Source organism: Carcharhinus amblyrhynchos, unplaced genomic scaffold, assembly GCF_965287045.1.
Source record: "Carcharhinus amblyrhynchos unplaced genomic scaffold, sCarAmb.v2.hapA scaffold_402, whole genome shotgun sequence".
NCBI classification, from domain to species: domain Eukaryota; kingdom Metazoa; phylum Chordata; class Chondrichthyes; order Carcharhiniformes; family Carcharhinidae; genus Carcharhinus; species Carcharhinus amblyrhynchos.
In genome coordinates this window covers 44,379-158,011 of record NW_027650142.1, presented here as the reverse complement: position 1 = coordinate 158,011, position 113,633 = coordinate 44,379, and the positions used below count along the sequence as shown (strand labels likewise).

Genomic DNA, 113,633 nt, shown 5'->3' with positions numbered 1-113,633 from the left:
TGTCCCCTCACCTCCCCCCGAATGTCCCCTCACCTCCCCCCGCCTGTCCCCTCACCCCCCCTCCACCTGCCCCCTCACCCCCCCTCCACCTGCCCCCTCACCCCCCTCCACCTGCCCCCTCACCCCCCTCCACCTGCCCCCTCACCCCCCTCCACCTGCCCCCTCACCCCCCTCCACCTGCCCCCTCACCCCCCACCTGTCCCCTGCACCCCCACTCCATCTGCCCCCTTACCCCCCGCCTGCCCCCTCACCCCTCCCCCCCGCCTGCCCCCTCACCCCTCCCCCCCGCCTGCCCCCTCACCCCTCCCCTCCGCCTGCCCCCTCACCCCTCCCCCCCGCCTGCCCCCTCACCCCTCCCCCCCGCCTGCCCCCCTCACCCCTCCCCCCCGCCTGCCCCCTCACCCCTCCCCTCCGCCTGCCCCCTCACCCCTCCCCCCGCCTGCCCCCTCACCCCTCCCTCCCCTTGTGTGTACCTCAGGTGAGTTGAAGAGAGTGAGGTCCCTTTAACAAGAGCCAATGATGTAATAAATGAGGGGGTGGGGGGAGTGGCTGGCTGCGGTTGCCCAGGTAACAGTGGCCCTGGTGACACCAGTCCATGTCGATCGCACCCCCCCCCCCATCCCCACCTCAACCCCACCCACCTCCCCCTTCCCCCTCTCAGCCCCCCCGCACCCTCCCCACTCGCCTCCGAGTGTTACAGTGACCCTCGGAGCATGTGGCCATCACACAGGGAGGTGGTTTTTAGGAACCGCTGTGTGAGATCGAGGTCCAGCCTGACCCCCAGGGTCCGGCTCAGCACGTGTCCCCGTGCCGGCCGGGGACCCCCGGGGAGGGGGGGACGGTACAGCGGCCCCTCGCTGGCCTGCCTGCAAAATGCCCTGATGGCATACTTCGAAACGATGCTTGACCTCATGTTGCAGGTGAGTTTACAGCAAGCTGTGCGCCCCCAACCCCCCCCCCCCACCCCCCCACCGGCTCCCACCTCCCCGTGTTCCCTTCACCAATCCCCACCAAACCCCCACAATGATTTACTGAGTAAGGGACTCCCCCCTTCCCGGGCAGGCAGCGAGAGTGAGATAGGAATTGGAGTTGAGGGAGGGTGGGTGAAGTCAGCAGACAGATGTCCCAAGACACTCACAAGCCCTTATCAGAGGAATAGAGGGATCCATTGGTGAGATATCACTGTTCCAGTGAGATATCATCATGTCAGTGCAATATCACTGTGCCTGCAATATTAACTTGTGAGTGAGGTGTCCCCATGTCAGCAAGATATCCCCATGTGAGACACTGAGATATCCCCATGTGATACACTGAGATATCCCCATGTGATACAGCAAGATATCTCTGTGTGATACAGTGAGATATCCCCATGTGATACAGCGAGATATCTCGGTGTGATACAGTGAGATATCCCCATGTGATACAGCGAGATATCTCTGTGTGATACAGTGAGATATCCCCATGCGATACAGTGAGATATCTCTGTGTGATACAGTGAGATATCCCCATGTGATACAGTGAGATATCTCTGTGTGATACAGTGAGATATCCCCATGTGATACAGTGAGATATCTCTGTGTGATACAGTGAGATATCCCCATGTGATACACTGAGATATCCCCATGTGATACAGTGAGATATCTCTGTGTGATACAGTGAGATATCCCCATGTGATACAGTGAGATATCTCTGTGTGATACAGTGAGATATCCCCATGTGATACAGTGAGATATCTCTGTGTGATACAGTGAGATATCCCCATGTGATACAGTGAGATATCTCTATGTGATACAGTGAGATATCCCCATGTGATACAGTGAGATATCCCCATGTGATACAGTGAGATATCCCCATGTGATACAGTGAGATATCTCTGTGTGATACAGTGAGATATCCCCATGTGATACACTGAGATATCCCCATGTGATACAGTGAGATATCTCTGTGTGATACAGTGAGATATCCCCATGTGATACATTGAGATATCCCCATGTGATACAGTGAGATATCTCTGTGTGATACAGTGAGATATCCCCATGTGATACACTGAGATATCCCCATGTGATACAGTGAGATATCACAATGTCTGCAATATTAACTTGTGAGTGAGATACTGCTGTGTCTGTGAGATATCCCCGTGCCACTGGGGTATCCCTGTGCCGGAGAGATATCCCCATTCCAGCAAGGTATCCCCGTGTCAGCAAGATATCAATGATGAAATGGCGAGCGGGAGAGAAATAGAGAATCTGGTGAATTGTTGTGACAATAATCACTCCCTAAATGTTAGTAAACCAAAAGAGATAGTTATTGACTTCTGGAAACAAGGTGGAGAAGGTACACTGTCTACATCAAAGGGATGAAGTGGAAATGGTTGAGAGCTTCAAGTCTCTCAGTGTCCAGATCACCAACAACCTCTCCTGGACCCTCTACATCACTGGCTATAGTTAAGAGAGAAAATTTCGCATGTCAGCTACGACTCTCACCAACTTTTACAGATGCCTCATACAAAGCATTCTTTCTGGTTGTATCACAGCTTGGTCTGGGCTCCTGCTCTGACCAAGACCACAAGGAACTACAAAAGGGTGGTGAATGTAGCCCAATCCATCACACAAACCAGCCTCCCATCCATTGACTCTGTCTACACTTCCTGCTGCCTCGGGAAAAGCAGCCGGCATAATTAAGGACCCCCCACACACCCCGGACATTCTCTCTCCCACCTTCTTCCATCGGGAAAAAGATACAAAAGTCTGAGGTCACGTACCGACCGACTCAAGAACAATTTCTGCCATCAGACTTTTGAATGGATCTACCTTATATTAAGCTGATCTTTGTCTACACCCTAGGTGTGACATTCTGCACCCTTGCTTTTCCTTCTCCCCTATGTACTCTATGAACGGTATGCTTTGTCTGTATAGCACGCAAGAAACAAAATTTTTCCCTGTATCCCAATACACATGACAATGGATCAAATCAATTGTCCCCGCTTCAATGAGATATCCCCATGTCAGCGAGATATCTTCGGGTCAGCGAGATATCCCCATGTCAGCGAGATATCTTCGGGTCAGCGAGATATCCCCATGTCAGCGAGATATCTCCGGGTCAGCGAGATACCCCCGTGTCAGCGAGATATCCCCATGTCAGTGAGATATCTCCGGGTCAGTGAGATATCCCCATGTCAGCGAGATATCTCCGGGTCAGCGAGATATCCCCGTGTCAGCGAGATATCCCCGTGTCAGCGAGATATCTCCGGGTCAGCGAGATATCTCCGGGTCAGCGAGATATCCCCGTGTCAGCGAGATACCCCCGTGTCAGCGAGATATCCCCGTGTCAGCGAGATATCCCCATGTCAGTGAGATATCTCCGGGTCAGTGAGATATCCCCATGTCAGCGAGATATCTCCGGGTCAGCGAGATATCCCCATGTCAGCGAGATATCTCCGGGTCAGCGAGATACCCCCGTGTCAGCGAGATATCCCCATGTCAGTGAGATATCTCCGGGTCAGTGAGATATCCCCATGTCAGCGAGATATCTCCGGGTCAGCGAGATATCCCCGTGTCAGCGAGATATCCCCGTGTCAGCGAGATATCTCCGGGTCAGCGAGATATCTCCGGGTCAGCGAGATATCCCCGTGTCAGCGAGATACCCCCGTGTCAGCGAGATATCCCCGTGTCAGCGAGATATCCCCATGTCAGTGAGATATCTCCGGGTCAGTGAGATATCCCCATGTCAGCGAGATATCTCCGGGTCAGCGAGATATCCCCGTGTCAGCGAGATATCCCCGTGTCAGCGAGATATCCCCATGTCAGCGAGATATCTCCGGGTCAGCGAGATATCCCCATGTCAGCGAGATATCCCCGTTTCAGCGAGATATCCCCGTGTCAGCGAGATATCCCCGTGTCAGCGAGATATCCCCGTGTCAGCGAGATATCCCCGTGTCCGTGAGGTATCCCCATGTTTGTGAGATTTCCCCGTGTCCGTGAGGTATCCCCATGTTCGTGAGATATCCCCGTGTCCGTGAGGTATCCCCATGTTTGTGAGATTTCCCCGTGTCCGTGAGGTATCCCCATGTTCGTGAGATTTCCCCGTGTCCGTGAGGTATCCCCTTGTCTTGGGGCATTGCTATGTCACAGATGACATTCAGCCTCTCATTTGGGGGGCGGGGGGGAAACAGGGAGATCCCGTGTCAACAGAGGGGGTTTCTCCCTGTGTTGGGTGGGGCACGGTTTCATCATGTCAAAGCGTGGAGAGGGATTCACTGTGTTAAAAGGGATGTAAATTTGTTAGTGGGATACACATGCTCTTTAATGGCAGGTATCGTTCCTATGTAACCCGTGCTGGAACACATGGCCCCGATTGTTACTCTCCATCTTTTCATAGTCTAATGGGGAGGATGAGCAAATCAAGGTCAGTGCGTCGCCAGTGATCAACAGTGAGGATCCACGCTGTCACAGATATTGCCGAGCCAGAGAAGACACACCGATAAACAGCCACCCTAGGTAAGGAACACAGTTTGACAAATGATCCAATCTTCAGGCAAAGGGTCAGGCCTCAACTCACACCCAACACACAGCAGACAGTGTAGAGAGAGCTTTACTCTGTATCTAACCCCGTGCTGTACCTGTCCTGGGAGTGTTTGATGGGGGACAGTGTAGAGGGAGCTTTACTCTGTATCTAACCCCGTGCTGTACCAGTCCTGGGAGTGTTTGATGGGGGACAGTGTAGAGGGAGCTTTACTCTGTATCTAACCCCGTGCTGTACCTGTCCTGGGAGTGTTTGATGGGGGGACAGTGTAGAGGGAGCTTTACTCTGTATCTAACCCCGTGCTGTACCTGTCCTGGGAGTGTTTGATGGGGGGACAGTGTAGAGGGAGCTTTACTCTGTATCTAACCCCGTGCTGTACCTGTCCTGGGAGTGTTTGATGGGGGGACAGTGTAGAGGGAGCTTGTGTTTTATCCTCTAGTTAATCCCATGTTGAGTCCCTCCTTGTTGCATTTAGGGAAAGGCCATGTAAACAAGCATGGGAGTCGAATCCAGAATGCAATCAAATGTGTCCTGACTTGTCCTGCCTGGAGTCCCTGTTCGATTGGACTTTCTCTATGGGTCATATCAGGAACAATGGGATGTGTGCGCTGGACAGAGACGAGAATGATGGGACGTGCCCGATGCACAAGGACAAGCATAAAACATCGCAACTCCTGGGAAGAGTCAACGATCAAGTGTGCCCCTTGCACAAGGTCAAAGATCAACAGTCGCAACATCAGAGTAAGGCCATGGGCAAAGGGTTGTGCCTGCTGTGCAAGATCAAGGGTGAGGAGTCGTGCTACATGGGCCCAGGGCTGTGCCCCTTGCACAAGGTCAAGGATCAAGAGTCATGCCCCTTGGTCAAGAGTGAAAGGTCATATCCTCTGGGCAGAGTCGAGGATGAAGAGATGTGCACCATGGCCAAGGATCAAGAGTCAAGCTGGCAGGGCAAGATCATGGATCCTCTGTGCGAGATCCAGGACGTAGAGCTGTTTGCCTTGGGCAAGGTCAAGGATCAAGAGTTGTACCCTCTGGGCAAGGTCAAAGATGAAGAGACGTGCCCCTTGGCCAGGGTCAAGGATCAGGGGTCGTGCCCCTTGGACAAGGGTAAAAGGCCTGGCCCCCTGGGCAACGTCAAGGATGACAAGACATGCGCCTTGGCCAGGGTCAAGGATCAGGGGTCGTGCCCCTTGGATAAGGTCAGGGGTCGGAAGACGTGCCCCTTGGCCAGGGTCAAGGATCAGGGGTCGTGCCCCTTGGACAAGGTCAGGGGTCAGGAGTCATGCCCCTTGGACAGGGTCAGGGGTCAGGAGTCGTGCCCCTGCGACAGGGTCAGGGGTCAGGGGTCGTGTCCCCTGGGCCCCTCCCCCCTGCACTGGATGTGGGAGGGGTTCTCTGTGGATCGCTACGCCCCCCGCCGGCGGCCGGAAGCAGATGCAGGCGGCGAGTGGGAGGCGAGGGCGGTCGGACTCTCCCAAATCAGGCCGCTGACAGGGGTGCGGAAGCAAACCCCCCCGGCCGGCGACCGGCGGCAGGTGGGCGAGTCCAGGCCGGCTGCGCGCGCAGCCTGCGGCCTGGCCACGCCCCTTAGCAACGCCGCCGTCGCCCGGGCAACCGGACGGCAGCGTCGGGCGCAGGCGCAGCCGCCCCGGCGCGAAGATCTACAGAGAGCCGCTGTCGCCTCCGCCCCCGCCGCCTGCAGCGAGTTCCTGCGGCTGAACCGGCAGATGGTGGAGGAGGCCGCGCCCTGCCGCTGCCAGAGGGATGGCGGAGCTGGCGACCAGAGGAGGAGGAGGACGGCGGGCGGCACCATCCAGCTGAAAGTCACCAAGCTGGTCCAGCAGAGGCACGAACTCGTCAGGTAAGTGTCCCGCCTTCCTTCCGGGCCCATTGGTTTGTTCAGACGTCAATCATCCAGCGCCTTCTCCCTATTGGATAATGGATATGTCAATCAGGCCTCGTCTGTGATTGGCTAGCATCGTACGTCAAGCACCCACCCCCTCTTGTGATCGGTCCAAGCCACTCCGCAATGCCCATTGGCTAAGGGATTGGTCAATCATATGTCGGCCCTCTGCATTGGTCTAGCCTGCAACGCCCCCCACCAACGCCCAATTAGTATTGGCCAACCCATACATCCATCAACATCCAGGCGCCCCCACCTCACTGGTTAACGGGTCGAGCACCTGCCCTCACCAACCCCATCACTATTGGCCAGCTCATACGTCCATTATAGCTAGACCTCATGTTATTGGTCCGCACCTCCGTTTTTTTCCCCCTTGCCGTCATTAGTCAATCCGTTCCGCCCCCTTTCTCCCATTGGTGGAGATAACCGTCCATCAACTCGGAGCCTCTTGCCATTGGCCGCTCGGTTTTCGCCACCGCCCTCCCGCCTAGCGCTGCCCGGATTGGCTTCGAGTGAGTGTCAATCGGCCCGTCCGCTCACGCCATTGGCTCAGCCGCCTGGGTGCACGCCCCCTTTTGATTGTTTCCCTCTAAGGCCATTGGGCAGTTGGAATGTCGGTCAACGCCAGGTTCCGCCCCCTCACCTGGACTTTTGCTCCAATGATATGGAGATGCTGGTGTTGGACTGGGGTAAACACAGTAAGAAGTCTCAATACACCAGGTTAAAGTCCAACAGGTTTATGTGGTAGCAAATGCTACTAGCTTTCGGAGCGCTGCTCCTTTGTCAGGTGAGTGGGTGATCTGTTCACAAACAGGGTATATAAAGATACAAACTCAATTTACAGATGTGTCTGGAGACAATTCATCTCTCTTTCACCTGTGCTTAACCCTCTGTAGGGAGGCAGTGGCAGAGTGGTATTATCACTGGCCTAGTTATCCAGAGTCCCAGGGTGAAGCTCTGGATTCGAATCCCACCGTGGCAGATGGTGAAATTTGAATTCAATAAAAATCTGGAATTAAAGTAAACGGTCCATTGATGACCATTATTGATTGTCAGAAAAGCCCACTCACATTGTCTGCACCTTTAAGACCTGATTACCTGTAAAGACTCGCATTCCAACCATTATTTTGTAAATTGAGTTTGTGTCTTTATTTACCCTGTTTGTGAACTGAACTCCCACTCACCTGATGAAGGGGCAGTGCTCCGAAAGCTCGTGCTACCAAATTAAACGCTTTAACCTGGTGTTGTGAGACTTCTTACTTTTTTTTTAACCCCTTCATCTCCATCCCACCCTTAAATGGGCCAAATGGCCACATAGTTGTCTTTTTTGCAGTGTTTAGAAGGGAAAAAAAATTATTTGGGGGTGGGGGGAAGGCTAACGAGCTAAACGATTGGGGATGAAATTTGGAAGCTCTCCATTGAAGGGCCAGCACCAGCCCAATGGCCCTGCCACTTTTTTAAAGTTTCAAAGTTTAAAATTTTTAAAAGTTTAAAGTTAATTAGTCACGCGTAAGGCTTACATTAATACTGCAATGAAGTTACTGTGAAAATCCCCTAGTTGCATTTAGCCATGCTAAATTCTCCCTCAGTGTAACCCAAACAGGCGCTGGAGTGTGGCGACCAGGGCATTTTCACGGTAACTTTATTGCAGTGTTAATGTAAGCCGACTTGTGACACTAATAAATAAACTTTAAACTTTAACCTTAGCACTGCTGCTTCACAGCTCCAGGGACCTGGGTTTGATTCCCGGCTTCGGTCACTGTCTGTGTGGAGTTTGCACATTCTCGTGTCTGCGTGGGTTTCCTCCGGGTGCTCCGGTTTCCTCCCACAGTCCAGAGATGTGCGGGTTAAGTTGATTGGCCATGCTAAAAATTGCCCCTTAGAGTCGTGAGATGCGTAGGTTAGACGGATTAACGGGTAAACATGTAGGGATATGGGGGTCTCGGGTGTGGGTGGGTTTGTGGTCAGTGCAGACTTGATGGGTCAAATGGCCTCCTTCTGCACTGTAGGGTTTCTATGATTTCTATCTTTTGGACTGTGGGAGGAGACTGGAGCACCCGGAGGAAACCCATGCAGACACGAGGAGAATGTGCAGACTCTGCACAGACAGTGAATCTGAGCTGGGAATCGAACCCGGGTCCCTGGCACTGAGGCAGCAGTGCTAACCCACTGTGCCACCCTATAACTGGGCATCAAGGTGAGAAATAAAGGGGAGGGGGTTTGGATAAATGGGGAAAACAGGATGACTGAAACATCCTGAGCTGTTTATCACCAGCCCCGGGGTTCACACAAACTCTTGGGCCTTCATTCCAGGAAGAACATAATGGAGAAGGAAAGACAAGAATTGATGGAGCAAAGAAAATTCTTCAAGGAGAGGGTGAAGAGGAGGAGGACGGGGAGGATGATTGCAGCCAGGTTAGCTGTGTGTGAGATGGACAAGTGGAAGAGAACACAGGCCAGAAAAAAGCTGCAGTGCTTCAGGTGAGAGTTGATATTTCGCAGGAAGGGAAAGGGCCATCTACGTACGCAGTGAGATAGGCCATTCATTCAGAACTCCCTGTAAATACTGACACACTCCCCCTGGGATCCCCTGTTAATACTGACACACTCCCCCCTGGGATCCCCTGTAAATACTGACACACTCCCCCTGGGGATCCCCTGTAAATACTGACACACTCCCCCTGGGGATCCCCTGTTAATACTGACACACTCCCCCCTGGGATCCCCTGTAAATACTGAGACACTCCCCCTGGGGATCCCCTGTAAATACTGACACACTCCCCCCAGGGACCCCCTGTAAATACTGAGACACTCCCCCCGGGATCCCCTGTAAATACTGAGACACTCCCCCCGGGGATCCCCTGTAAATACTGACACACTCCCCCCAGGGACCCCCTGTAAATACTGACACACTCCCCCTGGGGATCCCCTGTAAATACTGACACACTCCCCCCGGGGATCCCCTGTAAATACTGACACACTCCCCCCAGGGACCCCCTGTAAATACTGAGACACTCCCCCTGGGATCCCCTGTAAATACTGACACACTCCCCCCGGGGATCCCCTGTAAATACTGACACACTCCCCCCTGGGATCCCCTGTAAATACTGACACACTCCCCCCGGGGACCCCCTGTAAATACTGACACACTCCCCCCGGGGATCCCCTGTAAATACTGACACACTCCCCCCGGGGATCCCCTGTAAATACTGACACACTCCCCCTGGGATCCCCTGTAAATACTGACACACTCCCCCCGGGGACCCCCTGTAAATACTGACACACTCCCCCCGGGGACCCCCTGTAAATACTGACACACTCCCCCCGGGGATCCCCTGTAAAAACTGACACACTCCCCCCGGGGACCCCCTGTAAATACTGACACACTCCCCCCGGGGATCCCCTGTAAATACTGACACACTCCCCCCGGGGACCCCCCTGTAAATACTGACACACTCCCCCCGGGGACCCCCCTGTAAATACTGACACACTCCCCCCGGGGACCCCCTGTAAATACTGACACACTCCCCCCGGGGATCCCCTGTAAACACTGACACACTCCCCCGGGGGATCCCCTGTAAATACTGACACACTCCCCCGGGGGACCCCCTGTAAATACTGACACACTCCCCCAGGATTCCCTGTAAATACTGACACACTCTCCCTGGGATCCCCTGTAAATACTGACACACTCCCCCTGGGATCCCCCTGTAAATACTGACACACTCCCGTAGACCCTCGTACTCAGTGCACATCCGTGAATGCAGAAATAGTCATTTCCAGGAGTATAATGACATTGGGAAAAGATGAAATGGTGTTTCTAGTTAGATCAGACAGCACAGCAGAATAGACATATCCTCCTCCCCTAACTCTCTCTAACATTCACGTTCATCTCTTTCTTTTGTCCCATGTACCTGCTCAGGAAATGCAACCAGGAGCAAGCAGCCCGTTACCAGCTGGAGCTCAAGGAGATGAAGGAGAGAGTGGCCCGGGCTCCCTTCCTCTTTGAGCAAGTCATCCAGGTGAGTTGGGAAGGGGGTGCCTTGGGTGTCATTGAAAACATCTCCATTGCGGAGTCTCTGTGATACTCAGACAGACACACAGGGACGGACAACTCGCAGACAGACAGACATGCTCACGCAGACAGACACACACTCACAGACACACTCTCGCAGACAGACACACACTCACAGACACACTCTCGCAGACAAACACACACACTCTCGCAGACAGACACACTCTCGCAGACAGACACACACACACAGCAGGCAGGGAGCAGTTGGCTCCATTGATTGTGGCAGAGAGTGTTGGTGGGGAACGCAGTGGCATCGACAGGCGCGAATAGGGGTGGTACAGGGGTTAGCACTGCTGCCTCACTGCGCCAGGGACCCGGGTTCGATTCCCAGCTTGCTTCATTGCAGTGTTAATGTAAGCCAACTGTGATTAATAAATAAGACAGATGTAAGTTTGTTGTCGTATCTGCTGAATCTTAGCTATGGATGTATTCTTGAAAAGCATGAGGACTTATCGCAACAAACATATTCTATTTTTTTCTGGGCCACCCAGAACAATGTGCGAGGAACCATCAACCGCCTCTTCACCAAGGTTCTGCAGAAGCTGCGTCTGGATGAGGAGCTGGTGTGTAAGCTTGGCACCGCAGACAGCAAGAGCGACACACAGCTCGTCGACCTCGAGTCCACTGACTGGTGAGTGGAACCTGCAAGCCATGCCCCTTCCATGCTCCCCCCGCCATGCGAAAATCTGCTCTCCCACCCTTCCCGTGTCACCAGCCTCCCTGCCCTGTTTTTGTCTCTCTCACCCTGCTCTCCCCCTCCCTGCCGATGTCTGACCCCTTGCAGGCATGTACTCTCCCATTTGCCTCGCTGAAGCTCAGTGGTGGGGTTGATCAACCATGAGGTGCGTTTGCAGTCTTCGCCTCCCCCACCTTTTCCGACGTGACACTTTTCCAGCAAGGTGAGATGGAGGGGGGTTTTCACTGGATGGTGACAGGGAGCAGGAAGGTGGCACAGTGGTTAGCACTAGTGCCTCACAGTGCCAGGGATCCAGGTTCAATTCCAGCCTTGGGTCACATTGTCCCTGTGTCTGCATGGGTTTCCTCCAGACGCTCCAGTTTCCTCCCACAGTCCAAGTATGTGCAGGTTAGGTGGATTGGCCATGCTAAATTGTCCCTTAGTGTCCAAAGATGTGCAGGTTAGGTGGATTGGCCATGCTAAATTGCCCCTTAGTGTCCAAAGATCTGCAGGTTAGGTGGATTGGCCATGCTAAATTGCCCCTTAGTGTCCAAAGATGTGCAGGTTAGGTGGATTGGCCATGCTAAATTGCCCCTTAGTGTCCAAAGATCTGCAGGTTAGGTGGATTGGCCATGCTAAATTGTCCCTTAGTGTCCAAAGATCTGCAGGTTAGGGTGGATTGGCCATGCTAAATTGTCCCTTAGTGTCCAAAGATCTGCAGGTTAGGTGGATTGGCCATGCTAAATTGCCCCTTGGTGTCAAGGAGAGTAAAGATCTGGGGTTATGGGAATAGGGCCTGGGTGGGATTGTCATCGGTGCAGACTTGATGGGCCGAATGGCCTCCTCCTGCACTGGTAAAGCCCGGGGCTGATTCTCCCCGTCATCCACTCCTCTCAAACCCAGGGCTCACTGAGGTTGACTGGGACCTTCCTGCTCTGCCTGGGACTCAGTCACATGGGTGGGGTGCAATTCCAGAGTCCTCCCCTCACCCTGCAACCCCCGGCTGTGGAGGAATCAAACATGGGTGACAGAATCGGCCCGTCCTGTCTCTCTCCGCACGAGCAGTTCCGCTAACGCTGTTTTCCTGCCGTCTCCCCGTAATCCTGCACGGTCTTCCTGTTTGGATAGTAGCCCTTTTCTAAAGCCTCGGTTGAACCTGCCTCCCCCACAGTTTGCAGATGATACAAAGATCTGTAGAGGGACAGGTAGCACTGAGGGAGCGGGTGGGGGGGTGCTGCAGAGGGACTTGGCCAGGTTAGGAGACTGGGCAAAGAAGGGGCAGATGGAATACAACATGGAAAAGTGTGAGGTTCTGCACTTTGGAATGAGGAATGGAGGCAGAGACTGTTTTCTAAATGGGGAAAATGCTGAGGAAATCAGAATCACAAAGGGATTTGGGAATCCTTGTTCAAGATTCTCTTCAGGTTAACACGCAGGTTCAGTCGCCAGTTAGAAAGACAAATGCAATGTTAGCATTCATGTCGAGAGGGCTAGAATACAAGAGCAGGGATGTAATTCTGAGGCTGTATAAGGCTCTGGTCAGACCCCATTTGGAGGATTGTGAGCAGTTTTGGGTCCTGTATCTAAGGAAGGATGTGCCGGCCTTGGAAAGGGTCCAGAGGAGGTTCACAAGAATGAAGAGCTTGTCGCATGAGGAATGGTTGGGGACTCTGGGTCTGTACTGGTTGGAGTTTAGAAGGATGAGGGGGGATCTTATTGAAACTTACAGGATACTGTGAGGCCCTGGATAGAGTGGACGTGGAGAGGATGTTTCCACTAGTAGGAAAAACTAGAACCAGAGGGCACAATCTCAGGCTAAAGGGACGATCCTTTAAAACAGAGATGAGGAGGAATTTCTTCAGCCAGAGAGTGGGGAATCTGTGGAACTCTTTGCCGCAGAGGAGGCTGTGGAGGCCGGGTCATTGAGTGTCTTTAAGTCAGAGATAGATAGGTTCCTGATTAATGAGGGGATCAGGGGTTATGGGGAAAAGGCAGGAGAATGGGGATGAGAAAAATATCAGCCATGATTGAATGGCGGAGCAGACTCGATGGGCCGAGTGGCCTAATTTTGCTCCTGTGTCTTATGGTCTCAGACAGTGCCTCCCAGACCCTAACCATTGAGTGGGCAAAACAGTTTCTCCTTGTGTCTCTGTGGCTTCTTTAGCCAATCGTCTTAAATCTATGGGCCGTCTCGTTCTGGATCCTTCCGCCATTGGAACAGTCTCTCCCTACCTACTCTGTCCACCAAACACCCCTTCAGAATTTTAAACACCCCCATCAAACCTCCATGAGAGAAAGCAGGTGCTTCTTGCTAACCTTTAGTGACTGGGAGGTTCTGTTCCCACAGGGAGGGGGTGTGCGCGATGAGTGACAGTAAGGGGCAATGCCATGCTGCTTGCGAAGAGACCCCCAACGTGGGCAGCTGCGGGTGCGACCACAAGGGTGACAGCACAGACCGCCCTGGGACGGATCCGGCTAACGACTGTTGAGAGAGAGAGAGAGAGAGGGAAGAGGAGGAGAACTGGCTGGCTCCAATAATAAAGCCCGTTAATGAGATATCAGAGTCGGCAGATGGTGTTTAATGGCAGCCAAGGCCTTCAGTGAGGTGGGCAGGGGCACAGAGCGAGCGACCCCTTCGGTGGGCTACCCCACCTCCAGGGCAGACACCAGGGTGGAATTGTTACAGCCAGAAGCAGAAAGAGAGCCATGGAGACATACAGCACACAAACAGGCCCTTCGGCCCAACCCGTCCGTGCCGTCTTAAACTGAACGAGTCCCAATTGCCTGCATTGGGCCCAAAACCCTCTAAACCTTTCCCCATCCACATTCCTGTCCAAATGTCTTTTAAATATTGTCATTGTAGCCGCCTCAACCACCCCTTCTGGCAGCTCATTCCATCTGGGTGGAAAGGTTCCCCTTGGGTCCCCTTCCAATCTCACACCCCCCCACCGCCACCCTGGAGAAAAGACCTTGGCTATTTGCCTTATTGGTGCCCCTCATGGTTTTATAAACCTCTATAAGATCACCCCTCATTCTCCTATGCTCCAGGGGAAAGAAAATCCCAGCCTATCCGGCCTCTCCTTATAATTCACACCTTCCAGTCCCGGTTACATCCGTGTCAATCCTTTTTTTTTGCCCCCTTTCCAGTTTAATAACATCCTTCCTATAGCAGGCTGACCGGAATTGTACGCAGTACTCCAAATGTGGCCACACCAATGTCTTGTGTAACATAATGGCTGGAATTCCTGGACCCGCCTGCTCCAGGAATCAGAGCGAGTGAGGGACGGAGCATGGAAAAGTCTGTTGATCACGGGTGGGATTTTATGCTTTTGGGATGAGCGAGAGAGTAAATCCCCATCCAGAGTCCCAACTCGTACACTCAGTGCTCTGACTGATACTGCGGCCCATTGTGTGGGAGCTGTCTGCTCTCCTCTCTCACCTGCACTCTTTTTCCCCATCTGGCCTCATTTTTCCCCTTCAAGAATTTATCCAGAATCACGGAATACTCCAGTGCAGAAGAGGCCCTTCGGCCCATCGAGTCTGCACTGATGCATGAAAGGCCCTGATCTTTCATGGGTGACACAGTGGGTTAGCACTGCTGCCTCTCCGCGCCAGGGACCCGGGTTCGATTCCCGGCTTGGGTCACTGTCTGCACGTTCACCCTGTGTCTGCGTGGGTTTCAGCTAGGTGCTCTGGGTTTCCTCCCACAGTCCAAAAGATGTGTGATTGGCCGTTCTAAATTGCCTGTTAGTGTCAGGGGGACTAGTGGGGTAATTACAAAAGATTACAGGGATAGGACCTGGGGGGAATTGTTATTGGTGCAGGCTTGATGGGCTGAATGGTCGTCTTCTGCACTGCAGGGATTCTATGACCTGCCCACCTAATCCCACTTACCAGCACTTGGCCCATAGCCCTGAATGTTATGGTGTACCAAGTGCTCATCCAGATACTGTCTAAAGGATGTGAGGCATCCCACCTCCACCACCCTCCCAGGAAGCGCATTCCAGACCCTCACCACCCTCCGGGTGAAAAAGCTTTACCTCAAATCCCCCCTTAAACCTCCCACCCCTCACTTTTAACTTATCTCCCCTCATGACTCACCCTTCAACCAAGGGCAACAGCCTATCCATCCTGTCCATGCCCCTCATAATCTTGTACACCTCAATCAGGTCTCCCCCTCAGTCTTCTCTGCTCCAGAGAAAACAACCCAAGTCTACCCAACTTCTCTCCAGAAGTGGCATGGTGGCACACTGGGTTAGCACGGTTGCCTCACAGCACCAAGGACCCAGGTTCGATTCTCGGCTTGGGTCACTGTCTGTGCAGAGTTTGCACGTTCTCCCAGTGTCTGTGTGGGTTTCCTCCGAGTGCTCCGGTTTCCTCCCACAGTCTGCAAGATGTGTGGATTGGTGAATTGGCCATGCTAAATTGTCCCTTAGTGTCCAAAGATGTGCAGGTTAGGGTGAATTGGCCATGCTAAATTGTCCCTTAGTGTCCAAAGATGTACAGGTTAGGTGGATTGGCCATGCTAAATTGTCCCTTAGTGTCCAAAGATGTACAGGTTAGGTGGATTGGCCATGCTAAATTGTCCCTTAGTGTCCAAAGATGTACAGGTTAGGTGGATTGGCCATGCTAAATTGTCCCTTAGTGTCCAAAGATGTACAGGTTAGGTGGATTGGCCATGCTAAATTGCCCCTTAGCGTCAGGGGATTAGTAAAGTAAATGAGTGGGGTTTTGGGGATAGGCCTCGGAGGGGATTGTGGGAGGTGCAGACTCGATGGGCCAAATGGCCTCCTTCTGCACTTTAGGGATTCTATGATTCTGTTGCCAGACCCCAGAGAAAGAAAGCGAGACACCCCTCCTCACTGTACAAATATCTATATTAAACAGGGTGGGGAGGGGGAGGGCACAGAGGCATTAACCAAGTCCACAAATCAGCAACATTCAAACACAAATCAATCCTTCGACTGTAGTAGAAGGTTTCAGGGTCGGTCAGACTTAACCGAGCAAACGGCCTCTGGGGACCACGGTGTAACAGCAAACCATCCCCTCCTCCTCTCCGTTCCTGTATGGATGGCTGACGAACTGCCCTCTCCTGCAAACCGGCTGCGGGCATTTAAAGGATAAAGGGACACAACGGAGAGGCCAGAAGTTGCTACCATCCACGGGGTCATTTCAGAGTTGACCTGACTAAGCGAGGTCGCATCTCCCGAGTGTGGGATGGCACAGTGGGTTAGCACTGCTGCCTCACAGTGCCAGGACCCAGGTTTGATTCCCGGCTCGGGTCACTGTCTGTTCTCAACCGCATCTGCATGAGTTTCCTCTCACAGTCCAAAGATGTGCGGGTTAGGTGGATTGGCCATGCTAAATTGTCCCCTTTGTGTCCAAAGATGTGCAGGTTAGGTGGATTGGCCATGCTAAATTGTCCCCTTTGTGTCCAAAGATGTGCAGGTTAGGTGGATTGGCCATGCTAAATTGTCCCTTAGTGTCCAAAGATGTGCAGGTTAGGTGGATTGGCCATGCTAAATTGTCCCTTAGTGTCCAAAGATATGCTGGTTATGTGGATTGGCCATGCTAAATTTCTCCTTAGTGTCCAAAGATGTGTAGGTTAGGGTGGATTGGCCATGCTAAATTTCTCCTTAGTGTCCAAAGATGGGCAGGTTAGGTAGATTGGCCATGTTAAATTGCCCCTTAGTGTCCAAAGATGTGTAGGTTAGGTGGATTGGCCAGATAAATATATCGGGTACGGGGATACGGCCTGAGTGGGATTGTTGTCAGTGTAGACTCGATGGGCCGAATGGCCTCTTTCAGCACTGTAGAGTTCTATGATTCTTCCCTCTAAGTAAACCTGAGGGCTGAGTGTCTGTCATTACACAAAATGGTGGAAAGCAGAGGGACTTTTGGAGTGGCAGTTAGGGCAGAGAGAGCGCCGCATATACTCCCCTAGTTCCAGTCCCGGTCATTGGGTATGTGGGAATCACAGACAGAAATCATTGTGCCATCCTCTCGGTGTGCCTCTGGCTGAGATTGACCACTGTGTAAAGGCCCAATGGGGGAACGTGACCTTTAACTCAAGCGACCCTGCGATATTCCTATCCAAACACGCTCTCGGAGGTTTGGGGGTGGCTACACAAAACAAGATTCGGAGAACACTGCAGTCTTCGAGGGCGATATCTGTCAGCCTCCAGGTGTCAAAAGGAGAGGGAGCCATTGGCAGGTCTCAGGAGTCACTGCCAAGGGCGGGTGGAACTTTCCAGAAACTAGCGTTCAGTCGATGTTCAGGAAACAGAGATGTTGTCCCCGCAGACCGACATGGAGCTTTCTCAGAAGGACGGGAGCCAGGAAGGGTCCTGAGATGAGATAACCGGAAATGGTCCCCATTTCCCACACTTCGGATGTCGATGCCAGTGGGGAACCATCCAGGGAGCTGGAAAAGGGCAGCCCTCAGAGACGAGTGGGATTAAAATCCTGCAGGAAAAGACATTCCTTTAGAGAAACATACCAGAGGGACAGAGGAAAGAGAGAGTGAGACGCACACAGTCGTAGAGAGGAAATGGGGGCAGGGGGAGGGGGAGGGGAGGGGAGGGGGAGGGGGAGGGGAGGGGAGGGGGAGGGGGAGGGGGAGGGGAGAGGAGAGGGAGGGGAGAGGAGAGGGAGGGGAGAGAGGGGGACAGAGACATGGAGAGGGGAACCGGGTGAGGGAGAGTGAGAAAATGAGAGAGAGGGACAGAGAGAGAGAGAGAGAGAGAGTGAGAGGACAGAGAGAGAGGGAGGGAGGGACAGAGAGGGAGGGAGGGAGGGAGGGACAGAGAGGGAGGGAGGGAGGGAGGGACAGAGAGGGAGGGAGGGAGGGAGGGACAGAGAGGGAGGGAGGGAGGGAGGGACAGAGAGGGAGGGAGGGAGGGAGGGACAGAGAGGGAGGGAGGGAGGGACAGAGAGGGAGGGAGGGAGGGACAGAGAGGGAGGGAGGGAGGGACAGAGAGGGAGGGAGGGAGGGAGGGAGGGACAGAGAGGGAGGGAGGGAGGGACAGAGAGGGAGGGACAGAGAGGGAGGGAGGGAGGGGCAGAGAGATAGAGAGAGAGAGACAAAGAGTCAGAGAGGACAGAGAGTGAGGGAGTGAAGGGGACAGAAAGAGAGAGGACAGGACAGAAGGAGAGAGAAGGGGGAGAAGACAGAATGAGAAAGAACTGGGGGCATTGAGAGACAGAAAGAGAGATAGAGGAGTGGGGAAATAGCCAGGCAAAGGGAGAGGCAGCAGAGAGAAGGGGGAGAGACAGAGGGAGATGGAAAGTGAGAGAGAGAATGTCAGGGAGGCTGGGAGGAAGGAGCAGCCTGAGAGAAACAGAGGGGTGACTCCGAGAAAGAAGGGATGGAGAGAGAACAAGTGGGACAGAGAGGGCTGAGAGCAATGGAGGGGACAGTCAGGGGAGAAGATCTTTTCACTAACATCGGGCCCCCACTCCTGCAAACATTCAGCCACCACTTGTTCTCCAGTATCATTGTCAACTCCTGGCCCCTTTGAATGGAAGAATTTCGCTGATGTCTTTACCCCTCTCTCCCCTTTACTCCCCAGTTTCCCCCCAGGGTGAGGGTTGTGTGTCTCAGCCCACCCTGTGTGCTGAAGGATTCTTCCCCCATACCTGAGGGCTGTTTGGAAAATGATGTCTTACCGCCAGGGACGCGGAGTCTGAGGAAATCTGTTTCCGTAGCAGCCGACTGCTCGAAGAACCTGCAGAGAGATTCCAGTTTATAATGTGCACATGTGTCTCCCGGTCTGTGTATGGACAGGACAACATACACGCAACACAACACGCAATATCCACACATCACATCATACAACATAACACGCCAAATCTACATATCCCATCATGCACAGACACAACACGCAATATCCACATGTCACAACATACACACAACACAACATACAATATCTGCATATCACAACATGCAACACAACACAATGTGTACACATCACAGCATACACATAACATGGAATATCTACACATAACATGGAATATGTACACATCACAACATACAACACAGCATAAAACTTAACACGCAATATCTACTCAGCATACACAAGATGCAATATCTACACATCACAAAACGCAATATCTACATATCACAACATACAACTTATCACACAATATGTACACATCACAGCATACACATAAGCCACATTAGCTACTCACCACAACATACACAACACACACTATCTACACATTACAACACAAGCAACACAATGTCTAAAAAGAATGCAAATGTGGCAATACACAATATGTATGCAGTGCCATGTAGCACATGCACAGGCAACAGAATACATTCTCAAAGCCACGTACAACACAATGTGCAGAATATATATCACAGTAGCAGCAACACCAGCACAACACATTCTCCAAACAGACACACAGGGAAACTCACAAATACATTTCAACAGATATCCCAGGAATCAAATCTGTATTCAAAGCTGAATGTTATAAATGCTGGAATTGGAAGAACATCCAGTATCACAAGCACTCCCAGGACAGGTACAGCACGGGGTTAGATACAGAGTAAAGCTCCCTCTACACTGTCCCCCCATCAAACACTCCCAGGACAGGTACAGCACGGGGTTAGATACAGAGTAAAGCTCCCTCTACACTGTCCCCCATCAAACACTCCCAGGACAGGTACAGCACGGGGTTAGATACAGAGCTCTGTCTGTACTGTCCCATTCTCTGGATTTGGTACACTTGAGGACAGGCCTTACCTGGCACAAGTTCTCTGCTTGTCTTTTTATCACTCAGGAATCCTGACTCTGTGTTGCTGCGATGTCGGAATGTAGGAAGGCCAAAAGGTGCCGAACTCCTTTCTTCTGGTGAATGTTTTGGCTGCTGGAAAGTATGAAACAATCATCAGGCAAGGAGAGGGTGCTTCGGCTAATAGTATTGTTTATCCCTTAAACACTGACTCTCACTGGGGTACGGGGTCCCACACACACTGACTCTCACTGGGGTACGGCTCCCACACACACTGACTCTCACTGGGGTACGGGTCCCACACACACTGACTCTCACTGGGGTACGGGGTCCCACACACACTGACTCTCACTGGGGTACGGCTCCCACACACACTGACTCTCACTGGGGTACGGCTCCCACACACACTGACTCTCACTGGGGTACGGGTCCCACACACACTGACTCTCACTGGGGTACGGCTCCCACACACACTGACTCTCACTGGGGTACGGCTCCCACACACACTGACTCTCACTGGGGTACGGCTCCCACACACACTGACTCTCACTGGGGTACGGCTCCCACACACACACTGACTCTCACTGGGGTACGGGTGACACACACACACTGACTCTCACTGGGGTACGGCTCCCACACACACTGACTCTCACTGGGGTACGGGTTCCACACACACTGACTCTCACTGGGGTACGGGTTCCACACACACCGACTCCCACTGGGGTCCAGGTCCTCCAGCCCCTCCACCCCTTCCTGTCTCTGTAACCTCCTCCAGTCCTCTACACACCTTGCCTTATCTTTGTACCTCCTCCAACCTCTATAGTCCTCCCCATCTCTTAGCTGCCCGCAACTCTCATAACCTCTGCACTCCTCCAATTCCAGCATCTCGAGCATCCCCCAATTCCCATTGCTCGGCCATTGGGAGCCATATGCTCTGGAATTCATTCCCTAAACCTCTGATCCTTTTTGGCTCAAGCTGTTAGTCAGCTATCCCTGATATTTCCTTACATGAGTCAGGGTGAAATTCTATCCATTGGAGCAATTTAGGACGTTTAATTGTGATAACGGTGCTGTCCAAATGCAAGTTTTTGTGGCGAAACTCCCTCCAGGAACATGACTGGGGAGCCTGTATCAGTATGCATTACTGTCCCCCTTGAGTCTCCACAGGAAATGGCCACACCTGAACCTACCCACCACCCACCATCATCATCACCACTCCGGCCACCTCCCTCAACCCCCTCAGCGAGCTTCCCTCTCCTTCCCTGACCGATACTGACCGAGGGCAGGTCTCGGAGGTTCTGCATGGTCTGCCCAGGACCCACGTGCACCAGGTGGTTGAAGTTGGTGGGGTTGGAGATTAACTTGGACCGTTTCTGGGGATCCTTCAGGATCTGCCTGTGGAAGATTTGATTTGATTTATTATTATCACATGTATTAACATACAGTGAAAAGTATTGTTTCTTGTGCACTACACAGACAAAACATACTGTTCATAGGAGAGAGTGCAGATCAACTTAATGTGAGGTAGGTCCATTCAAAAGTCTGACAGCCACAGGGAAGAAGCTGTTGTTGAGTTGGTTGGTACGTATCTTTTTCCCCGATGGAAGAAGGTGGAAGAGAGAATGTCCGGGGTGCGTGGGGTCCTTAATTATGCCGGCTGCTTTTCCCGAGGCAGCGGGAAGTGTAGACAGAGTCAATGGGTGGGAGGCTGGTTTGTGTGGTGGATTGGGCTACATTCACGACCTTTTGTAGTTCCTTGTGGTCTTGGGCAGAGCAGGAGCCCAGACCGAGCTGTGATACAACCAGAAAGGATGCTTTGTATGGGGCATCTTGGAATGATGTGGAGATGCCGGCATTGGACTGGGGTAAATTCAGTAAGAAGTCTTACAACACCTGGACTTTAACCTGAGACTTCTTACTGTGCATCTGTGAAAGGCAGATTTCGTTACTGAGTGGACCAGGGCAGGGGTTAAGGGTCACGACACTTATACCCCAACACCTAAGGTTGGCATGTTTCATGGTGTTCACTGGCAAGGCTGCCATCTCCTGCCCATCAGTAATTGCCCTTGAACCGAGGGGCTTTTCAGGCCCTTCCAGAGGTCAGTTCTTAGTCACATGTAGGCCAGACCAGAGAAGGACAGCAGATTTCCACAGTTAGCACTGCTGCCTCACAGCGCCCAGGGACCCTGCTTCAGTTCCTGACTTGGGCCACTGTCTGTGTGGAGTCTTCATGTTCTCCCTGTGTTTGTATGGGTTTCCTCCGCGTGCTCCAGTTTCTTCCCACAGTCCAAAAGACGTGTTGGTGAGATGTGAAATTGTCCCCTAGTGAACCCTAACAGGCGACGGAGTGTGGCGACTAAGGGATTTTCACAGTAGCTTCATTGCAGTGTTAATGGCCTACTTGTGACACTAATAAACAAACTTTGAAACTTGAAACACCCCCAGTGCCGTGGGGGGGGGGGGGGGGGGGGGAGGTGCTGTGCCACACGCCCCCAGCGCCGTGCGGGAGTGGGGGGGGGCACACAGTGGCCACCGAACAGCTGAGACACAACCCCTCAGTATAGGAGACTCACCCTCCAGCAGCTTGGCAGTTTGGGATCGGACTGTGCCACAAATGTTGTGGGGAAACAACGGCTGCCCTTTTGAACACTTGCCTTGGAAAGGGTCCAGAGGAGGTTCACAAGAACAATCCCAGGAATGAAGAGCTTGTGGTATGAGGAATGGTTGAGGACTCTGGGTCTGTACTGGTTGGAGTTTAGAAGGTTGAGGGGGGGATCTTATTGAAACTTACAGGATACTGCGAGGCCCTGGATAGAGTGGACGTGGAGAGGATGTTTCCTCTAGTAGGAAAAACTAGAACCAGAGGGTACAACCTCAGGCTAAAGGGACGATCCTTTAAAACAGAGATGAGGAGGAATTTCTTCAGCCAGAGAGTGGGGAATCTGTGGAACTCTTTGCCGCAGAAGGCTGTGGAGGCCGGGTCATTGAGTGTCTTTAAGACAGAGATAGATAGGTTCTTGATTAATAAGGGGATCAGGGGTTATGGGGAAAAGGCAGGAGAATGGGGATGAGAAAAATATCAGCCATGATTGAATGGTGGAACAGACTCGATGGGCCGAGTGGCCTCATTTTGCTTTTAGGTCTTATGGCCTTAACCACTCTGTCCCTTCCCCCTACGTCCCTACCTTAGCGTGGATAGAGGATTGGCTTGCTAATAGGAAGCAGAGAGTTGGTATCAGTGGGTGCTATTCTGGTTGGCAGTTGGTGACTAGTGGAGTGCCGCAGGGATCGGTGCTGGGGCCTCAACTGTTTACCATTTACATAGACGGTCTGGAGGAGAGGGCTGAGTGTAGGGTGACGAAATTTGCTGATGACACGAAGGTGAGTGGAAAAGCAAATTGCGTGGAGGGTGTGGAAAGTCTGCAGAGGGATCTGGATAGGCTGAGCGAGTGGGCGAGGACCTGGCAGATGGAGTATAATGTTAGCAAGTGTGAGGTTATCCACTTTGGCAGAAATAATAGTAGGAGGGATTACTATTTAAAAGGCGAAAAGCTGCAGCATGCTACGGTGCAGAGGGACCTGGGGGGTCCTTGTGCACGAGTCACAAAAACCCAGTCTGCAGGTGCAGCAGGTGATCAAGAAGGCGAATGGGATGCTGGCCTTTATAGCGAGGGGAATAGAATATAAAAGTAGGGAGGTCTTCCTGCAACTGTACAGGGCACTGGTGAAGCCGCAGCTGGATTACTGTGTGCAGTTTTGGTCGCTGCACTTGTGAAAGGATATATTGGCCTTGAAGGGAGTGCAGAGGAGGTTCACTAGGCTGATACCGGAGATGAGGGGGTTAGCCTATGAGGAGAGATTGAGTAGATTGGGCCTATACTCGTTGGAGTTTAGAAGGCTGAGGGGGGATCTTATAGAGACTTACAAGATAATGAAGGGGATAAATAGGGTAGAGGTAGACAGATTCTTCCTGCTTAGAAAGGACAGCAGGACTAGAGGGCATAGCCTCAAGATAAAGGGGGGGTGGTTTAGAACAGAGTTGAGGAGGAACTTCTTCACTCAAAGGGTGGTGAATCTCTGGAATTCTCTGCCCGTTGAAGTGGTGGAGGCTACCTCGCTAAATATATTTAAGTCATGGGTGGGTAAGTTTCTGATAGACAGGGGAATTAAGGGTTATGGGGAGAGGGCGGGAAAGTGGAACTGATCCACTTCAGATCAGCCATGATCTTATTGAATGGTGGGGCAGGCTCGAAGGGCTAGATGGCCTACTCCTGCTCCGAGTTCTTATGTTCTTACCTCCACTGTTGCATCCGATCCTCCTCGGAGATCCGGAAAACAAAACGCCTCTTGTTCTTGGTCCGGAACATCTGGCGGCGACCGCACTCCGTCGTCTCAGGGACATGGAAACTGTCCGTCTCTAGGCCGGGAAAGAGGAGGGAGAAAGCGGAGAAGTCAAAACATTACGCAAGGAAGAGGGGAACACTATGTGGGAAGCAGAGACCATGCCAACACTGAGGAAGAGGCTCACAGAGGACAATGACTGACACACGAGAAGGCCATTCAACCCATCCTCTCAATGCTGTTCATTTTTTATTCATCCCTGGGACATGGGTGTCCCTGGCTGGGCCAGCATTTATTACCCATCCCTAGTTGCACTTGGAGGGCAGTTGAGAGTCAACCACATTGCTGTGTCTCTGGAGTCACATGTAGGCCAGACCGGGGTAAGGACGGCAGATTTCCTTCCCTAAAGGGAACCGGATGGGTTTTTCCCACAATGGGTCATCAGCAGATTCTTAATTCCAGATATTTTTTATTGAATTCAAATTCCGCCAGTGTGGTAAGGCCACACTTGGAATACTGTGTACAGTTCTAGTCACCCTATTATAGAAAGGATATTATTAAACTAGAAAGAGTGCAGAAAAGATTTACTAGGATGCTACTGGGACTTGATGGATTGAGTTATAAGGAGAGGCTGGATAGACTGGGACTTTTTTCTCTGGAGTGTAGGAGGCTGAGGGGTGATCTTATAGAGGTCTATAAAATAATGAGGGGCACAGATCAGCTAGATAGTCAATATCTTTTCCCCAAAGGTAGGGGAGTCTAAAACAAGAGGGCAGAGGTTTAAGGTGAGAGGGGAGAGATATAAAAGTGTCCAAAGAGGCAATTTTTTCACACAGAGGTTGGTGAGTGTCTGGAACAAGCTGCCAGAGATAGTGATAGAGGTGGGTACAATTTTGTCTTTTAAAAAGCATTTTGACAGTTACATGGGTAAGATGGGTATAGAGGGATATGGGCCAAATGTGGGCAACTGGGACTAGCTTAGTGATTAAAAAAAGGGCGGCTTGGATAGGTTGGGCCAATGGGCCTGTTATAACAAGGTGACCAAAACTGCACACAATACTCCAAGTGCAGCCTTGGTGGAATTTGAATTCAATTTTAAAAAATCTGGAATTAAGAATCTACTGATGACCATGAAACCATTGTGAGAAAAACCCGTCTGGTGTCCTTTAGGGAAGGAAATCTGCCATCCTTACCTGGTCTGGCCTATGTGTAATTCCAGAGCCACAGTAAATGTAGTTGAGTCTCCACTGCCCTCTGGACAAGGGCAACTCGGGATGGGCAATAAATGCTGGACCAGCCAGCAACACAATGTCCCAGGAATGAATAAAATCTCAATGCCTTGACTGATGAAGGCTACAGTGCTATCTCTGACTATCTCTGATGCTGCTTTCAATGAACGACGTACTTGGGAGAGAGAGAATGACAGCCAAAGGACAGAAAGAGAAGACAGAGGGTGGGAGAGGGGAGAGAGAGACAGTGACATAGTGAGGGGGGGGGCAGTCAAAGAATGAGAGGAAAGAGCAAATGAGACAAGAAGGGCCTCTCAGTCAAAATGTCCAACGTATACAAACGAGTTTAACACATATGTCCAGGAGTAAAGGAACACAAACAAGGTGAATTCTGACCTGCTTCCTTATTCCGTAGGTAGATTAGTCGGAAAGGCTCGCTTGCAGAGAGATTCAGTGACCCATCAGGGCTTAGGGGGCGGACCTATACATGTCAAAGCAGATTGATTAATTCAGGGCAGTGTCTAAATGGGGTCAGCACATCCCTACAGTGCAGAAGGAGGTCATTCGGCCTATCGAACCTGCACAACAATCCCACCCAGGCCCTAATCCTGGAACTCCATGTATTTACCCTGCTGATCCCCCTGATACTAAGGGTCAATTTACCATGGCCAATCCACCTAACCTGCACATCTTTGGACGCTAAGGGGCAATTTAGCATGGCCAATCCACCTAACCTACACATCTTTGGACACTAAGGGGCAATTTAGCATGACCAATCCACCTAACCTACACAACTTTGGACAGTAAGGGACCATTTAGCATGGCCAATCCACCTAACCTGTACATCTTTTCAGCTCTGTAGGGTATCTATTATTCTATGATTCTTTCTTTGGACACTAAGGGGCAATTTAGGATGGCCAATCCATCTAACCCACTCATCTTTGGACACTAAAGGGCAAATTAGGTTGGTCAATGCACCTAACCTACACATTTTTGGACACTAAGGGGCAATTTAGCATGGCCAATCCAATTAACCTGCACATCTTTGGACTGTGGGAGGGAACCGGAGCATCCGGAGGAAACCCACTCAGACACGGGTAGAACATGCAGACTCCACACAGACAGTGACCCAAGCCGGGAATCGAACCTGGGTCCCTGGCGCTGTGAGGCAGCAGTGCTAACCCACTGTGCTGCCCATTACTAATCCGGACCCAGACCATTACCAACTGGCCATCCAATGGATGCCACCTTTAGCGGTTCTGGGACGGAGGCTGCATTAATGAATACCCTGCTCGCTACCCTCCCCATTCTCCACATTGCCCCAGCTCCCTCTCCCTTGTTCCCCAGGCTTTGTCAGCTTACCTTCTTCAGGGGGATTGTCTGAATCCATTTGGCTGTCTGCACGTCAAACACGTCCACGGCGTTCTCGCTGTACACTGCAAGGTGTGGCCCATTAGAGGCTGCAGGGAACAAACCAAGTTTACAAACTCCACAAGCACAGACTAATTCCTTCTGATTTGATTCAATTTATTGTCACATGTATTAACATGCAGTGAAAAGTATTGTTTCTTGCGTGTGATACAGACAAAGCATACTGTTAATAGAGAAGGAAAGGAGAAAGTGCAGAATGTAGTGTTACAGTCACAGTGGGGGTGTAGAGGAAGATCAACTTAATATTTGATTTGATTTATTATTGTCACATGTATTAGTGTACAGTGAAAAGTATTGTTTCTTGCACGCTATATAGACAAAGCATACCGTTCATAGAGAAGGAAAGGAGACAGTGCAGAATGTAGTGTTACAGTCACAGCGAGGGTGTAGAGAAAGATCAATTTAATGCGAGGTAGGTCCATTCAAAAGTCTGACAGCAGCAGGGAAGAAGCTGTTCTTGAGTCGGTTGGTACGTGACCTCAGACTTTTGTATCTTTCTCCTGATGGAAGAAGGTGGAAGAGAGAATGTCCGGGGTGTGTGGGGGTCCTTGATTATGCCGGCTGCTTTTCCCGAGGCAGCGGGAAGTGTAGACAGAGTCACTGGATGGGAGGCTGGTTTGCCTGATGGATTGGGCTACATTCACAACGTTTTATAGTCTCTTGCGGTCTTGGGCAGAGCAGGAGCCCATACCAAGCTGTGATACAACCAGAAAGAATGCTTTCTGTGGGGCATCTGTAAAAGTTGGTGAGAGTCGTAGCTGACATGCCAAATTTCCTTTGTCTTCTGAGAAAGTAGAGGCGTTGGTGGGGCTTTCTTAACTATAGTGTCAGCATGGGGGGGAACCAGGACAGGTTGTTGATGATCTGAACACCTAAAAACCTGAAGCTCTCGACCCTTTCTACTTCGTCCCCGTTGATGTAGACAGGGGAATGTTCTCCTTTACGCTTCCTGAGATCGATGAGAATCTCCTTCATTTCATTTTCCCAGAGCCGCTGAAGGAAGGCCTCCACCCTTGCCCAGTGATTCCCCCTGCCCCCCAAGGATTAGGGAAAGGGGAGAATACTCAGCCAGGTTTCCTGGTGCAGGGCATGAGTGGGCTACAAGCAGCAGCTTGGAGTCTCAGCCCGGTTGTCTATTGAGTGAAGTTGATGAGAGGGAACTTAACATGGGGCTGAGTCCCACATTCTCTCCCACTCCCCCGTGGGAGCGAGTCCCACATTCTCCCCCACTCCCCCGTGGGAGCGAGTCCCACATTCTCTCCCACTCCCCCGTGGGAGCGAGTCCCACATTCTCCCCCACTCCCCCGTGGGAGCGAGTCCCACATTCTCCCCCACTCCCCGTGGGAGCGAGTCCCACGTTTCCCTCTGAGTAAAGAAGTTTCTTCGGAATCCTTGATTATTATTTTTAACGTTGACAGCCCCTGTTTCTGGTTTCCTCCATCCAGTGGACATGTTTGGTCTACATGTCTGAATTCAGATAGCATGCTCTAAGAGGGGGATGGTAACCATGGACTTCCAGATGTTGGGCCATGGTACTCCTTGGCAAGGTACTGCAGTGGTTTGCCCTTGCCTTCTGCAGGTTCTGGCTCACCAGGAGACTCTAAACGCTTGCTTTAGGCAGATGGAAAAATGTCTCATTACTTGAGAAAGGATATACTGGCACTGGAGGGGGTGCAGAGGAGATTCACTGGGGTGATTCCGGAGTTGGGAGGGTTGGCTTCTGAGGAGAGACTGATTAGACTGGGACTATACTCATTGGAATTCAGAAGAATGAGGAGAGATCTTATAGAAACATATAAGATTATCTCTAAGGTAGGGATATATTTGGTGCACCTTTATGGACCGAAGGGCCTGTATTGTGCTGTAGTTTTTCTATGTTTCTATTATGAAGGGAATAGATAAGACAGAAGCAGGGAAGTTGTTTCCACTGGGAGTCTGAGGTCATGTACCAACCAACTCAAGAACAGTTCTTCCCTGCTGCCGTCAGACTTCTGAATGGACCTTTCTTGTATTAAGTTGATCTTTCTCTATACCCTAGCTGTGACTGTAACACTACATTCTGCACTGTCTCCTTTCCTTCTCTATGAACAGTATGCTTTGTCTGTACAGCACTAAAGAAACAAAAAATTTCACTGTATGCTAATACATGTGACAATAATAAAATCAAGTCAAATACAATATATAAGATGATGAAGGGAATCGATAAGATAGAAGCAGGGAGGTTGTTTCCACTGGCGGGTGAAACTAGAACTAAGGGGCATGGCCTCAAAATAAGGGGGAGCAGATTTAGGACTGAGTTGAGGAGGAACTTCTTCACACAAAGGGTTGTGAATCTGTGGAATTCCCTCCCCAGTTGAGGCTCCCTCATTGAATGTTTTTAAGGCAAGGATAGATAGATTTTTGAACAGTAAAGGAATTAAGGGTTATGGTGAGCGGGCGGGTAAGTGGAGCTGAGTCCATGAAAAGATCAGCCATGATCTTATTGAATGGCGGGGCAGGCTCGAGGGGCCAAATGGCCCACTCCTGCTCCTAGTTCTTATGTTCAGCTTGATCACCAGCTGTTTGGCTGTGTCAGCAACACACCTTCTGTGGCCATCAAGTTCTGACGTGGGCTCAAACTGGGAGCTGCTAGCTCAGAGGCAGGGACGCTACCCAGTGCACCACAGGACCTCCCACTCTCCATCCACCCTCTCGAAACCCTTACAGACCTCTATCAGGTCACCCTCCCCCAGAGCCCCAGGCTGTTCCATCTTCCTGATGGGTTATAAATCTCTCAGCAATGGTATCATTCCAGTAAATCTTTTCTACACTTTCTCCAGTGCCTCTCTAACATTTTAATTATATAGAAACAAAAGACCATAAGGTACAGGAGCAGAATTAGGCCATTCGGCCCATTGAGTCTGCTCTCTGATATGTCTCTCAACCCCGTTCTCCTGCCTTTTTCCCGTAACAGAATTATTCACAGAAACTCCTAGTGTGGCCTAACCGAGGTTCAAAACAAGTTTAACATCACTTCTCTGCTTTTGGATTAGAGTCACAGAATCCCAACAGAGCAGAAGAATATCATTCGGCCCATCGAGTCTGCACTGACAACAATCCCACCCAGACTCTATCCCCGTAACCCCATGTATTTACCCTAGCTAGTCCCCCTGACACTAAAGGGCAATTTAGCACGGCCAATCCACCCTACCCTGCACATCTTTGGACCTCTGTAGGCACAGTAAGAAGTCTCACAACACTGGGTTAAAGTCCAACAGGTTTATTTGGTTGCAGAAACTTTCGGAGCGCTGCTCCTTCATCAGGTGAGTGATGAAGGGGCAGCAAGGTCACCTGATGAACAGGCAGCACTCCGAAAGCCTGTGTTACCAAATAAATCTGTTGGACTTTAACCTTGTGTCATGAGAGTTCTTACTGTAGCATTTAAATGCTATTGGAAAGGCAGAAATATCTTAAAGTGAAGTCTTTGTATATATGAAGCAAAGCATACACGGAATCCCACAGAGGGGCATAGATATGGCGGCCCAGTGACACAGTGGGTTCGCACTGCTGCCTCACAGCATCAGGGACCCAGGTTTGATTCCCAGCTTGTGTCACTGTCTGTGTGGAGTCTGCACATTCTCCCCGTGTCTGCGTGGGTTTCCTCCTGGTGCTCCGGTTTCCTCCCACACTCCAAAGATGTGTGGGTTAGGGGGATTGGCTGTGCTAAATTGCCCCTTAGTGTCCAAAGATGTGTAGGTTAGGTGGATTGGCCATGCTAAATTGCCCCTTAGTATCCAAAGATGTGCAGGTTAGGGGGATTGGCCATGCTAAATTGCCCCTTAGTATCCAAAGATGTGCGGGTTAGGTGGATTGGCCATGCTAAATTCTAGGTTCTATGTTCTAACCTAGCCACAATCTGAAAGATGTGCCGGGTTAGGGTGCATTGGCCGTGCTAAATTCTCTCTCAGTGTAACGAGAACAGGCACTAGAGTGTGGCGACTGAGGGATTTTCACAGTAACTTCATTGCGGTGTTAATGGGAGCATACTTGTGACACTAATAAATAAATAAACACTTACCTGCTGCGATAGGCTGTGCTGGCCACATCAGCTCCTGTTGCCATGACCTCTGACCCTGGCCGTTGACATAGATGCCAACCATGTTGAAACAGAGGAGATACAGGTCGTGGGAGACGGTCACTGCGCACAAGGCCTCCAGCTGCCCGTGGGCGAGGAACGTCAATGTTCGGTCCTCTGGGCTGACCAGGCTGGCCGGGGCCCCCTCACTCACCAAGGGGTACAGGCTGAAACCGGACGGGTAGCCGATGCACACATGCTTCTCGAAGACCCCCATCCACTGCACGGTCCCCGGGGCCTGGAGCTCCCATGTCCGTTTGTATGGCTGCTTGCCGCTGCCCAGCTGGTAACAGGCCACGTGCCTCTTGGTGGCCGTACACAGCCAGCTGGCTGTCCTGCCCTGGCTCCTGCCCCCCGTAGCCATCAGCTGGGTGCCCCTGGCCTCGGACAGCTTGGTCCCAGTCGCCTCTGGGTTCTTCAGCTCCTCCCAGGTATAGAGACGCAGGTTCCGGTTCCTTCCGCACAGTACGGCCAGCTGCTTGGTGTCGGGCACCAGCTCGATCTGATGGACCCGCTTACTGTCACCAAGCAGAATTATCTCTGCAACACACGACACGGGGACTCTTTAAAATGTGACACCATCAGACTCGTAACCATTGAGAGGCTCAACTCTTCCTCATTAATCTCCTTGGCGGCACAGATCCCCAGGTTCCTCAATCCTACTGAGTCTTCATCCCTCAAACCCAGTTCCCACCAACTTACCTCATCCTCATTTCCCACAATCTCACCTTGCCTCCCCATCCAACTCCCTCTCCGTCACCCTGAATCCAACCCTGTCTCCCTCAATACCACCCACCCTCTCTCCCTCAGTCCCACCCTAACCCCGTCTCCCTCAATCCCACCCTCACCCCGTCTCCTTCAATACCACCCTCACCCCGTCTCCCTCAGTCCCACCCTCACCCCGTCTCCCTCAGTCCCACCCTCACCCCGTCTCTCTCAATCCCACCGTCACCCCGTCTCCCTCAATACCATCCTCACCCCGTCTCCCTCAATCCCACCCTCACCCCGTCTCTCTCAATCCCGCCCTCACTCCGTCTCCCTCAGTCCCGCCCTAACCCCGTCTCCCTCAATCCCGCCCTCACCCCGTCTCCCTCAGTCCCGCCCTCACCCCGTCTCCCTCAGTCCCGCCCTCACCCCGTCTCCCTCAGTCCCGCCCTCACCCCGTCTCCCTCAATCCCGCCCTCACCCCGTCTCCCTCAGTCCCGCCCTCACCCCGTCTCCTTCAATCCCGCCCTCACCCCGTCTCCTTCAATCCCGCCCTCACCCCGTCTCCCTCAGTCCCACCCTCACCCCGTCTCCCTCAATCCCACCCTCACCCCGTCTCCCTCAATCCCACCCTCACCCCGTCTCCCTCAGTCCCACCCTCACCCCGTCTCCCTCAGTCCCACCCTCACCCCGTCTCCCTCAGTCCCACCCTCACCCCGTCTCCCTCAGTCCCACCCTCACCCCGTCTCCCTCAGTCCCACCCTCACCCCGTCTCCCTCAGTCCCACCCTCACCCCGTCTCCCTCAGTCCCACCCTCACCCCGTCTCCCTCAGTCCCACCCTCACCCCGTCTCCCTCAGTCCCACCCTCACCCCGTCTCCCTCAGTCCCACCCTCACCCCGTCTCCCTCAGTCCCACCCTCACCCCGTCTCCCTCAGTCCCACCCTCACCCCGTCTCCCTCAGTCCCACCCTCACCCCGTCTCCCTCAGTCCCACCCTCACCCCGTCTCCCTCAGTCCCACCCTCACCCCGTCTCCCTCAGTCCCACCCTCACCCCGTCTCCCTCAGTCCCACCCTCACCCCGTCTCCCTCAGTCCCACCCTCACCCCGTCTCCCTCAGTCCCACCCTCACCCCGTCTCCCTCAGTCCCACCCTCACCCCGTCTCCCTCAGTCCCACCCTCACCCCGTCTCCCTCAGTCCCACCCTCACCCCGTCTCCCTCAGTCCCACCCTCACCCCGTCTCCCTCAGTCCCACCCTCACCCCGTCTCCCTCAGTCCCACCCTCACCCCGTCTCCCTCAGTCCCACCCTCACCCCGTCTCCCTCAGTCCCACCCTCACCCCGTCTCCCTCAGTCCCACCCTCACCCCGTCTCCCTCAGTCCCACCCTCACCCCGTCTCCCTCAGTCCCACCCTCACCCCGTCTCCCTCAGTCCCACCCTCACCCCGTCTCCCTCAGTCCCACCCTCACCCCGTCTCCCTCAATCCCACCCTCACCCCGTCTCCCTCAATCCCACCCTCACCCCGTCTCCCTCAATCCCACCCTCACCCCGTCTCCCTCAGTCCCACCCTCACCCCGTCTCTCTCAATCCCACCCTCACTCCGTCTCCCTCAATCCCACCCTCACCCTGGCTCCCTCAATCCCACCCTCACCCTGGCTCCCTCAATCCCACCCTCACCCTGGCTCCCTCAATCCCACCCTCACCCCGGCTCCCTCAATCCCACCCTCACCCCGTCTCCCTCAATCCCACCCTCACCCCGGCTCCCTCAGTCCCACCCTCACCCCGTCTCCCTCAGTCCCACCCTCACTCCGTCTCCCTCAGTCCCACCCTCACCCCGTCTCCCTCAGTCCCACCCTCACCCCGTCTCCCTCAGTCCCACCCTCACCCCGTCTCCCTCAGTCCCACCCTCACCCCGTCTCCCTCAGTCCCACCCTCACCCCGTCTCCCTCAGTCCCACCCTCACCCCGTCTCCCTCAGTCCCACCCTCACCCCGTCTCCCTCAGTCCCACCCTCACCCCGTCTCCCTCAGTCCCACCCTCACCCCGTCTCCCTCAATCCCACCCTCACCCCGTCTCCCTCAATCCCACCCTCAGTCCGTCTCCCTCAATCCCACCCTCAGTCCGTCTCCCTCAATCCCACCCTCACCCCGTCTCTCTCAATCCCACCCTCAGTCCGTCTCCCTCAATTCCACCCTCACCCCGTCTCTCTCAATCCCACCCTCAGTCCGTCTCCCTCAATCCCACCCTCACCCCGTCTCCCTCAGTCCCACCCTCACCCCGTCTCCCTCAGTCCCACCCTCACCCCGTCTCCCTCAGTCCCACCCTCACCCCGTCTCCCTCAGTCCCACCCTCACCCCGTCTCCCTCAGTCCCACCCTCACTCCGTCTCCCTCAGTCCCACCCTCACTCCGTCTCCCTCAGTCCCACCCTCACCCCGTCTCTCTCAATCCCACCCTCAGTCCGTCTCCCTCAATCCCACCCTCACTCCGTCTCCCTCAATCCCACCCTCACCCTGGCTCCCTCAATCCCACCCTCACCCTGGCTCCCTCAATCCCACCCTCACCCTGGCTCCCTCAATCCCACCCTCACCCCGTCTCCCTCAATCCCACCCTCACCCTGGCTCCCTCAGTCCCACCCTCACCCCGTCTCCCTCAATCCCACCCTCACTCCGTCTCCCTCAGTCCCACCCTCACCCCGTCTCTCTCAATCCCACCCTCACTCCGTCTCCCTCAATCCCACCCTCACCCTGGCTCCCTCAATCCCACCCTCACCCTGGCTCCCTCAATCCCACCCTCACCCTGGCTCCCTCAATCCCACCCTCACCCCGTCTCCCTCAATCCCACCCTCACCCTGGCTCCCTCAATCCCACCCTCACCCTGGCTCCCTCAATCCCACCCTCACCCTGGCTCCCTCAATCCCACCCTCACCCTGGCTCCCTCAATCCCACCCTCACCCTGGCTCCCTCAGTCCCACCCTCACCCCGTCTCCCTCAATCCCACCCTCACTCCGTCTCCCTCAGTCCCACCCTCACCCCGTCTCTCTCAATCCCACCCTCAGTCCGTCTCCCTCAATCCCACCCTCACCCCGTCTCTCTCAATCCCACCCTCACTCCGTCTCCCTCAATCCCACCCTCACCCTGGCTCCCTCAATCCCACCCTCACCCTGGCTCCCTCAATCCCACCCTCACCCTGGCTCCCTCAATCCCACCCTCACCCTGGCTCCCTCAATCCCACCCTCACCCTGGCTCCCTCAATCCCACCCTCACCCACTGCCTCTCTCAAAGCCGCTGTGTCCCCTGTCACATGTCTAGCTTTGTGTCCTTATCCCTCGATCGTCCCGACTTGCCTTCTCCCATATGGTCTTGACCTCAGTTAGGTCGGCTCCCAGTATAAATAACAGGCCGAGACAGCTGGGAGACTGTGTATTTACCATTTGTAGTCACATTGATAAGAAAGAGTCCTTCATCAGTGCCCAGGGCGAGTCGTTCCTTGTCTGAGATGAGAAGAATAGTGATTAAAGTAAGCATGACAGAATCCAAGGGAGAGTGTAAAGGAGAGAACAAAAAAGAACATTATCTAACCCGTGCTGTACCTGTCCTGGGAGTGTTTGATGGGGGACAGTGTAGAGGGAGCTTTACTCTGTATCTAACCCCGTGCTGTACCTGTCCTGGGAGTGTTTGATGGGGGACAGTGTAGAGGGAGCTTTACTCTGTATCTAACCCCGTGCTGTACCTGTCCTGGGATGGGGGACAGTGTAGAGGGAGCTTTACTCTGTATCTAACCCCGTGCTGTACCTGTCCTGGGAGTGTTTGATGGAGGGACAGTGTAGAGGGAGCTTTACTCTGTATCTAACCCCGTGCTGTACCAGTCCTGGGAGTGTTTGATGGGGACAGTGTAGAGGGAGCTTTACTCTGTATCTAACCCCGTGCTGTACCTGTCCTGGGTGTGTTTGATGGGGGGACAGTGTAGATGGAGCTTTACTCTGTATCTAACCCCGTGCTGTACCTGTCCTGGGAGTGTTTGATGGGGGACAGTGTAGAGGGAGCTTTACTCTGTATCTAACCCTGTGCTGTACCTGTCCTGGGAGTGTTTGACCGGGAACAGTGTAGAGGGAGATTTACTCAGTCTGTGGTGTTGAAGACGTTACCTAGTATGGTAGCTGTTAGTGTGTTGCGGATCAGTGGCAATGCACTGTCATACGCCTCCTTGAGACACACTGCCGGCCGCTCCTGAGAGCTGCTCTGCTTGCGGATGGTGACCAGCTCGTTGATCACCGTCACCCACTTCTTCTTCTCGCTCTCATTCTCGGCCAGCACCAAAAGTGAGGTCTTGGTGTTGGGGACCGTCAGCTGTGTTGCCGTTATCTGTTGGAACAAGCAGAGACAGGATAGTCTGGAAGCCGGGCAATATCCCCAGCGGGGGGAGAGAACAGGCCGTTAGTCGCGCCAGTCACAACCGGGATGGGGGCAAGTCTTGGAGCTGGTTGATTTGGCAGGCTCGAGCTTCAATTGGAGGCAGAAAACAGCCACAGAACATAAAGTATAGAAACAGAAGCAGGTTCGAAGTAGAAATAGAACATAGAACAGTACAGTACTGGCCCTTCGGCCCTCAATGTTGTGCCGAGCTATGTCCAATCCCAACATCAAGCTATCCCACTCCCTATCATTCTGGAGTGCTCCACGTGCCTATCCAATAACCGCTTGAAAGTTCCTAAAGTGTCCGACTCCACTATCACAGCAGGCAGTGCATTCCACACCCCAACCACTCTCTGAGTGGAGAACTTACCTCGGACACCCCTCCTATATCTCCCACCATGAATCTTATAATTATGCCCCCTAGGGTCAAGAACTTCAGGTTTTTAGGTGTCCAGATCACCAACAACCTATCCTGATCCCACCATGCCGACATTATAGTTAAGAAAGCCCATCAACGCCTCTACTTTCTCAGAAGACTAAGGAAATTTGGCATGCCAGCTACGACTCTCACCAACTTTTACAGACGCACTGTAGAAAGCATTCTTTCTGGTTGTATCACAGCTTGGTCTGGGCTCCTGCTCTGCCCAAGACTGCAAGGAACTACAAAGGGTCGTGAATGTAGCCCAATCCATCGCAAAAACCAGCCTCCCATCCATTGACTCTGTCTGTACTTCCCGCTGCCTCGGGGAAAAGCAGCCGGCATAATCAAGGACCCCACATACCCCGGACATTCTCTCTTCCACCTTCTTCCATCGGGAAAAAGATACAAAAGTCTGAGGTCACGTACCAACTGACTGGGCAACACGGTGGCACAATGGGTTAGTGCTGCTGCCTTATAGCACCAGGGACTCGGGTTCGATTCCCGGCTTGGGTTACTGTCTGTGTGGAGTCTGCTCATTCTCCCGTGTCTGCGTGGGTTTCCTTCGGGTGCTCCTGTTTCCTCCCACAGTCCGAAAGACTGGTTAGGTACATTGGCCATGCTGAATTCTCCCTCAGTATACCCGAACTGGCGCCAAAGTGTGGCAACTAGGGGAATTTCACAGTAACTTCACTGCAGTGTTAATGTGAGCCTACTTGTGACACTAATAAATAAACTTAAACTTAAAAACCTAAGAACAACTTCTTCCCTGCTGCTGTCAGACCTTCGAGCAGACTACCATATAGTAAGCTGATCTTTCTCTACACCTAGCTGTGACTGTAACACTACATTCTGCACTCTCTCCTTTCCTTCTCTATGAACAATGTGCCGTATAACACACAAGAAACAATACTTTTCACTGTATCCCAATACATGTGACAATAATAAATAAAATCAAAAAAGGATTTTCTTTTTATTCATCCCTGGGACATGGGTTGTCGCTGGCTGGGCCAGCATTTATTGCCCTCCCTAGTTGCCCTTGGAGGGCAATTGAGATTCAACCACATTGCTGTGGGGTGACATTTACACCAAACCAGCTAAGGACGGCAGATTTCTTCCCAAAGGGAACATTGGTGAACCAGATAGGTATCCCCGACAATCAACAGTGGGTCATAAGTGGATTCTTAAACAAAAACAGAAAATCTGTGGGGAGAGAATAGAGCCAACGTTTCGAGTCTGAATGACCTTTGTCAGAACTGAGAGTGATGTGGAGATGCTGGTGTTGGACTGGGGTGGGCACAGTAAGAAGTCTCACAACACCAGGTTAAAGTCCAACAGGTTTATTTGGTAGCACGAGCTTTCGGAGCGCTGCCCTTCATCAGGTGAGTGAACTGAGAGCAAAGAGAGTCAGTGGAGATTTATACTATGAGAGTGGGGGGAGGTGGAATGGGATGAAGGAAATGTAAATGGAGATACAGAAGGCCAAGAAGGTGCTAAATATTGTGCATTAATTGATCAGAATGCGTGAATGGCAGAACGGAAGTGCAGATGTTAAAGGACTGCTTTTGGCTGGGAGGGGATATGGAAACAGGATAGGCAAATGTAGTGAAGATGCAAGCTCAACCTAAAGGAATGACTGAGCAGGCTCAAAGGGCTGAATGGTCTCCTCCTGTGGCTACAATCTGCAAAGTTGGCTAAATTCAGCTTTGGAGTAAGAAGAGTTCTAAAGTTAACCAAGTACCCCGAGCCCAAGGCATATAATCAGCACAATAAGTAATCTCACAACACCAGGTCAAAGATAACAGGTTTATTTGGTAGCACGAGCTTTTGGAACACTGCCCTTCATTGGGTGAGGGAGACGGGGAGAAGGTGGGACTGAGGGAGACGGGGAGAAGGTGGGACTGAGGGAGACGGGGAGAAGGTGGGACTGAGGGAGACGGGGGAGAAGGTGGGACTGAGGGAGACGGGGAGAAGGTGGGACTGAGGGAGACGGGGAGAAGGTGGGACTGAGGGAGACGGGGAGAAGGTGGGACTGAGGGAGACGGGGAGAAGGTGGGACTGAGGAGACGGGGAGAAGGTGGGACTGAGGGAGACGGGAGAAGGTGGGACTGAGGGAGACGGGAGAAGGTGGGACTGAGGGAGACGGGGAGAAGGTGGGACTGAGGGAGACGGGGAGAAGGTGGGACTGAGGGAGACGGGGAGAAGGTGGGACTGAGGGAGACGGGGAGAAGGTGGGACTGAGGGAGACGGGGAGAAGGTGGGACTGAGGGAGACGGGGAGAAGGTGGGACTGAGGGAGACGGGGAGAAGGTGGGACTGAGGGAGACGGGGAGAAGGTGGGACTGAGGGAGACGGGGAGAAGGTGGACTGAGGGAGACGGGGAGAAGGTGGGACTGAGGGAGACGGGGAGAAGGTGGGACTGAGGGAGACGGGGAGAAGGTGGGACTGAGGAAACGGGGAGAAGGTGGGACTGAGGGAGACGGGGGAGAAGGTGGGACTGAGGGAGACGGGGAGAAGGTGGGACTGAGGGAGACGGGGAGAAGGTGGGACTGAGGGAGACGGGGAGAAGGTGGGACTGAGGGAGACGGGGAGAAGGTGGGACTGAGGGATACTGTACATAACTGTAACAACTGTAACATAATAACCCTCACCTGATGAAGGCTCTGAAAACGTGTGCTACCAAATAAACCCATTGGACTTTAAACCTGGGGTTGTGAGACTTCTTACTGTGCCCACCCTAGTCCAACACCGACATCTCCACATTATAATCAGCCAGTGTTCCTGCTCGTGATCATTGCCCAGTGAGCTTGCGTTAAGGGGAGCAGGAGACTCAGTGATTAGTCTTGAAGTAAAGGATGACAGGTTACACCATGATGGCTGTGTGATGGTCTCACTCACCCGTAATATGCAGGGAATGTCCTTCTTGTTGGCATGAATCACATCCGAGAAGAACACCGAACTCACAGAGAAGTCTTCATCTCTTAAATGCAAAGTGGGAAACTCTTTACCCAGGGGGAGAGACACCCTGAGGTCCAGGGTAACAGAGCAACACTCAAAAAACGGGGAAGGTCAGTCTAGCCCAACAAGCCAGTGCCAATCCCATATTAACCTCATGCACTCAACTTTACCTAACTTCATATCCCCCCACCTTCTCCCGATCTCCCTCAATCCCACCTTCTCCCCGTCTCCCTCAATCCCACCTTCTCCCCGTATCCCTCAATCCCACTTTCTCCCCGTATCCCTCAATCCCACCTTCTCCCCGTATCCCTCAATCCCACCTTCTCCCCGTCTCCCTCAATCCCACCTTCTCCCCGTCTCCCTCAATCCAACTTTCTCCCCATATCGCTCAATCCCACCTTCTCCCCGTATCCCTCAATCCCACCTTCTCTGTTTCCCTCAATCCTATCTTCTCCCTGTATCCATCAAACTCCACCTTCTCCCCATATCTGGTGAACTGGTGCGGCAACAAAAATCTCTCCCTCAGTGTCAACAAATGAAGAAGATTGTCATTGACTTCAGGAAGCGTAAAGGAGGACGTGCCCCCGTCTACATCAACGGGGACAAAGTGGAAAGAGTTGAGAGCTTCAAGGTTTTAGGTGTCCAGATCACCCACCCTGTCCTGGTCCCTCCACGCCGACACTATAGTTAAGAAAGCCTCCCAACGCCTCTACTTTCTCAGAAGACTAAGGAAATTTGGCATGTCCGCTACGACTCTCACCAACTTTTACAGATGCCCCACAGAAAGCATTCTTTCTGGTTGTATCACAGCTTGGTCTGGGCTCCTGCTCTGCCCAAGACCGCAAGAAACTACAAAAGGTTGTGAATGCAGCCCAATCCATCACACAAACCAGCCTCCCATCATTGACTCTGTCTACACTTCCCACTGCCTCGGGAAAAGCAGCCACCCCGGACATTCTCTCTTCCACCTTCTTCCATCAGGAAAAAGATACAAAAGTCTGAGGTCCCGTACCGACCGACTCAAGAACAGCTGCTTCCCTGCTGCTGTCAGACTTTTGAATGGACCTACCTCACATTAAGCTGATCTTTCTCTACACCCTCGCTGTGACTGTAACACTACATTCTGCACTCTCTCCTTTCCTTCTCTATGAATGGTATGCTTTGTCTGTATAGCACGCAAGAAACAATACTTTTCACTGTATGCATAATATTATGTAATATTACATAATATTATGTAATAGGTTATACTATATGTAATTAATATTATGTACTAATATTATGTAATATTAATAAATTAAGATGTATTAATATTATGTAATAAATGTAGTATTATTTACATGTGACAATAATAAATCAAATCAATCCCCATATCCCTCAATCCCACTGTCTCCCCGTGTCCCTCTTCCCACCTTCTCTCCGTATTCCCCCAATCCAACCTCCTCTCAATCCTGAGTCCTCCAGCCTGCTGCCCAGGTCACATGAGATTCAGTGTCCCTCAGCATTATATAACTCCATCACGGGTTCCTTGGTTTGCACCCACCCGCTCCCCCCCTCCACCCCCCACCCACACCGGCCCCAATCTGGGAACCTACTCACCGCAGATCGAAGACGTGAGTGAGGGTGGCGTAGGCCGGGGAGCCCCTCGACTCAGCCAGTTCATAGAGGAAGATTTTAAAGTCGCAGAGGATGGCGTGTGCCCGCTGCCAACCCTTCTTCACCCCTGTCGGTTTTGGGACCTGAGGGGCAGGAACAAAGGCTCAGAGACAATTCCGAGAGGGGGTGGGGGGGGGGTGGACATTCTAGAGTAATCTTTACAACCTCTGCCCTCACTGCCAGCAGTGTTCACTGGTAACTGCCTCAATATATCATCAGTGGGCCATTTGTCACTTTTTTCATTGTTCATTATTTATTAGGAATCCTTGTTCAAGATTCTGTTAAGGTTAACGTGCAGGTTCAGGCAGCAGGTAGGAAGGCAAATGCAATGTTAGCATTCATGTAGAGAGGGCTAGAATACAAGAGCAGGGATGGACTGCTGAGGCTGTATAAGGCTCTGGTCAGACCCCATTTGGAGTATTGTGAGCAGTTTTGGGTCCTGTATCTAAGGAAGGATGTGCCGGCCTTGGAAAGGGTCCAGAGGAGGTTCACAAGAATGATCCCTGGAATGAAGAGCTTGTTGTATGGGGAACGGTTGAGGACTCTGGGTCTGTACTGGTTGGAGTTTAGAAGGTTGAGGGGGGATCTTATTGAAACTTACAGGATACTGCGAGGCCTGGATAGAGTGGACGTGGAGAGGATGTTTCCACTAGTAGGAAAAACTAGAACCAGAGGGTACAACCTCAGGCTAAAGGGACGATCCTTTAAAACAGAGATGGGGAGGAATTTCTTCAGCCAGAGAGTGGGGAATCTGTGGAACTCTTTGCCGCAGAAGGCTGTGGAGGCCGGGTCATTGAGTGTCTTTAAGACAGAGATAGATAGGTTCCTGATTAATAAGGGGATCAGGGAGTATGGGGAAAAGGCAGGAGAATGGGGATGAGAAAAATATCAGCCATGATTGAATGGCGGGGCAGACTCGATGGGCTGAGTGGCCTCATTCTGCTCCTATGTCTTATGGTCTTATGATCTTATTCAGCCGTGGGACGTTGGCATCACTGGCTGGGCCATCATTTATTGCCCATCCCTAGTTGCTCCTTGAGACGGTGGTGATGAGCTGCCTCCTTGGATCACTGCAGTCCACGTGCTGTGGGTTGACCCACAATGCTGTTAGGGAGGGAATTCCAGGACATGTGACGGACATGTTAGAGGGATAGAAATGTACAGGCCAGAATTCTACTGCCGGAATCAGGGCGGTGAGGCCCACAGAATGGAATTCTCCCTTGGCATCGGGCCTCACCTGAGCAAGATCATAAAATCCCCCCACTGAAGCAGACATGGGGGAGGCGATGGCCTCGTGGTATTATCACCAGACTATTAATCCAGAAACCCAGATAATGTTCTGGGGGCCCGGGTTCGAATCCCACCACGGCAGATAGTGGCATTTGATTCCAATTTTAAAATATCTGGAATTAAGAACTGATGACCCATTGTGGGAAAAACCCATCTGGTTCCCTTTAGGGAAGGAAATCTGCCGTCCTTACCCCGGTCTGGCCTACATGTGACTCCAGAGACACAACAATGTGGTTGACTCTCAACTGCCCTCCAAGGGGCAACTAGGGATGGGTAATAAATGCTGGCCCAGTCAGGGACACCCATGAATTAAAAAACAGAGGGATTAAGGCAGGGATTAACCTTGGGATCAGTGTTGCTCTAATCAATTAAGTACTTTTATTTTGAAAGATTGTCACTGTTTACATCAGAAACCTGGCAAGGGGCTGGTGGCACAATAGATTAGCACTGTTGCTTTACAGCACCAGGGACCCAGGTTCGATTCCAGCCTTGGGTCACTGTCTGTGTGGAGTCTACACGCTCCTCCCGTGTCTGCATGGGTTTCCTCCAGGTGCTCTGGTTTCCTCCCACAGCCCAAAGATGTGCAGGTTAGGGTGGATTGGCCATGCTAAATTGCCCCTTAGTGTCCAAAGATGTGCGGGTTAGATGGATTGGCCATGCTAAATTGCCTCTTAGTGTCCAAAGATGTGCAGGTTAGGGGGATTGGCCATGTTAAATTGCCCCTTAGTGTCCAAAGATGTGCAGGTTAGGGGGATTGGCCATGCTAAATTGCCCCTTAGTGTCGAAAGATGTGCAGGTTAGGGGGATGGGCCATGCTAAATTGCCTCTTAGTGTCAGTGGGATTAGCTAGGGTAAATATGTGGAGTAATGGGGATCAGACCTGGGTGGGAGTTTTGGCAGTTCAGTGGGCCAAATGTCCTCCTGCACTGTAGGGATTCTATGATTTGATGATATGTTCCCTCACATACATGCACACGTGTGCACACAGTGGCTGCACTGGAGGTGAGGGCGCAGCAGTCCTTATCTCACGGTGCCCAGTATTACATTGGCCACGCTGGTTTTCTCCCTCTTCCTTCTTACCGACACGTAGCCCTCAAACGCGGTGCCAGTTCCTTTGACCGGGTCAATTCCCAGCGATCGGATTTGCTCGGGGGGCGTCGGACAGATGAGTGCCTCGGCGGAGCAGGCTGAGTGGCAGACAAAGTTGCAGACTGAGGGGGAGAAAGAGAGACAGAGCGTGTGAGAGAGAGGGGGAGAGAGAGAGAGGGAATGCCAGCCCAGCAAATAACAGCTGGACAGTGACATTGATAATGGAAACATCCCCGAGGAGCTTTCAGGTAAAAGGCGGGAGAGTGGGCTTGAGATTCGGCCCATCGAGTCTGCTCTGCCGTGGCTGATAAGTTTCTCAATCGCATTCTCCTGCCTTTTCCCCGTAACCCTTGATCCCCTCACCAATCGAGAATCTATCTCTGTCTCCAATGCACTCAATGACCCGGCCTTCTCTGTGGCAACGAATTCCACAGATTTACCCACACTCTGGCTGAAGAAATTCCTCCTCATCTCCGTTCTACAGGGCTGTTTACTCTGAGGCTGTGCCCTCGGATCCCAGTCTCTCCGACTAATGGAAACATCTTCCCCATGGTCCACTCTATCCAGGGCCTTTCAGTATACTGTAAGTTCCAATGAGATGCCCCCCTCATCCTTCTAAACTCCATCGAGTACAGACCCAGAGTCCTCAAACGCTCCTCATACACCAAGCCTTTCATTCCCGGGATCATTCTGGTGAGCCTCCTCTGGACCTTCTCAGGAGCAAGATGCTCTGGTCTAATGATCGTAGAAAGCACTGAATAAATTCAAGGGTGGGATTTCCTGGCACTTGCTGCCGTTGGGAGTTTCCTGTCCTGTCAAAGGGGACACCACCCCCACCACCCGCTGCTGGAAAACGCCACGCAGGGGCAGTGGGGGAAGGACCAGGAAAATCTCAGCCAGAGTCTTTCTTCTTTCTCTCACCTTCACAAATGAAACCTTGCCGAGCCAGACCCACCATGAGAGAGGTACATCGCATACACTTCGTGGGGCTGTGGAAGGTCTTCAACTTGAAATGGTGGGGAGTGGGCTGCAATATAAAAAGAACCGAGGATAGAATTAGACAGTTTGGGAATCACCTCCTGTTCTGGGGGTGGCAGAGTGGTTAGCACTGCTGCCTTACAGAGCTAGGGACCCGGGTTCGATTCCCAGCTTGGGTCACTGTGTGGAGTTTGCACATTCTTCCCGTGTCTGCATGGGTTTCCTCTGGGTGTTCTGGTTTCCTCCCACACTCCAAAGATGTGCAGGTTAGGTGGATTGGCCATGCTAAATTGCCCCTTAGCATCCAAAGATGTGCAGGTTAGGTGGATTGGCCATGCTAAATTGTCCCTTAGTGTCCAAAGATGTGCAGGTTAGGGTGGATTAGCCATGTTAAATTGTCCCTTAGTATCCAAAGATGTGCAGGTTAGGTGGATTGGCCATGCTAAATTGCCCCTTAGTGTCCAAAGATGTGCAGGTTAGGGTGGATTAGCCATGTTAAATTGTCCCTTAGTATCCAAAGATGTGCAGGTTAGGGGGATTGGCCATGAATTGCCCCTTAGTGTCCAAAGATGTTCAGGTGGATTGGCCATGCTAAATTGTCTCCTCACAAGCCAACCCTCTAAACTCTGGAATCAAGCGAGTGAATCTCCTCTGAAGTTCACTGCGGTGTTAATGTAAGCCTATGTGTGACACTAATAAATAAACTTTAAAAGCTTTAATAAAATAAAATCTGGAATATAAAGTTAGTCTCAGTAATAGTCACCATGAAACTGTCACCAATTGTTATAAAAATAAACCTCATCTGGTTCACTAATGTCCCCTCAAGGATGGAAATAATATATAAATAAAATACTTGATAGGAATAACAGCAAAATGGACTATTATTTAAATGGTAAAAGATTGCAGCATGCTGCTGTGCAGAGGGACCTGGGTGTCCTTGTGCAGGAATCACAAGGAGTTGGTTTGTAGGTACAGCAGGGAATTAAGGCGGTAAATGGAATTTTGTCCTTCATTGCCAGAGGGATGGAGTTTAAAAACAGTGAGGTTATGTTGCAGCTGTATAAGGTGCTGGTGAGGCCACACCTGGAGTTACTGTGTACAATTCTGGTCCCCTTGTTTGAGACAGGATGTATTGGCAATGGAGGGGTGCAGAGGAGTTGCATTTTGATAGATTGAACCAGGGCAGGACTTACTCAGTTAATGGCAGGGCTTTGGGGAGAGTTACAGAACAAAGAGATAGAGTCATATAGAGTCATAGAGGTTTACAGCATGGAAACAGGCCCTTCGGCCCAACTTGTCCATGCTGCCCTTTTGTTTCAAAACCTCTAAACGAATCCCAATTGCCGCATTTGGCCCAAATCCCTCTATACCCATCGTACCCATGTAACTGTCTAAATGCTTTTGAAAGATGGATACAGGTTCATAGATCCTTGAAAGTGGAGTAATTGGTGGACAAATGGTGAAGAAGGCATCCGGCTTGCCTGGTTCATTGGTCAGAACATTGAATACAGGAGTTGGGACGTCTTGTGTGAGGGGCCAGGTTTAAAGGAGATGTACGAGGCATGGTTTTGACACAGAGGTGATGGGTCCCTGGAACTCGCTGCCGGGGGAGGTAGTGGAAGCGGATACGATAGTGAGTTTTAAAGGGCGTCTGGACAAATCCATGAATAGGATGGGAATAGAGGGATATGGTCCCCGGAAGGGTAGGGGGTTTTAGTTCAGTCAGGCAGCATGGTCGGGGCAGGCTTGGAGGGGCTGAAGGGCCTGTTCCTGTGCTGGAATTTTCTTTGTTCTTTGTCTTGTTGAAGTTGTACAAGACATTGGTAAGGCCACACTTGGAATACTGTGTACAGTTCTGGTCACCCTATTATAGAAAGGATATTATTAAACTAGAAAGAGTGCAGAAAAGATTTACTAGGATGCTACTGGGACTTGATGGATTGAGTTATAAGGAGGGGCTGGATAGACTGGGACTTTTTTCTCTGGAGTGTAGGAGGCTGAGGGATGATCTTATAGAGATCTATAAAATAATGAGGGGCACAGATCAGCTAGATAATCAATATCTTTTCCCAAAGGTAGGGGAGTCTAAAACTAGAGGGCAGAGGTTTAAGGTGAGAGGGGAGAGATACAAAAGGGTCCAGAGGGGCAATTTTTTCACCCAGAGGGTGGTGAGTGTCTGGAACAAGCTGCCAGAGGGAGTAGTAGAGGTGGGTACAATTTTATCTTTTAAAAGCATTTAGACAGTTACATGGGTAAGATGGGTATAGAGGGATATGGGCCCATTTACAGGCAATTGGGACTAGCTTAGTGGTAAAAAGTGGGCAGCATGGACAAGTTGGGCCGAAGGGCCTGTTTCCTGCTGTAAACCTCTATGATAACAAATCAAGTCACTCGATTGAAAGGCAATTAGGGATGGGCAAGAAACCCTGGCCTTGCCAGCAATGCCCACATCCCACCACAGAATTGGTTAAAAGTGAAATTGCAACTTATAACCAGGCTATTTGGTCCCTCTGCCCCACACAAGCCCACCCCCTGCCCTGCCCCACCCCTGAAATGGCTTTCAGGTCATTTCTGCTTCTTGTACATTGACTCCGACCGGAACTTCCTACCTTGTGCGCAGCGGGGCTGACGGGAGGAGGAGATGTGGGCTTCTTCACCACCTTCCTCAGAGACACCGGCTTCTTGTTTGGCTGCAACCAAAGGAAGGAGACAATGAGCGAATGGGAACTCGGATCCGGTCTGCGCCGACCGCCACTCGAGAAATGAAGTGATCTCCAAAGCGGCCCCTGAATCTGGTTTATCCGTTGGCAGGATGGGGGTATCACTGGCAAGGCCCACCCCTGGTGGCTAAGGTGGCAGCAGTAAGATCTGGAGCTGAGTGATTCTTACAGAACCCAGAGTGAACATTGGTTAATTGTCAATAAGCTTGGACTGACCGGTGGTAAGTAACATTCGCGCCACACAAATACCAGGCAATGCCCATCACCAATAAGAGACATTCTAACCACCACCACCCCTTCACAGTGTTCCCATCACTGAATCCCCCACTGTCAACATCCTTGGGGTTACCATTGACCAGAAACTCAACTGGACTTGCCACATAAATACAGTGGCTACAAGAGCAGGTCAGAGGCTGGGAATACCGCGATGAGTAACTCACCTCCTGACTCCCCCCAAAGCCTGTCACCTCACCGCCTTGGAGGGCTGGACTTGGGGGCTGGGATCCCGCACTTCCCAGAGACTTCCTGCTGTCCAGAGAGAGCCGCGACGCGGTGGGAAACTCCAGTGAGTCGAACTGTCGGACAACAACAACTTTCATTTATATAGCACCTTTAACAGGGGCAGTATGTCAAACACTGAGCCACATAAGGAGATATCAGAAACAGGAGACCTAAGTTTACCAGGCTGATTCCGGGGATGGTGGGACTGATGTATGAGGAGAGATTGACCAGGTTAGAATTGTTTTCACTGGAGTTCAGACGAATGGGGGGTGGGTGCAGAATCTCAGAGAGATTTATAAAATTCTAACAGGACTAGACAGGGTAGATGCAGGGAGGATGTTCCCGATGGTGGGGGGAGTCCAGAACTAGGGGTCACAGTCTGAGGATTGGGGGTAGACCATTTAGGACGGAGATGAGGAGACATTTCTTCACCCGGTGAGCCTGTGGAATTCATTCCCACAGGAAGTAGTTGATGCCAAAACATTGAATGTATTCAAGAGGCGGCTGGATATAGCACTTGGGGGTGAATGGGATCAAAGGTTATGGGGAGAAAGCAGGATTAGGCTATTGAGAGGGACAATCAGCCATGATGGTGATGAATGGGGGAGCAGGCTCGAAGGGCCGAATGGCCTCCTGCTCCTATCTTCTATGTTTCAGTACTTCTAAGCCAGGAATTGAACCTGGGTCCCTGGTGCTGTGAGGCAGTAGGGCTAACAACTGTGCCACCGCGCCACCGTGGATGATAGGGCCTGGGTGGTATTGTGATCTGTGCGGGCTTACTGGGCCGAATGGCCTCCTTCTGTACTGTAGGGATTCTATGATCTGTGTGTGGGTTAGGGGGATAGGACCTGGGTGGGATTGTTGCTGGTGCAGGCTCGATGGGCTGAATGGCCTCTGTACTGTAGGGATTCTATGATCTGTATGTGGGTTAGGGGGATAGGACCTGGATTCTATGATTCTAAGAGGTTGGAATTGGAGGAGGGTGGAGATCGTAGAGAGTTGTGGGTCTGGGGAAGATTGCAGAGCTGAGGAGGGAGTGAGGCAATGAAAGGATTGGGAAACAAGAGTGAGAATGGATTGTGTGACAAGGGACCAATGATGGTCGCTGAGCACAGTGGGGGGATAGTGGGTGGGTGGCGGTGATAGTCGAAGAGGACCTAATGCGAGTTAGGAAACAAACAGCAGAGTTGAGCACCAGCTCAGCTGTACCCTGTACTCTGACACACCATCCTCTGAGGCTCACGTTAGCCTTCAAGGCAGTCTAAATTGGTACATGTTCTTGGATAATTGTATAACATTCTGACCAACCCTGGAGGAACTGTGTTCTGCCCTGGGCACTGCAGGGATGTATCGACCTTTACTCTCATTGATTTAGACTGGGGAGGCGGTGGCGCAGTGGTATTATCACTAGACTATTAATCCAGAGACCCAGGATAATGTTCTGGGGACCGGAGCACCTGGAGGAAACCCACGCAGACATGGGGAGAACATGCAGACACCACACAGACAGATACCTAAGCCGGGAATCCAACCCAGGTCCCTGCCACAGTGAGGCAGTCGTGCTAACCACTGTGCCACCAGGCAGCACAGAGACAGGGCAGCATGGTTAGCACAGTGGGTTAACACTGCTGTCTCACAGTGCCAGGGACCCGGGTTCGATTCCCGGGGGCACGGTGACACAGTGGGTTAACACTGCTGTCTCACAGTGCCAGGGACCCGGGTTCGATTCCCGGGGGCACGGTGACACAATGGGTTAACACTGCTGTCTCACAGCGCCAGGGACCCGGGTTCGATTCCCGGGGGCACGGTGACACAATGGGTTAACACTGCTGTCTCACAGCGCCAGGGACCCGGGTTCGATTCCCGGGGGCACGGTGACACAGTGGGTTAACACTGCTGCCTCACAGAGCCAGGGACCCGGGTTCGATTCCCGGGGGCACGGTGACACAGTGGGTTAACACTGCTGTCTCACAGCGCCAGGGACCCGGGTTCGATTCCCGGGGGCACGGTGACACAGTGGGTTAACACTGCTGTCTCACAGCGCCAGGGACCCGGGTTCGATTCCCGGGGGCACGGTGACACAGTGGGTTAGCACTGCTGTCTCACAGCGCCAGGGACCCGGGTTCGATTCCCGGGGGCACGGTGACACAGTGGGTTAGCACTGCTGTCTCACAGCGCCAGGGACCCGGGTTTGATTCCTGGCTTGGGTCTCTGTCTGTGCGGAGTCTGCACGTTCTCTCTGTGTCTGCGTGGGTTTCCTCCGGGTGCTCTGGTTTCCTCCCACTGTGCGAAAGACATGCTGGTTAGGTACTAAATTCTCCCTCGGTGTAACCTGAACAGGTGCTGGAGTGTGGTGACTAGGGGATGTCACAGTAACTTCATTGCCGATTTATGACACTAATAAAATAAACTTAGAAATTTAAAGTTAAAATCATGCCGCCCACTGCCTTCCACTTGCTCCTATGTTAAAGCAGCAGGGAGGGAGGTGGGGGGGCGCCTTCCGGGGTTTTAAAAGCTCGGGGAACAAGGGCGGAAAGGGAAAAGGTAACGTCAGTGAGAGGGCAGGATTGGAGTCAAGTCAGGGGAAGACTTTCACGGTTAGCTACTCACCGAAAGTGGAGACAGAAACGAGAAGAAGGAGTCTTGGCGCAGACCTGAGGAGGAATCAAAGTTTCGAATCTGGATTAATATCCACAGTCCTTTCAACATCAAACTGCCATCGGGTGACCCACGCATAACCGAGACGCTCCCTTCTCCAACCTCCAGTGAGACACAGGCCATTCTGCCACCTCACCCTCTGCTAGTGTCTGTCTACTCTGCTCTCTATCTCTCCCTTCGCCTCCTTTCCTTAACCAATAACCATCCTCCGGAGCTTGGTCTGGGCTCCTGCTCTACCCAAGACTGCAAGAAACTACAAAAGGTCCCATCACGCAAACCAGCCTCCCATCCATTGACTGTCTAAACTTCCCGCTGCCTCGGGAAAAGCAGCCAGTATAATCAAGGACCCCACGCACCCCGGACATTCTCTCTTCCACCTTCTTCCATCGGGAAAAAGTTACAAAAGTCTGAGGTCACGTACCGACCGACTCAAGAATAGCTTCTTCCCTGCTGCTGTCAGACTTTTGAATGGACCTACCTCACATTAAGTTGATCTTTCTCTACACCCTCGCTGTGACTGTAACACTACATTCTGCACCCTCTCCTTTCCTTCTCCTCTATTTACTCTATGAATGGTATGCTTTGCCTGTATAGCGTGCAAAAAATAATACTTTTCACCCAATATACGTGACAATAATAAATCAAACCAAAGTCTTAACTTGTGTATTGGGTCCCCATGTGTTCGTAGGCCCCGCACTTTAGGAAAGATGTGGAGACAGTGGGGAGAATGCGGGAGAGATTCCCGAGAACGGTTCCCGGGATGAGGAATTCCAGTTATGGAGACAGGTCGGAGAAGCTGGGACTGTTCTCCTTGGAGAGGAGAAAGCTGAGAGGGGATTTGATGGAGGTGACCAAAATCACCAGGGGGGCTGGACAGAGCAGAGAGGGAGAAACTGCTGGGAAAAGGATCGGGAATGAGAGAGGGACACGGATTTAAAATGGGTAAAAGCAGCAATGGAGACACGAGGAGAAACTTCTTCACCCCCCGAGTGGTTAGGGTCTGGAAGGCGCTGCCTGGGAGGGTAGTGGAGGCAGGTTTGACTCAGGCTTTCGAGGGGGAGTCGGGTTATTTGAAAAGGGAGAATGTGCCGGATTAATCGGAAACGTTTGGGAAATGGCATCAGAATCCTAGAATCCCTACAGTGCAGGAGTCCATTCAGCTCACCGAGTCTGCCCTGACAATAATCCCAGCCAGCACCTATTCCTGTGACCCCAAGTATTTACCCGGCTAATGCCCCTGACACTGAGGGGCAATTTAGCATGGCCAATCCACCTAACCCGCACATCTTCGGAGTGTGGGAGGAAACCGGGAACCCGGAGAAAACCCACGTGGACACGTGGAGAGAACGTGCAAACTCTGCACAAATAGTGACTGAAGGGCGAAATTGAACCCTAGTCGTGAGGCAGCAGTGTTAACCACTGTGCCATTGTGTTAGAGGTGGATTGTTCATATGGGGAGCTGACACAACGGGCTGATTGGCCTCCTTGTGCGCTGTAATTCTGTAACATGCTCCCTGCTTCACTCATTAAATCAAAGAGTGCATTTCCCAGGCCTGCCTTCCCAAATCCGTACGGACCCACCCCTCCTCATTAATCCTTGCTTTTTATTTGCCATTACCAGGAGATGAGACTGGGTGAAGAGCGGACTCCCAGCCGGCACAAGTCCAACACAAGGTTCTGGGGCAGACATTCCCTATTGTCCAGCGGCTGCCAGTCTGCGTCCCCCCCCCCCCAACGGTGAAAGCAGGTACTGTTCTTACCTTTTCGCACCTTGGTCTGTGCTTCCTCCTTCAGCTTCTCAACTTCCAACTTCAGAGATTCATTCTGCTTCTCCAGTTCTTGTAGCTTGCTGCAGAGAAAGAGAGAGAGACACATGACAGATCAGTGGTTTAGTATTGTACTGTCCCCCATCAAACACTCCCAGGACAGGTACAGCACAGGGTTAGACGCAGAGTAAAGCTCCCTCTACACTGTCCCCCCATCAAACACTCCCAGGACAGGTACAGCACGGGGTTAGATACAGAGTAAAGCTCCCTCTACACTGTCCCCATCAAACACTCCCAGGACAGGTACAGCACGGGGTTAGATATAGAGTAAAGCTCCCTCTACACTGTCCCCCATCAAACACTCCCAGGACAGGTACAGCACGGGGTTAGATACAGAGTAAAGCTCCCTCTACACTGTCCCCCCATCAAACACTCCCAGGACAGGTACAGCACGGGGTTAGATACAGAGTAAAGCTCCCTCTACACTGTCCCCCCATCAAACACTCCCAGGACAGGTACAGCACAGGGTTAGATACAGAGTAAAGCTCCCTCTACACTGTCCCCATCAAACACCCCCAGGACAGGTACAGCATGGGGTTAGATACAGAGTAAAGCTCCCTCTACACTGTCCCCCCATCAAACACTCCCAGGACAGGTACAGCACAGGGTTAGATACAGAGTAAAGCTCCCTCTACACTGTCCCCATCAAACACCCCCAGGACAGGTACAGCACGGGGTTAGATACAGAGTAAAGCTCCCTCTACACTGTCCCCCCATCAAACACTCCCAGGACAGGGACAGCACGGGGTTAGATACAGAGTAAAGCTCCCTCTACACTGTCCCCATCAAACACCCCCAGGACAGGTACAGCACGGGGTTAGATACAGAGTAAAGCTCCCTCTACACTGTCCCCCCATCAAACACTCCCAGGACAGGTACAGCACGGGGTTAGATTCAGAGTAAAGCTCTCTCTACACTGTCCCCCCATCAAACACTCCCAGGACTGGTACAGCACGGGGTTAGATACAGAGTAAAGCTCCCTCTACACTGTCCCCCCATCAAACACTCCCAGGACAGGTACAGCACAGGGTTAGATACAGAGTAAAGCTCCCTCTACACTGTCCCCCATCAAACACTCCCAGGACAGGTACAGCACGGGGTTAGATACAGAGTAAAGCTCCCTCTACACTGTCCCCCCTTCAAACACTCCCAGGACAGGTACAGCACGGGGTTAGATTCAGAGTAAAGCTCTCTCTACACTGTCCCCCATTCAAACACTCCCAGGACAGGTACAGCACGGGGTTAGATACAGAGTAAAGCTCCCTCTACACTGTCACCCATCAAACACTCCCAGGACAGGTACAGCACGGGGTTAGATACAGAGTAAAGCTCCCTCTACACTGTCCCCCCATCAAACACTCCCAGGACAGGTACAGCACGGGGTTAGATACAGAGTAAAGCTCCCTCTACACTGTCCCCTATCAAACACTCCCAGGATAGGTAGGGGGTTAGATGCGGTGTGCTGATCTGGCTGCGGTGATCCTGCCCAGAGTGAGACAGCAGCGACAGGCTGCTGTGTGGAGTGGGTTATGCTCCCTCCCCCTCTGTCCGCGCTCGGTTACCATTCTGTGGCCAGATTGGTGGCCTTGGCCTCATTGAGCTGTTCCTGCAGTGATTGCTTTGCCCGGAGCTCGGCCTCCAATGCTGACTGTAGCTCCAGCTTGGCCGAGGCTTCCAGTTTCTGAAGTCTCCGGGCCTTCCAGTGAGTGTCCTGCACCAACAGAGAGAGAGAGAGAGAGAGTTTGAGAATGTCCTTTCCACTCCCACTATAAAAACCTTCCTAATTTTTTTAACTTTCCTCAGATTCTGGCATTGATATCATCGTGTCACAGGGCGATACGGTGGCACAGTGCCAGGGACCTGGGTTCGATTCCCAGCTTGGGTCACTGTCTGTGCAGAGACTGCACATTCTCCCCGTATCCCTCAATCCCACCCATATTCTCCCGTATCCCTCAATCCCACCCACATTCTCCCCGTATCCCTCAATCCCACCCACATTCTCCCGTATCCCTCAATCCCACGCACATTCTCCCCATATCCCTCAATCCCACGCACATTCTCCCTGTAAACCTCAATCCCACCCACATTCTCCCCTAAACCTCAATCCCACCCATATTCTCCCGTATCCCTCAATCCCACCCACATTCTCCCCGTATCCCTCAATCCCACCCACATTCTCCCGTATCCCTCAATCCCACGCACATTCTCCTTGTAAACCTCAATCCCACCCACATTCTCCCCGTATCCCTCAATCCCACGTACATTCTCCCTGTAAACCTCAATCCCACCCACATTCTCCCCGTATCCCTCAATCCCAGCCACATTCTCCCCCCATCCCTCAATCCCAGCCACATTCTCCCCGTATCCCTCAATCCCACCCACATTCTCCCCGTATCCCTCAATCCCACCCACATTCTCCCCGTATCCCTCAATCCCACCCGCATTCTCACCCCATCCCTCAATCCCACCCACATTCTCCCTGTATTCCTCAATCCCACCCACATTCTCCCCGTATCCCTCAATCCCACCCACACTCTCCCCGTATCCCTCAATCCCACCCACACTCTCCCCGTATCCCTCAATCCCACCCACACTCTCCCCGTAAACCTCAATCCCACCCACATTCTCCCCCATCCCTCAATCCCACCCACATTCTCCCCCTATCCCTCAATCCCACCCACATTCTCCCCGTATCCCTCAATCCCACCCACATTCTCCCCGTATCCCTCAATCCCACCCACATTCTCCCCCTATCCCTCCATCCCACCCACATTCTCCCTGTATCCCTCAATCCCACCCACATTCTCCCCCTATCCCTCCATCCTACCCACATTCTCCCCGTATCCCTCCATCCGACTGTAAGGGTTAATAGTTACACAAATTTAAAAACCACAGAGGCTGAAAAACAAAGATCTTCTCCTAAGAGCCTTTACAGACAGATACCTCAGCCCTTAGCCTGGCAAAGCATAGAAATCAGGTGTCTGTAACTAGAAAACTGCATCCATAGATACAGGAATGAGCTGTACTATGAGGTTTTTATTCCGATTAGATATTATCATATAACAAGCGTAAAATGACGATGATTGTTTGATGCTAATTACTTGTAATCGATTTTGAAAACCTTAATTGCCTTTGTATCCTGGAATACGCCATAGGGCTAGCTACAGGGATGTGAACTGTCCAGCCTCCTTGCTATAGTTTGCGTTAAAACACCTGCTTAAGAAAGTCCTGTTACTTGTCTGGTGACTCGATGAGTACAGTTGTGATGAATTAAATGGCTGACTTCAAAACCTGCAACATAGGCCACAAAGCCTGTGGGTGGCTCAGTGGCACAGTGGGTTAGCACTGTGCCTCACAGCGCCAGGGACCTGGGTTCAATTCCCGGCTTGGGTCACTGTCTGTGTGGAGTCTTCACGTTCTCCCCATGTCTGCGTGGGTTTCCTCCCACAGCCTGAAAGATGTGCGGGTTAGGTGGATTGGCCATGCTAAATTGTCCCTTAGTGTCCAAAGATGTGCGGGTTAGGTGGATTGGCCATGCTAAATTGACCCTAGCATCAGAGGGATTAGCAGGGTAAGTGTGTGGGGTTCTGGGAATAGAGTTTGGGTGGGATTGTTGTTGGTACAGACCTGATGGGCTGACTAGCCTCCTTCTGTACTGCAGGGATTCTATAATGAACACCACACACTGGCATTTTCTCCTTATCCCTCAACCCTGCCTTCACCCCATTCCGTATCCCCAATCCACCTCCTGGTCATGGGATTTGCAAGTCGCTTAACTGCCTCATTTCCAGGGTTGGAGTGTCCCTAAGAAAAAAACCACCAACAAACAGTGCGAATCCTCACCGTCGATTTGACGTTGCTGCTCAGATTTTTCAATGAGTCCAGTTCATCTGTCATTTTGGTGGCCAGAGATTGAAGATAGCCACGCGCTTCCTTCTCTTCACTCACCCTGTTAACAGGAGCATCCAGAACATTCCATTAGCTCTCTGACTCCCCTGTATCCCTCAATCCTTACCCACCATCTCCCTGTATCCCTCAATCCTGACCCACCATCTCCCCGTATCCCTCCATCCTTACCCACCGTGTCCCCGTATCCCTCAATCCTTACCCACCATCTCCCCGTATCCCTCAATCCTTACCCACCGTGTCCCCGTATCCCTCAATCCTTACCCACCGTGTCCCCGTATCCCTCAATCCTTACCCACCGTGTCCCCGTATCCCTCTATCCTTACCCACCATCTCCCCGTATCCCTCCATCCTTACCCACCATCTCCCCGTATTCCTCAATCCTTACCCACCGTGTCCCCGTATCCCTCCATCCTTACCCACCGTGTCCCCGTATCCCTCCATCCTTACCCACCATCTCCCCGTATCCCTCTATCCTTACCCACCATCTCCCCGTATCCCTCAATCCTTACCCACCGTGTCCCCGTATCCCTCAATCCTTACCCACCATCTCCCCGTATCCCTCAATCCTGACCCACCATCTCCCCGTATCCCTCAATCCTTACCCACCATCTCCCCGTATCCCTCAATCCTTACCCACCGTGTCCCCGTATCCCTCAATCCTTACCCACCATCTCCCCGTATCCCTCAATCTTGACCCACCATCTCCCCGTATCCCTCAATCCTTACCCACCATCTCCCCGTATCCCTCAATCCTGACCCACCATCTCCCCGTATCCCTCAATCCTGACCCACCATCTCCCCGTATCCGTCAATCCTGACCCACCATCTCCCCGTATCCCTCTATCCTTACCCACCGTCTCCCCGTATCCCTCTATCCTTACCCACCATCTCCCCGTATCCCTCTATCCTTACCCACCATCTCCCCGTATCCCTCTATCCTTACCCACCATCTCCCCGTATCCCTCTATCCTTACCCACCATCTCCCCGTATCCCTCTATCCTTACCCACCATCTCCCCGTATCCCTCAATCCTTACCCACCATCTCCCCGTATCCCTCAATCCTTACCCACCATCTCCCCGTATCCCTCTATCCTTACCCACCATCTCCCCGTATCCACTCCCACACACCCCCCATCACAATGCCTTACCACTGGATAAGTTCTGCAATTTGGGCATCCCACTGTGTCACGGACTCTCTACGGTCCCTGAGTGCCCGCAACTCTTCCTCCAGCTGTTTCTTGGTGGTCTGCAGCCTGTCCAGCTGTTCTGTGAGCTACGAAAGGTCAGAGGTCAGTGGTCAGGTCCTCTTCCGAACGTCCTCATCCTCCCCTGCCCCCGGACAAAAGGACCCCACCCCACCCCCTCCCCCCAACCCATTCAGAGTTCCAGATTTGAATCTGACTTCAGGGGCCTGAAGGCCTGACTGGATCTCCCAGTTCCAAGGGCTGCCAGAAGTGCCATCTTTCACCAGAAACATTCACCTGAGGTCCCCTTCCTGCCCTCTCAGGAGGACCAACAAGAGGGGGTCACTGTTGGCAGAAGAACAGAGGATAGAGGTGGAGAGGCTCTTCCTGCTCAGAAAGGATAGTAGGACTAGGGGGTACAGCCTCAAGATAAAGGGGGGGGCGGTTTAGAACGGAGTTGAGGAGGAACTTCTTCACTGAAAGGGTGGTGAATCTCTGGAATTCTCTGCCTGTTGAAGTGGCCACAGAAGGCTGTGGAGGCCCGGTCATTGAGTGTGTTTAAGACAGAGATAGATAGGTTCCTGATTAATAAGGGGATCAGGGATTATGGAGAGAATGGGGATTGAATTGGGCAGACTTGATGGGCCGAGTGGCCTCATTCTGCTCCTTGGTCTTATGGTTCCTGTGCTGTACTGTTCTTTCATTGTTCTTTGACAAAAGCTGACTGAGCTGCACCCATCATTACGACCGCTCAGGGCCTTAGTTGGTGGGGTGGGCGAATGGAGATGGACGAGGTTCGGATACTCACTGGCTCCAGTTCCACACTCAGCCTCAGGTTCTCCTCCCTCAGCAGACTTTTCTCCTGCTCGTGGGCCAGCCGCAATTCCATCAGGGCTTCCTCCTGCTCCAACTGCCTGCAGGACATCAGGACGGGGTGGCGGTTAGCAAACGGAGTGCACTGGCGGCTCTGTCAGGAGCTCTGGGCTCGCTCCACTGCACACAAGTCACAACCCAACCTTCCCCCGTCTGCATACCGCACCGTCAACAAGCTGCCCAATCCCCCTCTGCATCTATCATCCTCACAATCCCAGCAGGGACACCCCCCCCCACAAAATCCCAGCGGGGACACCCCTGCCCCCGCCAAAATATCCCAGCAGGGACACCCCCCCCCCCTCCCCAAAATCCCAGCGGGGACACGCCCCCCCCCTCCCCAAAATCCCAGCGGACACACTCCCCAAAATCCCAGCGGACACACTCCCCAAAATCCCAGCGGACACACCCCCCCAAAATCCCAGCGGACACACCTCCCCAAAATCCCAGCGGACACACCTCCCCAAAATCCCAGCGGACACCACCCCCCCAAAATCCCAGCGGACACCACCCCCCCAAAATCCCAGCGGACACATATCCCCAGTCATCCTGCAGTTCCGCTCCGCACCACTAGTGGCGCTGGCCTCACCTATCGCTCCGCAATTTCTCCAGCCGCTCCCTGCCTGCTGACAGCTCCCTCTCCAGTCGCTGCCGCTGGCCCTCTGAGTCGGCCAGTCGTTCGCGCAAGGCCTTCATCTCGCCCGCGTGCGTGCTCTCCCGCTTAGCCAGCTCCTCCTCACATGCCAGCACCTTCTGCTCCAGATCTGCCTTCGCCGTCACCAGCTCCTGGCTGGGGTCAGGGCCTTGTCTGTAGGGAGCCCCTCCGGCCTGCACCAACTGCAGAAGACAGAAATGATCTTACCAAAAAAAATGTCAGTATCGAATGAGCATGGAAATGGGATGGAATTGAACCCATTTTTTGGGCAAGCCCCCTGTCGCAATTATATGGCATGTAGAAGGAAAAAGAGACAAAATGTGATTCTTGCCAGTAGGGGGAGTGGGCGGAGCATATTCACAACAGGAAGCCAGCTGATGATTGCTAGGGGTGCCATTGCGCAGGGATTCCGATTTCCCAGAGCACTGTGTAGAAGTGTACACTGGACCACCTCTGGGACATTGTCCCCTCCCCATTCCCCCCATCACCCCTCTGGACACCAGCCACCCCCTCTCCGTTGCTCATTGGCCCCGAATCCCCTTCCTGGGCACGATGCTGGCAGAAATTGGCTGGTAACATTGCGAGCGGTAATAAATCGGCTATGAGCCAGATTCATAGAATCATAGAAGCCTACAGTGCAGGAGCCATTCGGCCCATCGAGTCTCCACCGACCATAATCCCACCCAGACCCTGTCCCCATAACCCCATGCATTTACCCCCTGACACTAAGGGGCAATCCACCAAACCTGTACATCTTTGGACTGTGGGAGGAAACCAGAGCACCCAGAGGAATCCCACACAGACACAGGGAGGACATGCAGACTCTGCACAGACAGTGAGGTGGAAATTGAACCCTTGCACCATGAGACAGCAGTGCTAACCCACTGTGCCACCCCAGCTTTGTAGGTAGGGTGGGTAGGTCTGGAAAAGATGCATGGCTGCTTTCTTTATTGTTACCTTCAGCCTCTCCATCTCCTCCTCCAGCTGCTTCCTCCTCTGCTCGCTGCGTTCCCACAGTTTGCGCTGTCTCGCCATCTCCAGCGACTCCTCCTCCATCTTCGCTTCCAGCTGCACGGGGAATGGAATCAGACACAGCCACTCATTCACTGCCCATCTCCTCCCCAACCTGCCACCAACCCCGAGACCCCAGTGATAGGTCTACTAGTGTCACCTCTGCCGTTCCCTCACAGCCCTACGTGCTACCCCCCCACCTCCCCCCACCCCGTCTCACCCGCCGCTCCCTCCCCGGCTTGCCTCAGTTCAACAACTCATCCAAAAGATGGCCTCTCCAACAAGTGCCGCCGCACCCCACCCCCCTCACTCCCCACCGCCCGCCTTCCCCACCCAGTGTGTAGGTACTCCCTCACTGCTGTTTGGAAGAAAGTTCTAGTATTTTGGAAACATAGAAACTAGAAGCAGGAGGAGGCCATTTGGCCCTTCCAACCTGCTCCGCCATTCATTTTGATCATGGCTGACCATCACATTCAATATCCTGATTTCCCCCCATGTCCCTCGATCCCTTTAGCCCCCGAGAGTTATATCTAATTTCTTCTTGGAGTGACACGGTGACGCAGTGGGTTAGCATTGCTGTCTCAGTGAGGCAGGGACCTGAGTTTGAGTCCCGGTTCGGGTCACTGTCTGTGCGGAGTCTGCACATTCTCCCCGTTGTCTACGTGTGTTTCTTCCGGGTGCTGGTTAGGGTGCATTGGCCGTGCTAAATTCTCCCTCAGTGTAACCCGAACAGGCGCCAGAGTGTGGAAACTAGGGGATTTTCACAGTAACTTCATTGCAGTGTTAATGTAAGACTACTTGTGACACTAATAGATAAATGCTGGCCTTGGAAAGGGGCCAGAGGAGGTTCACAAGAATGATCCCTGGGATTCCTCCCATAGTGGGAAAGATGTGCGGGTTAGGGTGGATTGGCCATGCTAAATTGCCCCTTAGTGTCAAGGATACCAGCGAGGGTAAATTCATGGTGTTACGGGACAGGGGCCTGGGTGGGATTGATATCAGCGCAGGCACAATGGACCAAATGGCCTCTTTCTACACAGTAGGGATTGTATGAAATACAAAAACCCTGATTCCCCCCTCCATATCCCTCAATCCCTTTAGCCCCAAGAGTGATATCTAATTTCTTCCTGAAATCACACGTTTTGGCCTCAACTACTTTCTGTGGGAGTGAATTTCACCACTCTCTGGGTGAAGAAATTTCCCCTCACCTCAGTTCTAAAAGGTTTACCCCGAATCCTCAAACTCTGACCCCCTAGTCCTGGACTCCCCCCACCATGGGGAACATTCAGCCAGTTGAGTGAGGTCACAAACTGTGCTGTCTTCCATAGTCAATCAGCCAACACTCAATATCAGATCCCTCGGATGTCCCGATGCTCAGGGCTGTGTTGGAGTGAGTCCGGGGAGCACAAACAGGATTTCAGACAGCCATCCCCCTCCATTCCCAACGCAGCTCTTGGCTGAATCCTGGACTGCCGCTCCCCTCCACGCTCCCTCACCTCCATTTTGCTCTTGTCCATCTTGCTCAGCTCGTGCCTCAGGCTCTCCACCTTCTCCATCACCACCTCCATCTCTTCCTCACGGTCCCTCAGCTCTCGGGACAGCTTCAGCTTCTGCGAGCGGAGCTGGGAGTAGCGCTCCTCCCCTTCCTGGGCCTCCTCGACTGCCCGCTGGCACTTGACCTGCGCCTCACGCAGCTCGCGGCTCCGAGTGCTTAGCTGCTCCCGGGCGTCAACCAGATCCTGCAGAGCATCAGAGAGAGAGGGTCAATTGGAGACAATTTGTGCCAAAGTCTGATCAGAAGCAATTAGTGTCAAGGGTCACCGAGAGGTCAGTGGCGTCAAGGGTCACCGAGAGGTCAGTGGCGTCAAGGGTCACCGAGAGGTCAGTGGCGTCAAGGGTCACCGAGAGGTCAGTGGCGTCAAGGGTCACCGAGAGGTCAGTGGCGTCAAGGGTCACCGAGAGGTCAGTGGCGTCAAGGGTCACCGAGAGGTCAGTGGCGTCAAGGGTCACCGAGAGGTCAGTGGCGTCAAGGGTCACCGAGAGGTCAGTGGCGTCAAGGGTCACCGAGAGGTCAGTGGCGTCAAGGGTCACCGAGAGGTCAGTGGCGTCAAGGGTCACCGAGAGGTCAGTGGCGTCAAGGGTCACCGAGAGGTCAGTGGCGTCAAGGGTCACCGAGAGGTCAGTGGCGTCAAGGGTCACCGAGAGGTCAGTGGCGTCAAGGGTCACCGAGAGGTCAGTGGCGTCAAGGGTCACCGAGAGGTCAGTGGCGTCAAGGGTCACCGAGAGGTCAGTGGCGTCAAGGGTCACCGAGAGGTCAGTGGCGTCAAGGGTCACCGAGAGGTCAGTGGCGTCAAGGGTCACCGAGAGGTCAGTGGCGTCAAGGGTCACCGAGAGGTCAGTGGCGTCAAGGGTCACCGAGAGGTCAGTGGCGTCAAGGGTCACCTAGAAATCAAAGGTGCCAAGGGTCAGAGAGATCAGTGGTGCCAAGGGTCAGAGAGATCAGTGGTGTCAAGGGTCACTGAGAGATCATTGGTGTCAAGGGTCACTGAGAGATCATTGGTGTCAAGGGTCACTGAGAGATCATTGGTGTCAAGGGTGACAGAGATCATTGGTGTCAAGGGTGACTGAGAGATCATTGGTGTCAAGGGTCACTGAGAGATCATTGGTGTCAAGGGTCACAGAGATCATTGGTGTCAAGGGTCACTGAGAGATCATTGGTGTCAAGGGTCACTGAGAGATCAATGGGGTTAAGGATCATTTCGAGATTTTTCATTTTAAAGCAATGTTTCCCTCCTCTGGCACTTTTTGTCAATGTGATGGTCATTTCTCTCTCTGTGACCATCTCTGTCTCAAAACCACATATACTATTCTGTGCAGTGACCATCATAGAACATAGAACATAACAGCACAGAACAGGCCCTTCGGCCCACGATGTTGCGCCAACCAGTTAAAAAACAATGACCCTCTAACCTAAACCAATCCCTTTCCATCCATAAACCTATCCACGGATCTCTTAAATGCCCCCAAACTAGGCGCATTTACAACTGCAGCAGGCAGGGCATTCCAATCCCTCACCACCCTCTGGGTAAAGAACCTACCCCTGACATCCGTCCTATAACTACCACCCCTTAATTTAAAGCTATGCCCCCTCGTGCTAGCTTTCTCCATCCGAGAAAAAAGGCTATCACTGTCCACCCTATCTAAACCTCTAATCATCTTATATGTTTCAATAAGGTCCCCTCTTAGTTGCCTTCTTTCTAACGAAAACAACCTCAAATCCCTCAGTCTCTCCTCATAGGACCTCCCCTCCATACCAGGCAACATCCTGGTAAACCTCCTCTGCACCCTCTCCAAAGCCTCCACATCCTTCCTATAATGTGGGGACCAGAACTGCACACAGTACTCCAAGTGCGGCCGCACCAGAGTTTTGTACAGTTGCAACATGACGCTGCGGCTCCTAAATTCAATCCCCCTACCAATAAACGCCAAGACACCGTATGCCTTCCTAACAACCCTATCTACTTGATTCCCAACTTTCAGGGATCTATGTACACATACACCTAGATCCCTCTGTTCATCCACACTATTCAGAGTCCTACCGTTAGCCCTATACTCTACACATCTGTTATTCCTGCCAAAGTGAATTACCTCACACTTTTCCGCATTAAACTCCATCCGCCACCTCTCGGCCCAGCTCTGCAACTTGTCCAAGTCTCCCTGTAAACTATGACACCCTTCCTCACTATCTACCACACCTCCGACTTTGGCGTCGTCAGCAAATTTACTAATCCACCCAACTATACCCTCATCCAGATCATTTATAAAAATTACAAACAGCAGTGGCCCCAAAACAGATCCCTGAGGCACACCACTTGTAACTGAACTCCATGACGAATCATTACCATCAACCACCACCCTCTGTCTCCTATCTGCTAGCCAATTCCTGATCCAATTACCTAAATCACCCTCAATCCCATACATCTGCATTTTCTGCAGAAGCCTTCCATGGTGAACCTTATCAAATGCCTTACTAAAGTCCATATATACCACGTCAACTGCCTTACCCCCATCCACCACTTTGGTCACTTTCTCAAAGAACTCGATAAGGTTAATAAGGCACGACCTACCCTCCACAAAACCATGCTGACTATCTCCAATCAATTCATTACTCTCTAAATAACTATAAATCCTATCCCTAATAATTTTTTCTAAAACCTTGCCCACAACAGAAGTAAGACTCACCGGTCTATAATTCCCGGGGAAGTCTCTGTTCCCCTTCTTAAACAATGGGACAACATTCACTATCCTCCAATCTTCTGGCACTATACCTGTGACCAACGACGACCTGAAGATCAGAGCCAGAGGCTCTGCAATCGCCTCGCTTGCCTCCCAGAGAATCCTAGGGTAAATCCCGTCCGGCCCAGGGGACTTATCTATTTTCAAATCCTCAAGAATATCTAGCACATCCTCTTTATCAACTGCAATACTGTCCAGTTTACAACCCTGTAACCCAGTGTTCTCCACAGCTACATTTATGTCCCTGGTCTTCCACTGTGCAGTAACAGTTTCTCTTTCTGTGGAGGGACCATACCTCTTTCCCGTGAGTGGCAAATTCCCCATCTGCATTGATATACATCTCGATAGAGATTCTCTGTCCTTTGTATAGGGCAGCACAGTGGGTTAACACTGCTGTCTCACAGCGCCAGGGACCCGGGTTCGATTCCCGGAGGCACGGTGACACAGTGGGTTAACACCGCTGTCTCACAGAGCCAGGGACCTGGGTTCGATTCCCGGGGGCACGGTGACACAGTGGGTTAACACTGCCCCCTCACAGCGCCAGGGACCCGGGTTCAATTCCCAGGGGCACGGTGACACAGTGGGTTAGCACTGCTGCCTCACAGAGCCAGGGACCCAGGTTCGATTCCCAGGGGCACGGTGACACAGTGGGTTAACACTGCTGCCTCACAGAGCCAGGGACCCGGGTTCGATTCCCGGGGACACGGTGACACAGTGGGTTAACACTGCTGTCTCACAGAGCCAGGGACCCGGGTTCGATTCCCGGGGACACGGTGACACAGTGGGTTAACACTGCTGCCTCACAGAGCCAGGGACCTGGGTTCGATTCCCGGGGGCACGGTGACACAGTGGGTTAACACTGCTGCCTCACAGAGCCAGGGACCCGGGTTCGATTCCCAGGGGCACAGTGACACAGTGGGTTAACACTGCTGTCTCACAGCGCCAGGGACCCGGGTTCGATTCCCGGGGGCACGGTGACACAGTGGGTTAACACTGCTGTCTCACAGAGCCAGGGACCCGGGTTCGATTCCCGGGGACACGGTGACACAGTGGGTTAACACTGCTGCCTCACAGAGCCAGGGACCTGGGTTCGATTCCCGGGGGCACGGTGACACAGTGGGTTAACACTGCTGCCTCACAGAGCCAGGGACCCGGGTTCGATTCCCAGGGGCACGGTGACACAGTGGGTTAACACTGCTGTCTCACAGCGCCAGGGACCCGGGTTCGATTCCCGGGGACACGGTGACACAGTGGGTTAACACTGCTGCCTCACAGTGCCAGGGACCCAGGTTCGATTCTTGGCTTGGTCGCTTCTGTGTGGAGTCTGCACATTCTCCCTGTGTCGACGTGGGTTTCCTCTGGGTGCTCTGATTTCCTCCCACAGTCTGAAAGACATGCAGGTTAGGTGCTAAATTCTCCCACAGCGTGCCCAAACAGATGTCAGAGCGTGGCAGCTAGGGGATTTTCACAGTAACTTCATTGCAGTGTTAATGTAAGCCTACTTGTGACACTAATAAATAAACTTTAACTTTACTTTAGAGGTCAATGGTGTTAAGGATCTCGGAGGCCAATGGGGTAAAGCTACAATGAGAGACAAATGGAATAAGGTGTGTGAATACCTTGTAGATCTCGTCCTTTTCCTGTCTGAGAGTCTTCAGCTCCTTCTCCAAGGCTCGAAGTTGATGGTTCTCAGCCTCATTCCTCCTTTTCACGTCATCCTCATTGTTGAGCTGACTCTCTGAAAACCAACAGTGTGAGAATCATAGAATCCTACATTATAAAAGGAGGTCATTGAGCCCCTCGAGTCTGCACTGATCACAATCCCACCCAGTCCCTATCACTGTAACCCAATGTATTTACCCTGCTAATCCCTCTGGCACTAAGGGGCAATTTAGCATGGCCGATCCACCTAACCTGCACATCTTTGCAGTGTGGGAGGAAACAGGGGCACCCGGAAGAAACTCACACAGACATGGGGAGAACATGCAGACTCCACACAGACAGTGACCCGAGCCAGGAATTGAACCCAGGTCCCTGGCGCTGTGAGGCAGCAGTGCTAACCCACTGTGTCACCTCAGCGATCAGAGGTCAGGAGGGAGTCCCTTGGGGAGTGCTGTGAAGATAAGGAGGAAGTACTGGGAGACTGGCAGAGGGCGTGAGGGCAATGAAGACAAGGCCACAGGAATGGAGAGGAACCCAGAGGTCATGAATCCAAGAGGGCAGAGCATTCAGTGTGGGTGGCATTAATAGGACCTTGCCTTTGGACTTTGTAAGTCTTTGCTCCTTCCAGTTCCCATTCCAACAGCACCCATTCTGCACCCACTCATTCTGTTAGAGCATGCATCCCCATCTCCCTCGACACTGTCCCCATCAAACACTCCCAGGACAGGTACAGCACGGGGTTAGATACAGAGTAAAGCTCCCTCTACACTGTCCCCCCATCAAACACTCCCAGGACAGGTACAGCACGGGGTTAGATACAGAGTAAAGCTCCCTCTACACTGTCCCCCCATCAAACACTCCCAGGACAGGTACAGCACGGGGTTAGATACAGAGTAAAGCTCCCTCTACACTGTCCCCCCATCAAACACTCCCAGGACAGGTACAGCACGGGGTTAGATACAGAGTAAAGCTCCCTCTACACTGTCCCCCCATCAAACACTCCCAGGACAGGTACAGCATGGGGTTAGATACAGAGTAAAGCTCCCTCTACACTATAATAAGAGCTGGTGAAGTTTAGTGAATCCAGCAGTGTGTGGGTGCTGACTCACTGGTTTTGTGTTTGCTGTAAAGCTGATTCTCACCTGCCAGTTTCTTTTGCAAGATCAACATTTCCTCTTTCAGTCCTTTGAGCTCTGATTCTTTGTTGGCTGCTCCCAGGCTGCTGTGACCAGCATGAGAGTTCTGGAAAGATTCTGTCAACAGAGAAACTTCAACATCATGGAGGGATCACGTCACATCACATATCTCATACCTGGGGATGACCACTGTGTCTCCATGGTAATCATTGGCAAACTGGGTGACTGTTAACCAAATTAGGTTCAACTAACTGAAAATGATCCATTATAAACATAGAAGATAGGAGCAGGAGGAGGCCATTCAGCCCTTCGAACCTGCCCCACCATTCATCACCATCATGGCTGATCGTCCATCTCAATAGCCTAATCCTGCTTTCTCCCCATAACCTTTGATCCTGTTCGCCCCAAGTGCTATATCCAGCTGCCTCTTGAATACATTCAATGTTTTGGCATCAACTACTTCCTGTGGGAATGAATTCCACAGGCTCACCACTCCTACAGATTATAGGAGGAGGAGGAGTCACACAATCCATTCCATCAGACTCCTGCCCAGTATCTTCCAGTAATTCTGTACATAAAACTACACATGTACAAAATTCCAGATTCAAGTCTGTAACTCCCTCCTGGGTATCTGTTATTCTATATATAAACCACCCCGAACCCCTCGATTAGATTCCAGTCTGTAACTCACTCCTGGGTATCTGTTATTCTATATATAAACCACCCCGAACCCCTCAATTAGATTCCAGTCTGTAACTCACTCCCGGGTATCTGTTATTCTATATATAAACCACCCCGAACCCCTCGATTAGATTCCAGTCTGTAACTCACTTCCGGATATCTGTTATTCTATATATAAACCACCCCGAACCCCTCGATTAGATTCCAGTCTGTAACTCACTTCCGGGTATCTGTTATTCTGTATATAAACCATCCTGAACCCCTCGATTAGATTCCAGTCTGTAATTCACTCCCGGGTACCTGTTATTCTATAAAAGGTGTGCGCGAAGTGGTGTGACCTGATTTTCAGCGATGCCTAGTGGTTAAACACAAAATAAATCCCTGACACTCACTCTCAAATCAACACCTAACTATTTATTTATCTAACAGTTTGCAAATTAACTAAACGATTAACAAACTGAATAAACCCCTCTAACTATTAACTATTCCCAAATAAACATTATTCCAATGGAACACTGTTCCAATAAATACAATTCCCACTCATTAACAGGAATAGAATTTAGTCACTCTCAAAATTACAACCAGGTTTGGTATCTTCTGGAATATTCTGGGCCTTCTCTGTTGACTCATCTGTTTGGCACTCCTTTCTTCTTCGTTGTATAGGTGGTGCTTTCTCTAAACATAGATGAAGCTACGAGAGCCAGTGACTCTCTCTCTCTAGAACTGTCATCTTTGGCAGGTGGCAATTGCTCTCTTGAGTTCTACCCCCTTTCTTTTATACCCCTGGTGACATATCGATATGTCCCATAATAGGATTGGCTCTGGCAGCTGGCAATTACTCTCCCCAATTTGACCCTCTGCCCCCTTCTTTTATACCAGTGATGACATATCAATATGTCCCACAATAAGGTTGGTTCTAGGTTGTCAAGACCATCAGATTTAAATTTAATATGTTCTTGGTATCAAAATGCCTGATTTAAATTGATTGGCTAAATTCAAAAACCCGTTGTCTTGGTAACACTGCTGCTTGGCCTTTCAATATAAATGTTTCAGTCTGGGCTCTCCATGTACTTGCATTTTGAAAATCTCTAAGGCCAGAAAAAGCACCACCTTTGATCGAGACTGCACAATGCTGCCTCCTCCATTGCATTTTACAATGTTACAAACACCAAATTCTAACTTTCTGCCTCCCAGTCTACAGTTACTCTACTCAACTCGGCAACAACATGTGGCATGGTGGCACAGTGGGTTAGCACTGCTGTCTCACAGCGCCAGGGACCTGGGTTCGATTCTTGACTTCGGTCACTGTCTGTGTGGAATCTACACGTTCTCCTCCCGTGTCTGTGTGGGTTTCCTCTGGGCGCTCTGGTTTCCTCCCACAGTCCAAAGATATGCAGATTAGGTGGATTGGCCATGCTAAATTGCCCCTTAGTGTCCAAAGATGTGTAGGATAGATGGATTGGCCATGCTAAATTGCCCCTTAGTGTCCAAAGATGTGTAGGTTAGGTGGATTGGCCATGTTAAATTGCCCCTTAGTGTCCAAAGATGTGTAGGTTAGGTGGATTGGCCATGCTAAATTGCTCCTAGGGTCCAAAGATGTGTAGGTTAGGTGGATTGGCCATGCTAAATTGCCCCTTAGTGTCCAAAGATGTGTAGGTTAGGTGGATTGGCCATGTTAAATTGCCCCTTAGTGTCCAAAGATGTGTAGGTTAGGTGGATTGGCCATGTTAAATTGCTCCTAGGGTCCAAAGATGTGTAGGTTAGGGTGGATCGGCCATGCTAAATTGCCCCTTAGTGTCCAAAGATGTGTAGGTTAGGTGGATTGGCCATGTTAAATTGCTCCTAGGGTCCAAAGATGTGTAGGTTAGGTGGATTGGCCATGTTAAATTGCTCCTAGGGTCCAAAGATGTGTAGGTTAGGGTGGATCGGCCATGCTAAATTGCCCCTTAGTGTCCAAAGATGTGCCGGTTAGGGTGGATTGGCCGTGTTAAATTGACCCTGAGTGTGAGGGGGATTAGTAAGGTAAATAAGGAAGGTTATGAGGATAGGGCCTGGGTGGATTGTGGTTGGCGCTGTCTCGATGGGCCTAATGGCCTCCTTCTGCACTGTAGGGATTCGATGAAAAAAGGAATCGACTCGTCACCTTGAAGTTTGAGATTGAGCTCCCTCTTGTCAGGCTCCAGCTGCTTTATTTTCTTCTCAAAGGCATCCGCTTGGTGATTATCCGGTGATGTAGGGCTCCAGGTGTCGTTCAGGCTGCCTCGGTCAGACAGGGAGCTGGAGGAGACACAGAAACCTGTCACATGAGGCATTGATCCCAAACACAACACAAACACAGCTTTTCATTCTGTTTTGCCAGCAGTCTCTTGATCTGATAATCACCGGGCAAGGTCAAGAACCTATCCCCCATCCCTAATTGCCCCTTGAGAAGGTGGTGGGTGAGCCATCATCTTGACTGGGTTGGATTTGTGGCAGGATGGTGAGTGGCTCGGAGGGGGGAACTTGCAGGAGGTGGTGTTCCCCATGTGTCTGCTGCCCCCCCTTGTCCTTCTCGGTGGTAGAGGTGGTGGGTTTGGAAGGTGCTGTGGAAGGAGTCTTGATGAGTCGCTGCAGTGCATCTTGTAGATGGTACACACTGCTGGCACTGTGTCGGTGATGGAGGGAGTGAGTGTTTGTGGTTAGCGTGTCGATCGAGCGGGGCTGCTTTGTCCTGGATGGTGTCAAGCTTCTCGAGTGTTGTTGGGAGCCGCACCCTTCCTGGCAAGTGGGGAGTATTCCATCACACTCCTGACTTGTGTCCTTGTAGATGGTGGACAGGCTTTGGGGGGGTCAGGAGGTGAGTTACTCTCTGCAGGATTCCCAGTGGACAGGATTTGGGGGGAGTCAGGAGGTGAGTTACTCTCTGCAGGATTCACAGTGGACAGGCTTTGGGGGGGGAGTCAGGAGGTGAGTTACTCTCCGCAGGATTCCCAGTGGACAGGATTGGGGGGAGTCAGCACACAGTCACTGTCAAATCAGGAGAGATGAGGGTCTGGAATTCTACCGTCCTGGAATTGTATGGGAATCGGAGCGGGAATGGGTTAACCATGGGAAGGTGCATTGACCTCGGGTGGGATTTCAGTTTCAGGACGAGAGGGGCCATAAAATTTTTACCCCAAATTTGTCTGAAATTTAAGTTTAAAGTTTATTTATTGGTGTCACAAGTAAGGCTTACATGAACACTGCAATGAAGTTACTGTGAAAATCCCCCAGTTGCCACACTCCGGCACCTGTTTGGGTTACTGAGGGAGAATTTAGTATCCTAACCTGCATGTCTTTCAGACTGTGGGAGGAAACCGGAGCACCCGGAGGAAACCCACGCAGACACGGGGAAAATGTGCAGACTCCACACAGACAGTGACCCAAGCCGGGAATCAAACCCGGGTCCCTGGCACTGTGAGACAGCAGTGTTAACCCACTGTGTCACCGTGCCCCCGGGAATTGAACCCGGGTCCCTGGCTCTGTGAGACAGCAGTGTTAACCCACTGTGTCACCGTGCCCCTGGGAATCGAACCCGGGTCCCTGGCGCTGTGAGACAGCAGTGTTAACCCACTGTGTCACCGTGCCCCCAGGAATCGAACCCGGGTCCCTGGCTCTGTGAGACAGCAGTGTTAACCCACTGTGTCACCGTGCCCCTGGGAATCGAACCCGGGTCCCTGGCACTGTGAGGCAGCAGTGTTAACCCACTGTGTCACCGTGCCCCTGGGAATCGAACCCGGGTCCCTGGCACTGTGAGACAGCAGTGTTAACCCACTGTGTCACCGTGTCCCTGGGAATCGAACCCGGGTCCCTGGCGCTGTGAGACAGCAGTGTTAACCCACTGTGTCACCGTGCCCCCAGGAATCGAACCCGGGTCCCTGGCTCTGTGAGACAGCAGTGTTAACCCACTGTGTCACCGTGCCCCTGGGAATCGAACCCGGGTCCCTGGCACTGTGAGGCAGCAGTGTTAACCCACTGTGTCACCGTGCCCCTGGGAATCGAACCCGGGTCCCTGGCACTGTGAGGCAGCAGTGTTAACCCACTGTGTCACCGTGTCCCCGGGAATCGAACCCGGGTCCCTGGCGCTGTGAGGCAGCAGTGTTAACCCACTGTGTCACCGTGCCCCCGGGAATCGAACCCGGGTCCCTGGCACTGTGAGGCAGCAGTGTTAACCCACTGTGTCACCGTGCCCCCGGGAATCGAACCCAGGTCCCTGGCACTGTGAGGCAGCAGTGCTAACCCACTGTGTCACCGTGTTGCCAGAGGGACTGTCAATTCTGATTAAGTGAGACGTCATGTCTGCCTCAGTTGTCACTCACCAGTTGGAGGTGTAGGTGAATCCAACGAAGGGAAGATGTACTCCAGAGAATGTGCCTCGGCTGGGTGGAGGGACAGAGTCCTGAAACACACAAACGTCACAATTCCAAACCCTCAAACAGGCAGAGCAATACAATGTTACATTACTGGCACAGGTATTAATGAATGGACGCGGAAAGGTCATATCCACAGAGCACAACACTCCCAGGACAGGTACAGCATGGGGTTAGATACAGAGTAAAGCTCCATCTACACTGTCCCCATCAAACACTCCCAGGACAGGTACAGCACGGGGTTAGATACAGACTAAAGCTCCCTCTACACTGTCCCCCCATCAAACACTCCCAGGACAGGTACAGCACGGGGTTAGATACAGAGTAAAGCTCCCTCTACACTGTCCCCCATCAAACACTCCCAGGACAGGGACAGCACGGGGTTAGATACAAAATAAAGCTCCCTCTACACTGTCCCCATCAAACACTCCCAGGACAGGTACAGCACGGGGTTAGATACAGAGTAAAGCTCCCTCTACACTGTCCCCCATCAAACACTCCCAGGACAGGGACAGCACGGGGTTAGATACAAAATAAAGCTCCCTCTACACTGTCCCCATCAAACACTCCCAGGACAGGTACAGCACGGGGTTAGATACAGAGTAAAGCTCCCTCTACACTGTCCCCCCATCAAACACTCCCAAGACAGGTACAGCACGGGGTTAGATACAGAGTAAAGCTCCCTCTACACTGTCCCCCATCAAACACTCCCAGGACAGGTACAGCACGGGGTTAGATACAGAGTAAAGCTCCCTCTACACTGTCCCCCATCAAACACTCCCAGGACAGGTACAGCACGGGGTTAGATACAGAGTAAAGCTCCCTCTACACTGTCCCCCATCAAACACTCCCAGGACAGGTACAGCACAGGGTTAGATACAGAGTAAAGCTGCATCCTTTAGGGAAGATGGGACAACTGTTGAAATAATGCACCATTCTCAGCCTTGATCATGACCATTTATATTCCCTTGTCTTTTTGTGTGTTCCAGCCCTACCAATTACAGCTCTCCCACGTCTTAGTAGAAATCTTGGGTCACTGTCTGTGCAGAGTCTGCACGTTCTCCCCGTGTCTGCGTAGGTTTCCTCCGGGTGCTCCGGTTTCCTCCCACAGTCCAAAGGTTAGGTGGATTGGCCGTGCTAAATTGCCCCTTACAGTTCAGGGAACGAGCTTGGGTAAATGTATGCAGTGACGGGAATAGGTCCTGGTGGGATTGTGGTCGGCGCAGACTGGATGGGCCAAATGGCCTCCTTCTGCAATGTAGGGATTCTATAATTGTCTTCCGCTCTGACGAAGGATCATCCAGACTGGAAATGTTGGCTCTATTCTCTCCTCACAGATGCTGTCAGACCCGCTGAGATTTTCCAGTGATTCTCTGTGTTTGTTTCAGATTCCGGCATCTGAAGTATTTTCCGTTTGTCAAGGGGATTGGAAAGGGAATACGAGGTCGGGTGGAAGACTGGACCACGGCCTTAGTCAATGGTGGAGCAAGCTTGATGGGCTGACTGGCCTCATTACTACTCCGATATACTTCTGCTGGAGTCTATAAGAGTGAGGGGTGAGTTGATTCAAGTACATTAGTTTCTGAACAGTCTCAACAAGGTGGATGGGGAAAGGGGTCAGTCCAGAATGAGGGGGGTACTGGTTTAATATTGAACCTTTAACAGCGAATAGGATATTTGATTCATTATTGTCATATGTATTGGGACACAGTGAAAAGTATTGTTTCTTGCGCATCATACAGACAAAGCATACCGTTCATAGAGAAAGAGAGAGTGCAGAATGTAGTGTTACAGTCACAGCGAGGGTGTAGAGAAAGGTCAGCTTAATATAAGGTGGGTCTATCCAAAAGTCTGACAGCAGCAGGGAAGAAGCTGTTCTTGAGTCGGTCGGTACGTGACCTCAGACTTTTGTATCTTTTTCCCGACGGAAGAAGGTGGAAGAGAGAATGTCCGGGGTGTGTGGGGTCCTTAATTATGCTGGTTGCTTTTCCCTGAGGCAGTGGGAAGTGTAGACAGAGTTAATGGATGGGAGGCTGGTTTAACTTTTCTTCTGCCCGAGGGTTGTACCACTTTGGAAATCTCTGCCTCAGGCGCTGGTGGAGGGCGGGGTCACTGAATATTTTTTAAGGCAGAGTTGGATACATTCTTGTTAAATGAGGGAATCAAAGGTGGGAGGTGGAATCTGATTTATTATTGACATGTGTACTAGTGCACAGTGAAAAGTATTGTTTCTTGCACGAGATACAGACAAAGGATACCATTCATAGAGAAGGAAAGGAGAGGGTGCAGAATGTAGTGTTACAGTCACAGCGAGAGTGTAGAGAAAGATCAACTTAATGTGAGGTAGGTCCATTCAAAAGTCTGACAGCAGCAGGGAAGAAGCTGTTCTTGCGTTTTTAAGCTTAAGTTTATTTATTAGTGTCACAAGTAGACTTACATTAACACTGCAATGAAGTTCCTGTGAAAATCCCCTAGTCACCACACTCTGGCGCCTGTTTGGGTTACACTGAGGGAGAACTTACCACCTAACCAGCATGTATTTCAGACTGTGGGAGGAAACCGGAGCACCCGGAGAAAACCCACGCAGACACAGGGAGAATGTGCAGTCTCCACACATACAGCGACCAAGCCAAGAATCGAACCCGGGTCCCTGGCTCTGTGAGGCAGCAGTGCTAACCCACTGTGTCACCGTGCCCCCGGGAATCGAACCCGGGTCCCTGGCGCTGTGAGACAGCAGTGCTAACCCACTGTGACACCGTGCCCCCGGGAATCGAACCCCGGTCCCTGGCACTGTGGGACAGCAGTGTTAACCCACTGTGTCACCGGGAATCGAACCCGGGTCCCTGGCTCTGTGAGACAGCAGTGTTAACCCACTGTGTCACCGTGCCCCTGGGAATCGAACCCGGGTCCCTGGCTCTGTGAGACAGCAGTGTTAACCCACTGTGTCACCGTGTCCCCGGGAATCGAACCCGGGTCCCTGGCGCTGTGAGACAGCAGTGTTAACCCACTGTGTCACCGTGTCCCCGGGAATCGAACCCGGGTCCCTGGCGCTGTGAGACAGCAGTGCTAACCCACTGTGTCACCGTGTCCCCGGGAATCGAACCCGGGTCCCTGGCGCTGTGAGGCAGCAGTGTTAACCCACTGTGTCACCGTGTCCCCGGGAATCGAACCCGGGTCCCTGGCGCTGTGAGACAGCAGTGCTAACCCACTGTGTCACCGTGTCCCCGGGAATCGAACCCGGGTCCCTGGCGCTGTGAGGCAGCAGTGTTAACCCACTGTGTCACCGTGCCCCCAGGAATCGAACCCGGGTCCCTGGCTCTGTGAGGCAGCAGTGCTAACCCACTGTGACACCGTGCCCCCGGGAATCGAACCCCGGTCCCTGGCACTGTGGGACAGCAGTGTTAACCCACTGTGTCACCGTGCCCCCGGGAATCGAACCCCGGTCCCTGGCACTGTGGGACAGCAGTGTTAACCCACTGTGTCACCGTGCCCCCGGAAATCGAACCCCGGTCCCTGGCACTGTGGGACAGCAGTGTTAACCCACTGTGTCACCGTGTCCCCGGGAATCGAACCCGGGTCCCTGGCGCTGTGAGGCAGCAGTGTTAACCCACTGTGTCACCGTGTCCCCGGGAATCGAACCCGGGTCCCTGGCGCTGTGAGACAGCAGTGTTAACCCACTGTGTCACCGTGTCCCCGGGAATCGAACCCGGGTCCCTGGCGCTGTGAGACAGCAGTGTTAACCCACTGTGTCACCGTGTCCCCGGGAATCGAACCCGGGTCCCTGGCGCTGTGAGACAGCAGTGTTAACCCACTGTGTCACCGTGCCCCTGGGAATCGAACCCGGGTCCCTGGCGCTGTGAGACAGCAGTGTTAACCCACTGTGTCACCGTGCCCCCGGGAATCGAACCCGGGTCCCTGGCGCTGTGAGACAGCAGTGTTAACCCACTGTGTCACCGTGCCCCTGGGAATCGAACCCGGGTCCCTGGCGCTGTGAGACAGCAGTGTTAACCCACTGTGCCACCTATATGTTTGTCAGCCTCCTGTGAGAGCCTTTGATCACCAGTCTCAGTGTCCCACAAGGAGGTGAATTGACCGGAATTCGATGGGGGCTCTCGGTCTCCTGGCCACACCTCCCCTTGGCCCGGTGCGCCCCATGCAGCGCCGCGACTCACCGCTGTCTTTAATGCATCGTCATCCACATCAAAGTTGGAGGTGTCGGTGGGGCTGGTGACCTCGGGGATGTAGGGCGGGGGGAGGTCGCGGATGTGGTGCCAGTCAATGCCGGTGAAGAACGGGTGCTCCTGCAGGTCGGTGATACCCGCCTGGCCCAGCCGCCTGTCCTTGCTGCAGACCAACTTAGCGATCAGGTCCCTGGCGGACTCCGACACGTCACTGATATCCGGTGGGAATGCCAGCTTATCCTGCAGAGGGGAAGAGGGAACAAGACAGGAGGGCGAACTGTTATCCGGGGCCACAGCATTCCAACAACATCGGATCTTTTATACCAGGCCTCAAACGGAGAGACTGGGCAGCACAGCCAGTAGAACGTCAGACTTGTAACCCGAGGGTCCAGGGTTTAATTCTCTGCACGGCCTCTGCCAGTTCCCCACACGTAAATAACTGAGCACTTTACCATTTCTCAAAGTGCTTTGCATGATTCTCCAACAACTTATATTTATATAATGCCCTCAGTCTCACGGAATCCCTTTGGTGCAGAAGGAGGCCATTTGGCCCACCGAGTCTGCACCAACTCTCCGACAGAGCATTCCAACCAAGACCTATCCCCCTCACCTACATATTCACTCTCCTAATCTACACGTATTTGGACATGAAGAATCTATTTAGCATGGCCAATCCAAGTAACCCACACATCTTTGGACACTAAGGGGCAATTTAGCATGGCCAATCCACCCTAACCTACACATCTTTGGACACTAAGGGGCAATTTAGCATGGCCAATCCGCCTAACCTGCACATCTTTGGACACTAAGGGACAATTTAGCATGGCCAGTCCACCTAACCTACACATCTTTGGACTGTGAGAGAAAACCGGAGCACCCGGAGGAAACCCATGCAGACACGGGGAGAGCTTGCAGTCTCCACACAGACAGTGACCCAAGCCGGGAATCGAACCCAGGCTCCCTGGCACTGTGAGGCAGCAGCGCTAACCCACTGTGCCGCTGTGCTGTCCCTGTTCTGTGTAGCCTAGTTTATTAATTCCAGTGCAAGTAATCACATCTCATCCCCTACCCACCTGGTGGTTCATGATTTTGCCGTAAGTCTCCACCAGTGACTCCGCGTAGAAAGGGGTCTCTCCAAACAGTAGCTCGTACATGCAGACCCCCAGGGACCACCAGTCACACTCTGAGCCGTACTTGCCCTTGCCATCTTCCATCGCCTGCAGAATCTCTGGGGAGATGTAATCTGGAGTCCCGACCGCCATCGAGGTTTCGACCTGTCGCAGAGATAAGGTCCCCAGGCATGAGGAGACAATATGTTCACAGTTCATCCCTCAAGGAGACAGAGAAAAGGGGAGTGAGGGGGAGGGTGGGATTAGACCGGGTGGGATATTAAAGGGTGCGGGGAGTGAGGGGGGAGAGTGGGATTAGACTGGGTGGGATATTAAAGGGTGAGGGGAGTGAGGGGGGAGAGTGGGATTAGACTGGGTGGGATATTAAAGGGTGTGGGGAGTGAGGGGGAGAGTGGGATTAGACTGGGTGGGATATTAAAGGGTGAGGGGAGTGAGGGGGGAGAGTGGGATATTAAAGGGTGCGGGGAGTGAGGGGGAGAGTGGGATTAGACTGGGTGGGATATTAAAGGGTGCGGGGAGTGAGGGGGGAGAGTGGGATTAGACTGGGTGGGATATTAAAGGGTGCGGGGAGTGAGGGGGGAGAGTGGGATTAGGCTGGGTGGGATATTAAAGGGTGAGGGGAGTGAGGGGGGAGAGTGGGATTAGACTGGGTGGGATATTAAAAGGGTGCGGGGAGTGAGGGGGAGAGTGGGATTAGACTGGGTGGGATATTAAAAGGGTGCGGGGAGTGAGGGGGAGAGTGGGATTAGACTGGGTGGGATATTAAAGGGTGCGGGGAGTGAGGGGGAGAGTGGGATTAGACTGGGTGGGATATTAAAGGGTGCGGGGAGTGAGGGGGGAGAGTGGGATTAGACTGGGTGGGATATTAAAGGGTGCGGGGAGTGAGGGGGAGAGTGGGATTAGACTGGGTGGGATATTAAAGGGTGTGGGGAGGGGGGGAGTGGGATTAGACTGGGTGGGATATTAAAGGGTGCGGGGAGTGAGGGGGAGAGTGGGATTAGACTGGGTGGGATATTAAAGGGTGAGGGGAGATTAGACCTCATAAGAGTGAGGGATTTGTCTGGATTGGAGTCAGGTGTCTGTGTGAGAGTTGGGGAATGGTGAGGTGAAAGATGATAGAATCCTACAATGCAGAAAGAGGCCATTTGGCCCATCGAGTCCACACCGACCACAATCGCACCAACAGGCCCTATTCCCATAACTCCATGTATTTACCCTAGCTATTCCCCTTGACACTAAGGGGCAATTTAGCACGGCCAATCCACCTAACACACAAATCTTTGGAGTGTGGGAGGAAACCGGAGCACCCGGAGGAAACCCACACAGACACTTGTAGGACACGCAGACTCTGCACAGACAGTGACCCAAACCGGGAATCGAACCCGGGTCCCTGGCGCTGTGAGGCAGCAGTGTTAACCCACTGTGTCACCGTGCCCCCGGGAATCGAACCCGGGTCCCTGGCACTGTGAGACAGCAGTGTTAACCCACTGTGTCACCGTGCCCCTGGGAATCGAACCTGGGTCCCTGGCACTGCGAGACAGCAGTGTTAACCCACTGTGTCACCGTGCCCCCGGGAATCGAACCCGGGTCCCTGGCACTGCGAGACAGCAGTGTTAACCCACTGTGTCACCGTGCCCCCGGGAATCGAACCCAGGTCCCTGGTGCTGTGAGACAGCAGTGCTAACCCACTGTGTCACCGTGCCCCTGGGAATCGAACCCGGGTCCCTGGCACTGCGAGACAGCAGTGTTAACCCACTGTGTCACCGTGCCCCCGGGAATCGAACCCGGGTCCCTGGCACTGTGAGGGAGCAGTGCTAACCCACTGTGTCACCGTGCCCCCGGGAATCGAACCCGGGTCCCTGGCTCTGTGAGACAGCAGTGTTAAACCACTGTGTCACCGTGCCCCTGGGAATCGAACCCGGGTCCCTGGCGCTGTGAGACAGCAGTGTTAACCCACTGTGTCACCGTGCCCCCGGGAATCGAACCCGGGTCCCTGGCTCTGTGAGACAGCAGTGTTAACCCACTGTGTCACCGTGCCCCCGGGAATCGAACCCGGGTCCCTGGCTCTGTGAGACAGCAGTGTTAACCCACTGTGTCACCGTGCCCCCGGGAATCGAACCCGGGTCACTGGCTCTGTGAGACAGCAGTGTTAACCCACTGTGTCACCGTGCCCCCGGGAATCGAACCCGGGTCCCTGGCTCTGTGAGACAGCAGTGTTAACCCACTGTGTCACCGTGCCCCCGGGAATCGAACCCGGGTCCCTGGCACAGTGAGGGAGCAGTGCTAACCCACTGTGTCACCATGCTGCCCTTGGAGTGTATACTCACCGTCCCATCAGGCCCGAGTTGCAGACAGGATCCAAAGTCGGCCAACCTGACATGTCCATTCATGTCAATTAAAATATTGTCTGGTTTAATGTCTCTGGAAGGAAAGGAACTCGATATTAAACCACTGGAAGCTCAGAACAGGCCATTCGGCCCCTCACAACGTTTCTACCCTCAAGAGACTGATTCACACCCTAACTCAGCTTGGGTCTATGACATATCATCAGAAGTATTTTTCTTCCTTTATTAGTGTCACGAATCGGCTTACATTAACACTGCAATGAAGTTACTGTGAAATTCCCCTAGTCACCACACTCCGGCACCTGTTCGGGTTACACTGAGGGAGAATTTAGCACCTAACCTGCTCATCTTTGGACACTAAGGGGTAATTTAGCATGGCCAATCCACCCTAACCTGCACATCTTTGGACACTAAGGGACAATTTAGCATGGCCAATCCACCTAACCTACACATCTTTGGGCACTAAGGGACAATTTAGCATGGCCAATCCACCTAACCTACACATCTTTGGGCACTAAGGGACAATTTAGCATGGCCAATCCACCTAACCTGCACATCTTTGGGCACTAAGGGACAATTTAGCATGGCCAATCCACCCTAACCTACACATCTTTGGGCACTAAGGGGCAATTTAGCACGGCCAATCCACCCTAACCTACACATCTTTGGACACTAAGGGACAATTTAGCATGGCCAATCCACCCTAACCTACACATCTTTGGGCACTAAGGGGCATTATGCTGATGAATTGGGAAGGCTCAGCTCCATACCTGTGTACATAGTTGAGTTGGTGGATGGAGTGAATGGCCAACACCATCTCTGCGATGTAGAAACGCGCCATGTCTTCCGGGAGGCGGTCCTCAAATTTACTGAGCAGAGTTAGAAGGTCACCCCCAACGTAGTAATCCATCACCAGGTACTGAGGAAATAAGAGACACTCCGAGCTTAGACACATCGACAGCAACACTGAAATACAGACACTACCTTACTCCTGCCTCTCTCACCATCTCAGGACATCGAGATACATTTCACAGCCACAGCCTACTTCTGAGAGTTATTTTCACTGTTCTCATGTCAGAAAGCAGTTATTTAACACACAGCCAAATCCCACAAACCACAATGTGGTGATGTCCCAGATCATCTGTGGCACTCACAATATTTTGTGATTTCAGGAAGGAATTAGATATCACTCTTGGGGCTAACGGGGTCAAGGGATATGGGGGGAAGGGGGCGGATCAGGATATTGAATTGGATGATCAGCCAGGATCAGAATGAATGGGGGAGCAGGATCGAAGGGCCGAATGGCCTCCTGCTTCGAGTTTCTCTTTTTCTATGACCCTCTGAAAGAGCAGCGCTCCCTCAGCTCTGACCCTCCCACAGTGCGGCGCTCCCTCAGCACTGACCCTCCCACAGTGCAGCGCTCCCTCAGCACTGACCCTCCCGCAGTGCGGCGCTCCCTCAGCACTGACCCTCCCACAGTGCGGCGCTCCCTCAGCTCTGACCCTCCCACAGTGCGGCGCTCCCTCAGCACTGACCCTCCCACAGTGCAGCGCTCCCTCAGCACTGACCCTCCCACAGTGCGGCGCTCCCTCAGCACCGACCCTCCCACAGTGCGGCACGATTTAGCGGAGAGAGAGTGTGCTACCCGACTGATTCAAGCTGGCATTGTTGTGGAATCCACCGCTCTCCATCAGCAAGCCCCCCTGAAGCTGCAGCTTTCAGACTCACCAGGTACTGCTCATCCTGGAAGGCGTAATGCAGGGTTGTGATCCATTGGTTATCTCCTTTTACCAATATGTCTCTCTCCTCTCGGAAACAGGCAGTCTGTAAACAAAAACGCAATACTTTAAATGGGGAAGAAAAGCAGGCAACATTGGAACAGGGAAGGGAATTTCGGAAAAACACCCCCTGCCATCTCCCCACATTCCCTCATCCGTATTTCTCCTGATATTCCAGACTTTTTACAACAATCTAGCACTGTACTGGTATGTGCATATGTGTGTGGGAGAGACAGTGAGAGTGAACATGGGCATGGGAGAGAGAGAGAGAGAGAGCGTGTCTGTGCACAAGAGAGTGCACATGCGAGAGAGCAGGTGTGAGAGAGTACATGCAAGAGAGAGTGTGCGAGGGAGGGCACATGAGACAGAGTGTGAGAGAAAGTGTATGAGAGAGTGTGTAACAGGGAGGATATGAGGGAGAGTGTGCCTGTGTGAGAGAGAGAGTGTGTCAGTGAGAGAGAGAGTGTGCCTGTGTGAGAGAGAGAGTGTGTCAGTGAGAGAGAGAGTGTGCCTGTGTGAGAGAGAGAGAGTGTGCCTGTGTGAGAGAGAGAGAGTGTGCCTGTGAGACAGAGAGTGTGCCTGTGAGACAGAGAGTGTGTCAGTGAGAGAGAGAGTGTGTCAGTGAGAGAGAGAGTGTGTCAGTGAGAGAGAGAGTGTGTCAGTGAGAGAGAGTGTGCCTGTGTGAGAGAGAGTGTGCCTGTGTGAGAGAGAGAGAGTGTGTCAGTGAGAGAGAGTGTGCCTGTGTGAGAGAGATTTGATTTGATTTTTTACTGTCACATGTATTGGGACAGTGAAAAGCATTGGTTCTTGCGTGCTGTATAGATAAAGCATACCGTTCATAAGAACATAAGAAACAGAAGCAGGAGGAGGCCATCTAGCCTCTCGAGCCTGCCCTACCATTTGGATTTTAACCTGGTGTTGTGAGACTTCTTACTGTAACAGTGTGAATGCTGCCTATGTCCTGGACTGGCTGGGATCAGGCCAGAATTGCCTCTCCTGGTGGCAGTATTTACTAACCTCTGCTCTCTTTAACATCTCCCACTTGTGGAGGATTTTCATCGCGTAAACATTCTCCGAATTCTTTAATTTTACCACAGCGACCTGGAGAGGTGAGGGGGAAAGGAAAAGGTTACAAATACTGACAGAAGTCCTATTCCCCTCTCTCCAACCCAGTGCATCACTGAGTCCTCCCACCCTCTGCAGACCTGCAGTTGGGGTTTGGTTTACCGATTCAAGGATAAAACATCTAGGCCTCGCAAAGTCACAGCTGAGATCACCTACCCCATGGGAGTCCGTACCCCAGTGAGAGTCAGTGTGTGTGGGACCCCGTACCCCAGTGAGAGTCAGTGTGTGTGTGGGACCCGTACCCCAGTGAGAGTCAGTGTGTGTGGGAGCCGTACCCCAGTGAGAGTCAGTGTGTGTGGGACCCGTACCCCAGTGAGAGTCAGTGTGTGTGGGACCCGTACCCCAGTGAGAGTCAGTGTGTGTGGGACCCGTACCCCAGTGAGAGTCAGTGTGTGTGGGACCCTGTACCCCAGTGAGAGTTAGTGTGTGTGGAACCCGTATCCCAGTGAGAGTCAGTGTGTGTGGGACCCGTACCCCAGTGAGAGTCAGTGTGTGTGGAACCCGTATCCCAGTGAGAGTCAGTGTGTGTGGGACCCCGTACCCCAGTGAGAGTCAGTGTGTGTGGGAGCCGTACCCCAGTGAGAGTCAGTGTGTGTGGGACCCCGTACCCCAGAGTGAGTCAGTGTGTGTGGGAGCCGTACCCCAGTGAGAGTCAGTGTGTGTGGGACCCGTACCCCAGTGAGAGTCAGTGTGTGTGGGACCCGTACCCCAGTGAGAGTCAGTGTGTGTGGGACCCCGTACCCCAGAGAGAGTCAGTGTGTGTGGGACCCGTACCCCAGAGAGAGTCAGTGTGTGTGGGTCCCGTACCCCAGTGAGAGTCAGTGTGCGTGGGACCCGTACCCCAGTGAGAGTCAGTGTGTGTGTGGGACCCGTACCCCAGTGAGAGTCAGTGTGTGTGTGGGAGCCGTACCCCAGTGAGAGTCAGTGTGTGTGGGAGCCGTACCCCAGTGAGAGTCAGTGTGTGTGGGACCCCGTACCCCAGTGAGAGTCAGTGTGTGTGGGAGCCGTACCCCAGTGAGAGTCAGTGTGTGTGAGACCCGTACCCCAGTGAGAGTAAGAAAGGCAGAGAGAACTATAAAAAGGAGATGTATGATGAGTGATAATGAAAGAGAGAAACAGAGAGAGAGGGAAGTCCCGCCCCTGAGAGATACAGATTGAGATATGGGGTGATGTGTTGTTTTATCTCCAGCATCTGATCAATAATTAGCATTGTAACCCAGAGCAGAGTAGGGCAGTGAATGTGAAAGTAAAGCCAGTTCGTGTCTGATATCCATCGAGAATGAAGCAGGCAGTTCCTGCTCCATAACATGGCCTTTGTTACTGAGACAAGTCCCACGGCGCCAGTCCACAGGTGACCGCACCCCGTGTGTCTGGCTCAAATCCACTGCTGTCCCTGCTCTCCAACGGGAGCTCAGCACTGGACACAGCACGTGGGGGGTGGGGGGCGGGTGGGCCTGCCTCTCTGTCACCCAGGCTTTTGGAGGGGGAGAGACCCAGGTGAGAGACTCTGGTCATTGCTTCTCATGGTTCCCGTAGGCTTACCCCCTCCCCCGTTCCTCCTCCCAGATCCTCTGCCCCCTTACCTCCCCGAATGCCCCGCGCCCGATGACCTTCAGAAACTCAAAGTCATCCCGTTGAAGGCGGATTTCCTTTAGCTTTTTGACAAAGGGAGTAACTGGGGAGAGAAAGAGAGAGAAGAAAAGACACAGAATTTAAAATATTGACATCTTCCAGCCCGGCCATATCTGCTACAACTCTCACCAAGTTTCACAGATGCAGTAAGAAGTCTCACAACTCCAGGTTCAAGTCCAACAGATTTATTTGGTATCACGAGCTTTCACATCGCTGCTCCTTCATCAGATGCTGCATAGAAAGCATCCTTTCTGGTTGTATCACAGCTTGGTCTGGGCTCCTGCTCTGCCCAAGACCGCAAGGAACTACAAAGGGTTGTGAATGTAGCCCAGTTCATCAGGCAAACCAGCATCCCATCCATTGACTCTGTCTACACTTCCCGCTGTCTCGGGGAAAAGCAGCCGGCATAATCAAGGACCCCACGCACCCCGGACATTCTCTCTTCCACCTTCTTCCGTCGGGAAAAAGATACAAAAGTCTGAGGTCCCGTACCGACCGACTCAAGAACAGCTTCTTCCCTGCTGCTGTCAGACTTTTGAATGGACCTACCTTGCATTAAGCTGATCTTTCTCTACACCCTCGCCGTGACTGTAACACTACATTCTGCACCCTCTCCTTCCCTTCTCTATGAACAGTATGCTTTGTCTGTATAGCACAAGAAACAACACTTTTCACTGTATGTTAATACTTGCAACAATAATAAATCAAATCAAATCAAACCTCTGGGGAACTGGACAGGGTCAATGCTGAGCAGTTGTTTCCCCCTTGTGGGAGACTCCAGAGGGACATCAGGCAGCACAGGTGGCCCAGTGGATTAGCACTGCTGCCTCACAGCACCCAGGGACCCGGGTTCACACAGTGGGTTAGCGCTGCTGCCTCACAGCGCCCAGGGACCCGGGTTCACACAGTGGGTTAACGCTGCTGCCTCACAGCGCCCAGGGACCCGGGTTCACACAGTGGATTAGCACTGCTGTCTCACAGCGCCCAGGGACCCGGGTTCACACAGTGGGTTAGCGCTGCTGCCTGACAGCGCCCAGGGACCCAGGTTCACACAGTGGGTTAGCGCTGCTGTCTCACAGCGCCCAGGGACCCGGGTTCACACAGTGGGTTAGCGCTGCTGCCTGACAGCGCCCAGGGACCCAGGTTCACACAGTGGGTTAGCACTGCTGTCTCACAGCGCCCAGGGACCCGGGTTCACACAGTGGGTTAGCGCTGCTGTCTCACAGCGCCCAGGGACCCGGGTTCACACAGTGGGTTAGCACTGCTGTCTCACAGCGCCCAGGGACCCGGGTTCACACAGTGGGTTAGCACTGCTGTCTCACAGCGCCCAGGGACCCGGGTTCACACAGTGGGTTAGCGCTGCTGTCTCACAGCGCCCAGGGACCCGGCTTCACACAGTGGGTTAGCGCTGCTGCCTCACAGCGCCCAGGGACCCGGGTTCACACAGTGGATTAGCGCTGCTGTCTCACAGCGCCCAGGGACCCGGCTTCACACAGTGGGTTAGCACTGCTGTCTCTCAGTGCCCAGGGACCCGGGTTCACACAGTGGGTTAGCACCGCTGCCTCACAGCGTCGGGGAGCCAGGTTCGATTCCCGGCTTGGGTCACTGTCTGTGTGGAGTCTGCACGTTCTCCCTGTGTCTGTATGGGTTTCACCCCACAATCTGAAAGATGTGCTGGTTAGATGCTAAATTCTCCCTCAGTGTAACCCGAACAGGCGCCGGAGTCTGGTGGCTGGGGGATTTCCACAGTAGCTTCATTGCAGTGTTAATGTGACCCCAGCGTCAGTGAAAGAACGGCCGATATATTTCCAAGTCGGGATGGTGAGTGGCATGGAGGGGGAACTTGCAGGTGGTGGTGTTCCCCATGTGTCTCTGCCCTGGACAACATTCAGGCTGGAGCACTTATGCCACACAACTGCCAAACAATGACCATCTCCAAGAGAGAATCTAATCATCTCCCATTGACATTCACTGGCATTACCATCACTGAATCCCCTACTATCAACATCCTGGGGGTTACCATCACTGAATCCCCCCCCTATCAACATCCTGGGGGTTACCATCACTGAATCCCCCCACTATCAACATCCTGGGGGTTACCATCACTGAATCCCCCCCCCACTATCAACATCCTGGGGGTTACCATCACTGAATCCCCCCCACTATCAACATCCTGGGGGTTACCATCACTGAATCCCCCCCACTATCAACATCCTGGGGGTTACCATCACTGAATCCCCCCCACTATCAACATCCTGGGGGTTACCATCACTGAATTCCCCCCCCACTATCAACATCCTGGGGGTTACCATCACTGAATCCCCCCCACTATCAACATCCTGGGGGTTACCATCACTGAATCCCCCCCACTATCAACATCCTGGGGGTTACCATCACTGAATCTCCCCCACTATCAACATCCTGGGGGTTACCATTGACCAGAAACTGAACTGGACCCAAACATATAAATTCCATGGCTCCCAGAGCAGGTCAGTGAGTGGGAATCCTGCGGAGAGTAACTCACCTCCTGACTCCCCCCCAAATCCTGTCCACTGGGAATCCTGCGGAGAGTAACTCACCTCCTGACTCCCCGCCAAAGCCTGTCCACCATCTACAAGGACTCAGGTCAGGAGTGTGATGGAATACTCCCCACTTGCCTGGATGGGTGCGGCTCCCAACAACACTCGAGAAGCTCGACACCATCCAGGTCAAAGCAGTCCCACTCGATCGACACGCTAACCACAAACACTCACTCCCTCCATCACTGACGCTCAGTGCCAGCAGTGAGTACCATCTACAAGATGCACTGCAGCAACTCATCAAGGCTCCTTCGACAGTACCTTCCAAACCCACCACCTCTACCACCTAGAAGGACAAGGCAGGGGGTAGCAGACACATGGGGAGCACCACCAGCTGCAAGCCCCCTCCGAGCCACTCACCGGGTTCGATTCCCGGGGACACGGTGACACAGTGGGTTAACACTGCTGCCTCACAGCGCCAGGGACCCGGGTTCGATTCCCGGGGGGCACGGTGACACAGTGGGTTAACACTGCTGTCTCACAGCGCCAGGGACCCGGGTTCGATTCCCGGGGGCACGGTGACACAGTGGGTTAACACTGCTGCCTCACAGCGCCAGGGACCTGGGTTCGATTCCCGGGGGCACGGTGACACAGTGGGTTAACACTGCTGCCTCACAGCACCAGGGACCTGGGTTCGATTCCCGGGGCACGGTGACACAGTGGGTTAACACTGCCCCCTCACAGCACCAGGGACCTGGGTTCGATTCCCGGGGGCACGGTGACACAGTGGGTTAACACTGCCCCCTCACAGCACCAGGGACCTGGGTTCGATTCCCGGGGGCACGGTGACACAGTGGGTTAACACTGCTGCCTCACAGCACCAGGGACCTGGGTTCGATTCCCGGGGCACGGTGACACAGTGGGTTAACACTGCTGCCTCACAGCACCAGGGACCTGGGTTCGATTCCCGGGGGCACGGGGACACAGTGGGTTAACACTGCTGTCTCACAGCGCCAGGGACCTGGGTTCTATTCCTGGGGGCACGGTGACACAGTGGGTTAACACTGCTGTCTCACAGCGCCAGGGACCCGGGTTCGATTCCTGGGGGCACGGTGACACAGTGGGTTAACACTGCTGTCTCACAGCGCCAGGGAGCCGGGTTCCATTCCTGGCTCGGGTAACTGTCTGTGCAGAGTTTGCACATTCTCCCCGTGTCTGTGTGGGCTTCCTCTGGGTGCTCCGGTTTCCTCCCACAGTCCAAATATGAGCAGGTTGGGTGAAATGGCTGTGCTAAATTGCCCTTAGTGTCGAAAGACGTATAGGTTACGTGGATTGGCCATGCTAAATTGCCCCTTGCTGTCAGGGGGGATTAGCAGGGTACACGTGTGGTTTTATGGGAATAGGACGGTTGGTGCAGACATGATGGGCTGAATGGCCTCCTTGTGCACTGTGGTGATTGTATAATCCTCTGACCGGTGGCCGTGGCCTGTTTTTAAAGTACATCCACCTGATGGGGCTGTTTGAGATATCTCAGTCGAAAGGCGGGGTTGTATTCCTGGCCGGGATTCGAGCAGTTGGGGCGAAGCTCGAAGCTGCAAACTCTCACTCAGAGACTCAGGATCGATTCCTGAGATAGGGAATCTTCCCTGGAACTCTCACCTCGGGGCTGTCAATCACCAGGAGCTGGATTGCCAAGGCAACGATATTTTACAAGCCAAAGAAACAAAACACAAACAGTCTTTCCTCTATCCTAAGCTGGCTCCCACTCTGTGAGCCAGTGAACAGGGTGGGGCACCTTCAGTCCCTCTCAGTTTACATTCCTGTAGACATGTGCTAACTGATTAAACTTGCTAAGCAGGGAGGTTACCTACACACAACTTCTCTCCTACACCTCACAACAACCCTAGGTTCAGAAAGAGTTTATTCCTGATAAAAATATCCATTGGCCCTCAAAATAAAAGGCCCACCTCCACTCCCCAGCCCCTCCCAGAGTCCTCCACAAGTTTAGAATCATAGGACCCTACAGTGCAAAAGGAGGCCATTCAGCCCATCGAGTTTGCACCGACCACAATCCCACCCAGGCCCTATCCCCATAACCTCATCTATTTACCCTAGCTAGTACCCCTGACACTAAGGGGCAATTTAGCATGGCCAATCCACCTGACCTACACATCTTTGGACACTAAGGAACAATTTAGCACGGCCAATCCACCTAACCCGCACATCTTTAGACACTAAAGGGCAATTTAGCATGTCCAATCCATCTAGCCCACTCATCTTTAGACACTAAGGGGCAATTTAGTACGGCCAATCCACCTAACCCGTACATCTTTGGACACTAAGGGGCAATTTAGTATGGCCAATCCACCTAATCTCACATCTTTGGACACTGAGGGGCAATTTAGCATGGCCAATCAACTTAAACAAAATAAACTACAAAGGGTAGTGAATGTAGCCCAATCCATTACTCCAAACCAGCCTTCCATCCACTGACTCTGTCTACACTTCTCGCTGCCTCGGGAAAACCAGTCAGCATAATTAAAGACCCCACGCACCCCGGACATTCTGTCTTCTACCTTCTTCTGTCAGGAAAAAGATACAAAAGTCTGAGATCACGCACCAATAGACTCAAGAACAGTCTCTTCATAGAGTCATACTGTGCAGAAGGAGGCCATTTGGCCCATCGAGCCCATTTGGAGCAACCAGGAGGGCTTCTTGAAACAGTATATAGATAGTCCAACTAAGGAAGGGGCCATACAGGACCTGGTATTGGGGAATGAGCCCGGCCAGTAAGCTTTAAGATACTGATGGATAAAGATAAGTGTAGTCCTCAAGTGAAGGTGTTAAACTGGGGGAAGGTTAATTACAACAATATTAGGCAGCAACTGAAGAATGGAGATTGGGGGCAGATGTTTGAGGGCAAATCAACATCTGGCATGTGGGAGGCTTTCAAGTGTAAGTTGATAGGGATTCAGGACCGGCACTTTCCTGTAAGGATGAAGGATAAGTATGACAAATTTTGGGAACCTTGGATAACGAGAGATATTGTGAGCCTAGTCAAAAAGATAAAGGAAGCATTTGTCAAAGCTAGGAGGCTGGGAACACACGAACCAAGTGTGGAATACAAGGAAAGTAGAAAGAAACTTCAGCAAGGAGTAAGGAGGGCTAAAAGGAATCATGAAAAATCATTGGCCAACAGGATTAAGGAAAATCCCAAGGCTTTTTATCCATATATAAAGAGCAAAAGGGTAGCCAGGGAGAGGTTTGGCCCGCTCAAGGACAGGGGAGGGAATCTATGTGTGGAGCCAGAGGAAATAGGTGCAGTATTAAATAAGTACTTTGCATCAGTATTCACCAAAGAGAAGGACTTAGTGGATGATGAGTCTGGGAAAGGGTGTGCAGATAGATTGAGTCATGTTGAGATCAAAAAGGAGGAGGTTTGGTGTTCTTGAGAAACATCAAGATAGACAAGTCCCCAGAACCTGATGGGATATACCCCAGAATACTGAGAGAGGCAAGGGAGGAAATTGCTGGGGCTTTGAGAGAAATCTTTGTATCCTCACTGGCTACAGGGGTGGGCACAGTGAGAAGTCTCACAACACCAGGTTAAAGTCCAACAGGTTTATTTGATAGTAAACGCCACTAGCTTTCGGAACGCTGCTCCTTCGTCCGGTGAGTGGAGAGTTCTGTTCAGAAACTCATCACTTACCTGACGAAGGAACAACGTTCCGAAAGCTTGTGGCATTTACTATCAAATAAACCTGTTGGACTTTAACCTGGTGTTGTGAGACTTCTTACTGTGTTTACCCCAGTCCAACACCGGCATCTCCACATCGGGACTACAGGGGAGGTCCCAGAGGATTGGAGAATAGCCAATGTTGTTCCTTTGTTTAAGAAGGGTAGCAAGAATAATCCAGGTAATTACAGGCCAGTGAGCCTTACATCAGTGGGAGGGAAATTATTGGAGGGGATTCTTCGAGACAGGATTTATTCCCACTTGGAAATAAGTGGACGTGTTAGCAAGATGCAACATGGTTTTGTGAGGGGGAGGTCATGTCTCACTAACTTGATCGAGTTTTTGGAGGCAGTGATGAAGATGATTGATGAGGGTAGGGCAGTGGATGTTGTCTACATGGACATCAGTAAGGCCTTTGACAAGGTCCCTCATGGCAGACTGGTGCAGAAGGTGAAGTCACATGGGATCAGAGGTCAACTAGCAAGGTGGATACAAAACTGGCTTGGTCAAAGAAGACAGAGGGTAGCAGTGGAAGGGTGTGTTTCTGAATGGAGGGCTGTGACAAGTGGCGTTCCTCAGGGATCAGTGCTGGGACCTTTGCTGTTTGTAATGTATATAAATGATTTGGAGGAAAATGTAACTGGTTTGATTAAAAGGTTTATGGATGGCACAAAGGTTGGTGGATTTGTGGAGAGCGATAAGGACTGTCAGAGGATACAGCAGGATATAGATAGATTGGAGGCTTGGGCGGAGAGATGGCAGATGGAGTTTAATCTGGACAAACGTGAGGTAATGAATTTTGGAAGGTCTAATACAGATAGGAAATATACAGTAAATCGCAGAATATTGATAGACAGAGGGATCTGGGTGTACAGGTACACAGGTCACTGAAAGTGGCAATGCAAGTGGAGAAGGTAGTCAAGAAGGCATACGGCATGCTTGCCTTCATCAGCCGGGGCATTGAGATTAAACATTGGCAAGTCATGTGGCAGCTTTATAGAATCTTAGTTAGACCACACTTGGAATATAGTGTTCAATTCTGGTCGTCACACTACCAGAAGGATGTGGAGGCTTTGGGGAGGGTACAGAAAAGATTTACCAGGATGTTGCCCTGGTCTGGAGGGCATTAGCTATGAGGAGAGGTTGGAGAAACTTGGTTTGTTCTCACTGGAGCGATGGAGGTTGAGGGGAGACCTGATAGAAGCCTACAAGATTATGAGGGGCACGGACAGAGTGGATAGTCAGAAGCTTTTTCCCAGGGTGGGAGTGTCAATTCCTTGGGGGCACAGGTTTAAGGTGCGAGGGACAAGGTTTAAAAGAGATGTACGAGGCAGATTTTTTACACAGAGGGTGGTGGGTGCCTGGAACTCGCTGCCGGGGGGAGGGAGTGGAAGCAGTGAGTTTTAAGGAGTGTCTTGACAAATCCATGAATACGATGGGAATAGAGGGAGTTTTAGTTCAGTCGGGCAGCATGGTCGGTGCAGGCTTGGAGGGGCCGAAGGGCCTGTCCCTGTGCTGGAATTTTCTTTGTTCTTTGAGTCTGCACCAACCACAATCCCGCCTAGGCCCTATCCCCGTAAACCCAGGTATTTACCCTATCTGATCCCCCTGACACTAAGGGGCAATTTAACATGGCCAATCCTCCCTAACCCGCACATCTTTGGACTATGGGAGGAAACCGGAGCACCCAGAGGAAAGCCATACAGACGTGGGGAGGATGTGCAAACTCCACACAGACAGTGACCCGAGCCGGATCCTAGTGCTTTGAGGCAGCAGTGCTAACCCACGGTGCTACCCTGAATGGAGTGTGGAGCTATCACAGGGCGTTGGTATGCTTTGCTGTGTTTTTAGCCACAACAATTTTCTCTTGTATAACCCCTGAAACATCTCAAGGTGCTGAGCAGGAAGTAACAGTAAACCAAGCCGCACAATGAGATAGTAACTCAGATAGGAGAGGCGATGGCCTAGTGGTATTAACCCAGAAACTCAGCTAATGTTCTGGGGGACCCGGGTTCGAATCCCGCCACGGCAGATGGTGGAATTTGAATTCAATAAAAAATATCTGGGATTAAGAATCTACTGATGGCCCATTGTGGGAAAAACCCATCTGGTTCCCTTTAGGGAAGGAAATCTGCCGTCCTTACCCTGGTCTGGCCTACATGTGACTCCAGAGACACAGCAATGTGGGTGACTCTCAACTGCCCTCCAAGGGGCAACTAGGGATGGGCAATAAATGCTGGCCCAGTCAGTGACACACATTTCCCACATATGAATAACAAAATTCTATCCATACGCTTCAGCTTTTGAATGGCCTTTCTTGTGGGTACTCCATCATTGAACACATAGGAGCCAGTGGGATGGACACAATTTTGGTCACTCGGGGAATTATGGGATATGGGGAGTGAGCAGGAGTCAAAGGTCAAGATTAGCCATGACTGTATTCAATGCCAAAACATTGAATGTATTGAAGAGGCAGGCGGCTGCATATAGCACTGGGGGTGAACGGGATCAAAGGTTATGGGGAGAAAGCAGGATTAGGCTATTGAGTTGGACAATCAGCCATGATGGTGATGAATGGTAGAGCAGGCTGGAAGGGCCGAATGACCTCCTCCTGCTCCTATGTTTCTGAGAACAGACCAGTTGGGCAGTAATGTCCACTCCTGCCCCTACTCCTTCTGCTCTCGTGTTTTGCCTCTTAACCATCTGTGCCTGAAGGAGACCAATCCCAGTTTGTCCAGCCTGTCCTCTTCATCTCCTGGTCCCATTCTAGTCAATCTCCCTCTCCAAAGCCTCAATGTCTTTCCAGGAACCCTGCGCCCAGGATTAGACACTATCCCCCGGTGGGTGTCTCTACTAAGTATTCGAATATGAATAATTATTCAACATAGCCTCGCAACAACTGAAAATAAATATTCTGTATTGTTAACAGTTGGTTGATGAAGGCAAATGAGATGCAAAACAAGATGGAGATGGGAAGTGGGATCAATGAAACCTTTGCCAAGTTCTATGGCAAGCAGGCAAGCAGGGGAAATGATGGTTTTAGTGTTATTGACGCTGCAATAGTAATCCAGAGACCCAGCGTATTGCTTTGGGGACCTGGGTTCCAATCCCTCCAATGCGGAAAGAGGCCATTCAGCCCATCAGACCTGCACTGACAACAATCCCGCCAAGGCCCTATCCCCGTAACCCCAATAATCTCCCTGTAACTGAGGGGCAATTGAGCATGGCCAATCAACTTAACCTGCACATTGTGTGGACTTTGGGAGGAAACTGGAGGAAACCTATGCAAATGTGTAGATTAGGATGGATTGGCCATGCTAGGTTTCCCCTTAGTGTCCAAAGATGTGTGGCTTAGGTGGATTGGCCATGCTAAATTGTCCCTTAGTGTCCAAAGATGTGCAGGTTAGGTGGATTGGCCATGCTAAATTGTCCCTTAGTGTCCAAAGATGTGCAGGTTAGGTGGATTGGCCATGCTAAATTGTGGTATGCTTAGTATCCTGGCATGCGTAGGTTAGAGGGATTAGTGGGGTAAATATGTAGGGTTAAGGAATAGGGCCTGGGGTGGGAATGTTGTCGGTGCAGACTCAATGGGCCGAATGGCTTCCTTCTGCACTGTAGGGATTCTATGATTTCCATTGAAGGGTGTGCCTTCCACTGTCTGTATTCCTTCCTCAAACTGAGGCACCCCCCTCTCACCCCCCTCTCAAGAGCGGCCTCGACGACCGAGCCTTTATCCTTTTCCTGGTTCCCTGTCTCATTATCTGAAGTGATGATGCAGGCTCTGAATCTGAGCACTTTTGCACGGTTTGCTTTTTCGTAAAGAGTATTTTGCTCCCCGGCCCGGAGTTGTGTTGGAGTTGGTTTCGGGATAGGGTAAAGCGGGGTAGGGTGACCGAGGAGAGACGTGAGGATGGGTTATGGCCTCTCCGATGGGGCGAGATGACGAGAGGGAAACCAACCGCCCTCCATCTGGAGGGTGAAGTGCACCCGGCCCCAGGGCACAGATTGCCTCACCCAGGCTGGATTCCTCACCGCTGAGATTACTCGTTCCAACAGCACTAACCCGATCTCAATCTCACAAACAAGGTGCTCAGGAAATTGCAGATATATATTTTTTTAACCCTCTTCTGCCCAGGCTCTCTCAATCTCTCTGGGGCTGTTGCCATCTTCCCAATTTCACAACAACCCACCCCACCCCTCCCCTCACCACCACCATCCAGCCATCAATCTACAAGTGTCTAATTCCACCCAAGACAGTTTCAAGTGTTCCTCTCTGACGAAGGGTCATCCAGACTGGAAACATTAGCTGTATTCTCTCTCCATAGATGCTGTCAGACCCGCTGAGATTTTCCAGCATTTGACACGTGTGCGGCATCACAGGAGTGTAATTTTTTTTTATTCATTCATGGGGACGTGGGCATCGCTGGCTGGGTCAGGATCTATTGCCCATCCCAAGTTAGTTGATTGATTTGTTGATTTATTATTGTCACATGTATTAACCTCTACACTGTCCCCATCAAACACTCCCAGGACAGGTACAGCACGGGGTTAGATACAGAGTAAAGCTCCCTCTACACTGTCCCCCCATCAAACACTCCCAGGACAGGTACAGCACGGGGTTAGATACAGAGTAACATAAGAACATAAGAAATAGGAGCAGGAGTAGGCCATCTAGCCCTTCGAGCCTGCCCCGCCATTCAATAAGATCATGGCTGATGTGAAGTGGATCAGTTCCACTTTCCTGCTTTCTCCCCATAACCCTCCCTTGTCTATCAGAAACCTATCTACCCGTGACTTAAATATATTCAGTGAGGCAGCCTCCACCACTTCAACGGGCTGAGAATTCCCGAGATTCACCACCCTTTGAGTGAAGAAGTTCTTCCTCAACTCCGATCTAAACTGCACCCCCCCTTATCTTGAGGCTGTGCCCCCTAGTCCTACTGTCCTTTGAGCGGGAAGAATCTCTCTACCTCTATCCTATCCATCCCCTTCATTATCTTATACGTCTCTATACGATCCCCCCTCATCCTTCTAAACTCCAACGAGTACAGACCCAGTCTATTCAATCTCTCCTCATAAGCTAACCCCCTCATCTCCGGTATCAGCCTATTGAACCTCCTCTGCACCCCCTCCAAGACCAAAATATCCTTGCGCAAATAAGGGGACCAAAACTGCACACAGTAAAGCTCCCTCTTCGAAATGCCAGATGATGTTCAGGTTATGATGCTATCTGTGTCTATTGAATCTCACTGTGTGTGTGCGGCATTGTTTGTGAAACACTTTGGGACATCAGGGTGTTGTGAAAGTCTTTATTATTTGACCGTGAGCCTTTCAAATGTGAGGAACTAGACAGCTAACAATCTGATACCTCTGCATGTGTATGCCTGTGCGTGCCCAAGTAGCATGTCTCTTCCCCAACTGAATGTTATCATCAAAATGATTCTAAGAGTCTTCAGAAGCTTCCGGGATGTATCATGCACTTATCTAGCAGCACTGAGCAGGTCAGGCTGAGGCAAAGCCTGCACCTGCCCTGCAAACCAGAAAGACAGCATTCCTTCACGGATAGTCACTACCAGGCCTGAGGCCTAGGCTCCTCCTGGGAACAACCTGGACCCTGTGTGCTGTGTACGAGCCTGAATATTACAGCAGATCGGAACAGCAATACATACTGTCCAGAGCCCCAGTGTTACACAGTGACAGCCCCATCCCCACCAGTACTGTACCCCAGTGTTATACAGTGACAGCCCCGTCCCCACCAGTACTGTACCCCAGTGTTATACAGTGACAGACCTGCCCCCACCAGTACTGTACCCCAGTGTTATACAGTGACAGCCCCGTCCCCACCAGTACTGTACCCCAGTGTTATACAGTGACAGCCCCGTCCCCACCAGTACTGTACCCCAGTGTTATACAGCGACAGACCCTTCCCCACCAGTACTGTACCCCAGTGTTATACAGTGACAGACCCGTCCCCACCAGTACTGTACCCCAGTGTTATACAGTGACAGACCCGTCCCCACCAGTACTGTACCCCAGTGTTATACAGCGACAGACCCGTCCCCACCAGTGCTGTACCCCAGTGTTATACAGCGACAGACCCGTCCCCACCAGTACTGTACCCCAGTGTTATACAGCGACAGACCCGTCCCCACCAGTACTGTACCCCAGTGTTATACAGCGACAGACCCGTCCCCACCAGTACTGTACCCCAGTGTTATACAGCGACAGACCCGTCCCCACCAGTACTGTACCCCAGTGTTATACAGCGACAGACCCGTCCCCACCAGTACTGTACCCCAGTGTTATACAGCGACAGACCCGTCCCCACCAGTACTGTACCCCAGTGTTATACAGCGACAGACCCGTCCCCACCAGTACTGTACCCCAGTGTTATACAGCGACAGACCCGTCCCCACCAGTACTGTACCCCAGTGTTATACAGTGATGCTAAATTGCCCCTTAGTGTCCAAAGGTGTGTAAGTTAGGGTGGATTGGCCATGTTAAATTGCCCCTCAGTGCCAGGGGGATCAGCAGGGTAGATTGTGCAGTTACTGGGTTAGGGCCTGGGTGGGATTGTTGTTGGTGCAGATTCTTAATTTTCTCGTCTGAAATGGGCTGAGTGAGTCACTCCGTCAAGGGGCAATTAGGAATGGTGACACCTGCTGACCTTGCCAGCGATGCCACAATCCCATCAACTGATAGAAAATTCCCGAACCTACCTGTGAGAAATCTTTCAGATTAGACAATGAAGCAAGGCTTCATTGGTGGGTGTAACAATTCTCATCAGCTTCACTTCAAAGAACAAGGACCTTCTCCCCCCACCCTTCAGAAATCAATCCCTCACTGACAAGACTCCACCGCAGATTATCCAGTTATTATCATTGTGTGTGGGATCTTGCAATGCACAACATGAATGCTACATTTCATATCTTGCAAGAGTGACTGTACATCATGTTACATACATGCCCAGGACAGGTACAGCACGGGGTTAGATACAGAGTAAAGCTCCCTCTACACTGTCCCCCCATCAAACACTCCCAGGACAGGTACAGCATGGGGTTAGATACAGAGTAAAGCTCCCTCTACATATCCCCCATCAAACACTAAGGAGTAATTTAGCATGGCCAATCCACTTAACCTGCACATTTTCCAATGACTGGACTTTTATCCAAGATATTATAACTCAGGGGCCCTTCATAATTAGCCTAGTCACTCCCACTCAGATTATAAATAGTGGCAGGGGAAATCAGCCAGGGTTCCTGCTCCTGATCACTGTCCAGTGATCCCTGGGTTAGAGAGAGAGGGGGGAAATCAGCCAGGGTTCCTGCTCCTGATCACTGTCCAGTGATCCCTGGGTTAGAGAGAGAGGGGGGAAATCAGCCGGAGTTCCTGCTCCTGATCACTGTCCAGTGATCCCTGGGTTAGAGAGAGAGAGGGGAAATCAGCCAGGGTTCCTGCTCCTGATCACTGTCCAGTGATCCCTGGGTTAGAGAGAGAGAGGGGAAATCAGCCAGGGTTCCTGCTCCTGATCACTGTCCAGTGATCCCTGGGTTAGAGAGAGAGAGGGGAAATCAGCCAGGGCTCCTGCTCCTGATCACTGTCCAGTGATCCCTGGGTTAGAGAGAGAGAGGGGAAATCAGCCAGGGTTCCTGCCCCTGATCACTGTCCAGTGATCCCTGGGTTAGAGAGAGAGGGGGGAAATCAGCCAGGGTTCCTGCCCCTGATCACTGTCCAGTGATCCCTGGGTTACAGAGAGAGAGGGGAAATCAGCCAGGGTTCCTGCTCCTGATCACTGTCCAGTGATCCCTGGGTTAGAGAGAGAGGGGGGAAATCAGCCAGGGTTCCTGCCCCTGATCACTGTCCAGTGATCCCTCGGTTAGAGAGAGAGAGGGGAAATCAGCCAGGGTTCCTGTTCCTGATCACTTTCCAGTGATCCCTGGGTTAGAGAGAGAGAGGGGAAATCAGCCAGGGTTCCTGCCCCTGATCACTTTCCAGTGATCCCTGGGTTAGAGAGAGAGAGAGAGAGAGAGGGGAAATCAGCCAGAGTTCCTGCTCCTGATCACTGTCCAGTGATCTCTGGGTTAGAGAGAGAGAGAGGGGAAATCAGCCAGGGTTCCTGCTCCTGATCACTGTCCAGTGATCCCTGGGTTAGAGAGAGAGAGGGGAAATCAGCCAGGGTTCCTGCTCCTGATCACTGCCCAGTGATCCCTGGGTCACAGAGAGTGGGTGACTCAGGGATTGGGTAACTTTTAGCCAAGGCCAAGTCTCACCCCTTTGTCAAGTGTTTGAAAAGTTGAGTAGCAAGTTAGACAAACCCTCAGAGACTCACCCCAGTGCAGGAAAGTGGCGATGTTGGAGTCTTTGCGCAGCGGAGAGCTGCTGAACTCATAGTGGAGGCACACGAGGAGGTCCAGTAGAGTCTCTACACTCAGGCTGCCTTCCAGTTCCCTTTGCCCAGGTTCTCCCCTCGCCATCAGCCGCTCCAGTTGCTGCAGCCTCTCCTCTGCAGACATCGTCCTTCCTCCCTATCTGCTGCTGCTCCTCTGGCTGTTTCTGTGTCTACCTCCTTGTCTCTGTCTGTCTGTCCCTGTCCCCCCCCCAACCAGACCTTTCTGTCTGTGTGTCCCAGCTCTATGACTGTCACACTCTCTCTCCCTCTCTACCTGTCTGTCCCTCCTGGATGTTTCAAGTGTTCACCTCCATATGTCTGTCTCTCTCCCTCCTAACCAGACCGTTCTGTCTGTCTTGTACCAGCTCTGACTGTCTCACACTCTCTCTCTCGTCTCTCTGTCCCTCCCTTCTCTCACACTCACCTGAGGCTTCTCGCTGTCAAAGCCATGATCCAATCACAGAGCTGCAGCTACAGGTAAATAAACAGTTGGCTCTCTCTCTCCCTCTCTCTCCTGAAAGCTGTAAGTATTTCTGATTCATTCATCTACTTGCCTGTGGTTGCCCTGGACCCTGGCCCTCACTCGGGTACGAGTTTTGATTTGATTTATTATTGTCATGTGTATTAGTGAAAAGTATTGTTTCTTGCGCACTACACAGACAAAGCATACCATTCATAGAGAAGGAAAGGAGAGGGTGCAGAATGTAGTCATAGCTAGGGTGTAGAGAAAGGTCAACTTAATGTGAGGTAGGTCCATTCAAAAGTCTGACAGCAGCAGGGAAGAAGCTGTTCTTGAGTCGGTCGGTACGTGACCTCAGACTTTTGTATCTTTTTCCCGATGGAAGAAGGTGGAAGAGAGAATGTCCGGGGTGTGTGGGGTCCTTAATTATGCTGGCTGCTTTTCCCGAGGCAGCGGGAAGTGTAGACAGAGTCAATGGATGGGAGGCTGGTTTGTGTGATGGATAGGGCTACATTCACGAGCTTTTGTAGTTCCTTGTGGTCTTGGGCAGAGCAGGAGCCCAGACCGAGCTGTGATACAACCAGAAAGAATGCTTTCTATGGGGCATCTGTAAAAGTTGGTGAGAGTCGTAGCGGACATGCCAAATTTCCTTAGTCTTCTGAGAAAGTAGAGGCGTTGGTGGGGCTTTCTTAACTATAGTGTCGGCGTGGGGGGGACCAGGACAGGTTGTTAGTGATCTGGACACCTATAAACTTGAAGCTCTTGACCGTTTCTACTTCGTCCCCATTGATGTAGACAGGGGCATATCTTCCACTATACTTCCTGAAGTCGATGACTATCTCCTTCATTTTGTTGTCATTGAGACATTGAGCCTTGGGCACTGGCACTCACTGTGGTGCAGTTGCCCTAGGCTTGCCCTCACTGGGATACAGATGCCAAGGCTCTCACTGGGATGCAGATGCCCTGGGCCCTGGACACTGGCTGTCATTCCCCCTCATCCTTCTAATCTCCATATGATTATCTTCCTTCTATCTTCCTCAAACGACAAGCTTTTCATTCCTGGGCCCGTTCTTGTGAACCTCCTCAGGACCCTTTCCAAGGCCGGCACATCCTTCCTTAGATATGGAGCTCAAAACTGCTCACAATGCTCCAAATAGGGTCTGACCAGAGCCTTATACAGCCTCAGCAGTCCATCCCTGCTCTTGTATTCTAGCCCTCTCGCCATGAATGCTAACATTGCATTTGCCTTCCTACCTGCTGACTGAACCTGCGCGTTAACCTGAAGAGAATCTTGAACCAGGACTCCCAAATCCCTTTGTGATTCAGCTTTCCAAAGCCTTTCCCCATTTAGAGAATGAGAAGGAGCTGAACACCTTGGTTTCATTGGTTAGAACGTTGAATACAAGAGTTGTGACGTCTTGTTGAAGTTGTACAAGACATTGGTAAGGCCACACTTGGAATACTGTGTACAGTTCTGGTCACCCTATTATAGAAAGGATATTATTAAACTAGAAAAGAGTGCAGAAAAGATTTATTAGGATGCTACTGGGACTTGATGGATTGAGTTATAAGGAGAGGCTGGATAGACTGGAACTTTTCTCTGTGGAGCGTAGGAGGCTGAGGGGTGATCTTATAGAGGTCTATAAAATAATGAGGGGCACAGATCAGCTAGATAGTCAATATCTTTTCCCCAAAGGTCAGGGAACAGCTTCTTCCCTGCTGCTGTCAGACTTTTGAATGGACCTACCTCACATTAAGTTTATCTTTCTCTACACCCTCACTGTGACTGTAACACTACATTCTGCACCCTCTCCTTCCCTTCTCTATGAACGGTATGCTTTGTCTGTACAGCACACGAGTAACAATACTTTTCACTGCATCCCAGTGCATGTGACAATAATAATCAAATTAGTTAACCAGCACCCCCTGGTGCACAGCTTGGGCCATGTCCTCAGGAACATAGAAGTAAAGTTTTAATGTTTACTTACTTTTGCCACAAGTAGGCATATATTAACACTGCAATGAAGTTACTGTGAAAATCACCCAGCTGCCAAACTCCAGCACCTGTTCGGATTACACTGAGGGAGAATTTAGCACCTAACCAGCAAGTCTTTCGGATTGTGGGAGGAAACTGGAGCACCCGGAGGAAACCCACGCAGACACAGGGAGAACGTGCAGAGTCCACACAGACAGTGACCCAAGCAGGGAATCGAACCCAGGTCCCTGGCATTGCGAGACCAGGGATCCTAAGGGGCAACTTACCATAGCCAATCCACCTAGCCCACACATCTTTGGAATCTAAGAGGCAATTTAGCGGGGAGAGAAAGACAGTGGCACAGTGGGTTAGCACCGCTGCCGCAGTGCCAGGGTTTGATTCCTGGTTTGGGTCAGTGTGTGTGTGGAGTCTGCACATTCACTCCATGTCTGCATGGGTTCCTTGGGTGCTCTGGTTTCCTCCCACAGTCCAAAAATGTTTGGAGTTTAGTTTCATTGGTCAGAACATTGAATACAGGAGTTGGGACGTCTTGTTGAAGTTGTACAAGACGTTGGTAAGGCCACACTTGGAATACTGTGCACAATTCTGGTCACCCTATTACAGAAAGGATATTATTAAACTAAAAAGAGTGTAGAAAAGATTTACTAGGATGCTACTGGGATTGATGGATTGAGTTATAAGGAGAGGCTGGATAGACTGGGACTTTTTTCTCTGGAGTGTAGGAGGCTGAGGGATGATCTTATAGAGGTCTATAAAATAATGAGGGGCACAGATCAGCTAGATAATCAATATCTTTTCCCAAAGGTAGGGGAGTCTAAAACAAGAGGGCAGAGGTTTAAGGTGAGAGGGGAGAGATACAAAAGGGTCCAGAGGGGCAATTTTTTCACACAGAGGGTGGTGAGTGTCTGGAACAAGCTGCCAGAGGTAGTAGTAGAGGCGGGTACAATTTTGTCTTTTAAAAAGCATTTAGACAGTTACACGGGTAAGATGGATATAGAGGGATATGGGCCAAATGTGGGCAATTGGGGTTAGTTTATGGCTTTAAAAAAAGGGCAGCACAGGCAAGTTGGCCTGAAGGGCCTGTTTCCATGCTGTAAACCTCTATGACTCACTCTGTGTGCGGTTTAGGTGGATTAGTTATGTTAAATTGCCCTGAATGTCAGGGGGATTAGCAGGGTAAATATGAGATGTTACGGGGATAGGGCCTGGGTGGGATTGTGGTCGGTGCAGGATTGATGGGCTGAATGGCCTCCTTCTGCACTGTAAGGATTCTATTCAATGATTTGTCCTTTTGGGTGATGTCTACAAACAGCAGCAAGGTACAGCAGGCAGTAAAGGTGGCAAATTGTCTGTTGGCCTTCAGAGCGAGAGGATTTGAGTATTGGGATAGGGATGTTTTGCTGCAGTTGTACAGAGCGTTGGTGAGACCACACCTGGAGTATTGTGGACAGTTTTGATCTCCTTATCTGAGGAAGGATGTCCTTGCTATAGAGGGAGCACAGCGAGGGTTTACCAGGCTGATTCCTGGGATGGCAGGTCTGTCATATGAGGAGAGACTGAGTGGGTTCGGATTATATTCACTGGAGTTTAGAAGAGTGAGAGGGGATCTGATAGAAACTTATAAAATTCTAACAGGGTCAGACAGGGTAGATTCAGAAAGAATGTTCCCCATGGTGGGGGGAGTCCAGAACTAGGGGGTCACAGTCTGAGGATTCGGGGTAAACCTTTTAGAACTGAGGTGAGGGGAAATTTCTTCACCCAGAGAGTGGTGAAATTCACTCCCACAGAAAGTAGTTGAGGCCAAAATGTTGTGTGATTTTAGGAAGGAATTAGATGTCGCTCTTGGGGCGAAAGGGATCGAGGGGGGAAGGGGGGGAATCAAGATATTGAATTTGATAGTCAGACATGATCATAATTTTGGGTGTCACAGTGGTTCCCACTGCTGGCTCACAGCACCAGGGTCCCAGGTTCAATTTCAGCCTTGGGTCACTCTGTGCAGAGTCTGCACATTCTCCCCGTGTCTGCATGGGTTTCCTCCAGGTGCTCCAGTTTCCTCCCACTCTAAAGATGTGTGGGTTAAGTGGATTGGCTATGCTAAATTGCCCCTTAGTGTCAGGGGAGACTAGAGGGGTAAAAATGTGGGATTGCTTATGGGGGATAGGGCCTGGGTGGGATTGTTGGTGGTGCAGGCTCGATAGACCGAAGGGCCTCCTTGTGCACTGCAGCAATTCTATAATGAATGGTGGGTCAGGTCCAAGGGGCCGAATGGCCTACTCCTGCTTCTAGTTTCTATGTTGTGAGTCCTTGACCACCTTATTGGCCCCCACACTGGCTGCAATGTATTCTTCTTACCGCAGGGGGCAGTGCCTTCCAACAAACACAAGTTTCCGAGGACAGTGTCCCCTGTAGGCCTGTTCCCAGCTGCCTCCCGCCCCGGGGAGAGGGTGCTGAAGCTTTTGGATGGGGCAATTTAATTGCCCTATTCAACCCCCATCTCTCCCCAAATCTCTGAACATGCTCCATGCGGACTGACAGAGCCTCAGACCCAGCATGCCTCTTCCTGTCTCTCTCCCCTCTCCCCAGTCGCCAGTGTAAGACTCAAACACAGCACGAGGAGGCCACTCGGCCCACTGCACTGATGCCAGCTCTCTGACAGAGGGAGGCAGTGTCATTATCACTAGGCTAGTAATCCAGAGACCCAGGGTAAGGTTCTAACAACCTGGGCTTGAACAGCATATGTATTTTTAAAAGAAATCTAGAATTAAAGGTCTAAGGGGTGACCACAAACACTATCAATTATTGTAAAACCCATCTGGGTTTACTAATGTCCCCTTTTAGAGAAGGGGATCTGCTGTCCTTACTCCTGGTCTGGCCTACAGGATGTTATTAAACTAGAAAGAGTGCAGAAAAGATTTACTAGGATGCTACTGGGACTTGATGGTTTGGAGTTATAAGGAGAGGCTGGATAGTCTGGGACTTTTTTCTCTGGAGTGTAGGAGGCTGAGGGGTGATCCTATAGAGGTCTATAAAATAATGAGGGGCACAGATCAGCTAGATAGTCAATATCTTTTCCCAAAGGTAGGGGAGTCTAAAACTAGAGGGCAGAGGTTTAAGGTGAAAGGGGAGAGATACAAAAGGGTCCAGAGGGGCAATTTTTTCACACAGAGGGTGGTGAGTGTCTGGAACGAACTGCCAGAGGTAGTAGTAGAGGTGGGTACAATTTTGTCTTTTGAAAAGCATTTAGACAGTTACACGGGTAAGATGGGTATAGAGGGATGTGGGCAAGTGGGATTAGCTTAGGGGTTCCTTAAAAAAAATAAGGGTGGCATGGACAAGTTGGGCCAAAGGGCCTGTTTCCATGCTGTAAACCCCTCTGACTCTATGACATATAACCCCCCTCCACAGATACAGCAATGTGGGGTTGACTCTGCCTTCCTCTGAAATGGGCCAAGTGAGACACTCCGATCAAAGGGCAATTAGGGATGGCCTCACGCGTGACTGCCACATCTCAAAAATAAAAGGCATACCTCTATACACCATGTCTCCAGATCCTTTTTAAATTAGACCAGTATTTATTGTCCAGCTTTAATTGCCCTCAAACTGAGCAACATTTCAGAGGGGTGTTGAAAATCACAGGGTGGCACAGCGGACGCTGTGAGACAGCAGCGCTAACCATTAACTCTGTCTGCACTTCCCGCTGCCTCGGGAAAAGCAGCCAGCATAATTAAGGACCCCACACACCCCGGACATTCCCTCTTCCCTTCTTTCGTCAGGAAAAAGATGCAAAAGTCTGAGATCAAGTACCAACCAACTCAAGAACAGCTTCTTCCCTGCTGCTGTCAGACTTTTGAATGGACCTACCTCACATTAAGCTGATCTTTCTCTACACCCTCGCTGTGACTGTAACACTACATTCTGCACCCTCTCCTTTCCTTCTCTATGAATGGTATACTTTGTGTAGTGTGCAAGAAACAATACTTTTCACTGTACGTGAACGCATATGACAATAATAAATCAAATCAATGGAGCGTGGTTTCGATTCCTGGCCTTGGGTCACTATCTGTACAAGTTCTCCCCGTGTCTGCGTGGGTTTCTTCCCATAATCCGAAAGGTGAGAGTTACACGGATTGCCCTTACTGTCTGGGATGTGTAGGTTAGAGGGATTAGCGGGGCAGACATGTGGGGTGACAGGGATAGGGTCTGGGAGGGATTGCTAGGCCAAATAGTCTCCTTCTGCACTGTCAGATTTCAATGATTCATATTGCTGTGTGGGGTTTGCAGTTACCTGTAGGCCAGACCAGGTGAGGACAGCAGATTTCCTTCTCTAAGAGGGAACCAGATGGGTTATAACGATAGTTTCATAGACATCATTTAATTCCAGATTTTTTTCTTGTTGAAAAAGACCTGTGGGTCAGGTGGATTGGTCATACTAAATTGTCCCTTATCAAGGGGATTAGCAGGGTAAGTGTGGGGCACAGAGGATAGGGCCTGGGTGGGATTGGCATTGGTGCAAACTCAATGGGCCAGATGGCCTCCTTCTACACAGTAGGAGATTCTATATATCTATCATTCCATGAGTTCAAGTGCAAATTTCATGATCTGCTGTGGTAAGATCCAAACCTGGAGGCCCAGCATATCTCTGGCTTACTCACCCAGTGACAATACCACCAGAATCAGAATCCTTCAGCCCATCAAGTCTACACCAACCACATTCGCTCCCAGGCCCTATCCCAATAAAGCTAGTTTCAGAGGGACTAAGGGACAATTCAGCATGGCCAATGCACCTAACCTACACATTTTTCAGACAAGGGGAGGAAACCCATGCAGACTCTGCACAGTGACCCAAGCCAGGAATTGAACCTGGGTCCCTGGCGCTGAGACAGCAGTGCTAACCACTGCGCCACTTGGTGTATAGGAGGCGACAGTAAACTGTTCTCCTAAAAAGGGTCTAGTCTCCACAACCTGGAGCTCCACTATCTGCACACCACCAATACACCATACTCTTAACAAAGAGCAAAGAACAACCCAGCACGGGAAACAGGCCCTTCGGCCCAACAAGCCCACGCCGCCATCTTAAAGCATTTTCCTACACCTCCCTTGCCCTGTGTGTATGCGTATGGTACCCCTATTGTAACCAGATTCAGGGACAATTTGTTACACCAATCAGCCTAAGAGCACATCTTTGGGTGTGGAAGGAAACCGGAGCACCCAGAGGAAACCCACACAACCACAGGGTGAATGCGCAAACTCCCACAGACACCGGCCCAAATCCACGTAACAGCAAACAGTGATAGTCACTGAGCTGTTGTGGTGCCCATCTGCTGGTCCAGTTTTAAGCACACACAAATGACGTGAAGTACTAGGCTACTCTCGAAACATCCAAGAGCAGCCCACGCATGACCCACTGTGTGCATGCCCCTCGTTAGACAACAAGGTGGACCGACACACCTGCGGAGTAAAAGAGACAAGACATTAACATGTAATATTACATTTCCAGTATCGTCCCGAGGCTCTGACCCTTTTTAAAACCGTCTCCTATACCCCTCCATCCCTGTTTGACTCATATGCCTGTCTAAGTAAACCTTAAACAAGTCCAGCATGCCTGCCTCCACCACCTTACTTGGTAGTGCATTCCATACCCCCACGACCCTCTGTGTGAAAAACCTCCCTCTAGTATCCAAATTATACTTCTCCCCCCTCACCCTTAGCTCGTGACCCCTCGTGATATTTATCTCTAGTCTAGGAAAAAGCCTGCCACTGTTGACTCTATCTATTCCCTTCATTATTTTATACACCTCTATCAGATCCCCCCTTAATCTCCATCTTTCTAAGGAGAAGAGCCCCAGTTTACCCAATCTTTCCTCATAACCCAGTCCTTCCATACCAGGCAGCATCCTGGTAAACCACCTCTGCACCCTCTCCAGGGTCTCCATGTCCTTCCGGTAGTAAGGTGACCAGAACTAGACGCAGTACTCCAAATGCGGCCTAACCAACATTCTGTACAACTGAAGCATTAGACACCAGCTCTTATACTCTATACCCCTTCCTATAAAGGCTAGCATTCCATAAGCTTTCTTCACAACCTTCTCCACCTGGATTGCCACCTTCAGAGACTTTGTGTACTTGCACTCCCAGGTCCCTCTGCATCTCTATACTCTTAATTGATCTACCTTTTGTCATATAACTCCTCCCTGCATTATTCCTTCCAAAATGCATGACCTCGCATTTGTCAGGATTAAATTCCATCTGCCATCTATCTGCCCAATATACCAGCCTATCAATATCCTGTGTCACCTGACAATCCTCCTCGCTATCCACCAATCCTGCATCTTGGTGTCATCTGCAAACTTGCTGATCACACCACGTACGCCCTCTTCCAAGTCGTTTATATGTATTACGAAGAGGTCCCAGTACTGAGCCCTGCGGCACACCACTGGTGACAGACCTCCAGCTAGAAAAGGACCCTTCCACTACTACTCTGTCTCCTGTTGCCTAGCCAGTTTTCAATCCCTCTAGATACCTGTCCTTGTATCCCATGTGACTTAACCTTTTCTACCAGCCTACCGTGAGGGACTTTGTCAAACGCCTTACTGAAATCCACATAGACGACATCAACAGCTCGCCCATCGTCAACCGTTTTTGTCACCAAAAGGTCTCCAAGGAGAATTGCCAACCCAGATCCAAACAGCACTGCACAATCTGCTTTTATCACCATGATATTTGTACGGGAACAGGTCAGAGGCTGGGAATACTGCAGAGAGTAACTCACCTCCTGACTTCCCCCAAAGCCTGTCCACTATCTACAAGACACAAGTCAGGAGTGTGTTGGAATACTCCCCACTTGCCAGGATGAGTGCAGCTCCCAACACTCGAGAAGCTCGACACCATCCAGAGCAAAGCAGCCCCACTCGATCGACACACTAACTACAAACACCGACACTCAGTGCCAGCAGTACCATTTACAAGATATGCTGCAGCGACTCACCAAGGCTCTTTTGACAGAACCTTCCAAACCCACCACTTCTACCACCTAGAAGGACAAGGGGGGCAGCAGACACACGGGACACCACCACATGCAGATGGACCGTAAAAAGCATCCTTTCTGGTTGTATCACAGCTTGGTATGGGCTCCTGCTCAGGACTGTAACACTATGTTCTGCACCCTCTCCTTTCCTTCTCTATGTATAGCATAGAAGAAACAATACTTTTCACTATATACACGTGACAATAATAGATCAAACCATCACCTCCAAGTCCCTATGTCTCACCATCCCAACTTGGAAATATTGGCCATTCCTTCACTGCGGCTGGGGTCAAAAACCTAGAACTCCCTCCCTAACAGCACTGTGGGTGTACCTACACCACACACGGGGACTGACTGATGTCCAATCACAATCCTGGAACTCCCTCCCTAACAGCGCTGTGGGTGTACCTACACCACACACGGGGACTGACTGATGTCCAATCACAATCCTGGACCTCTGTCCCTAACAGCACTGAGGGTGTACCTACACAGTAAGAAGTCTCACAACACCAGGTTAAAGTCCAGCAGGTTTATTTGACAGTAAAGGCCACAAGCTTTCGGAGCGCCGCTCCTTCGTCAGGTGAGTGGAGAAGTTCTGTGGTGCACCTACACCACACAGGGAGGGAGTTCCAGGATTGTGATTGGAAATCAGTCAGTCCTAACAGCACTGTGGGTGTACCTACACCACACACGGGGACTGACTGATGTCCAATCACAATCCTGGAACCCCCTCCCTAACAGCACTGTGGGTGTACCTACACCACACACGGGGACTGACTGATGTCCAATCACAATCCTGGAACTCCCTCCCTAACAGCACTGTGGGTGTACCTACACCACACACGGGGACTGACTGATGTCCAATCACAATCCTGGAACTCCCTCCCTAACAGCACTGTGGGTGTACCTACACCACACGGGGACTGACTGATGTCCAATCACCATCCTGGAACTCCCTCCCTAACAGCACTGTGGGTGTACCTACACCACACACAGGGACTGACTGATGTCCAATCACAATCCTGGAACTCCCTCCCTAACAGCACTGTGGGTGTACCTACACCACACGGGGACTGACTGATGTCCAATCACAATCCTGGAACTCCCTCCCTAACGGCACTGTGGATTACAGCAGGTTCAAGATGGTGGCTCACCCACCACCTTAAGGGCAATTAGGGATGGGCAATAAATGTTGGCTCAGCCAGCAACACCCACATCCCGTGAAAGTATAAAAGAGAGAGAAAACAGTAGGGGGTTTGAGATAGTGTGTTCCAGAAGGAACTGGCAGCCTCGTTAATCAGTTTATACAAATGACTTGGACAAGTATGTTGTGTAGAGTAAAGCAAATTAATTAGAAGCAACATTGTGACAAATGCAGGAAAACATTTGTAGAATGACAATTAGCAAATGAATTTCAAAGTCAATAAGTGTAAGGCTGTTAATAAAAACAACTAGGAGCAGTAGGCCATTCAGCTCCTCATGCCTTCTCCACCATTCAATAAGATCATGGCTGATCTTTTCATGGACTCAGCTCCACTTACCCGCCCGCTCACCATAACCCTTAATTCCTTTACTGTTCAAAAATCTATCCTTACCTTAAAAACACGAGGGAGCCTCAACTGCTTCACTGGGCAGGGAATTCCACAGATTCACAACCGTTTGTGTGAAGAAGTTTCTCCTCAACTCAGTCCTAAACTTGTTCCCCCTTTGAGATCGTGCCCCCAAATTTTAGTTTCACCCAGTGGAAAAACCACCTGCTTCCATCTTATCTATTCCCTTCGTAATCTTCTGTTTCTATAAGATCCCCCCTCATTCTTCTGAATTCCAATGAGTATAGCCCCAGTCTACTCAGTCTCTCCTCATAAGCCAACCCTCTCAACTCCGGAATCACCCTAGTGAATCTCCTCTGCACCCCCTCCAGTGCCAGTATATCCTTTCTCAAGTAAGGAGACCAAAACTGGACACTAACTCCAGGTGTGGCCTCACCAGCACCTTATACAGCTGCAACATAACCTCACTGTTTTTAAACTCCATCCCTCTCGCAATGAAGGACAAAATTTCATTTACCTTCTTAATTCCCTGCTGTACCTACAAACCAACTCCTTGTGATTCCTGCACAAGGACACCCAGGTCCCTCTGCACAGCAGCATGCTGCAATCTTTTAACCATTTAAAAGATAGTCTTTTGCTGCTATCCCTACCAAAATAGATGACCCCTAGCTCTGGTCTCCCCTTCTCTCTCCCCCCACCCAGCATACGTGGAAACATTTTCCCTACATCACCCGATTATGAAAGGGTACCAAACTGCTTGGAAAATAAATGTAAATGGGGGAGAGGAACAGGATCGAGATTCACAAATCCTGGAAATATCCACACTGGTTAATGGTAAGAACAAACTGTGGGGTTTATTTCTAGAGAGATAGAGTTGAAAAATAGGGAAGTGATGTTAAACTCGTCTTGAACCTCAGTAAGAGCACAGTGTTCCAGTCTCTGTTTTATAAGGATGCAGAGGCACTGGAGAAGGTGCAGAAAAGATTTCCTGGAACGATATCAGAACTGGAGGTGTTTATAACCCATCAGGAAACATTGAACAGGCTGGGACTCTGGAAAAAGGGCTGATTACGGAATTTACAAGAGGTGGATTCGATAGGGTTGATGTGGAGATGTTTCTATTTGTGTGGAGGAATACCAGAACTAGGGGGTCATCAATAGCAGATAGTCACTGATAAATCCACTGGGGGATTCAGGAGAAATCTCTGCTCTTGGGGAGGGAGGGGAGACAGTGCAGGTCTTACTTCCCCCAGAGGGGGAAGGGGGAGAGAATGTGGGAGTGGGAGAGAATGGGGGACTCTCCCACAGACAGTGGTTGGATTGGGGAAATGTGGGACACAGAATCCTTACAGCACAGGTAGCAGCCAGTCAGCCCATCAAACTTGCACCAACAATCCTACCCAGGCTCTATCCTTGTATATTTAGGATAGTTATCATCAGGGGGGCTAAGGGGCAAACATGGCCAATCCACCTAACCTGCACATCTTTTGTACTGTAGGAGGAAACTGGAGCACCCACAGAGGAAACCCATGCAGTCATGGAGAATGTCTGTGTGGAGTCTGCAGTGTCCCAAGCTGGGATTCGTACTGGGGTCCCTGGCATTGTTGGGGGGGAGCAGTGCTAACCCACTGTAATATTTGGGTATAAATGTTACTGTAGCTGGCAGCTGTCAGATGAACTGCTGCTGCACATTAGTCCAGTCTGTGTTCTGGAGTCACTTGTACGTTCCTCTCCCCGCTCCACCCCCCTCCCCAAACAGCAGACTGACACCGAGGATTGAAGAGCAGTGCCAGCTCCCAGTCATACAGAAGATGGTAATTCGACCTCTCCCCTCGCTTGTCCAACCCAATTGTTTTTTTTTCAGAAGCGGAGAGGTCCTTGATGATCCTTGCTTCAGTATTCCAGCTGCACAGCAGGTTAGCCAAAGCAGTTTTGTCCCTCAGGATAACAAGCCTCCCCACTGTCTCCCTGTAAGCAGCACCAAGCAGGATTCACACAATGTTAGTGCCACTGACCTTGCAGCAAGGTTCAACCCAGATCCCACCCTGGTACCCCTGAATGTGCCCACAGCCACACCAGGCAGAGCCACTCCCTGCAGGGTGGATCCCCAGACAAACAGCAGAATAGAGACAGGAATAAAAAACCACGGCATCACTGGGATCCGGTTTGTGGATGGTTTGAAATTGGAATCTTTTATTTATACACACATAAGATCCAACAAAATCTACGGTACGCGGAGGAGATGCCGAACCTCTGGCCACCACTTACAGGGGACACAAAATGGTGGGGGGAGTGGTGGGTGGCCTCAGAGCCCAGCGCTCCACAATTCACCCCCTGGGAAACACTGTCAGCACTTCACTGCTGTGTCACAGCAACTCAGAGCACAGTCACACTGCACAGTGTCACTGCACCAGTGGGGAGAATAACCAAGGCAGGGCTCCTGCTACTGTGAGCAATGGAGGGGGGAGCTACTGCTGCAGCTGGCTGGACTGGAAGCAGCACTCACTTCTCAGCAGATGCAGAGCACCATGAGAAAGAGGAGGCAGAGGTGGAAGGGGAGAGAGATAGAAGGGGAGGAGGGAGGGAGGGAGGAAGGAAGGGAAGGAAGGAGAGGGGAGAAAGAGAGGGAAGGGAGAGGGGAGGAGAGGGAGAGAGATGGAAGCAAAAAAGGGTTAGAGTGTTAAAAAGGGGAAGAGGGGAGGGAGGAGAGGAAAAAAGGCAGAGACAGAAACAAAAAAAGGGACTGGTAAAGGGGGATGGGAGGCTCACACCATCACCCCACACGATTCTCTGCAAACTCCTTTCCTACCTGGGCCATTCGCCCCACACTCCAGCAGCTGTGTCACCACTCAGCCAGTGGAGGGGGAAAACAGGGAGAGAACACAAGTACAGTCTGGGAACATCATTCTGGCAGCCAGCACGCCCCCTGCCCCCGCACACCATCCTTCCCTACTGTCTGTGCACATCAGGCCAGTATCAAATGGTGCTTAGAGTCCCATCCACACACTTCTGGAGACTGGCCAGGGCAGCTTGCTCTCCTGTTAGAGATTAACACCGATTCTTTATCACACTTGGAAACTGTACACTTTCACACAAGTTTATATGGGGGGGGTTTCCTGTGGCTGTAGTCTTTGATTGGATATGCTTGGAGGATTAAGACTCGTGGGACAGCTCCACCCTTCAGTGAGAAACCCACTGACCAGAGAGGACAGATCCTGGCACAGTGTGTGTAAACTCCACCCCCCCACAAAGCAGTAAGTCAATGTGTTTCCATTAATTTCCCCCCAACCCCAATTCTTAAATCTAAAAACTCCCCAATGCTGTATGCTTGCTAACATTTAAAATGGGCATCATTTACACCCCCCACCCCAAAATCACTTCATAGAACACACTATTGAACCTCCTGCGATTTAAGAAACAGTGTGGCAAGATGTCCCTCAGAGGAACGATAGCAGCCAGAGAGATTCAGTACAGTTTGTGTAGTTTGCAGTGTGTATATGAGAGCACATGTGTATGAGGGAGGGTGTGAACACGAGCATGCATGAGAGCAAGCACAAGAGAGAGTGAGCATGCTTGAATGTACAGAATGTGAGCAAGCATGAGCGTATGAGTAAAGCAGTGTATGAAAATGCAAGAATGATTGTACAAGAGAGAAAAACATTGCATGATAGAGTGTGGGGGGCTGGAGATCAATTTGGCACAGGTTATTTGCAGGTGTGTTTACACGTGTATGAGACACTGC

At 51.7% G+C, this 113,633-nt stretch overlaps 1 protein-coding gene across 2 annotated transcripts; it reads right to left on the bottom strand.

Annotated features, from left to right (window-relative positions):
* Positions 1-16,834: 16,834 nt before the first annotated feature.
* On the bottom strand, positions 16,835-99,246 carry LOC145339320 (serine/threonine-protein kinase MRCK alpha-like). 2 transcript variants are annotated; one of them, XM_080183746.1, is made up of 37 exons: positions 98,802-99,246; positions 84,169-84,260; positions 82,478-82,561; positions 81,411-81,506; positions 80,453-80,601; positions 79,665-79,758; positions 77,281-77,481; positions 76,199-76,447; positions 71,976-72,055; positions 69,782-69,915; positions 66,964-67,074; positions 65,779-65,897; positions 61,360-61,602; positions 59,810-59,920; positions 58,787-59,034; positions 58,136-58,241; positions 57,292-57,416; positions 56,077-56,182; positions 53,796-53,944; positions 52,168-52,256; positions 50,360-50,403; positions 47,689-47,823; positions 47,138-47,218; positions 44,472-44,577; positions 43,542-43,672; positions 41,115-41,254; positions 39,459-39,540; positions 35,876-36,092; positions 35,159-35,221; positions 30,970-31,566; positions 26,844-26,941; positions 25,878-25,962; positions 24,208-24,328; positions 21,189-21,306; positions 19,923-20,046; positions 18,844-18,902; positions 16,835-17,640 (listed from the first exon to the last, which is right to left on the bottom strand). In XM_080183746.1, the coding sequence occupies exons 1-37, from the start codon at positions 98,983-98,985 to the stop codon at positions 17,617-17,619; spliced, it is 4,995 nt and encodes a 1,664-aa protein (XP_080039872.1). In that variant the 5' UTR covers positions 98,986-99,246; the 3' UTR covers positions 16,835-17,616. The 2 variants fall into 2 exon arrangements, with proteins under 2 accessions (XP_080039872.1, XP_080039873.1); XM_080183747.1 differs by having other exon boundaries at positions 19,923-20,043.
* Positions 99,247-113,633: the final 14,387 nt, after the last annotated feature.

Bases quoted from the DNA above. Each gene is read 5' to 3' on its own strand.
- LOC145339320 (XM_080183746.1), bottom strand. From the start codon at position 98,985: ATGTCTGCAGAGGAGAGGCTGCAGCAACTGGAGCGGCTGATGGCGAGG. The intron at 80,602-81,410 runs GTGAGTCTGAAA...TTATTTCCTCAG, and splicing joins TCCAGGATGAGCAGTACCTG to TACCTGGTGATGGATTACTA. The intron at 24,329-25,877 runs GTCAGAATTCAC...TTCCCGGCCTAG, and splicing joins CCTACGGAATAAGGAAGCAG to AGACGGACAGTTTCCATGTC.